This window comes from Cyprinodon tularosa, unplaced genomic scaffold (assembly GCF_016077235.1).
Source record: "Cyprinodon tularosa strain WSP-4 unplaced genomic scaffold, ASM1607723v1 ctg607, whole genome shotgun sequence".
In the NCBI taxonomy this organism is placed as follows: Eukaryota; Metazoa; Chordata; class Actinopteri; order Cyprinodontiformes; family Cyprinodontidae; genus Cyprinodon; species Cyprinodon tularosa.
The window spans coordinates 337,393-452,743 of NW_024039349.1; the positions used below are offsets into that span (position 1 = coordinate 337,393).

At 37.9% G+C, this 115,351-nt stretch overlaps 4 protein-coding genes across 8 annotated transcripts; 1 reads left to right on the forward strand and 3 right to left on the reverse strand.

Moving 5' to 3' along the window:
- The first annotated feature begins 53,868 nt into the window (after window positions 1-53,868).
- Window positions 53,869-55,105, forward strand: LOC119798001 (protein Hook homolog 2-like). Of its 2 annotated transcripts, none has more exons than XM_038307300.1 (3): window positions 53,869-54,064; window positions 54,145-54,225; window positions 54,725-55,105. In XM_038307300.1, the coding sequence occupies exons 1-3, from the start codon at window positions 54,008-54,010 to the stop codon at window positions 54,896-54,898; spliced, it is 312 nt and encodes a 103-aa protein (XP_038163228.1). In that variant the 5' UTR covers window positions 53,869-54,007; the 3' UTR covers window positions 54,899-55,105. The 2 variants fall into 2 exon arrangements, with proteins under 2 accessions (XP_038163228.1, XP_038163229.1); XM_038307301.1 differs by having other exon boundaries at window positions 53,888-54,064; window positions 54,779-55,105.
- A 538-nt stretch (window positions 55,106-55,643) lies between these two features.
- Window positions 55,644-69,367, reverse strand: LOC119797999 (bestrophin-2-like). 2 transcript variants are annotated; one of them, XM_038307297.1, is made up of 10 exons: window positions 68,786-69,367; window positions 67,947-68,135; window positions 65,172-65,266; window positions 63,035-63,268; window positions 60,479-60,633; window positions 60,276-60,353; window positions 58,485-58,637; window positions 58,311-58,391; window positions 57,504-57,658; window positions 55,644-57,299 (listed from the first exon to the last, which is right to left on the reverse strand). In XM_038307297.1, exons 2-10 carry the CDS (start codon window positions 68,096-68,098, stop codon window positions 56,552-56,554), a joined length of 1,851 nt encoding a protein of 616 aa, XP_038163225.1. In that variant the 5' UTR covers window positions 68,099-68,135; window positions 68,786-69,367; the 3' UTR covers window positions 55,644-56,551. The 2 variants fall into 2 exon arrangements, with proteins under 2 accessions (XP_038163225.1, XP_038163226.1); XM_038307298.1 differs by lacking the exon at window positions 67,947-68,135.
- A 127-nt stretch (window positions 69,368-69,494) lies between these two features.
- Window positions 69,495-76,965, reverse strand: get3 (guided entry of tail-anchored proteins factor 3, ATPase). Its single transcript, XM_038307299.1, has 7 exons — window positions 76,781-76,965; window positions 75,752-75,899; window positions 74,579-74,727; window positions 74,330-74,480; window positions 74,122-74,229; window positions 70,718-70,915; window positions 69,495-70,589 (listed from the first exon to the last, which is right to left on the reverse strand). Exons 1-7 carry the CDS (start codon window positions 76,921-76,923, stop codon window positions 70,461-70,463), a joined length of 1,026 nt encoding a protein of 341 aa, XP_038163227.1. The 5' UTR covers window positions 76,924-76,965; the 3' UTR covers window positions 69,495-70,460.
- Window positions 76,966-80,245: 3,280 nt separating this feature from the next.
- On the reverse strand, window positions 80,246-111,114 carry LOC119798005 (target of Myb protein 1-like). Of its 3 annotated transcripts, none has more exons than XM_038307310.1 (15): window positions 110,913-111,113; window positions 103,220-103,304; window positions 101,074-101,152; window positions 100,808-100,957; window positions 86,212-86,346; window positions 85,970-86,119; window positions 84,519-84,635; window positions 82,096-82,229; window positions 81,969-82,011; window positions 81,727-81,859; window positions 81,392-81,458; window positions 81,041-81,116; window positions 80,894-80,953; window positions 80,764-80,803; window positions 80,246-80,658 (listed from the first exon to the last, which is right to left on the reverse strand). In XM_038307310.1, exons 1-15 carry the CDS (start codon window positions 110,983-110,985, stop codon window positions 80,519-80,521), a joined length of 1,482 nt encoding a protein of 493 aa, XP_038163238.1. In that variant the 5' UTR covers window positions 110,986-111,113; the 3' UTR covers window positions 80,246-80,518. The 3 variants fall into 3 exon arrangements, with proteins under 3 accessions (XP_038163238.1, XP_038163237.1, XP_038163236.1); XM_038307309.1 differs by having other exon boundaries at window positions 80,764-80,806; XM_038307308.1 differs by having other exon boundaries at window positions 80,894-81,116; window positions 110,913-111,114.
- Window positions 111,115-115,351: the final 4,237 nt, after the last annotated feature.

Here is a 115,351-nt window from a genome sequence, read left to right on the forward strand (position 1 = left end):
CGACAGAATCATACTTACACCTTGCGGTTGTGATGGCCTTACGGTCGGAACAGCCCCTCATTTAAGTTTGAACTGTCCAAGATTTTGAAAGCTGTCTTCGGTAAAATGCATAGAGCAGTTCTCTTCCATTTCTACTTAGATCCCATTAGATGAAGGCAGCTAGAATTTTGAAAGCATGTAGGACACAGAGAACCAATTTGGAAGCACAGAGACACGTGGTGGGAGTAGCATCATGCTGAGAGGGGAATTTTCAAATTTTCAAAATTGAATGGGAGCTAGATGTTACTAAATCCAGGACAAACCTTGATGAAACTGATTAGAAGCAGCAATATCTGACACTGGAGTTGAAGCAAAGCAGCCCTAAACAAACCTCAAAACTCCACTGGAATGGTTTGTGTTAGAATGGCCCAGTCACAGTTTAGATCTCGATCCGATTAAGAATATATGATCAAACTTAAAATGTGACCATCTTAAGCTTCAGCCATTAATACAGATAAATAGTACCTCAATTATTTTTTTCGCTGAATTCTTTGAAAGGCATGTATCCATTTATTTTCACTCCAAAATCATGAACATAATTTAGAACATTTCAAAAAGTATAAATACTATTATACTATACTATATACTATACTACGGTTTTTGTATGTGGGTTTGTTTACAAGAATGTCTGATGCAACGTCGGCCGAAGCTTTCAGCATTCTTCCCCTACCTGGTTGGGACAGCAGTCCCACTGTGGTCAGTTTGGGCCAGGCTCCTCCCACTGAAACCTTGGTCAGATGTGCTGGTCTGGTTCTACTGTCAGGGAGGACGAGCATCAGGGGAAACAGAAAAGCAGAAGTTGTTTCAGGGAAATGGGCTGAAGTATCTGCCACTGGTCAGTTCCAGTTTCAGAGTGACCTCATCCGCTTTAAAGGTCACCAAAGTCATGATCATTTTGAGGAATGTCTCATCTTGTTTGAATTCTAATTAGTTTTAAAAAAAAATATCTTTTATAAGTGAATAATGTGATAATAAGACATTTAAATACACTTCACTTCTAATATGGGATCCTTATCAGCGCTTGTGTTCTAAACTGTATTTATTTTTGTTTACAAAAGCATAATTATATAGAGCTGTGGGCAAAAATTCGAAGAAGCAGGATGCAAACACCTCATGCATGCAATTCTGTAACTTTCTATGAACAATGGTATGATTCACATTGACAGATAAGACCACGGAGAACAAAGTAGCAGCAGAAGGAGGGGAAAAAAACACCTATGAAAGTAGCAGAGGAGTGTGTAGGTGAAATCAGCAGCTGTGGAGCTGACATTGCCCATGGCAGGGTCTTATAAAAACAGTTTTAGCATTCTTTAATGGCCATTAGCACATCATGGAGGGACAAGAAGGCTGCTGGCTGAGCCTGGAGGAGAGACTGAAGGCAGGGGAGCTGAATGAGGCCGAATCCTGCAGCTGCACCTCGGAGGAAATTAGCATTTTTAGCCATTTTCAGCTAAATAAAGGCACCATTACATCAAAAGAAAGTCTGCTATCATACTTTTGATAATAGCATTTTTGTACTGACAGTTCAGTGAACCGCAATATGAATCTTCAAGAGATAACAAGCAGCTCCTCTGTCACATTACTGACAGGAAATTTAAAATACATCTGAGGAGGATGACAAGATCAAAATATTTTATGGTAAAAACTTCCCCCAGACGAGTTCTAAACAAACAGTACTGTGAAAAGATATTTCTTTGAAATTTCTGCTTTCAAGTTTTTCGTCAAAGTTAAACATGTAATAAGATACTGTAAGACTTATTTTATTAAAAGGAAAAGTAAATATAAAATTCTGTTTTTGAACGAATATTTCATTGCATTTGCAGAAGAAAAGCTCTAAAAAAATTTACTGGAGAGTTGACCATCATTTCCCTATTGTCACACTTATGTCTGATTACTGCATGAGCTGCAGAATTAAGAAGTCACTTAAATAGAACTGATCTGAAAGCATAAAGCAGGCTGAAAAATCTCAAAAGAAACACATCGAAATATGTCTAATGTTAAGTGTATCAAAGTTATTGATATACATCAGTTTGAGAAGGATTGCAAATCCAGTTGTAATACTTAAGAACCCTATACAAACCAAAAATAAAGAAAATGGAGAGGAGAGGGTGGCCTACCAAAATCACTCCTAGAAGGTTTAACAGAGGTTTAAGCAATCATCCAGGAAGTCACAAGAGAGTCCAGAATGACATTTAACCCCCTGCTGACCTCACCTGCCTCAGTTCAGATCAGTGTTCATATTGCATGAAATGAGCTACTCTGAACAACTTCCTTATACTAGCAGCCAAACATGGTGGTGAAGCTGTGATGGTCTGGGGCTTCCTTTCCATCTAATGCCTCATTTACAATATCCCTCGGCACGGTTCAGTGGTGGCTCGGTTCTCTGATAGCAAAGACAGCGTGAGCAGATCACGTAATCTCCTATTTACAGTCAGCTGACTCATTTCCCGGGTTTTCTGGTGTGCCTGGTTTTGCAATTCACGGATTTCTTCACCTATTCACAGCACAAACTTCTTCTCAGCTTATTAACAATAAATGGCATTAAAAGAGCGTGGTGCGACCTGGGATGATGCAGAGACCCAAGAACGCCTGACGTTCCGCAAATGACGAAATATAACTAACATAAAAAAACATAAGTAGCTGAACGTTATGGGCACCGACATTTTTGTTAGCATAATTCCTGCTTTCAGAGCTGTAGTATTGTGGACCACCGATAGCAGGCAAGGAACCATGCTGGCATGATGTGTAAACCAAGCTCAGCACGGTTAACTGATCCAAGCTTGGTCCGACCTCGGCACGGATCGGTTTCACTGGGGTAGTGTAAATAGGGTTACTGTTGAACTAGTACTAGATTTAATGCGGTCCGGTTGTGTCTGGCACGTTCCATTTACATCAACAGTTATCTCGATTACTGTGCTTGGTCTGTTCTCGGTACGCTTTAAAAAGGCCAGTGTAAATGGGGTATTATTAAAAAAAAAAAAAAAAAAATGGCCATGACTTTTTTACCTTAATCTTGATTGTCCTTAGTGGTAGAAAAAACAGTAAGTTAAACTTTTATTTATTAAGAAATTAAAGTTTTGTTGTGGCTTAGTCAAACTCTGGTCTAAAATTTATTTGAGATGTTGTGGCGTGACCTAAAATAGGTCATTCATGCTTGAAAAGTCTCTGGTGTGGCTAAATTAAACCAATTCTGCATAGAAAGTGGGCCAAACTCCTCCACAGTGTTGCACAAGAATAATTTCCAGTTAGTATGAAAACTTGCTGGCAGAAGTTTATGCCAAGGGTGGTGCAACCAGTTATTAGGTTTAGGCAGCAAATGTATCTCAAAGTAGGACCAAGTTGGTTTGAATACATTTTTTTTAAACAACTCAGTTTTGTATTTATTTGTCTGATATTAAAAATTAGTTTTAAAAGGAAGCATCAAGATCTACAAAGAGACAAATGCTTCATCACAACTTTAATCACAGCTACAGAGGATGTTGTTTTTTCTCTTTCATGCATTTCTATAAAAAGAAAAAACTTTGAGCTGAAAAGACAAAGTTGCTGAATGCCTTCGAGCTGTTCATTTGGTCGTCGTTTCAGCGTTAACTCTCTCCTCCCTTTATAAAACACTGGTCGACTTTATTAAATGAACCAGAAGTAATCTCACTCCTGTGTCTTTGGCAAGGTCCTTCTCGCTGGAAGCTCGATGACCTGGAAGCAGCCTGTAGTTGTGGTGAGTCAGGTAGAGGAGCATTCGTCGGGGCAAAAAGATGCCCGTTCCCTGAAGGAGAGGACAGCTCATCACCTCATGCAGCACGTTAAATCCACTGTTAGTCCTTAAAGACTTTTTCGATGAATTTAATGCTGAGAAGCAACCTTGAGAACATGAGGAGAACCTCATGTTCCAATCATACCAAACAGCCCCTTTTCCTTCTGCTTCCATCCCTTCTTTTGGTTGGCTGCCTGTGGGAATTGAAGCGCCTTGTGCATCTAATCGTTTTAATGAAGACATCTTTTAATCAGTGCTTTCTCCGTCTGTAGCTGGCAGATAGTGCCAAGCAGCCTCGTAGCGACGAGAGACCTTTAGCACAAGACATGATGACTGCTGAGGCCAAATGAGCGTGGCAGCAAAAGACAGTCGGACCAAGCTGTCCCCTTGGGCTGACGTAACCCATATGGATCTGTCCCTCCCACTTCCCCTCCATCCACACAGATGCTTTATCTCCGTGCCACTTTGCCAGTCTGTAATAAAGTAGAAAAATGGTGGGAAATAGGGCAATTAAAGTTATCCGATTTTATATGCTCATTTATTTTATTAGGAGAGCTGGCTGCATTGTCAGCCACATTGTTTAGAGCGCAATACAAAATAATGGTCATGATCGTGCTAAATGAAAAGTTATGTAAGCCAGCAAGTACAGTCATCGGTCTTTAACAGTCATCACAGGAACTTATGTCTATCAAGTTGTACAACAATCCTCTTTAAGGTTTGTCAACATCAGAATCCATGAACTCTGATGATGAGAAATCCAAGAACCTGATTTGCTGTTTGAAGATTAGACCAACAGCAGTCCATGATTACTGTATCTCTTAACAAAGCACTTCTAATCCAGTTAACAAAGCCATTGATGGTGCAGATCAAAAAATAATGAAGGCAACCTTGCGAAAATATCTGTATCCCGTAGCTTGTTCCTTTTCTCACAGCCAAAACCTACAGTGTGTTTTAGTGGATTTGATGTGATCAGTCAATAAAAAGTAATAAAACTTCACAGTATAAACTGTGAAGTGGGAGGAACATGGCCTTCTGTTATAATTTGCTTGATTCCGAAACACTCTTCAGTGAGGAAATGTATAGTAGGTGGTGACGTCCTGCTCCGGGGATTCATTTCAGAGTTGGTTTAGAGTTGAATAGAAAATAGATGGAATTACATTCAGGGCAATATGGAAGGAAAACAATTGAAAGCTGATTATAGTTGGACTAAATCTAAAAACACCAAGTGAAAAAAGTTTAAACATATTAAAACATATTAAAATGCCCTAGTCAAAGTCCAGAGCAATACTTTAATGATAATCTGATAAAACAGCTGCCGTTCAAAGATGCACTCCCTACAGTCTGACTGAGCTTTGGATTTTTGCTTTATATTTGAGATGTATACAAAACTGTATTATTTTGGACAGTAACACCCCCAGTGACACTTTGACTTTGTTTTGTAGAAGGCACGTGTCTCAGTCCTTGATCTGGCCTCTTTGGTGAGTCTATGGTGATTAGGATCATTAACCTGCTGCAGGAAGTGTGGTGCTTTTATCTTCTGCTTTTTCTGCAATGTAATATTTGCTCACAGGATTTACTATAATCCTTTCTTCCCTCTGTGAGTGTAATAAACTTCAAGCCTTATTCCTACAACACAAGGCCAGAGCCTGATCAATCTATCCACAGGGACCATCAGATATTTTTGGTTCTGTTTGAATAACATTTCTAAAATGTTGCTCTTTATATACACAACACTGACACAAAGCATGTCCCAATTTCTTTCGAGGGCTTCTCTGTCAGGTTGTGTGGAGATCTGATGACCCAAATGCAGAGAGGAGTAGGCACGTATGAGTTTTTGACGAAAGCCCAAGGGGAACAGAGGCAAAAATCCTAAAATTCTGAAAGCCAAACAAAAACCAATAAACATCAGGGAAAATACTCGAGGGAAGCAAGAGACTAGAGAGCAACGACACACCAACAACACAAGAAACCAGTACTGAGTGAAGGCTCTGCTGCTCTTTTAAGCCCAGCACTCTGATGAGTAAGACTATCTTCATCTGTGTATAGGCAACCCAGGTTCTCAACAAAGATCCTCTCTGGTAGAGATGCATAACTCGCACTCACACACAGGAACCCTGACATTCTCCAGCTTATTGACACGCTGTGTTAAAGGTTTATGAACATCAGTCCTTCATTAGCTTTAAAAATGCTTGCTTATTTAAACTTTTTTTTTTTTTTTAAACATTATGTTTTATGTATATCATTGTTAAATTCTATCCAGAAATGTTACTTTACTAAATGTTACTTTTCATTTTTACTTAACTTGTCACTTAAAGCGAAAAAATGTAAACTTTTTTTACTTATTCAAATAAAACTGTTAAATTACAAAATAAAGAAAAATAAGTCAGGTTTTGAGTTTTCATGTTATCAGGCTCCTTTCCCATGGGTACAGCACCATTACTTTTAAGACTAGGCTTAAAATGTTCCTTTTTGATCAAATATAGATAGAGGGACTCAGGTTATTATGGGTTATCTCAATAGTTAGGCTGCTACAGGCTTAATATGCTGGAAGACATGAAGATCACTTAACATAATTTTGCTTAATTTCCATCTTGTCAAGCTTGAAACCTTGGACCATTCAAACAGACAGATCCGAATGAGTTCAAACAGTCCTTATTTATAAACGGAATGCGGCTGCTCGTCAGCTGGAGCGGATAAACCAGATCCTTTTTAGAAACAGAAACTCAGGTCAGTGACTAGAATAAGGGCTGATAACGACTAACTGGTTCAGAGTTCAGTCCGACCACAGAGGGATACTCTGCTTGTGACGGGTGCCGCCCCTGGACCTCTGGGTGATGAGTGGAGCTGATGCAAACCAACGCCGAGGAGCAGCTGTGTCCAGAAGGGAATATCCCAGTCTAAGTCATAACAGAACCAAGTTCATAAACCAGACAATCAGAGAGCCAATGAGGTACAGATTAGGGAATCCAAGCTGTGGTCAGAAAAACACTCAAGGTTTGGTAAGCCAGTAAAATCCAGGAATCAGTCCAGAACAGATCAGACTAATAGAGCAGACAGGGACAAAGCAAAATTCTGGATCCACAAGACAGAAACGGATAATCAGAGCAATAATCAAAACGCTAGAATTACTCTCACCAAACAGTTCGAATAATCTGGCAATGGTAGCTTGAAATCAAACAGTATATATAGGAGCTGGAAACAGGAGAATGAGAAAACGGGCAGAGTTAAAAGCAGGTGGATGGAATGACCAATCAAGCCAACCATCAGTGCCAGGACCATGACACATCTCTCTTTTCCCATTCTCCAATATTTCTTAGTTCAACTTCTAGCTTTTTATTCTCCTGCTTTTTTTCGTCATATTAGCTTAATCTGGTCTGTTTCCCTGTGACATCATCCTGGAGAGAAAAATCTGCTGGGCTGCTGCCGTCAACACCTTAGATTGTAGTTGATAGAGTGGGCCTGTTTTTCCAGCACTTAGTCCTGTTTCTCTTCTGGGCTCATATTTTACTGTGATTAACTGTATGTTCTTTTTCATCCCTTTGACATGGAACTGGCTAAGAGCTCATTTGTTTAATTGTTTATTTTCCATGCAGAACTCATGTGGATCTGGTTTACTGTTACCTTTTCTAACAGAAAATGTTTTTATAGATCTGTGCTTCTATGTTTGCTTGTCTTTTATGTCTGCTTCTGTCTCCTTGAACCAGTCAACCTCGGCAGATGGCCGCTCACTCTGAGTCTGGTTCTGCTGGAGGTTTCTTCCTGTTAAAAGGGAGTTTTCCTCTCCACTGTCGCTACAAGCCTGCTTAATGTGAGGGATTGCCTTCGAGTCAATGAGTCGATGCAATCAACTGGTTTTCCTTAGACAGAAAACTGTGAACCAATCTGACTGTATGATCTGGTTAAATTGTCTCTGTAAAGTGCCTTGAGATGACATGTGTTGTTGATTGGCGTTATATAAATAAACTAAAGTGACTTGAAACTGAATTCGATATGAGCAGAGATTAGGACCTTAACCCAACCATAATGCTGTTGGGACCATTGATCGGTCCCAACAGGATTAAGGTTGATTCTAAACCCTAAAATCGGGGAGCAGCTGCTTCGCTGAGCTGTGGACATTTAAGTCCTGGGTCTGACACCGGCCAAGAGTTCCTCTTTGAATGAAAATAGGAGAAGTGAATGTAGGGTGGCAGGAGGCCAGGGTGTGGAGGATGTGGGCACACCACATTTTCATTTCCTCAGTAAGTTGCTCTAATGGGCCAGCTGTGGTGTTAGTGTGGCAACAGCAGGCTTGAGAAGTTTCAGGAATCACACCACAGCAAACAAGTTGGATCAAAGCATGTGCAATAAGACCTGTGAACCTAATCCTGATCCTTATGGGTTAGAAGTGGGTGGAGTTCTGTGGGGAGGTCAGTAACAGTCAGTTTCTTACCTGCAAATTAAACCTGAGCTTCAGGTCTTATAAATATTAGCTTTAGCTTTTTTCTGTGTGCTGTTTTAAACAACATGCATCATGAAAATGACACAACAAGAAGAGGGGTGTGACATCAATGGAGGAAATGTTTGTCAAATCAGTTAAGATCAGATTTAGTCCAGGTGCTGCAATTTTCAAGCAACCAACACCTCAAAAAATCCCCATATTATTATATCAATGTTATTTCTATTATTATTACAATATGTTACTAATAGTGCGGCTTGGCCTACATTTAGAGGTCAATAAAGCAAAAGTGTTTTAGTGACACTAGGCTATTGCACAGAACAAGTTATACAAACCACTTAATTTGCATTTGTAATAAGATGCAGATGGATATCTGCAATGCTTTTTATTAGTTGTGGTTTGCATTCTTATTCAGCACAATTACAGAGAAGCAGGTAGGTGTTCAACTGGATTTCATTAAACTTCAGAAACAAATTGATTTCTGTACAGCTCTTTTCACCACTTAATTACTCCTACATAGCATGTCTACATAATTTCAATTGCAGACCTTACCATTCCTGAAAGATTAAAAAAGAAAATAAAAAAACACAAATCAGACAATTATATTCTGGAGCTGTGAGAAAGTGAGTCCCATTCACATGAGATCAAATTATAACATTAATCACAGTAGCTGGTAAATGACTTGGCTTGTTTACTCCTGAGATGTTAAATGAGAAGCTGTGGTATTGGTTTGAGGTTAAAGCCTCACCTCAGCCTACACAATTTCCCAGCAGGTAATTTGAATGAAAAACGGTAGCTATGTTTATCTTTCAGTGCAGAGAGGCGAGAGTTATTGTTAGGTACTGTATGTTCCTGATATAGAACATTGAAGTTAAAAAAAGGTATCTTAGATTACTGTGATAAGCGTTTACAACTTGAACCACACATCCAGGAATTATAGAAAACAAACATTAAGGAAGCAGTCTCTTTTTATCGCAGAAACCTTAGAATACAACATTCATCTCCAGGACAATAGATAAAGAAAACACACACATTCTACTGCCTTCCAAACACACACAAGCACTGTTCAATAAATTTATCTTTAATCCTTCTCAGATCGAACTAATCTATGAATGCTATATTGGTTTCAACCACACTAAAGTTTAATGCAATGCATAGTTCAGTTTTATTTGATCTTAACTATTTTAATTTGCACCACTCACGAGAAAACCTTAATTCATAAAATGAATTAAACAATCAGTACAGCTGAGCTGAGAAGGAGAAGGTCTGTATATCTTTTGGACGCCCAGCAACACTTTCAGAGTATTCAAAGTGGGAGGTTCCTTCTCCGACTACGGATCTTTGTTTTTTTCGTATGCGATGGAAGCCTAAATGCAAAACAGACTGTTTCCAATACGTGCTATAGAGGTGAGGGGGGCATAATCCTAAATTGAAAAAAACAAAAAAACAAAAACATGTTAAGGTGTCATGGAAATTCCTGCAAGCAAGAAAAAAAACAATTACTTTTATTAGGCAAACAGCATGCCGTTTTTTAAACAGAATAAAAAAAGAATGAAGTGTAACTGCAAGAAAGTTAAAAATACTTTAAAAAAAAAAAAAAGGTAAGCCCTTGCTATAAGAAAATATAAAACACTTAAATAGGGGCTGGGAGAATCACAGATGCCGTAAGTGAGTGATTGTATAAGCTGTGTTCACATTTCATCACCGAATGGCCATCTCCAAGTTTTCTGCTCAGTGTTTTTTTGTTTTGTTTTATTGTTTGTTTTAAAGTCATTGTTCTCAGAGTCTAATGATAAAGGTCTGTAACCCTTAAAGGTATAGTGGATGATTTTCGCGAAATTTTTGAAAAGACCCGCCCTCTACACATTAAAAAAATACACATGCACAACCCTTTACCCGCTACAGAGAGGGAACGCCTATTAAATGCGTGTGAAAGCTTGCACAAACCCATGTCTCCTCGTGCACGCTCTGTTTAAAAGTTGCTGTTTGCATCGCTCATACAAACTTACTTTCCAAAGGAAGATTTGCAATTTTTTCACTATGTCAGACTAACCACCGGTAAGTGAAAAGGGGGACGAGCGCGTAAACATATTACCACAATTAACAATTAGGAGGACCACTTATTTTGATGATCCACCCGGAAAAACAACATCCTCCACTATACCATGAAGTTATCAAGACACACAAAAGACCTGACATTGTTTGCACTATGCAGGTTTAACAGTAAAAATGTATGCTCCATATATGTTTACTTTTGTAAATGTACTTTTATTTTATATGTTTAAATCCATCTAAGAATGTTAAGGAGGTTAAATGTAAAAAAATATATATAGTATCTGCTTCCAGAGTGGACTTAATAACTTATGATCAGTTATACACTATAGTTTCTCATTTCTGCACCTACCATTACAGGGTATATATGTGATTATGTATAAAAGACATCGTTGCCTGGTGAAATCTGGCTGCTTTCCTTTCAAAGGAGACCATTGATAAGAGTAGCAGTCACACCATCCTTCCTTGCTTGTTTTGTTCATTGTTCACATTTGATTGTCCATTTGTTGCCCAGAATGACAAAAAGGCTAATTAACTTGAACATGAGCATTCAGGCTGAGATTGCTTTAAGAATCATTGAATACTTAGACAATTTAAGACCTTAGATAAATGTAAACTTGGTCTTCTGATCAGACTGTCATAAAAAAAAAAGAATTATATGCAATAAAAGAGAAAAAAAATTAATTGAAGCTACTTTGGCCTGCCGTTTGAATGCAGCTTTACATTGTTCAGTGAATTAATAAATTAATCAGAACAATCAAGTAGAATTACAAATTTAACTCATAAACTCCCGTTTATGAGTTAAATTTGGGAATTTTTCCCCTTGTGTTGTGAATTTGCGCTATATAAATAAACTGAATTGAATTGAATTAAACAATTTATTAATTGAGAATAAATGTCTATATACATTTATATAATATATATATATATATATATATATATATATATATATATATATATATATATATATATATATATATATATATATATATATATATATATATATATATATATATATATATATATATATATATACATTTCTATACATTATATATATATCATATATTTTGTCTAGACTTCAGCACAATAGCTCAGGTATAGTAAAACCATGAAAGGTGGAGAATCTCTAATGCTTCATAATTAAGAAATAGTTTTGTTCAACTAAGAATTGCGATGCTTCTACATAGATTAGTCTGAACATGTTTAATTTGGGGTTTCCAGCAGATTTGGTTGTTAATAATCATGCCTATGAATTTGATTCAACTTCCCTGATCCACTTCACCCCATCTATTATTACTTTCACATCTTTATCTCCTTTTAATTTTCCAAATAAACCTCCAAATTCAAGGATTGGTTTTGCCTAACTAGTTTTTTTTATCTGATTTATCTCTGCTGTGATATTAATAAAAAGCTTAAAAAATCAAACATCTCTTCACATCATTTTCAAGTTTACTCATATTGTACAGATTTTCAATGTTTCTTCAATATTTAGATCATAGACTCCAACCCTTTCAACAGAGAGTCGGTTTCCTGTGGAACAACAATGGTGAACTTTGGGGTCACAGTTGGGTTTCAGACTAAATTCAATCCATTATGGGTTTTACACAAGCACATTCCTTTTGTAGAATAGAATAGAATAGAATAGAATAGAATAAAATAAAATAGAATAGAAAATCCCTTTATTGTCCCACAATGGGGAAATTCTGGTCCCGATGTTTTTTTTCCGTATGTTTTGGTCCCTATGTTGTTTCTGTGGACTGATGGCTGATGACAGAAACATCTCTTTCCTCACTACTGTGCTAGTTTTCTATGACCTGCTCTCCTTTCTTCTTTCCTGTACATCTCTGCTTCAGCACCCCTTAATAAGCTGCAAGCCCATTACAAAACGTCTGTAGAGTTTTATTGCCTGCTAAAGGAGCAGTTAAGCTTTTAGACTGAATTCATTTGTGAAAGTGAGTAAGTTCACACCTTCAGTTGGCCCAGTTTGCTTTCACTCAGATGTCTTCAAACTAGGAAACAGCATCATGTACTGTAACAGATTGTTTTAAGGCGCATATTAATTATTTCAATGAAAATCCATCTTGCTACTTTGGAGTTCAAATTTGGCGCCTCAACCCCTGCCTCTCTTCACTACTGCGTGAAGCACACAAGACAATCTCAAACTATTTAAGCCAGAGTTTCCTAACTGCCATTGTGCTGTTTTTAGTAAAGGGATGATAAAGAAAGAAAACAGTCCAAATAAAGTCCAAAACATTAACATTTATCATAAAAAACTCAAACAAACCACGTGAAAATGATAATGAGCCTCTATTTGCATACTAATTAGTTATTGCAAAATTAACTACTTTATGAGATACTGTATGATCTACCAGTTGACAGTAACATTAGCATCTAAAGGGGGTCTGTTTGTGTGAAGTGGGTAATAAAGACATTTTAAAAATGTTGTTTGCACTAAGTGCCTAGTCCATGGTACAAAATTAGTTAATTTATTAAGTAAACTCTTATAGTGATTTCCCAAAAATAAAAAATAAAATAAATTCACAGAAGGCACTGAAACAATATAGAAGTAGGTGTATAAAAATGCCCTAATTTAGCTAATTTGGCATGTATTATTTTTCTACTCTTAGTCTTTTAGCATAATTTACTCATAATTTAAATGGCCATTTATTTTGGCGACTACTGCAGAACATTATATTAATGATCATAACTCCATATGAAAAATCAGGAGGACCACAGCAATCAACACATTTCTCACTTTATCAGTCATAGGAGATGTTTACGGTACGAAGGAGTGATGTTTGGTATTCTGAGTTATTATGTTTCTGTCCTTCTGAATCCTGAGCCATTAACGGCATGCTATGCGTCACTCTTTCACAGCTCATCATATTTCATAATATTCCTGGTACTCATCCTGACAGATGCTCCAACCTGATTCAATTTAATTCCGTATTTTTCTTAAAAGACTTTGTATGAAAACCCTTTTTTTACTAACCTTTGAGACAGATCTTTCTTATGAACATTTAAGCTCTGATGGAACTAAATAATGCTTTCTATAAGAAACAGAACAACTTCTCCTTACTAGTCAATCCATCCATCCATCCATCCATCCGCCCATCTGTCCATCCGTCCTTTCATCTGTCCATCCTTCAATCCGTCCGTCCTTCCATCTATCTGTCCTTCAATCTGCCCATCCTATCTGTCTGTCCATCCATTTTTTTCCCATCCGTCCATCTGTCTGTCCGTCCTTCCATCCGTCCATCCATCCATCAGTTGTCAATCCATTCATCCATCTGTCCTTCCATCCGTCCATCCATCCATCCGTCCGTCCGTCCGTCATCCATCCATCCATCCATCCATCCATCCATCCATCCGCCCGTCCGTCCATCCGTCTGTCTGTCCGTTCTTCTGTTCATCCTTCCATCCATCCTTTTCTCCGTTCTTCCTTCCATCTGTCCATCCATCCATCCATCCATCCATCCATCCATCCATCCGTGCATCCATTCATCTGTCCTTCCATCCGTCCATCCTTCTATTATACCCAGGTATTCCTTAGACTCATTGGTTGTGAGGGTTGGAGGGATCAGTTCTGCTGGTAGGAATTTACTCTTGGTTGATATAATAAAATCCCAATGTAGTTCAAACTGTGCCCAAAGAAGCTGGCCACCAACCAACCTAAGCAAAAAAAAGACCAGCACCCTGTGCGGGAGAAGGATGATGTACTTTAACATTTTTCTCCCAGATCTCCTCATCATTTGGTGTCATTTGACCCAAGCATCTTCTTTTTTAAGTGCTATGTCTTTTTCATGCCCTGCTTCTGCTTAATTTCCTTCAACATTGGCTTTTTTTTTTTTACACTCTTTCATAAAGGTAAAATTTCTTAAGTGCTCAGCTGACCCTGTTCTCCTACCTGAGCTGCTATTCTCTGCAACTTCAACGTCGTTTTACATTATGTAACTTTGTGTCTTCATAACTTAATATAAAGTAGCTATGGGGAACTGACACCTTTGCAATGTTAAGTCCCTGGTTGGTCAGCTGTTTGTAGGAAAACAGCACGCCGTGGACACATTTCGGGAAAAAGACCCAATACTGTACTATAAACCATTGTTGTGGTGGTTCTTGCCATAGTAACTGTTACATTCTTATTTGATTTGGCCTTGCAAGGTGACAAAACAAAACAAAGCTTCTGTTGCTGTGGCTGTTAACACTTTTACCCTTCTAAAAAAAAAAGACAGAATCCTTTTGACTTGCATTTGGGCAAGCATGTTCTGCTCCGCCGCAGCACATCTTGTACTTTATGGGAAATGTTTACCAAGAGGTGCAGAGCAGTTACAGGGAAAGGACAGTGTTTCTAATTGTGTCGTTACTGGCGAGATCAGTGGTGCTAGTCTGGTGAAACTGTGTGTGGGCACACAAGGCGCAATCCGACGCTCTCACTGTCACTGGTGAACACTCAGCACTTCTTCTCTCCAAAGCTTCCAGGAAATAAAAGGCAGCAAATATGCAGATTAGTGAATGCCACAATATGGGTGCCTTTATCACCTTGAGGGAGACAGAGCCAGTGCACTTTGGGTGAAATACGATCACACAGGGGGGAGGTATCTCCACCATCTCAGATCCCACAGGGGAGTTCTGCAAAAATGGCTCTGCCACCCACTGGATGGTTAATTGAAGCAAATACTCTGTACTCAAACAAAGTATTGATATAATCTGAAAATGTAAATACAGTGAGAGTGTAAATAGGCGTGTATCAACAGATCTATTTATCACATAAGCTAATTCCTTCCAGTGAAAGGGATTACAGTCATAAAACGGTTCGTTCTCTCATTAGTCATTCAAGTCCTTTGAAATTTCATCTCTACCATCACTCGGCTCACTATTTGCTGTTTCACAGGCTTAAAGGTTGACTCCAGTGAGTGAAGCCCACTTCTATTTTATTTACCAGAAGTGGTTCACCAGACTGGGTTTTCACAAACACACACACACACACACACACACACACACACACACACACACACACACACACACACACACAGAACTTTCCTGTCAAAGTTGATCTCATTCTAAGAAAGCTGAGCGTGTGAGCACAACAGAGGTCAGAGGTTATAGCTTTTATATATAAATAGATATTGATGTTTCTATTAAATACAACCAAGTAAATCTCTAAATGAGCAATAATGTGCGTCTGCTTGAATGCATGCATCAAAAAAGTGAAAGTGGATGTATCGCTCTTTGAATAAGCAGATCTAACTCAGCGCCTGCTCCATCATTTACTGTATTTGCTGTCTAGTGACATGCATGTGTGTCTTTGTTATAATTCGGTCAGTCCTTTTATTTTTGGAGCCTTTTATCTGAAATGTTTCTGATTACAATCAGATATACTATAGTATAGTTTTCAATCATTCTGTCATTGAAAAATGTAAAGGTGGTCGTACAGTCTGCATACAATTGCAATTGTGTAAAATTCCTTGCAAATGTTTGCAAGTCTTGTGTTTATTTTTACTAGCTTAGCATTACAGACTAAATAAAACACTGGATTTGAATGTTGGGTTACCAGTTTTAATAGTGCAGCCATCATATTAATAGAGTGATGAATAATTGCATCAAAGATGATATTTTATTCTGGAACCATCCATGTGTTTTATTAGCTTCTGATCCAGATATCCTGCAGTTTTATAACTGGTTTAATTAATTGAATCCTCATTCTCTTATTATTGATTTGCTTTTTTTTTTCTTCCTTCAAGTTATATGGAAATTATATTGACATAATTCACCAAGTTAGAATTTCATTCTTAATGATCTCGGGGTGGTGGAGACTGAGAACCTGTCTTCTTCCTAAATAATATGATAGCTGAACTTTTCTGTCCTAATGCTGCTCTTCAAGGCACACTGCCCCACATGTTTCCCAGCCTCAGCACAGCTTATTTCCATTGGTGGTGATTACCAGACTTTGTTGAACTGCATTACTGACGGACACTTTTCACCTTTGCATTATTCCACAAGCCATTGCCGCCCTCAACTCCGACCTGCACTGTCGGTCACTTTACACCTGTTTTGCACTATACCCCCCCCCACCACAATCTGTGCCAGTACTGTTTACATTTCCTTTGCCTTTTAATATATTTATATTTTTATTTTATTTTATTTTATTTTTTTTTTATTTCACGGTAGCGGAAATGGAAGTCCCAAAAATCTCATTGTATCCGTTGTAGAATATGATGACAAGAAAGGCTTTTTAACTTTTAACTTTTAACTTTAAAGCAGAGAAACATCTAACATCAGCTGGGTGCCTTCCGGATCTGTGTTAAATAAACACTCTCAGGTTTTCTCCATTCCAGTCCCCATGGTCCAGTGTTCTACCCCTTTCAGATGGGACTCTGCTTCCACCTGAATCAAATGGCTGAATTGCCTCCTTAGTATGCAGTATGCAGAGTCCTGTAAATGTCCTGATTATTTCACTCAGGTGCTCTGAAGCAGAACTACATCTAAAAGGTGCAGGACACTGGGTAGATCTCGTTATAGATATATAGATATAGATTGCTGTGATAGACTGAAAACCTGTTGTTTGCAGGCTTTCACCCATAGACTGCTGCAGATGGACACCAGCCCCACTGTGACCCTGACCCCCAGGTTCCACATCCTCCGTCAGCACTTGTGCGGCATACCTGGACTGGCTATAGGTAGAACCTGGAGTATTCTGGAAGCGCGGGCCTAGGATTGGCCTGCTGGCCTGCGTCTCTCCCTCTTTTTTTCTTCCGGTGCCCTGCGATGGACTGGCAACCTGTCCAGGCTGTACCCCGCCTCTCGCCCATTGACTGCTGGAGATAGGCACCAGCACCCCTCGCGACCCCACTTGGGATAAGCATGCTAGAAAATGGATGGATAAAAGTCTTCCGGTGCAGCAGCGGCGCTCCTGTCAGAGAGAGGGACAGACCAGGCCACTTCGGCCAGTAGCATTTGAGGAGGGACACAGACAGCAGAGTGTGGAGAAAGGTGTGTGACGTGTGTCTGGTGCCGGCTGCTTCGGTGTTTGTATCTAGTGAGTGGTGCAAGTGAGAATAAGCAATGGACTTGGTCTTAGAACCTAGTAAAAGGAAGAGGGAAGGTGCTGGCTGGAGGAGGACGCAGCTAAATGCAGAACAATGACAGATTTATCACAGCGGGAAAGTTACTGTATATTCCAACCTTAGAAATTACAGAAGGTCCTTCTAGATCAGTGTTTCCCAACCTTTTTTGACTTGTGTTCCCCTTAGGGCAATTTTTCATACCATGACAGGGCTCGATGTTAACCATTGCCCGATCGCTTGGGGCAAGTAGTTTTTATTGTCGGTACAAATTTCATTGCATTTGCCCGCTGGGCAAGTGCAATGATCGCAAAAAAAATTATTTATCACTTAAAATTACTTTTAAATTACATTGCATTCGCTTAAAAAAGCACAAACAGGTGTTGGAGGCGCCATTTTTGTTGTTTTGTGCACATTCTTGCGTGATTTGAAAAAGCTGCGAGATTTTCCGCCAGATGGCATGATTTTTGTCCAGGAATTGCCGCGAATCAGACACATTTTTTTGGACTGGCAGGCTAAAAAACAACAAGGCAAAATAATTTAAGTAGAGTAACACACCCATCACCTATTTTACCCTCCACCCATTTCACTCACCACCCAGATAACCCTAGATAAAATTATCGGTCAGGGATAATGAAAATTGGCATAATTGTATGCCGTGCCACAGTGTAAATATGGCTATCATATGGCAGTCTTCTGTACAGTGATGCAGGTCATAAATTAAAACATTTTCATAAAATTTTTTTTCTCTCAGACATTGGAGATGTGCATTTAAATGTTATAGAGCTAAACATGTTAAATTGGTGACCTGTTATGTTATTATTATTGTCTTGTTGTTGCATTTATTTTGTCAAGGAAAACTAATCCATAGTCAGTTAAAAGTCAGGGAAATCTGAAATTATGTAAGACTGTGGAAACCCTGTATAAAATAACTATGTATAATGATCCTCTAGAAAAGTCACATTATATTACCGGTAATAGTATCATCTTGTATAAACATACCGTGACTCTAAAATAAAAGTTATTCATTTGTGACATTGATTTCTGTCTTGTGATTTATCTTAAGTTTTTAACCTGTCAAGTTTTTTTTTTTATTTTTAGCATTACAATTTATATTTTTCCAAGCACACAACAGTGTAAAGCAAAGTTTAGTTTTAAAAGAATGTGCAGGAAGGATTGAAAAGCATGTTAACATGGTAATGTAGGCTTGAGTTCATTTTCTGACGCATGCATATACACACCAGGAACCTGTAAACTTAAAAAATACTGAATTACAAAAAACATAAAAAAAAAAAAAACATGTTTCATTGATATATATACAAAAATGAATATTAGGAACTATATTTATCAAACATTATACTGGGCAAGTAAAAATAGTTTCTGGGCAAATGAAATGTGAAAGTCACTTGCCCTTTGGGCAAGTGGTAAAAATTCTTAATGTCAACAAAAGTATTGATGATTGTCCAAAAGGGGAATGTACAACAACTGAAATAAAGACTGCTTTACTTAATCTTTTAATTTTAATTTAGTTTTTATAAATGTATGCTTTCCTTCTCAAATAAAAACCAAACATAAATACACTATATTGCCAAAAGTATTTGCTCACCTGCCTTGACTCACATATGAGCTTAAGTGACATCCCGTTCCTAATCCATAGGGTTCAATATGACGTCGGTCCACCCTTTGCAGCTAGAACAGCTTCAACTCTTCTGGGAAGGCTGTCCACAAGGTTTAGGAGTGTGTTTATGGGAATTTTTGACCATTCTTCCAGAAGCGCATTTGTGAGGTCGCACACTGATGTTGGACGAGAAGGCCTGGCTCTCAGTCTCCGCTCTAATTCATCCCAAAGGTGTTCTATCGGGTTGAGGTCAGGACTCTGTGCAGGCCAGTCAAGTTCATCCACACCAGACTCTGTCATCCATGTCTTTATGGACCTTGCTTTGTGCACTGGTGCACAGTCATGTTGGAAGAGGAAGGGGCCAGCTCCAAACTGTTCCCACAAAGTTGGGAGCATGGAATTGTCCAAAATGTCTTGGTATGCTGAAGCATTCAGAGTTCCTTTCACTGGAACTAAGGGGCCAAGCCCAGCTCCTGAAAAACAACCCCACACCATAATCCCCCCTCCACCAAACTTTACACTTGGCACAATGCAGTCAGACAAGTACCGTTCTCCTGGCAACCGCCAAACCCAGACCCGTCCATCAGATTGCCAGATGGAGAAGCGCGATTTGTCACTCCAGAGAACGCGTCTCCACTGCTCTAGAGTCCAGTGGCGGCGTGCTTTACACCACCGCATCCGACGCTTTGCATTGCACTTGGTGATGTATGGCTTGGATGCAGCTGCTCGACCATGGAAACCCATTCCATGAAGCTCTCTGCGCACTGTTCTTGAGCTAATCTGAAGGCCACATGAAGTTTGGAGGTCTGTAGTGATTGACTCTGCAGAAAGTTGGCGACCTCTTCGCACTATGCGCGTCAGCATCCGCTGACCCCGCTCCGTCAGTTTACGTGGCCTACCACTTCGTGGCTGAGTTGCTGTCGTTCCCAAACACTTCCATTTTCTTATAATACAGCTGACAGTTGACTGTGGAATATTTAGGAGCGAGGAAATTTCACGACTGGATTTGTTGCACAGGTGGCATCCTATCACAGTTCCACGCTGGAATTCACTGAGCTCCTGAGAGCGACCCATTCTTTCACAAATGTTTGTAAAAACAGTCTGCATGCCTAGGTGCTTGAATTTATACACCTGTGGCCATGGAAGTGATTGGAACACCTGATTCCAATAATTTGGATGGGTGAGCAAATACTTTTGGCAATATAGTGTATGTTGCCTGGAAGTTAGTAAGGACTCGAAATAAAGCAAAAAAAGATCATAATATAAAACTGCATTTATAAAAATTGAGCTTCCCTATAATCACATTTAAACTTGATGAATAGGGAACAAAAATTATAGTTGGACTGACTTCATTTGTTTTACTTTGTTTTCATCAAGACACTTGAGCTGCTATTGATGGGATTAGCATTTGTTGTTCTCTCCTCTGTTTTTGTTCTTTTACCGTTGAACCCATGACTAAAAAAAAATCAAAGTAGTGCATAGATAAAAATCAGAAGTGATATTTGAAATAAAAAAAATCTGTCATTCACTCTTTTTTTTCTACTCTCTGTTTGAGTCAGTTAACCTGCTTTAGGTGAAAATGACACAAATAAAATGATGTGGTTTGGCATCTCTGGTAATTTATCATCTACTGATGTCATCCACTGTGTACACACTCAACATACATATCTCTATAGATTAGATTAGATTAGATCAGATTAGATTAGATTAAATTGAATTCCATCCTTATTGCTTTATTTATTTCACAAATACAAGGCAACTTAAAGCACATTACTTTAAAGCAGAGGAGTTTAGTTGTAAGAATATATATATATATATATATATATATATATATATATATATATATTTTATATATATATATATATATATATATATATATATATATATATATATATATATATATATATATATATATATATATATATATATATATATAGATACATAGATATCTATATATTATATATAGATATATATATATATCTATATATAAATATATATATATAGATACATATATATATATATATATATATATATATATATATATATATATATATATATATATATATATATATATATATATATATATATATATATATATATATATATATATATATATATATATATATATATATATATATATGTGTGTATATATATATTAATATATATATCTATATGTATATATTCATATATATATATGAGTATATATATATTCTTACAACTTAACTCTTCAGCTTCTGTATTTTTTTCAATTACAGGGCATTGAATACATTTATCTTGAAAATTTATATATATATATAGATACATAGATATCTATATATTATATATAGATATATATATATATCTATATATAAATATATATATATATATATATATATATATATATATATATATATATATATATATATATATATATATATATATATATATATATATATATATATATATATATATATGTGTGTATATATATATTAATATATATATCTATATGTATATATTCATATATATATATGAGTATATATATATTCTTACAACTTAACTCTTCAGCTTCTGTATTTTTTTCAATTACAGGGCATTGAATACATTTATCTTGAAAATTTAAATTAAATATCTCCCACTGTATATATATATATATATATATATATATATATATATACATGCTAACCTATAACTAAAAATTCTATTTATAATTGTTTATTTATTAATGCAAAAATGGTTTAGATAGAGACAATTATATACAGTGCACTTCTAACGACTCCTATTGTACCTGCCAGTTTGCGGAAGCATATACAAGTGCAGTTATCTGACAAACTGAGGTAATTAAATAAATTAGTTATATGATAGTATATGATTATAGGCCAAAAGCACAAAAAATATATTTTTATGCAAGTTGAAGTGAAAATGACATTACCTATTTCTCTCTATTTATAGATGCTTTCTATCTCCCTACTGTTTGGCATATTGTGTGCAGTTACATAACCAACGTTATGTTGAGATTTGGGTAAATATCTAGCTAAACTTAGGGATATTTCAAGGGTTTAGGCAAATAGCTGTTTTTTTGTGAGCACAAACCTGCCAGCTTAATAGTAGGCTCTCATGTCTTTCCTCATTGTGAAGAGGCTCAGAGACATGAGACTCTATGTCACAACATGTTTACACCCAAGTGAAAGAGAAAGTCAATGATTACTAATTTCCACAAGTTCCTAAAAACTCAGATCAACCTAAAAACTAAACAAAATGTTTGTAGGTGCACTAAAAGAACAAACAATGAAATCTGTATGTTTCAAAGAAATATCCAAAAACATTACTAAAATCATCTAAAATCTGTATTTATTGTTAATATCATGATTTTTTTATTGCATATAAATGGATAATTATTTCATAGTCTTTTATGATTTCAAATAATGTAATAAAAATGGGTCTGGGACAACATTAACCACTGTTTGGAAAAGATTCATGTTTTTGAGAAGTTGTTTCTTTTCCAGCTTCTTTACTGTTCTGTTAACATTTTAAATATGCAAGAGAAATTTGTGTTTAGCAATCACCTGCATTAAAAACATTCTTGGCATGTTTTGTAAAATTGTTGCAGCTGTTCTACATACAGCTGCTCTCATGAGTTTTCATCAAGCAGAGTTGAACTACTACCTTTCCCAGGGCACTAAATCGCTCATGTGAAATAAAGAGTGCCCCTACACTCATTTCTCTCCAGCATAGCACAGTTTACAAGTCACAGACAAATTCATCTACATTTTGAAAGGGATCAAACCATAAATCTTTATTTAAAAGAATCAATTTAAACTTGAAATATCTGTTTGCAAAAGTAAGCTGTTTGTTGAAGCTTTAATTAACAACTTGTATAAATATTGAGCATGCTTTTCATAGATTTTCAGCTTTTGGTATAAAAATGCTCAGTGAGCAGCAGCTCCCACAGTCACCAACGGTTTGGTATGACTGGTGGTTTTATGGTGAAACGATAAGATGCTGGTGTTCAACTGTCACCAGTGAGTAAGTTCACCATGTGATCTGGGCGCTCACCTCACCTCACTGGGCCTTGCATATAATCTGCACAAAACCTTGAACATTGCCACACCTCAGTTTAAACATTGATATGTCATGCTATAGACCAAAACAGAGTAGAACAAAATTGTGCAGTGAGGTAAAGTAATACATTGCTTTTAAACAGTTTGACAAATTGAAACTGGATCATTTTTGCTTGCAGTTGTATACTGTACAGCTCCCTTTTCTCAAACAAACACACCCAAATAATTCCCAGCAGTAGAATATCTTCAGAAATTGCTTATTAACCTTTCCCCTTGACACCTGAAATCAGATTTATTTTAAAAATCAAAAGAACTCTATGTATATTACAAATTTGTGACCACATGTATAATGTTCAATGATAAAATAAACTATTAGGAACCATCTGTAACGTAACAAGAGCTTACCAATGGTTCCTAGGTCCACACTGAATGTGTAATAACTGGCACTAAGGAAATGCACCTGCTATATTGGCTGTGCATATAATACAAAAGGTTTAATAGTGTGTTCAGGTGTGTGTGTGTCTGAATCTTAGCAGAAATGCGTCTCTCCTATAATTGAGACACTTTGCCAATGGAACAAAAAAATTTATATAATTTATATTATTTAAATTAAGAAAAAACAATTGCATTATATTATTTCGAGTGCATGTTTTCTAATTATCTTATTTTGGGAGTCCAAATCCTTATTCATTTGGCAAATCATCTTATTTACCTACTCTAATTAAGGCTAAATACACTTAATTTAGGATATGTTGACTTATTTCTAGATCATTTTTGCAGTGCATAGTCATTCCAGAAAAGTTAAAAAACAATCCACTGGTTTTTGTTTTAAGTTTGAAGACGTGTCGCTTCCCATAGAGTAAAGACAATAAACCCAGACCTGAGAGTAGTGGAGTGGTGTATACACTCAATGCAGTGAGGAATGCTCTGAAGGCCCAACTCAGAAGGGCTACCTCCTCCGGACAAGACTCAGCCGTACATCTATACCTTATGGACAAAGGACATTAGACAAAGGACATTCTTTTAAGCACCAGAATGTTATATTTTTGGACAAAGAAGATAGGTGGTTTGAAAGGGGTGTGAAGGAAGACATTTTTGTTAAGAGAGAAAAGCCAACCTTAAACAGAAGGGGTGAACTCAAAAACCTACAATGCAATCATAGAGTTGATTCCTTCTGCTATCATCTCTATCCGCATCCCCATGCAGATGACCGAAACATCTTGCTAGTCGACTCCTCCCTTTCAGAGACATAGACCAGTATCGGGTATTGAAGACTAACAAAGAACTTAATGACGTCATTCCTAAGGGGCGGACCTGCTCCTCTGGTTCAATTTGCATGTTTTCTAAGCTTTTGTTTTAGTCCACACTATAAAGGTTGGAACTCTAATTCTGACATTTTGAATTGAAAAAGCTTTCCTGATGGGAAGCGAAACATCTTCAAACGTGGAAAACAGTCCAGTGATTTGTTTTTTAACTTTTTTGAAATAACATGCATGAATGTTTTTTGTGGGGAAGGGGCAGGCAATATAGTGAAAACTTATGAAAAACAATTAAATATTTTTAACGTACCTTTTTAATGAGGTGATTTATAATCTTGTGACAATATCATTCATTTTTCAACTGCATTCACAGATGAGGCTGATGAATCAGGGTGGGGTTAACTCAAAGGATGCTTTTGATTAAACTCAATGAACCTTAATTATTCAAACTTTATTTACTAGTGACATATTGTTAGATTGCAAAACTGTCAAACAACAAGCACAAAATTATAATTTTTTGTTGTGTTTAAACATTATTGTTCGGTTAAACATAGATTCATGCTTTACTTCCATTTCATATTCAAATGGAATAACCACTAACGAATTTAACCACTGGGCTCATCTGTTTTTAATCGCATAGTTTTCTTCAGTTTCATTCCTCTTATTTTGCCCCCCCTTTGAGTCCCTTGAGAGTCAAGGGGAAACAGACAGAAGGTGAAGGGGAAATGCAGAGTCATACCTAGTCATAAAAGAAAAAGGAATAACTCCGCTATTACAGAAGTGTTGAACACTTCATGTTAAGCATGTCTACCGCAAATCAAATGTGGTTGGCTCAGGCTTTTGCAGCACACCACACCTAGTCATTAACTGAGAGCTGCCTTGCTTGGAGATACCACCTTGTCTGGTAGAGAAGTCTGCAGGTAGCGGTGGAGACAGGCGTGACTGGGAGAGGTCTGCCATCGCATTTTCATCAATACTCGCTGAAGTGAAACTACTAACATATAGAGACAGAGAAGGAGCACTTTTAGTCAGACAACCACAGGACACTCAATTCTCACTAGCAGTGAAACGGTTAAACTGCACTTTTGCTTTTTTTTGCCTCTCTCTGCTGCCTCCCAGCTGTCTGGTGTTTTCTGGTGGTGTCTGATGCCCAGAAATGAAGTGGAGGGCGTTATCGCTCAATCAGATTGAATTGATAGCAACCATATGGCAGAGATTCATGCTTGTGCTGGAGTGTTTGACTGGAAGATGACCTTATTTTGTCCTCCACAGATATTCTTCTGTCCCTATCTCTCTATCTATCTATTTTTTCCTCCTGCATACATGCATTCATTAGGTGTACTTTGTTGAGCATGGTACTTGCCCTTTGGATGTTTTTCTTTACTCGAGTGAAAGCTCTGGGCACAAGCAGGGTATTTAAAATGCTGCCCAGGGGCAAAAGTTTGATGCTCTGATTATTGTAGAAAGGTGGAGATGCAGTCTCATTTCCTCACCTTCTTTTGGCTTAGGAAGAACAGCTTGCTCAGGTGACACTGACCTCTATTTCAGGTTTACTGCCATGTCTTAAGTCCCATAGTCTATTTTAGGTGATAATCAACAATTGTGTTCTCACGGCATGTTTCATCTAATGCAATGGTCATTTTCTTTCTCTGATTCCAATGAAATACTCTTCCTCTACGCTACATTTTCTCCAATATCCAAATGACCCTATTAAAAAGTAAATCCCTCCATTTTTAAAGTGAAGTTCTATTTCCCCAGCCACACAAAGCTCTGATTACTGTCTGACCTGTAGAATCTAGAAATGACTTAAAAAGAACCTTTCTGACAACATGAAGTAGGTTAAAGGTCTCAAAAGTTCACAAAGTCATTCTTTACCGAAAGAAAATAAAGGCTCTAATGGATCTTCAGATCATGTCCAAATTTGGTCTAAATTTGGATGTCTTTACTGTATGTCATGAAAATAAGGTCAAAGTTTGAAGGTTTAACTGACCATTTTTTGGGCAACATAAATACATCCAGTACAGTAGCAGATAGTTTGTTTAATCATCTTAGCATATCGCATCCATATGAAAGCTTTTCTAGACTGCCTTAGCATGCCTTAAGTGAGGTCTATAGGACCAGATTTGCACTACATCTGCACTACAGTTACCGGCCCTGTGGAGGTTGAAATTAGATGAGGGGTACTTTAGGGAAAAATTTGCATTTCATTCTGCGCTTTCAAGACATCATAAAGATGTGTCCCAGCTGTCGTGGGCAAATTGCTTAGTGGGATTCTTCTTCTTCCTCTCAGACGAAAACACAAAAGCATGGCAGGGGTGCGAGTGAAATGGACGCTAATTGTGCAGTAACATAAGGGATTGCTGCTGAGTCAATAATACAATGCAAGCAACTGCCTACAGTTGATAAAAGTAGCAGATGTGCAAAATTATTAAACTAGAAGTCTATAACCTTCATTAGCAGTCCAGGAGCAAATAATGCGACAACATTGTTCAACAAGGTGATGTGGGACAGTGAATTAAATGCAATAAAGAAAATATGACATTAAAAGAATAAAGAGAATTTCTACACAGCATGTGGAGGGACTAAATTCAAGTTTTCTGCACTCCTAATGAAAGTGGAACCACCCTATTTTAATTAAGGATATATAAGGATATATATATCTATCTCTCTCTATATATAGAGATATATATATATATATATCTCTCTATATATATATACCGTATATGGCTGGGGAGAGGGACGTCAGGGCCTCCCTACTGAAGCTGCTACCCCTACAACCCGACCCCGGATAAGCGGAAGAAGATGGATGGATGGATGGATGGATGGATGGATGGATGGATGGATGGATGGATGGATGGATGGATGGATGGATGGATGGATGGATGGATGGATGGATGGATGGATATAGATATAGATGTATATATAGAGATATATTGGTATATAGATAGATATTGATATATATGTTAAATCTTAAATTTGTATTGATCTTACTTTTTTATAATTAAACAGGAGAGTGTATACAGTCATATGCTGTAATCATATGCTATTCCTCTTTAAAAGACGGATAACATGAGATAAAATGACATTAAGAAATATGAAATGAACTAAATCGAAAGGCAGAATGTTGCTTTTTTCCCAAGCAATCCTATCTTTTTTACATTTATGGGAGAGCACATTTGTAGAATAATGACCTTTTTCAAAAAAACAGCCAGAAATCCATTCAAGCCAGCGTGTGGGAGTGCAGCGTCTCGTATAAATATAATTGCCACTGATTATGGCACTTCAAAAGTGCTCTCATTCATAATATGCTGAACACGCGGCAAGCTGCTAACCTCACATCCTGTGCAGCAGGAAATGCTTGATTTCCTCTAGTGAAGTGTAGGTGGGGGGTTGTTGTGTATATTTGTGGCTGAGGTAGCTTTTTTTTTTTTTTTGTTATTACACACACTGGAAGTGATTGTATTTGGGCAATAATACCTGTTTCAAAGATGGGCATCTTTCTTAGAAACAGCCGTGACGGAAATGTGATCCATTAAGAACATCCTTTTTCTTCTCACCTTCAGGCTCTCTATGAGCTCTATGGTGGTGCGGATGTATTGTGGACTATTATAGGGCTGCGGTTAGGTGTGAAGCTTTTCTTATCAGCAAGCCCAGTTTTTTTACACTTTGGGGTTTTGACAGCTGCCTCAAACAGTCAGGGACACACAACTGCCACCTCTGGTCCCCCAAATAAACCATAGAGTTGTCAGGGAAACAGCCAAAGCTTATCGTGTATGTGTTTATGTGTGTGTGTGTTTGTACATCTTGGAATAGCTTTAGTGACGCATACATTCGCTCCCAAGCACCGAGCCAGCAGAAAGACGCCCTCTTTCACCTCCCCATTCTGTGTTACAACATCCATCCATCTGTGCACTGATCTTTCCTTCGCTCTACATCTTATTTTCCTCCCTCCCACTTCAAGGTCTAGACTTTTTTTTGTTGTGTTTAATAATATTTTATGTTGGCTTTAGGTCTCATGAAATCCGTAGCTGAAATTAATCTTTTAAATTTTATCTGAATTAAATAAAAACACAAGAATTTGACCAGTATAACAAAGCTACCAAGTTTTGTTAGTTTGTCATACCACTTAGCATTAGTAACTCTGCTTATGAGCCATGTATGGTTTATTTTTACGGGCAGTGAAATCCCATGAGAGCTTGATGACTTCACATTGTCTCTGATTAGTGGTTCTACGTGGAGGGGAGGATGGATAGAAACTCAGCCAAAATTCCCATTTCTCTATTCCTTCCAGACATCTGCAACCTACATTTGTAAATCAACAATACTCTGCTGGAAAACTTTTCACATCTCATTGTCGAATAAAAGGCTTTTCTTGTCTCATTCAAATACAACTTGGATTTTACAGCAAACCCAGTTTTGCAGTGAACAATCAGAAGTGATGCTGATCTGATAAATCATATAACATGGAAGTGAACTGGTAACAAATGACCTCCTATGTGTTCCTATGGTCACCCTCATATCTTCTATGGTTTACTCACTTTTAGCCACTTGTGGAAACATCTCGATAAAAGGGAGAGATATCTACCCACATGTGATAACAGCTCACACAGTCACATGTCATCCCAGCTTTCCAAAAAAAAAATAAAAAAATCAGCTCAGTTTTCTTCTGTTGAAAAATCTGAGTTTTTTTGTTAGTTTGTTTTTAGTATGAAACCGGAGTCTGAACCCTAATTACCAACAAAAACCATAATTTTACTACAGCATTACAACTATAACCAATGAAGTTTTCTGGCCTTTTGGTAACATTTGCATGTATGTGAGAGTTTGTGCTATGCATGTGTTGTGTGTATGACTCGTTCTGAGTCACCCCTGTCCCTCCTGGGCCCACAGCCAGGCCAAAGACGAGGAAGGACTCGTGTGTGTTTGAGCTACAAAGAGAGTGAACGAGCTGTTTTTATGTCTGAAAGTGTGTGTGTAGGATTTATAGAAACCATACATCAACATGTTAGTGTTGGTGCATCTGTTGGACCTAAAGGCCCATTAATGAGATGAAGCTGATTTCCATTTTCCATTAGCTAATAATTATCACCTGATTCTTTTTCATCCAAGCAGCAACCCATCTAAAATGTCATGAAAGTATATATACCCTATTACTGTTGTCTTCTGAATCTACATTCTTTAACCTTATCCAAAATAGTTAGGTTATCATGAGCTGTTGTTTAGATTTATGCAGCTATATGATTAGGCTGTTTCATTCTGTCTCTATTCTCCCATTCTGCAGTGTTTCTTAAGCTCTACTCATGATGATATACTCTCTTTGCTTTTATTTTTTCATGGTAGCTTCATCTGGTCTGTTCCTGTTTGGCTGTGATACCATCCTGGAGAGAAGTATCAGCTGTGCTACCGCCATAAACACATTTGTTTATAGATGTTGGAGCTCAGCCTGTTTTTCAGTGTAGTCCTGTTTCTCTGACTGTGACTAACTGTATGTGCTCTCTTTCATCCTATGACAAGGGAGCTGGCTCAGAGCTCGTCTGCCTTGCTGTGTGTTTCCTGGATGGGGCCGCCTGTGGACAGTTACCTTTTGTATCTCTGCTTCTTACTGTATGTCTGCTTCTATCTCTTTGAATCCCTATTGGCCATGGCAAAAGGCCCCTCACACTGAGCCTGGTTCTGCTGGAGGTTTGTGTCTGTTAAAAGGGAGTTTTCCTCTCCCCTGCCACTACATGCATGCTTGGTGTGAGGGATTGCTGTTGAGTAAATGACAAAATGCAAGCCACAATTGTGAAAATTCAATTCAGTTTATTTCTATAGCACCAATTCACAACACATGTCATCTCAAGGCACTTTACAGTTCACCAGATCATACAGTCAAATTGATACAAAGTTTTCTATCTAAGGAAAACCAGTTGATTGCATTGACTCATTGACTCGGATGCAATCCCTCACACTAAGCATGTTTGTAGCGACAGTAGAGAGGAAAAACTCCATTTTAACAGGAAGAAACCTCCAGCAGAACCAGGCTCAGTGTGAGCAGCCATCTGCAGTGGCCGACTGGGGTTCAAGGAGACAGAAGCAGAGATACAGAAAGAAGCAGAGATGCAAAAAGCAGCTGTAAAAGGCGGCCCCGTCCAGGAAACACACAGCAAGGCAGACGAGCTCTGAGCCAGCTCCCATGTCAGAGGATGAAGGGAGCACACCCAGCCAGTCACAGTCAGAGAAACAGGACTACAACCTGAAAAACAGGCTGTAGACCAACATCTATAAACAAGGGTGTTGATGGCAGCAGCACAGCTGATATTTCTCTCCAGGATGGTGTCACAGCCAAACAGGAACAGACGAGGCAAAGCTACTCTGAGGAAAAGCAGAGAGAGCATAATGTTAGAGATTGAACTAACAGATTCTGCAGAGTGGGAGAATAGAGAGAGAATGAATCAGAATGATGAAATGAGGGACCCTATGTTCTCAACAAGTCTAAGCCTATAGCAGCATAACTACAGAGATAGCTCAGGATAACCTGAGCAACTCTAACTATAAGCTTTATCAAAAAGGAAAGTTTTAAGCCTACCCTTAAAAGTAGACAGGGTGTCTGCCTCACGGACTAAAACTGGTAGTTGGTTCCACAGGAGAGGAGCCTGATAACTAAAAGATCTGCCTCCCATTCTACTTTTAGAAATTCTAGGAACCACTAGTAAACCTGCAGATTGAGAGCGAAGTGCTCTGTTAGGAACATAAGGAACAATCAGATCTCTGATATAAGATGGAGCTTGGCCATTTAAGGCTTTACATATGAGAAGGAGGATTTTAAATTCTATTCTGGATTTAACAGGAAGCCAATGAAGTGAAGCCGGGATAGGAGAGATATGATCTTTTAATTTTCATCAGAACTCTGGCTGAAGGCTTTTAACTACAGTTTGTGGACTTCCTGATAGTAAAGAATTACAATAGTCCAGCCTTGAAGTAACAAAGGCATTGAATAGTTTCTCAGCATCACCCATGGACAGGATATTTCTAATTTTTGCAATATTGTGCAGATGAAAGAAGGAAATTCTAGAAACTTCTTTGATATGGGATTTAAATGACAGGTCCTGATCGAAAACAACACCAAGATTTTTTACTTTATTACCTGAAATCAATTTAATCCCATCCAAATGAAGTGACTGACTAATCAACTTCTTTTTCAAAGACTCTGGTCGAAACCCTATAACTTCTGTTTTGTCTGCATTCAGAAGGAGAAAATTAAGAGTCATCCAGGTTTTTATTTCTTCAAGCCATGCCTGTAATCTATGTAATGTGGTAGCTTCATCTGGATTTATAGACAGATATAGCGGAGTATCATCAGCATAACAGTGGAAATTAATTCCATGCTGTCTAATAACTCTACTGATTGGGAGAAAAGTAGACATCTTCTTTATCTTATTAGCTAATAACTGGATGTTCCACCCATGGCTTTAAAACTAATGAGTCTTTTAACAGTGAACTCACATCTTTAATCATGTGCACTTTGGACGGGTTAGACAGGTTATTTGAAGTAATTTCTGAAATCTGCTGGTAGTAATCAGGTCTAACTGGCTGTTCTAAGTTCAGGAAAACTGATCAATTTTATCTTGTAAAATCTGGTACAGCCTGTTACATTTTTAAACTGTGTGCAGTCACTTGGAAAAGCTTTGGAACTAGACCTTTAATCTAACACAACCTCCTGTCAATGAGATTCAGAGATATTGTCTTTAAATATTCAAACGTACCTGATGCCAATATATCTTACTTTTAAGATTAAAATGTTTCCGTCAGGTTTACATTGGTGACCACTAAGCAAAAATTATAAGACGACCCCTAAAATGATCAGATTCTTAGGAAGAACTGAAAAGCACAGAGAATATTTGTGCTTGATTATTTTTAAGTCTGACAAATCCATAGGGTTCATACCAACAGCTTTACACTCATTTCCATATTTCATAAGTTATGAGTCACCCTCCTCTAAAATTTTATCTCAATGATCAACAGTTTCACTCTCCAGTCTAATAGTTGCAAATAATGCACTGGTTTGTCGGCAATTCATCTGAAAGACAAGAATATCTTTGACTGAATCCTTGAAAGAACGCAGCAATCTTTGTGTTTATTTAGTCCAACAATTGCGGAAATGTCCTTAAATGTCTAAGTGTCCTTAGACCCCTGTTTCTTATAAACATCAACTTTCTGGATAGGCTAGCTATTTCTAAAGAGAGTGCAAACAAAAAGCACAGAATCTGGTGCTTTTTTGAGTAAAAGACTGAATAAGATATAATTACATCAAAATACATGTTGAATACCTTTATTTTTAGGTGCACGTATCTTTATTAATTAGATACAGAGACTCTAATAACATTTTGAAATCACGTAAATGGAGTTTTTTTTGTGAATTAGGACAAAGGGTTTGGGGCAGTTTGGGATCCTATTTTTTTTCTGCGGGGAAGTTGAACTTTTCTTAGTGTGGACTTCGTAATATGAAAAGCAGCAAAACATACCATAGCAATAGGGAAACCCCCCATTTTCTACAGAGAAATAACTGTCAACTATTAAGAGGAATTCTATTGTTTATTTTCTGTATCAGATGCTGACACATTGAGGTAAAAAAAAAAAAAAAAAAACGACGAAGAGATATTTATCTAACCAAATTGTTTAAAACAGCACCAAGCTCTGAGCCAGCTGGTCTGAATCATGCAACCAGCATTGAATCAGGCTCCTCGCTGAGCTGGAACAGATTCGTCTAAAAGCTGCTCCACCTGAGCTTCTGCGTGTGACTCAGCCCCACCAGCAGGGGAGCTGATAGCATGGACTGTTCCCCAGCAGAGTCAATTAAGCTGTCAGCGTGTGTGTGATTGGACCAGGCCGAGCTGTGTGTGACTCAGGACGCAGCCTGTGAACCAAATGGAAACCCGACATCATCTTAGGGGTCCTTAAGCTTTATTTCAGAGGGTGCCGCTGTCTGCCTTGTAGGAGGAGACGACGAGATGAAAAGAAATAGAGAAGGTGGTTTTACTCTCATTCTGACTGCACTTCTGCAGTGTTGTAAAAACTTTTCCTGGCATAAGTGTAGGGAAAACACTCTCGCACACACACACATCACAGTGGTCTATTACCCACACTCAGCTGTGAGTACATTTGTGGCTTCTTTGATGAGAGTTTACATCATGAGTGATTTGGAAAGTAGTTTTCTCTTGGAGCCTTAGGACGTGTGTGTTTAAAAATGAAAAGCCATCCCACAACATCCACTTTAAAGATCATTAACTGCATTTCCCATTGTTGGACAGAACTAAAGCTGACCTTCAGTTGAACTAAACTGCTTTCAGAGGAGCTTTAATAAGCTGCAGTTTAGTGGTAAAGTTAGACATTGTTGCTGGAGTCCAGAAGCTGGAGTCATCCGGCCCAGACGTGTATAAAGGAACCGTCTTGTTGGAAACGGTACCTTCATGAGAGAACGTGTCTCAAACTAAAAAAAAAAAAAGTCTTGTTTCAAACTGCTGCCGTGACTCACTGTTCCTTCTCCCGGTTTTACGGGAAGAGGAATGTGTTTTTAATTCTTCTCATTTATTTTTCCTCAGCCCCACTCCTCCTTGCTTTGGCGAAGTCGGAAAGGGTCAGACAGTCGACTATTGTTTGTCTTACTGTGTGAATGTTGCGGTGTGTCTGTTTGCACACGTCTCTGCTGTATATCTGAAGGGCCGGTAACACAAACTGCTCCACAGGTGTCTGGATTGGCAGAAAAACTTTACGTTTATTTTCTAATTGAGGTGTATGGAAACTGCAAAGTGTTCATACTAGAACTTTATTATATTATTCAATTTACAGCTACAGACCTCATTGTTTTTATTACACTTTAATTTGAATTACCAATACAAAGTATTGCGTAATTATGAGAAAAATGAAAATGTTTCATAGCTATGTAAAATTAAGACCTAAAATGTTTGGCCTAAAATTATGTTCCACTCCCTCCACTTCGATCCCCCCTAAATAAAACACCATGCAAATAGAAAAAACATGTGCTCTGAAGTAACATGATGAGTAAGAAGAGCAAACTTCTGAGTGTGAAGGTTTATTGGTTTGATGGACACATTAAGGAGCACAGCATAAAGGTTGTGGAGAGGTTTACAGCAGTGCTGGATTACAGAACCAAAAACCCAGGAGCATCTCTATAAAGCTCTAATGCCACTGTTCATACCTGTATCTAAAGGGAAAATGAACATTGGAGCAGAAGAGAGATCTGCAGCTCATTTGGGAGACTCTGCTAATTGAAATCTACATGACATCCTGCTTTCAGTTTGCTCTAAACGATACAGTAAAATGTTAATCAATCAGCTTTGGTCAGATTCGACCAGTTCTCAGCTTTATTTAAAACACTTAGAATGGTGGAAAACAGTGTTAACTCCACATGCCCCTTAAAAACACAATATCCACAGTGAAACATAGAGATGGCAGCATCATATTTTGGGGATTTTTGTTTCTTCTTCTTACATAGTTTTAAGAATTTAAAGACATTCTTGTCTATATCAGCTCCAATGACAGAGCCCTCTCCCTATAATTTGGTCTTAAAATATTTTTGTTTCATTAATAACATGTTGATATTGATTGAATTCTCTTAGATATAATCTGACCCCACAAAGACTTGCTGTTTGCCATGGCAACAGCTAATGGGGATCCTTCCTTTCTGTATAGTTGAATGTCCATCAAGCCTTCGGCAGTGAGGATCGAGAGTATATTTTCCTCTTTCATGGATTTATATTAGGCCTAAGATTTCCACCTCTGGAACAGAGTTCTGGTGGAGATCCAATCCAAGGCTTACTAAGCCAGCCAACCAGTCACCTTTATGTCAGGTTTAAGGTGAGCTGAAAAAAAAAGGATTTGATTTTATTAAACCCTGCTAGCAGATTTCTTGCATGACTTTTATGGTTCAAAAATTGGAAAATGAAACAAATCGACAGATTAACTACATTTATAGCCTGTCTACAATAAATCATTCTCATAGACAGCAGTTGTGTGAATTTTTTTGGTTCAGGTGTGACTCAGAAGATGACTACAATAAAAGATCTCCAACAAATTCTTTGATGTTTGCTTGACTTATATAATCCTCACTCATATTTTGATTTCCTCTGTCATTTTTAGCAAGCCCATAATATAGACAGTTAAAATGATATTTTAACATTTAAGTACACATTTAAAACAGAAAAAAGTTTTTAAAATTGTTTGAACTTTTTTGTCATTCTGAGTTTTACACATATTGACCTTTTGTTGCTTCCTTGTAATTTGGCCCATTTCTCCTGACAGGACTGGTATAGCTGATCAGGTCCAGCTGTTTTTAATGCTTTTGCTTTAATGGCTTCTTCCTTTCTGCGTGGCCCTTCTTCAGGCCATGTTGCTTCCGGCCTTGTTCCAACTTTTTCACCACTACCAGCCAACTTGCTGTATATTCTTGTTCAAAACTGTTTGAACAAATAAACGTGGCAGAATTTGGCAACTGGAAATTGTTTCCTGGGATGAATGGGACGTATGTAGTGTTGCGCCGATGCCATTTTTTGGCCCCGATACCGATACCAGATACCTGGCTGTGCAGTATCAGCCGATACCGATACCATAATAATGTAAAATAATTGCCATCATGGCTTTGTCAAGCTGCTGCCTACCTTTGTGAAGCAGGAAAAAATCTAATACAAAGTGAATCCAGTAGAACTTTTTAATAAAAGGTTCTTCTGGATAATAAAGATAAAAAGTTTTTATTGCCTACCAGGAGTGGGTGACAATAGTTGAAAAAACTTATGGCTCTCAAAATGGTATCTGTGCCCTATTTGTTGGTACTTGCCGATACCGATACCATCATTTTAGGGCAGTATCGGGGCCCCGTCCGATACTGGTATCAGTATCTGTGCAACACTAGACTTATGGAGATTCATTACTCTCCTCCTGATATACTGATTGATCTAATTTCTTTTTCAGATGACTTCACAAAGACAGTAGCATATTTTAAGAGTTGCTTTTAAACAGATCAACCGAGTTTCTCTTCATTTCATTAAAATGTTTTGAATAAACCTACTAGAAGCTTACAAGCCATCATGACATCATCATCATCATCATTATAGCGGAGTGTTGGACTAACGGTTAGAGCAGAGTACTTGTGCTCTGAGAAGGTTGCAAGTACCCAGTTCGATGCTCAAGGCCTCCACTCTGGGTCCCAGAGCAAGATCCTTAGCCCCACACTGCTCCCCCGAGCGCCACACAATGGCAGTTCACTGCTCCCCAAGGGGATGGGTTAAATGCAGAGGTAAACTTCTCCATTGTGAGATCAATTAAGTTTAATTATTGTTATCAGGGATTTTCTAAGTTATCTAAAGACATTGTAATATTGTTTAGGAAAGTATATTAACTTTCTGAGCGTAAGATCACCTTTTCTCCACTTTGTGCATAATTGCATAAATGTATGCATTTAGTTTTCTTTAAGTTCACATTATTATGCAAACTTCAGCACATAACTCACAAGGGTAAGGCCCTGAACTATCTGGCTAACTCTTTTTAAAGCTCTTTTTCAAAATTCTTACATTTTTTAAAAAGATTAAGTCTAAGTTAGTATGCCAAAACTGTTCTTTAGATTTTCTTTATAACCAGCCCTACTTATAAATTTACATCAGCGACTACAAAATATTACTTGTGGCGTTCCCCAAGGGTCCTTCTTAAGGCCCCCTCTATTCAATATCTACAAGTTCCTCTAACTCAGATTATAACAACATTAGTTGCCACAGCTTCAGTTAATACAGCAGTTTAAGGCCTTATAAGTTTGATGAACACACACGATTATGAAGACCAAGGAACACAGCATACAGGTTGTTGAGAGGTTTATAACAGTGTTAAGTTACAGAGCCAAACACCAGGAGCATTTCTATAAGCTCTCACTCCTCTGTTCAATTGTGTATCTAAAAGGAAAATAAACATTGGAGCAGCAGAGATCTGCGGCTCATTTGCGAGAATCTGTTGAAAGGAATCTACATGGCATCCTGCTTTCAGTTTCCTCGAAACCATACAGTAAAATAGGAATCACTCAGCTTTACTCAGATTCGACCAGTTTTCAGCTTTATTTAAAACACTAAGAGTGATGGAAAACAGAGTTAACATCACTTCTAATAGGCCCTTAGCATGAACCATCAATCAGCTTTGAAACCTGGGTGTAGTGATGGACTCAGACCTGAACCTTCAGAAGCTCATACAGACTGTAAGAAAGTCGGCTTTCTTTCACCTAAAGAACAGCAGCAGGATTAGAGGACTGAGGTTTCAGCAGGACCCTGAAAACAAATCAATAGGTTAATCTTTGGTAGAATTGATTAATGTAAAGGTGTCTTCAAAGGTCTGCGTACAAAGTTGATCAGACAGCTGCAGCTTATCCAAGGTGCTGCTGCCCCCATCCTCACTAAAGCAAAGAAAATGGAGCAAATCACCCAAGTTCTAAATGTGTTACTCTGCCTCTATGTATCTGACAGAACAGACTTTAAAATACTTCTGTAAGTCTATAAATCACTTACTAGCTTTGCATCACAATACATTTAAGACGTGTAGTAAGTACTCAGACCTCTGAGGTCTTCTGGCTCAAATCATTTTGTCTATCCAGAACCAAACATGGAGAAGCAGAGTTTACGTCTTATGCTCCATTAATCTGGAATTAACTCCCAGAAAAAAACAAAAAGCTCTGAAATCCGTAGTTGCTTTAAATCAAAATTAAAACATATCGAGTGGCCTTGACTCTGTTTCCAAACTATAATTAGTTTTTATTCCAACTTTCCTTTTATTCCTTTCATTTTTTATTAATCATTTTAATATTTTTAATATATAATCATCTATTTCAATATATATTTCTCTCTTTTTATGTTACTTCTATGCCACTGCAATGTCTTTTTTTCTAATGTAGAGCACAAATCTAAATCGTCTTGCCTTGCCTTGCCCCTCATTGCTTTTGCCAATTTTACAGAAGTATACTCAATTTGTAACTTTGCTGCGTTCATTTATTTCACCCATCGTCCCCTGTTGCTTAAAGAGAAACATGCGATTTCATGACAGTGTCCTGTTTTACGGGAAGCGTGATCACATAAGTTTTTAAGAGCTAAAGTAAGCAAACCGCAAGTGAAAGAAAAAGTAAGTAGTGATTCAAAATAAAAGTGAAGGTAAAAATGTAGGAGAAGTAAATAGAAATATCTCAAAAGGGATCATCTGAACGTTTGAAGTCGGTAAAAAGGCCATAAAAATAAAAAGTACTTATTTTGATGACGAACCACATATTTTTGTCATAAAAAAATTGTTTCTAAAAGTAACTAAATTGCTGTTATTTCTGAGCAGACTATGAACAGCACCTGTTTGTCTCTTTAAGTGTTAGCAGTTCCCAGTAGTTGAAATATAATTGCAGTGTCTGTTAACCTGTATGCCTCTAACCATTACTTCATAGCTGTAAAGGTACAGTCTTGTCCTGCTGTTACCCTGTGGTTGTTGTCAGTCAAAAACATCACCTCCAGCGAGGGCCTGCAGGCTTCCTTGGAAACTTTAGGCCTATTTCTGTTTGTCTAGGGTTTTTCCAGCCCAGCGCGGCTATTTTGGTCAGATAAATACGGTGTTGTTTTCGGAGCAGTGGGGGGGTGGGTGGGGGTGGGGACTGAGGTGGAGATGAGATCACCTCTCAAGGTTCCCTGAGCAGCAAAACAACATACAGCAAGACAAGAACTAAACAGACATGGAGAATAAAGGCTGCTTTTCAAAATGATTTGCAGATTCTGGATTTAACCTGTTCCATAGTCTCTGGGAAACTGAAACAAATGTGAAAAAGAAAAATCCCTGATTATGTTTGATCCCCGAAAAATGTTTTACAATCAGTACAGAACTGTGAGCATCCCAGACACATGGGCATTTTGTTTTATTTTAACCACTGTTTGTGCAAGGCCGTGGGAAAGAAAAACACACATTCTGGGAGTTATCCGCGACCAGAAAGGAGGCCACATACCTCGCTTGATTTTAAATTTGCATGGCAAGAATGCCTTTAGATGTCTGGCTGTGTTTTAGCAACAGGGTATGACTTGTGTGGTGGTTATCTCCCCATCGGAGGCAATGAGTAACTGTCTGTGGGTGTTGGTGTGTAAGGGAGAGAGAGAAAAAAAAGAGCGTGCTGCCATGTTTTTGTCTGAAGCTCCGACCAGGTGTGGAGGTAGACACCCAGCTTCTTGGTCCTGCTGCAACGCCTGCATGAACTTTGAAACATCAACAAATGAAGTCAGAGCTTGCTGCGCTTCGTGACAGGTGGCACATTCACTGATGCCTTCTGTTCAGTTTGGAGGCATTTGAAAACAAACTCTGTATTATTTCATACGTGCTTTGACTTACCTGGAAAGGAAATACATTTGTCTCTTAGTTAGTTTTATAGATTTCATCTTTTCATGTTGGATACACGGTTGAATCTTAGGGGTTACATTCACTGCCATTGATTCTTTTCACATTGTTTAATGAAAACCTCAAACTTCATTAGATTTTTTTCTTATTTTGGAGACCAAACCCACCCTGAGTACAAAATGAAAACCATAACCTAACATCAGAGGATTGGGACAGTTTCAAAGAATGAAAGAAGGTTTCAGTCTTTAGATGTGCAAAACTGCTAGAGATAAAGACAAAATTGATACTGCAGCAGAATGTAGTTGTAAAATATTTAATTAGGGGTTTTGAAATTTTGTAAAAGACAAAAAAATTAAAAAAAAAAAACATTGGAAATTCTGTTTTTACAAAATAAATAAAAGTTCAGAAAATAGTGTTTGGAATGTAAAATTGTCAGACCTAATGTTTCCCTCAAACATTTTCATTTTAATTATTTGTAGAATTAGTACCCTGTTCTAATGCTGCTTGTTATAGAGCACCATCTAATATTAAAAAAAAAATTCATATATCAGGGATTTATTGATGGTACAAAGCACAGCTAAATATCCTACATGCATTTTTTAAATGCAAAGAACAAATCGACTTTAAAAGAGACGGTATGTTCCCCTTTTTTTTTTAGGTTTTTGGTTAGAATCCAGAGTTTTGTGCTGAATCCAAACCCCCCCTACTGAGCTGTAAACAAGAGCTGAAACCTTGGACTGAACGCTGCGCAAAGTTGCCAAGTAATTAATGATTCATCAGCGTACAGAAATGGAATTTAGTACCTTAAGTTTTGTGTTTGATTCAAATTAAAGGCTTCAATGCCTGCACATAATATGTTTCACTTTGTAACACATCTGTGTCAGGACAGGGATGGCAAATAATGTTGGGAAATTGGACTTTACCCTTAAAAAGGTGCTTTTAATATGTTTATATCTGAGTCAGTAGTGATTTGATTATTTGAACAACTGAAAGCCAAAACATACAAAAGCAAACCACAGCAGAAGGAAATACATATAAATAGTGGCAACATGAGTTGGAGCCAGATGAATTTAGCACAATTTGAAAGTCAAATGGGGAATAACTGAATCCAGTGTTCAGAAGTTATAGTGGTAAGACCAGGGCCAAGTGAAAAGAAAAGATAACAGAAACAAGTTTATCCAAAATGTACGCAGGAAAATATCAACACAATGAAACAGGACACAAGGAAACAACAATATCATAAACAAAATTCATGACATTTACGGTAAAAACCCAAAATATCTGAATAGAACAGAAACATACATGGTTAATTAATACATAGTGGAAGTAAAGGCGTGTTTGAAAATACATCACCTCATTAGAATTGACCAAAAATAAAAGCATTTCTTTGGTTTTAGAGGGTTTGTTAGCTTCTATAACCTTCTGTTAATTTGCAAAAAAAAAAAAAAATCAAAACAAAAAACTGTCCAGTACAGGAAGTGGTAAACCAGTTACACTCCAGTCTGATTGGCTACATAAGATCTCTGACCTGTTTAGAGGTTTTTTAGTGTCTGGGCACGTTTTCCTGCAGACTTCCTGTATTCATTTCGACAGCTGTTCCCCAAAATGATTTAACAAGAGTGTTTCTCATGAATCACCTTGAATTTAATCTGTGGAAAATACCTTTCAGATTGCATCAACAAAGATCACGCAAACTACTTTATGGCTCGTGTTTGAATAAAAAACAGAATAAAATACACTAATCTGTTGCACAAAAACAAATAAAAACATCTTTTGTCAAAGTTAATATGGGATCCAGGTCACTGATCCCTGATCTATCTTGATTTAAACACATTTTTAATGAATTATGGTTAATAAAGATGCTTAAACCTTAAAAAGGGTTTAAGTTGATATGTTGTCTTAAATTAATTTAGAGTACTGCTGAATATGAGATTAAAACTGCTAAACCCTTTGAGACTGACTACTGGTATATGGTGTTTTTATTGTTAGATCTGCTTCTCTGATTATATTTGACCTTCAGACAAAACCACTGGACTAAACAGAAGTCTTTGACCAAACCTGGGATTTTATTTTATAACACTGCTTTAATTTTATCCACAGCTCTTCTCTCTTATCTCTCTGCTGTGTTCCTTGCTTTTTATAAAGGAAACAACAAATATGGAACACCTACAAACAAAGAGGAATGAATTTAGATAAATGAGCTGGATACAACCTAAGGACCATGACCACAGATAAATGATATAAATAAATAAAAAAATAAATTAAACACCAGAGAAACATATTTATCCCTCATGATACATTTTGTTCAAAGATGATTAACATTGAGTTGATGTATCAGAAAATGTAGACCCTTGGAGGTTTGTCACCTTTACTGTTTGTTCTAATTAGATGCAAAATAGCCATCAGAAGATGCAAACATTTCTGTGGTTTTTGTGGGCAGGCTCTCATGCATCTGCAGCTGTTTAAAGGAGAGAGTGGGTGGAGGGAGATGTGCCGTAAAATGAGGTCATCATAGCTGCTGATTTATGTGACACACGCTATTACTTACACTCTTGTGACTTCACCAACGTCTCCACTGACAACATGAATAATTCATGTTTCCACCCCAAAAAGGATGACAACCCCCCACTTTCTCCTCATCTACTGTTTCGTGAAGTTTACTTCATCATTACTGACCCACGTCAAGCAGGAATGAGGTGCGCTTATGGAAGTTTGTCCCAGTTTTATTTCCGTACGTTGAGCCCCCTCCCATGCTGATTAGCTGCCGTCTGCAATCTAGTCTAGCGAGCTTCTCTTTTTCTAGGTAATTTGTGAAATTGCACAACAGGAAGTGGGAAAGAGAATGAGTGTGTGTGTGTGTGTGTGTGTGTGTGTGTGTGTGTGTGTGTGTGTGTGTGTGTGTGTGTGTGTGTGTGTGTGTGTGTGTGTGTGTGTGTGTGTGTGTGTGTGTGTGTGTGTGTGACTGTGCTGCACAGACATTGCCACACCCCACAAAAAAAAGTGATTGCCACGTGTGACCATCCCTCTACATAGGTGTCAAACTGACAAATGAATTTTATGGTACATTTGGTACTATGCATTCTGTTTTGCTCTCCCTGAAACCTGCTGCGATTTGCCTGATTGAGAAACATAAATAAATGCCAGTAAACAATAGAGTTGGGCAATGGATGTGCTTTTTGACAGCCAGGCTCTGATAGTTCTGTCCCCCAAGAAGCTGTGAGCCAGGCCGCAGGATCAGAGCTTCCAAAAGCGAGGTCAGAGTGGTCAGAGCGAACGGGAATGATGAAGAAATGAAGGGGAAGGGGAGGATGGAGAAAGGTGGGGTGTGGATGGGCAGGGCGGATGGGTTAGGGGACGGGGGACAGCCGTTACTGTCAGCATCCATCAGAGCGCCGAGGGGTGACATGGAAGCAGGCGAAAAAATGAGGAGGAATAAAGAGAGAGGTCGGGGGTGGGAAGTCAGCCTGAGACTAGTCACCCCTCCGCCCTGGAGTGCACTCGTTTGCTGTCCCACAACATCTCTCCTTTCCCTGCCCCATCTGTTCACAGGGCAGATGTGTAGGCCTGCAGCTGTGGATTCAGAAACATATTCTTGCTAACTAGGCCTGGAAGAGATAATCTGCATGCCACATGGAAGAAAAAGAAATCAGCAGGGCCTGGCAAGTATACAGAATCATATCTATATGAAATCCCAAAATGAAGAGAAGAACTAAGATGTTTGGCTTAATGTAAAGGAATGAGAAATCTACCCTCATTATATGGCGGAAGCTTCTGTCACAGGTTGCAGCTTTGTTCCACTGAGGCTATCTGGCTTGTTTGTACCTTGTTTCATTCCCACATCTTGTCACTGTCTTGTCACATCCTGATGTTTTAGTTCCTTTTCTAAAATGGTGTGTTCAGGTACTGGAACAGTTTTGAAGACTTTTCTTCCCAAATAAATGTTGAATTGTTCAAAAAACATGTAGATTTCGAGCTCTGTCGACACAGATCTACAGGGGAACCTTTCTGATACCAGCCTGGATCCCGTTTTGTCTTCACATTACCATATTTTTTCATTGATGGGCCTATTACTGTAAAAATAGAGATAAAGATACATTAAATGTCTCATGTCAGGCTCCACAGTAACGTGCAAAAGCCTGTTGTGCTGCTGCTAATAATATCACCCGGGCTGACTTTAATAATAACCTGCAGTCACACTATGGAGACGTCGTCTGCCTTGTTTTCAGATGCTTTAGAGAAAAACATGTTTTCTGCCTGTGCTAGTGCTGAAGGGCTGCAGCCCAGACATAAACACTGGCGTGATGTTGGCTGGGCACAGAAAGCTGCTGTCAGGCTGCAGCAGATGGTGGCTGGCAGTCAGACAGTGACCCTGGTGTTTCTTCTGTATTTTAGTATATATCAGAGCCAAAGTTGACTCACAGTTCGCCATGTGATGGCTACAAACTTTGATGGGGGTTTTTTTGACAGACAAATAAATGCATACATGTGACATATCAGAGGAAAAACTTGCCTGTTCTTCCAAACCTTTTTGAAAATTAAAAATTTTGATTGTTTAAAATGCATTGATATTCAGCCCCTTTTACTTTCACACCCCTAAATGAAACCCCTTTGTTCAACAGAGGCCTTTGTCTTATATGGTTTTATTTTTGAAGAGACATAAGTGAATAAACATAGTTAAGAAGAATAAAGAAAACAGAAGGTTGGTCAGAAAGAGAGATGCAAAGTAGTTTAAAGCAGGATAAGAATATTCCAGCCCCAATAAAATGCATTGCTATCTATTTTAACATTTGAAAGGTATGAACATTTCAAAGGCACTGTATAAACACTTTTTTTAAATATCCTGCATTTTACAAACCATAGATTATATTAAAAAAAAAACTAAAACAGAAGCTACATTAGGTGCTTTAGCTTTGCACGTTTCCAACCTTTTTGTACTTCCACCCACCACTCCTCTACTGCCAGCAACAGTGATTTGCATTAGAGCATGCATGGTCCCTGGTTAATTAGATTTCTAAAGATGATCCCCTGGAAGCACATCTGAGACGATTGTTGCTGTTAAATATAAATTGGTGCAGGATTATATAACTTTCATTTGATGCCAGAAATGAGGATAACAGCCCTGATAAGCAGAATATCACTCATTTGAAGCTAAAGTTGAAGCAATAAATAAAAAAATTACATTTAATCCCAATCAACTAGTAAACCTTAAGAAGCTACAATAAAGTTCTGGGATTTCTTTATAAGCTCTGAACATTTACTAGGTCATAACATCATTGTGTTGATTTAGCTTTAGATAATAGATACTTTTACTCTTAAAATTGGTTTTGTTTTTATTTTATTTTTTCATTTGTTCTCAAAAGTTTAAACTCTTTACTCCAAAATAACATTTCCAGAGACTGATAACCTCCTGCTGATGACCTAATGAACATTTTTAGATTTTTAATGAATACATGTTTTTCAAGATGATTTTTTCATCTTGAATCATCTCACTTGGTGTATCAAGACCCCACATTGGGGGACCCTGATTAAATTTCTCATGGCATCTAATTAATGTGCCTGTGCATTGTGTGCACATCAAGACTTTAAAATGTTCTTAAAGTATTTCCAGTAATAAAAACATTTAACAAGTCTGATGGGTTTAGACAGGTTTCACAGTCAGGGCTAATGGAGGCCACCATTTTTGTTGGTTTCTGCTAAGAACTTCCAGGAGTATCTTGCAGAGAGCGCACTGTGGCACGCAGGGGGTGAATTCATAGCGGTCACCAGTGGCGGCTGGTGAAGTTTTCTACAGGGGAGGCTATAAATTAAAAATAGACCTATACCAAAAACCAATCAAACGTATACTAAGCTATCAAGTTATCAATTAACAACAAAACATAATTTCATGTACGGGTTAATTTAAGTACATAAATTTTGCCCTTCTGATGCTTTGTGACAGCAAATCAATGTTTTTCATGGTCCAATATGGTGTCACAAACCTAAAAGAATAATGTACCAGTTTAATAATGGAAAAACTTTTAGTCAGCTTTATATTTTTTACCATATGAAAACTATTTGTTTGCAGAGAATGTGTTTATTTATAAGCAAATACAGAAATTAACAAACATCTAGAAAAAGAACACTATATTATATTATTTTCCATGTGAATTCCAGATTGTTCATGCTTCTATGTCTTTTCTAAAAAGTGCTTTAAATCAGTCCTACCTGTCTTTATCCATGCTGGGTCAGATCCTGACATTTAAAAAAGGAGGCAGGTAGTCAAGGCAGCAGAATAAAGTGTTAGCCTCGCTGCATGCAGTTAGCCAAGCCACTTTTGATGTTCGGCTGAACATCAAAAGAGAAGCAAACAAGCTTCTCTTGTTTGCTTCCGTCCCGCGACTTGGCCTGTCAATCACCCGCACTACCACTGTGACGACAGTTCCTACCACCTCAGGGCGTAGCTTTGGTGCGCTCAGTGCTCTCCTAAACATCTGTATTGCAGAGGAGCTACTGCACATGCACAACTTTTAAGGCGAGTCAATGGGCAAACATATTTGTGCCCTAGGATGGAAACACCTCACCAATCCAAAGAAAAAAGGAAAAAGCTTTACTTGTCCTTAAAGATAAAATATTTATCTTGCACATCTAAAAAATATATATCAATATATTTTAATTTAATAATTTAATTTTTTTTTTTATGTCTTAATTAAGGTCATTGGGTGGGTGGGCGCCCTCCTCTCGCACTCTAATGGCCAACTGCCACTGCCTGTCATGTTTTGGATTTGAAAAGAAGGGAAATTTTACGACATCTGCTTTGAGCCATTCGACTACACCAGTCAAGCTCCGCTATTCATTATATTTTTTTTAAAAACACTTCCAACTTATTGCAAACTGCAATAAGGCGATCAGATCTTGACAGGGAAATGTACAGAAGACTGCTAATATGGAAAGACGGCAGGAAAGAAGGCAGATATGAGACGTTAGAGTTGGTAGAAAGCTGAGTAATATTGCTGGTCAGAACAGCAGAAGAAATATAGATATATCTGCTGCCTATTTTAACTGCAGTTTCTCTTAGATGCTCCTTTACTGTAACAAAGCAGATGGTGCGCCCTCAGAGAGCTTTTAAATCCTTGGGTATGGAGCCGGTTTTTTAAGTTTCCAATTCACTGTTTTCAGACAACCTTTGATCTGACTTCTCACTGAATAAATAACTGAATAAATACTCACTTTATGAGCTCACATTCAATCTTGGAGACTCTACTATAATGACCATGACCTTATCGTTCTTCTTCAAGGTGCTGCTATGTACTCGCTTTTTTAAATGACACATTTTCACATACCTTTGTTTTTTTAATAGTTGTGTTCTACAAGACTGAACACAGCGGCTAAGAAAAAGCTGTAAAAATGATGATATACGCCCTTTAAAGGAGATGTGTTCTTAATTTTATTACAGGAATGTTTTGGATAGAGAAAGAAGTACTTTGTAAATAAGAGATTACACCCTGGTACGGTAGCAAAGTGGCAAGCCAGGACAAATTCACCAGGCTAATCCACTCCTAAACTGGAATAAAGGAAATAAGGAAGTGTCTCATCTTAAAGATATCCAATCACAAAAAAGCAATTGTTATGATCAAATGTGGAACACCAGAAAAGTCTTTGTACTGTTCCACCATTCATCTTGATAACATTACAGCCAGACAGACCATCAACAAACATTTGATTAATTCTGTTTTAGGATGAGCTGATTACATCTTACTGTCTAAACAAGCCGTACAGTTGACCAAAAAGATACTGCGCCTGCAAGGGCTTGTGAGGAGGAGGAGGAGGAGAAAAGCAGTTGGTAACGCTCAGGGCTGGCCAGCAGACACACGGAGAACGAGACAGACAAGTCCTGAGAGTACTTCTTCATGAAGCAGGGCACATACTGGGAGTGCCCGAAACAAACACACACAGCAGACAAAAACAAATGTAAAAGTACCGGGTGAGGAATGGAAAAAGAAACTACAGCTGGAGTCACATGTGAATGTTCGCTGGTTGGAAAGAGGACGTTAGACTTGTGACATAATGTTTATAGACAACAAACTATGTGTCCTAAAGCCATTTGTCATTTATACTAATCTTTTATTCTCTTAAAAGTTAAAGCGGCATAATACTTGTCTTAACATATCTGAATGTCTCTGTCTGCTTCCTCTGTCTGGGTCCATTTTTTTTCCTCTTTATATTTCCAGAGACTAAATAATAAAAGTTTGTTGTTTTATACTTTTAAAATGTTAAAGTTCTTTTCCTGCATTAGTCTCCAATTTATTTAACAAACAGGATAAAATTAAAAAGATTTTATTTAAAGTGTGACATTGATTTTAGTACCATACTATCGGTGTGAAAGAAACTATGTTAGTTAAGTAAACCTGAAGTCAGGTCAAATGTATTCGTTATAAGAGAACTTTGAATTGAGAGAACTAAACATTTTCAAATTAAATTAAATCCAATTCAGAAGTTCTTAGAATATCTTAAAGGAATAAGAAGCATGATGAGGAAATAACTCCAGAGTGACATGATGGGCTCAGAGGGTACCTGCAAACACCGTTGTAACGCCGTTTACTACATTCAACGGTTTATTTCTTCCATCAATTTTCCATCATGCTTATCCCTGCTGGGGTCGCGAGGGGTGATGGTGCCTATCTCCAGCTGTCTACGGGCAAGAGGCAGGGTACACCCTGGACAGGTCACCAATCTATCACAGGGCAACACAGAGACAAACAGGACAAACAACCATTCATGCGTACACTCACACCTACGGAAAAATTTTGGAGGGACCTAAAAGTCATGTTGTTGGACTGTGGGAGGACCCGGGAGAACCCATGCATGCACAGGTAGAACATGCAAACTCCATGCAGACAGACCCCAGCCCGGGAATCAGCCCTGGAACCTTCTTGCTGCAAGGCGGCAGCGCCACCCAATGCGCCAATGAGCAGCCTGTGTACCACCACACATATTACAACAGCAACAAGCACCATGTCAAGCGACCAAATAAGTAACTAATACTTAATAACCTAACTTTATTGTTGGCCTCCCTCTATTTTTATTATGCAAACCAATGTAGCCAATGTATAATGCACTACAGTCTAAGTACTTAGAGGACAAAGGCCTAGACTGTGTCTATGATTGTTCTAAAACAAGTAGGGACAACTTACTCCCAATAATTTATGCTCTAATCTGCTAATTTTTGCTTTTATCATTCAGTTGGTCTAGCTAACAAGTTTTCCATGTAGCCTCAGGAGCTTTTTTACAAAAATCCCAAGTTCCTCCAAGTTTTATAAAAAGACTAAACACACTTCAGTCTTCAGCTTTTCTACACAGGAAATGGGCAATATTTATAGGTTACCCGGTACTTTATCAATTCCAAGGATTGGGAAGCACTTTACACTACATTAATGAACACCTTCAAACGCTGTTGCTGGCAAGCTACATTTTAGCCACCGCTGCCTTGGGGCACACCGACAGAGAAGAGGTTGTCATACATTGGTGCCACTAGGCCTTGTGACCACCAACAGTAGGGAAGGCTGGTGAATCTTGCCCAAGGACAGACAGAAACGGACAGACGCAGCTAAAACTAGCAACCCACCAACAAGAAAAACTCAAAAGCAAGCCAAGTCAAGGCGACAGAACTGATACTGATCTCGATTTGGCTTTGATATTGCTGACATGTTTGATCTATTCGCCCACCACCAGTGATCTTATAGAAGTCTAGACTGACTTGATGTGAAATGATCTCAACCAGATCCTGAGCTGGGAATCCATTCAACATGGCAACTTTACAGAGATCCTCTAAAGGAATTGGGAAAAAAAACACTGTATGACTTTGGCACCTCAGGACAGATTTATTTAGATAATTATTGTTCTCTTTTATAACATTTTTCATTTTCTTCCTATTTTGTTTATCTTGATCTAAATAGAATTAGTTTCACGATCTAAAACTTTAAGAAGTGACAAAGGAGAAGACATTTTTAAAAATGTCAATACTTTTTCAAAAGACCGCAGGTTTTTGCTGATGAAGTTTCAGACGAGGTTTCTTAGGAGTAGGTTTAACTCGGTCTAGTTTAAATAACTTGTACAGTTTCCGAGGTTTTATGTATCTACGTAACAGTGACAGCAGCTGCATTCACTTGCTTGTGGGAATGTGCAATACTCCAGCTATGACACAAACAAAATATTATTACTGACTTTTTGGGTGTGTTCATTTCCAGTTTTTCTTCATATTAGAGTGATTCAGACCATACACCCACGCATATTTCTCGCTGGACATGATATGCCATCTAAAAGTCACTACTCTAAGTGCAATGAAATCGTTTGGGCTTCTGCAGGTTTTTGGACATTTATCAGGCTTCCCTGCACAGTCACAGTCATCTGTTTTGATCTGTGGGACGAGCTGCTGCGAGGAAGCTGACGGTGATGAGACAGAAATGTTCAGAAATTACAGTCTGTGAGACAGCACCTCAGAAACTGCAGCAGTAGGAGGGAAGCTTTCACAACAGATGTTCAAGCTGCTAACAGGAATCTGTTGCACTCGTGTGTTTTTGTAGCTTCTGCGATCCGCATCTCTCATCACAAGTAAACATTCTCAGGTTTCAGATTCCAAGAAACTTATCTGTGACAGTTTCCTTTCTTCCCTCCTTTATGTTGTTTTGTTCAATTCACATTTCCTTTTTCCATTTCGAGAATGAAAATAAATCTTTCCACATAAAATCAATTCACTTACAGTAGACGGCGGCAAATAAATACAAGCAGCCTGGCTGGATGAAACGTGCAAAGATACAAGTGTGCGAAATACGTGTGGTTGAAAAATGGTCTGATGGTTTATGAGGAGCCGTATGGTAGAGCAGAGTTTCAGTAAGTCTTCCTGCTGACCTCAGTTCTCCTGGTTCTACAGAAAGACACAGTTCTGTGAAATCCTCCCCCACACTTGTGTTTTCACACTTAATGACAAAACACTCATTTGCCCTGAAGCCAGTTTTCAAACTGGAATGGATTGACCTTTGTTAAAACAAAACTGAGTCTGATAGACAGAAAGCATAGTGTTTTGACAAAATAAAGGAGCTGGACGGTCTCTCTGATGTATAATCTTTCCTGGTAAGCAGAGGCTGCAGGTCTTTGAAGACGGTCAAAAGAGAACCACTGACTTTCTGGGTCACTGACGCTGCTAAATACAAGGCAAAAAAGACATGCAGAGTAACTTATAGAAGCATCACAGCAAATAAACTGAATTTCATCCCAGGTTTAAACCTTTGAGTTGATTTCTGAGCTAGAAAGATCTTAAATTCAATGAATATATTAAGCAAACATTCGTTAGCCTATTAATTTCCTGTTTTTACTCAAATAAATACAAAGTAAAAACGTTGTTTAACAAAAGCAGGGCTGTCAACTCTCACCCATTGGGCGTGAGACTCCCATATCTCAGTCTCTTCACACACTCTCACTCCATACTCCCAATTTTTCACGCAAAAAAATGACGGACATTAAAACTGAACTCATTCCATTTATTTATATAGAAAAATACCATGCTGATAAAAAAAAAAAAAATAACACAACCTTAGTGCTAACACACTGAAAAAAATAAGGCAACCATTTTTGGCATTTACTTACTAATCATATTTAGTTACTTTAACACAATTGTTTCATGTTAGCAGGGTAGGACATATAACAAGTCTGTTGCAGTAACTAAATATGATTAAGTAAATACCAAAATCGGTTGCATTATTTCTTTCAGTGCATATGAAGTCATGCCAGGTTAATTTCCAGTCAGTATTTTTGCAGCAGCCCAACTATAACCTGTGCTAACTGTAGTGGAGCTGGACCTGAGCCAGATATTAAAAAAAGATTGGTATTTCTGAGCAGTTATTAAGAGCTATGTCATTGAATTTTATCTTATCTTATCTGGACTAAGATAATTCACTTTGTAAATTAATGAAGATTTGAAGCAATCTAGCACTTGAGTAAATATGAATAAAATACATAAATAAATAAATAAATCATCAATGTGGAGATTGAGTGTAAGATCACTTCAAACAATTAGTTTTCTCTACACCTAGAGGTTTTTTAGTGAAATTTACTCTTTCTTAGCTCTAGTTAAGCCACATGATTTAGTCCAAGTTTTAGTCCATGTTTGGCTCCAAGTTAAATAATTATTGCTCAGTCTAGTTGAATAATCTCCCATTGTTTTCTTGGACTAATTAAAGGAACCAAAATCTAAATTTTTAAAGCTTTCAGCTATGTCTCACAAACCCATAGGTTTGCAAAAAAAGAACAAGAACCATCGCATTTTATTTTTAAAAAGGTCAGCCACCCAAGAAAAGATCAACCACATACAGAGAGGATGTGCAGAACAACTCAGTTATCCAGGAATGATATAAGAGGAACCAGAGGGATGTTCTCATTTTATTATTACTTATCTTACTCATTTATCCATATTTTGGTTCATTAGTTATGTTAAAAAACTTAAGTTCCATCACATCTACCAAAATGAAACAACCGCAGAAATGCTGTTTTGTGTCGTGGTGGATTTTTATAGAATCTACAGCCTCCTAGAAGGTCTGAATTGTCAATTGTAAAAATCTAATAAGAAAATGAGATTTTTAATCATTAGCGTATTACCAGATATTCATACAGTGTAGTTTGCATGGGATTCGGTTCCTGTATTAGTGCCAATAATCAGGTATTAACTAATCTGTTTCCCATTATTTATTTTACTTGAACTGCAGAGAATTATTAATAATCACAGCTGTGAAATTCTTAGTTCACAGTAAATGGAAGTATTTTAGTGTAAAAAGTACTGTATATTGTGTGAAAATCTTCCACATACCGCGGATCACTACTGTTATTCAGTAACATATAACAGTGACATTTACTGCAATATAAAAATTCAACATTTTGCCACTTAGTTTCAGTTAAATCCTCTGAAAACCCCCAACCTATAGCTGCAGATATCCTCAGAGCCTTTCTATCTAGCCCTGACAAGGGTTTCCTGTTCAAACTATTTTAAAATCTCACTCCAAGTTTTACTTTAAAGTTGGCAGCAATGCAAAAGATGTGTAAACATAAAACATGTATGTTGGGCCTTATGGAGAGGAGGGTGCTGCTCTATTTCACACATTGGGATTAAAATGTGGAGACAAAAGAAGCATTGAGAAGTGCTGTAAAGTTTTAGCTATAGAGGCTGATGATATGCTATCTTGTTTCTCCTAATATTTCCAAATTCCCAGTTTAAGGTTAAAGGAATAGTGACAAATTATGCTTTTTAATCAGAGCAACTTTGCATCACATGGTTCATTACAAAGTACACTGCTTAATCCTTTATTATTATTTTCTTTTTTATGAAAGACATGCTGCAAACAAGAGAATGTTAACATTGTGCAATCCTTAAACATATCTGATCCAAAAGAAGAGGGTCTTAAAATCCAAACACACTGTTGGATTAAACTGGTATGATATTCTGAAAATAGCACCGCAATGCCACAATAGGTGGCAAACTGACTCATGTCACTTACAGCAAATCCTTTATCTATCCTAATATATGTTCCTCTCAGTTTTAAAACTGTGATTTTATCCCATATGTTCACTATAAGCAGGCAGATACTCACTATTACCAAAACATCCTTCAGGAGGAGGATAACTGTATCAGAACTAAAAACAGGTAGAAATAAATCAAAACCTCTTACTAAGAATCTATGCATTTCCATTAACATGATATATCATTTGATGCATTTTTGTTCAATAAATATGACACAGTAGAATATTTAATATGTAATTTGTACACTTCAGGTTAATATTTCATGCTCTTAAAATAAATATGCCAGAGTTAAAAACCTCTGAATTACATTTGTTAAAGGCAATGTCTCTAACATGCAAAAAAAAACTACAAAATCATTAACAAAAAGAAAAACAAAGTGTCTTGATATAATTTTATATATAACTGGTTATCTGTTTATAAGAAAATTCCAGAATTTGCTGCCTACAGACGCTGCCCTGCCCGGCATTTAAACAAGAATATAATTAGCAGTATCTGCTTTCAAGATAATTGCATTGTATCATGGAACTTACCCACTAATCTCCTGCCTGGTGACTGACTGCCCAACAGTGAATGTGCCAGAGTCAGCAGGATGGTGTCTTTGACTGTGATTAGGAGGCGTTTGGGCCTGCAGCACCTCTTCATATTGTTCTCTATCAGTGGCACAACAAAAAAAGTGGACTCTGCTGCAAAAATGCAGCCGGGAGCAGCGCTGATCTGCAAACAGGTCAGGTCAAAGGGATGCTGCTGTCCAAACTGGTCGGTCACGCGTGTTTTGGGGGGTTTTTTGGGGAAGGGGGGCAAACTCTGCTTGGATTTGAGTGAAAAATGAGCAGCAATAATAAAGCTTGTCAGTCTGATATCCTGAAACCTGCAGCCTCAGAGGTGAGTTAGTTGTTTTGATGCAACATCACCTAAAATAGGACGCTATGTCAGCTTTAAAATATATTTTCAAACTGTTGCAGCCACTTGACTCTCGGCATGAGATAATCAGATCCAGACAGGATGAAGAGGAAATTCTGATCGTAGCTGCGTGGCAAAACATGGTGAGAGGCAAAATTGATCAGAAAAAAATACATAGAGCTTTAAATCAGTGTTATTTATAGAACTAGGGAGAACAGAACTGAACAGGTCTGTGGGAGTCTAATGCTATCTGCTCAGTTTTGTTTCTATGAATCAAACATGTGGGTGTGAGGGTTACATTATTGTATTGATATTAAATCTTTCTTTAGTGGTTGTTTTACAGCGTTGTCGTGATTTTCATTGCTTCACTATTATTTTACCACTTGTAATCGAACAATCCCAGTTCTCCCTTTATGGCCACTAAATATTCTGGGGACTTTTACTAGATCCTGTTTTGTTCTACCGAGTCTTCATTGTCTTGGTTTACACCACTGTTGTCTTCCCTCTTTTTTTTCCAGGTTTATTACACAACTTGTTTAGTCATAGAGCTGATAAGGCTCAAAGCCAGGCCTTCAATATGAGTAAAGAGATGTGCTCTAGTCTATTAGCAGTAAAGTAAGACCTGTGAATTGTCTCTTTTAGGTTAACCAAAAATTTGGAACAGACCATTTTGTTATTTGTTGTTTGCATCTGCAGCAGCAAAGCCTTTCTCAGAAGGACTCTGATGCTGCAGGTCTCCCTCAGTCTTTCCTGGCCAAGCAGAGGCGCTCCATCCAGGCCAGGAGGACCAGCTCTGTCACCATGGACCCCCAGTAACAGCCTTCTGATTAACAGGAGAGGCTCTCTGTATTAAATATGGACTGCAGGCCTGTTTTGTGTTGACTGTTATCTCCCCCTGCTGGTGACTCTTGGTAAAGGGAATCCTATTAGATGTCTGTAGGTTTTGAAACAGAGTATTTTCATATGTAAAAATCATCTTAAAGAGCTTGCAGCTCTTTAAAATCTTAAAAGCAATGAAATAAATACATGTGATGCCCATTTTTAATGTTGACAGTACAACATATATACTGGTGAAGATTCTCAGTCATCCAGGTCATTATTATTCCAAAATAGTAAAATAAAAAAAAATTTAAAAAAGCAATTTACTGGACTTTGTTTTCAAAGTAGTGCATTATAATATCCATCCATCCATCTTCTCCCATGGTGGAAAACCCATGCATGCACAAAGAGAACATGCAAACATCATGCAGAAAGACCCCAGACCGGGAATCAAACCCACAACCTTCTTGCTGAAAGGCAACAGTGCTACCCACTGCCAGCAGTAAAACATCACTATATTGAAAGATTTATTTCATCGTCATTTTTGAAATATTTTCAGTGGAATTGTTTGGGGTGGGGGGGCTGCACAGTGTTGCAGTGGGTAACACTGCTGCCTTGCAGCAAGAAGGTTCTGGGTTCGATTCCTGGGCCAGGGTCTTTCTGCAAGAACTGGCGACCTGTCCAGGGTGTACCTCGTTTCTTGCCCATTGACAGCTGGAGAAAGGCACCAGCACCCCTTACGACCCCACTCGGGATTAAGCATGTCAGAATATGGATGGATGGATGTTTTGAGATTCCTAAAGATATATTCAGGGAAATATTCCTGTTGTTAGTGTTTTATGTGATAGTTATAGTGAAACACAACTTCCAAATGCTTTCTTTAGCCTGATTTCCTCCTCATTGCTTCAAGATATTATCAGTTATAATAATTTTCCTGTTGACAGATACCTGATTCTGAACAGTCCTTTGCAGCTCCTCCAAAGCTACCATACAGTCTCCTTGCTAGATCTCCATGTTCATCCCCAGAAATGGGCAGAGCTTTGCAAGTCGTTCACAGCTTGGGATGATATCTATAGTAAAACTTCTCGTAGACTTTCTCCCTGACCTGTCAGCTGTGTCTCCTGGTCTTCGTAATGCTGTTTGTTCACTAAAGCCATCTAACAAAAACTCTAAGGCCTTCATATAACAATTATATTTATGCAGAGGTTAAATTAAACAGTGGGTCCTATTAATTATGTGGCTTATGAGGACAGTTTTTATTTTTGTTGCATCAGTGTAAAGAATGCTGAATACAAACATGTGTTTTTATTTTTCAAAATTTTCAAATTTTTGCTTTTTTTTTTTACATCCATATGCAGCAAATTTCCACAGATTAGTTTGTTGTACATAAACAGCAAACAAATGGATTTAACAAAATGTTCCTTTAGAGATATTATAGAAGATTTTAGTGTTGGTACTATAAATTAGCATAAAAACTAGTGTTAGGGGGGAAGAAATCAAGGAATCTATTATGATATAACCTAATTAATTTAAGCTCCAACTATGTGGTCCAGCAGCAAGTTCGACAGCAGTGATTTGTTATACCTATTGAATAAAACCTCTGTGGGCTCAGATAACCAAGGTTTTGGTAAATATCCCAGCTTGCTGACTTCAGGATGCTGTGAACTCAGAGCCCACGCTCACACTGCGCAAACGCTGAGGCTCGACGTAAGACGGCACAGCGAGGAGGGACATTTGGTTTCCAGTGGAAGGTGGTTTAGGAATGCCGGACGTAGCCTTAGGAAGACTGATTGCTGGCTGTGAGCTGCAGTGTTCCAGACCTGACTGGGCAGTAGAGGGAAAAAGGAAAGCTGAAAGGGGGCGTGAGGTGAAAGTAAAGGCAGAGGCAGGAGGAGCTGATGTATCTCTGGAGGAGCGAGGTGGAGGAGCAAGCGATGAGCCCAGAGCTCTGGAAGTCTTCTCTGGTTCCTCTTCGGCCCTCTGAACCCCTTTAATTGATGTTACATCCCTGCTTTCACCTGCTCTTTCCTGATCCTCACCAAACTCAACATCCACCAGCGGAGTCCTTGTACTCTTCTCCTCCCTGAAGCTGCAGACGGTGCTCTGGGGGTCCTGGCCCAGCCCTGATGGCAGTGATCCTCCTTTGCCTATTTTACAGCTTTTCTCTTCATCCTCCTCTTCATCATCACTGGAGCACCTGTCTGTGCTGGGTGAGTGGTAGAGCCGCTGGAGCTGAGCTGAGGTGCGGCGCAGAGCTCCTCCCATGAAGCCAGATGGGGACGGAGCCACATTGAGAAGTCGATTAAAGAGAGCCATGTTGGGGTGGCGGCTGCTGGATTCCTCCAGATTCTCAGCTATGTCCTCCAATGGCTGAAAGTGCATCTCCTCCTTTGGGATCCTGTCAAGAAAATTCTGATTATCTCTGTAATAGATTGTTTAATATGTCTGAAAATCACCAGAATCCACAAGCTTCATCTAAACTAAGGTTTCATCTTTCTCTCAAACTTAAAAAAAAGAGAAAAATCTCTCTGTTTTAAACAACCAGTTAGGGGATTCAGAAGCAGGATCTCATTGCCCCATGAGGAGACACAGAGAGACTCACGCCATGTCGAAGGTGGAGCCCTGAAAGGAGGGTTTGCGGAGGACAAAAAGCGTAGCCGCCGTGTACGGGGGGCGGGGGTTGGAGTCGTTCCAGTAACGGTCTCGCTCCATCACCGGCAGATCTCCGTACATCTCATCCACAGCCATCATGGAAACCTGCACACAAAACGTAACGCTAACTATGCACCTGTCAGCAGGAGAAATAATTGCTGTCCTTTCCTCAAATATGGCTTTTATGGCAGAGTGGCAAGAAGAAAAGCAAATATTAAAGGAAAGCCATATGCAATCATAAAACTATAACATCACAAAAATTATCTGTAAGAAGCCCCTCTGGTCAGATGAGACTATAATCTTTGGCCAAAGTTGACATCCTTTAAATAAGTAATACTGCAGATTACATTGAGCACACCATCCACAGGCTAAAACAGGGCCGAGGCAGTATCATGCTGTGGGATGTTGCTGATGGAGAGATCTATATGCAGACTGAAAATGTGATGTTAAGAGAAACTTATTAAGAGCTATCTTACAAATAAAGGCAAATATTTTAGCTTTTGGATGTAAAACCCACCAGGAAAGGTCAGCTTAATAACAGCAACAAGAGGTGGATCTAGTATTGACTTCAGGGAGATTAAATATAGATTTATAGATGTTTAATTGTAAAACTACTTGAAAGTCATTCTACCATAAATCTGAATAAATACATTATTATTGTGGGAAAGTTAAAGGAGCATAAACGTGTAAGTCGCTAGCCAAAAAATCTTGTTTAGACAATATGAAAATCTTTAAAGAAAATTTAGTTATAGAAAACCTGAAAGTTTCTGTCGATCAACCAGTTGGTCTCAAAATCATCATCATCTTCTCCAAAAGGGTTGATCAGCTGCTCCGCAACCTGCAAAAAATATATATATATATTTTTACATCAAGTTCTAGGCTTTCTGCTCGCATCAAAACAATGCAAACCTCTAGGGAGCCTCATAACGACCTTGAGCCACCCTGCGTAAAAGAAGAACTGCAGGAGTGTGAATGTGGGCACATAGAGGTCCAGGTCATGACCCGGGTAGCCCTGACTCGGGTCCAGGAACTGACGGCCGATCAGACACACCAGGAAGAAACTGTACACTGCCAAAGTCACCACCTGAGAGACAACAGATCCATCAGATCAGTGTTAAAGTCCAGCTTTTATATCTGATTTCTGCAATGATGCACCAGGGTTTTTTTGTGTAATAATTGTGTTACAATTTATTTTTGCCATGGGTTTCGGGTTGGCAGTTAAATAGAGTATGCATGCCCTAAACGTGCTCTTATTTTTCATAAGCTGTACCTGACAGCCATGTGTCCCTCTAAGATAAAGCAGCCCAAAAATGCCATCTAAAGGACAGAAAGCTGCTGATCAGGATGCTACCAGCGCTACTGGTCCTGGCCCTGCACTTGAAGCCATTACTATGTCACTTAAGCAACACGAACAAAAGCTGTTGGAAACAATGAATCTCTTCACTTGGATTGGATCGCCACCAGAAGAAAACATCCCCCTCATATGCATAGAAAAAAGTTTATGTTTCCCCATCCGTATTTTACTGAAGCCAGGGCTAACAACTTATGAACATATTTGGCTACCGTAAGGTGAAATTGTTGATGAGTACCTACTTACTAAATTGCTGTATAAGTTCAAAAGAAATAAATCATACAAATAAACAACTGATTTAAAATAATTCTTAATGTGAAAACTATAGTGAAAAGTGTGATAATGAGCTGAAATGTCATTGTTTACAAAGTAGGAGCCACCTTGAACACCCTCCGTTAATAAAACTTATAATAATAAAAGTAAAATTGTGAAGAGAAACCAACTTGAATTAAAATATTTTTTTTCTTCTTTTTAACAGAGCTCCAGTCTGTGTTTGAGATAAAGTACTTTGCAAATCTATTCATACTAACTCCAAGTGATGTTAAAGAAGAAAAGATTCATGACTCTCATCCTCCTTTATAACTAAAAAAAAAAAAAATCACAAGCATGGATGTCCAATTATCCCCATGTTTATTTATTTTAAATAAAATAAAATGCAACAAAAACCAAAGAAGCAGTTAAGACAACTTTGGTAATTTGGGAGGAGCTGCAGAGATCCACAGCTCAGGTGGGATATTCTGTGCTCAACTTTGGCATTCGTGGAAGAGTGGGCAAAAAAAGGTTGTTAAACGAAAGACATAGGGATTCTTAATCAAAATTGCCACATTCCTGTGGAGGGGCAGTAAACCTGCAGAAGAATGTGCATCAGTCAGATGAGACAAAAGCTGAACTTTTTGTTCCAAGTGCAATACCCTATATGTGCAATACAGTCTCAACAGGTTTAGTATGCTATGGAGATGCATTTTATCAGCTGTAATAGACCTGGGGTCTGTTTCACGAAGCATGTTTAACAAACTCAGATTCAAATCTGCAAGTTTTTTGCCTGACGGCAGTACAATGAAACAGTTCTGCTTAGACTAAATTCATTGTTTAAAATGGCCCAGTCAAAGTCTAGACACAGACCCATTTAAGCATCTGAGGCAAGGCTTGAAAATTGGTGTCTTCAGATGGTCTTTAACCTACTGTATTAGCTTCAATTTCAGCTATGTTGCAAAGAAGAATGGACAAACTGAGACTTATTGAACGTCTATAATTGAAAAAACGAGGTAACACACACAGAGGTCTGTGAAGAAAGAAGAAAGGCAATGAAACTAACAAAGAAGATACATTGCATGTGGTAAAACCTAACAGTTACCAAGTGAGTGATCTTACCTGAGTGTACACGAGGGGCACGCTGATCATGTCATAATGAAACAGCATGCTGCACTTCCCTCTGAAACCATTTAGCTCCTGTCGTCACACAGACAGACACCAGCTGTTAGAATACAATCTAAATCTCTGCTCTGATAAAAGCAAAAGCTCTGCAATTCAAAGCCTTTGTTGTAATGTTTCCACATGAAGTAGCTGTGCTGCACCTCCAGGAGAAGCTTGAATGTGTGATCATCTTTGATTCTGCCTTCACAGCGGGCCACAGCTGCCAGGTTGGTGAACCAGACACATGGGATCCAGTATTTGTTGTAAGGAGAATGGAGACCCTCGAACTTTTTTCTCTCTTCTCTGGACATAAATCCTGCACAAAGGAAAACTAGGGTGGTCTTTGTCTCTGTTTAAACCAACCAATTGCTTTTTACTTTACAGCATACATTAATAGCTCACTGAGAAAAGAGATGAAAGGCGATGGCGAAGAAGATTTAATAGTGGTGTTCCTAGGCTGGAAGCACTGGCTGAGGTCTAAGGCTTACATTTCCCTGGGATTTGCTTCTTACTGTATGTCCAGTACCAAAGACTTTATCCATGTAGGTTAGAAGCAACTCTAACATACTGAAGCTCATCTAATCGTCTCACCGTTCAAAATACTACTGGTGCTTTTCCAACACACTTCTCCACTATTATGCTGAATTCACTTACTTGCTACACTGTTATGTCTTTGCAATGAAATAATGGAAATGCTGTTCTGCTGTTTTTAATTTTATAGAAAAATGTGACTCCTCTTTAATTTTTTTTTTAATGCCTGTTTTATTTTTTTTAAACTGCTTGAAAAACACACACACACACACACATATACATATACATATATATATATATATATATATATATATATATATATATACATATATATATATATACATATACATATATATATATATACATATACATATATATATATATATATATATATATATATATATATATATATCAAATCATCAACCACCTCTCCACCACCAGGTGGTGCCCTGTCCTTGTTGGCCCTCATGCACACCTGCGGCTTGTTGGATCATCACTGAGGAGTATTTGAGCAGCGGGCTGTCACCACCTCGACGCCAGAGTGTTTGCCAGTTTTGGGTACTCTAGCCAAGCTGAGATTAGCTGAGTCTAACCTGAGCCTTTGTTTCTCTGAGTCTAGTATTGTTTTTGTCTTTGCCTTTCGACAGGAAGCCCTCCTGTGTAACTGAATGCCTGGCCTTCTCCCCCTGGAAGGATTAACTGAGTTCACACTGAGCAGGGGAAAACATCCACATGAGCCGTTCAAGTCCCATCGGAAATCCAAGTGACAGTCCGCTCCATTACTCCTCTGGGTCCAACGTATGTCTACCTGTCCGCTCTCCAACGAGTTCCCTCTTCTCTGGAAAAATCCCACACAGACTGGATTCAAGGATTGACAAGAGCCCCCTCAAACGTGAGTCCCTCTCCAGCACTATTCAAGTCTCTGTCAATTTTCCCACGGTCCCTGAACTGATCACTGTGATCTCTCCTTCAGACTTTCCAGTTCCGGTTCACCAGTCCACTGAGTTCCAGATCCAATTCCTGTACACATTACATCAAATAAACCTGTTAAACTGGTGGTCCCAGAGTGGTACTGTATCTCTGCATTTGGGTCAGAATCCTTAAACCGATCATGACAGAAAAAGGCTTTTCTAATTGATTCATTTCATCTGGTGTCTCTCCTTTTAGCTCTCTTTGTTGCCGCTTCTTTCTGTGTTGGTTTTAAAATTACTAACCACCCCTGGTTTATAGAACAGATGTATAGCACGATCAAATATAAATATAATGGGTTAAACCACACAGTTATACAGGTATAAACTAGTTATAGGATGACAGATTATTTTTCAACATTTTAGAAATGTAACCCAAAATAAGCTTCATATTTAAGAAGAAAGTCCAAAACAACACACAAAGATTTTTGATCCTTTGCCCATTAGTAACCTCCTTTTCTAAAGTGCTCCAGTGAAATTAGTGACTTATCCTCCTAAATACCTTCTTAATTTGTCAACCCAAGAACTGTTTTTTCAATCCTTGGGATTATGTAGCCCTTAGGAAAAACATGCAGTCTGCTGTTTTAATGACAAAATCTCTAAATAAAAGACATGATAATCAATTTACCTAACAAATTATTAAAACTTATAGAATATGAAGCACAGAATTCCAAACTATTTTGGATTATTGTTAAATATAGAATGGGGTGAAAAATACCCAAAGATAATAGGTGTTGGAAGTTACAACAAAGTGACATTGCACCAGTTGGCTGACCAACACCTCTGTAATCTATGGAGTTTTAGTATGCAATTTATTTTTGATATCATTGGAATATTCAGGTCTTTTATTAACACTCAAGCAGAAGAACATTGGTGACTTAGGAAACGGGTCCCTCACAATGCTAACTAAGATGTTGCTCTGGCTTCATTCAGTTTTCTCTGCTCTTTAGCTGTCAAGAGACACAATAAGTGATGCTCGTCTCTCAGTTGGTGTTCTCTCTTTCACCTAAAAGGATACCTCACTGGAATCAAGAAAAAGCATCTCTTTGTCCCTGTATTTCTTCTAATATATAAAATGATAAATGATTGTTTTTGTTGTCTTCACGGGTCTAGTGATTACAAAAGATACAAACACACAATCATGATGTGGATTTCTGTCTGAAACACCACTGACTAATCCCTGTGCAGACCCCACCATTCCCATCACCCCACTCTCACCAGCCTCCACCACATGGTCCATGGTGGGGAACCGTTTAAAGACGGCGGTGCTGACAGAGCGGAGGATGAGCAGGGCTGAGAGGCTGGCATAGCGCATCAAAGTTCGTCTCAGCAAGCGACCTCGCTCGTCGTTTCCCTGGAGCCCCCCGGACAGGACGCACATGAGCCTGTCGGGCAGCGGGATGCTGGTGTACTGGTTCCACCAGCGGTTCACCACTAGGGTCACGTAGAAACCTGCAAACATAAGCACAGATACAGAGGTTGTTGAACAGTTTTCTGGGCTGTATGCCCTGTAGTTGTTTCCATTAGAAGCAATTCCTGGTCTTTTGCTAGGTATTTACCCCAGATATGATTAAGCACTATGAAACCTGAAGCTTTTAAATGACTTAATAATAAGAGAGAAGGGGCCTTTCAGGGGCATGCTTTTAGGATTCATATCCATCATCCCAAGTATACAAGCAACAACAATAAAACAATGGTAAATATGGCAGTATGAGAGCTGTCATTAACCAGGATAAAATCAATCAAGTACCGACATGGGCAGATCAAGTGCAATCAGAGAGGAGAAAGCAATTTTTATAAGAGCAACAATAAAATTAAAGATTGGAGTTTACAAATGTTCTCGTTACATGAAACTGAACTCAAGCCAGTACAACCATTATTACAATAAACAGAAGAAGAGGGAAGCTTGCAAACCTGAGAACGCCATAACAGTGAAGTACGCGGTGGGGGACGAAGTACTCAACATAGTACTTGAGTAAAAGGGATACTCATACTCATCGTCAAATCTTAGACAACAGGTACAAGAGGTAAAAGTTAGTCGGTCAAACTACTCAATTTAAAGTATTAAAGTACTCACTTTTGGAAATATTTAAATAATCAAAAGCACATGCATTTAAAAGTACTTAAAGGTATAGTGGATGATGTTCTTTTTCCAGGTGGAAAAATCATCAAAATAAGTGGTCCTCCTAATTGTCAATCATTCTGGTGATATGTTTATGTAAGGCTGTCCTACGAGCTCGTCCCCATTCTCACTTACCGGTGGTGAGTCTGACATAGTGAAAAAATTGCAAATCTTCTTTTAGAAAACATTCTCTCACACACGTTTAATAGATGTTCCCTCTCTGGAGCGGGTACAGAGTTGTGAATGTGCATGTGTCTTTTAAAAAATTCGCGAAAATCCTCCACTATACCTTTAAGTACTTAAAAATGTAATTTAGACATTTCTGTCTAATTTTCAGAGTAATTTTAAGGAACCTTAATAACAACAGCTATTTTGAATATTATTTCTTATTTAAAAACAAACCAAAAGTAAAACAGGAGTCTTGATTCTCTTTCTTTCTCCTTCTTGGAATAGAGGTTTAAGGTTGAATCTATTACAGCAAAGAAACCACAACAACTTGGCCACATGGCAACACCTTATTAAAATTACGAAGTCATTTTAAAAGTACAAATAATATCTGCCCTGAGTTTCTTACAATCCATTTAACGTCATGCAAACAGAGTCAGTCCTAAGGGCTGCTGTCTTAGATGTTGAAATTGCATTTCCAGAAAGAAAAACAGCAGCAGTGGATTAGAAAGCTAAAAGGAGCCAAAAGTAAGGAGTAACTAGCAGCTTCCTCCAAACGTAGTAAAGTAGAAAGCACAATATTTAACTTTGAAATGTAATGGAGCGAAAGTTACAAATACCCCCTAAAAATGTACTCAAGTAAAGTAAAGATACTGGAAAAAAGTGCTTAAGCAAAATAATCAAGTAAATTTACTTTGTTACTTTTCACCACTGGAAGTTAAATAGGAAGACAAGTCTTAGAGATTCATTTTTTACTCCCTACACACATCTCATGTGCTTTTTTATGTAAAAATGTGTATAAAAGATTCACTGTTTAATAAGAAGCCAATGTGCCTTCATTGATTGAAAACATCATGTCAATTGTTGTACATCTTGAACAACCTATTACTTGTTGTGTTGATTAAGTCTGACGTGATCAATAAGTTGTAAGACCTTGACATTTCCCACCATCAGCAATGACACAAAGCCTAGCTGCTCCCCACAGATCCAGGTTTTGTGTCATGTTGCTAGAGCCACACATAAAGCTAACCCCATGTCTGAACAGTGTCAAAGATTATAAAGACTTACCCAGCACAAAGGACATGGGGATGAGACTGGCATAGCGGTTGCAGTAAATTGCCAGCTTTTCAAAATACCTCCTCTGATCCTCATAGAGGAAAAATCTGAAAGGGTGAAATAATCCAGGGAGCATTATGCAAGGCATCATGGAAATGATGATTATCTGCAGCTGCAGAACATGTTCATAAATTAATCACAGGCGTGACTGTCACGTTAATGCAAGGCTTTTAAGGATTTCTTTACTGTTCTGATTCTATTGTAGAAACAAGGATTTTACAACATACAATCTAAATGAATTAAGTTTATAAGTTTGCATTTAAATGGTAAAAATAACACATTGCACTCAAATAATAATTGATTGAATATCCTTTCTCAAGGTGTAACTTGATTAAACTATTTTGTAGCCCTACTGAAAGAGATTGCTGTTGATTGAGGGTTACATTAAAGAACTCTGTTAGGGTTCTCCAGCTTTATAATTCAATCCACTTTGTGCAATTAACCAATAATGCAAGCAAAAAACACAGAAAGTGCTGCATGACTAACAGTTAATACAGTGTTTCTAGGCTTGGACGTTCCACACTGCAAACCATTCTAAAACATGAGTAAAATGTTCCTCAAATTAGTATATTTACCCTTAATTTGAGTGGGAAAATTATATAACCTGCCAATAGAATAAGCGTTTTTACCCTTAAAATAAGATAAATATTATGTAATTGAAATAAGAGACAGCAGTATTTTTTTCTTATTTTTCAATTGTCTTATTCCATTGGCAACATGTCTACCTAATCTGCTTAACTCAAGAAAAAAAATAACTGTTTTCAGCTACTCAAGAGATATTATACTCTGGTCTTCCAGGTACAAGGGCCAGCAGATGACCTTCATGCCATCTGACTTCTCTTCTCTGAGCCCCAGCAGGATGGAGAGGGCATGTGGCCATTTCATCTGTTTGTATCCCTTATCTCCACATTTCGATTATGGCCATATATTAGAACCATAGCGAAGAGTTGAAACGGCCGACCAATAAATCAAAAGCTTCTTCTTTTGATTTAGCTTTCTCTACACCAGAATAAACCAGTGCAGCATCCACAAAAAGTCATCTATTCAGCCTCCGCTTCATTCTCTCACTAATTAATAAAAGCCTTTAATATTTTAACTCCACTTGATGCAGGAATCCTAAAAGAGCTTTTTGTTGTTTTATTTTTAAAAGCTTAGAGTCACAGTTTTGGCTCTTGATATCTGGAAAGCTACTGTTTAAGTTTAAATGTGTCCTGCTTGTATCTTAACTGAGCTACTTAGATATTATTAGTCTATGTCTCTAAGCTTTGATTAGCTTTTACAGATTAAGGGTCAGATTTGGTCTTTGTGATAAAGTGGTTCAGTTTGTCTTCACCACTTCCCTTATTTTTTTTTACTGTTTCGCAATGTTTAAATTTAAACATTAGTTTGCAACTTTGCTTCACTTACTATCCTGGGATTGCTTGTGTTGACATTATGTTGCAGCGATGGCGTAACAGCACAACAATAGGCCCGTAAGCAGCATCATCTGGGTGGGCCCCATATGAAGTAGCTACTTCCAGCAGCTCTTCTTTCCTTTTTCTTTTCTAGAATCTGCTTAAGTACCTCTTTTTTTTTTTATATCCATCGTCGCTAACACATTGTACGTAACGGTTGTGTTTTTAATCAACGCTCTGGATTATCCATAATTTCAAGTCGTAGTGTAAAAAATAAAATACTGAAATACATCGTTATTTTAAGATCTTTATTACGGTTTGAAACATATATGAGTGTATTTTTTTTTACCAACCATCTAATGAACTATACACAGTTATTAACATAGTAATTAAAAGTACCACTGTGTGCTTTGCCCTTGGTGTGGTGTTTAAACAGCTCACCATCTTGTTGAAATCTGCCATTTGTTGGGGTATAAATAAGGTCTAGTCAGTCATACTCGTATCAGGTGGGTTTAAGAGGAATTTTTCGTACCATTTCATCTGCAAAGAGACGTCCTTGTCCACAATTTAATGGGGGCCTACAAGGTGTCAGTGACGGGGCCCCTAAGCAACTGCAGTCTCTGTTTACCGATATTTGCACCATTGTGTTGCAGTTTCCATCTATTTATATGTTTAGGTTAAAGCTACTACTTCTGGGTTATTGCTTGAAGTTGTATATTTTGTTTCAAAGTATATCCATGGTATTTGTTTTCCTTTTTACTCTCCAGTGTTTGTTCCGGTATTTCCTGCTAAAATGGGCGGATGATGTCATTGAGTACATTGCTGGGTTTTACCATTTAGAGGGTTTCCTTTGGAATAATGCTTTCGTTTTTCTATAAAGTAACTTTTTGAGTTATCTTGTATCAAAATGTTTATTTTGCAGACTATTTCATTATGTAGATGAGTTTGTAAATTAGATCATTTTATTCTTGTTTCTGTTTCCCTTTTTTTTTCTACCTTTTTAATTGTGTCTTGCCAACTGGTTATACAACCACTGAGTTCTTGGAAGCGCAGGGAGATGGTTCTTAGAGTGAAAAGTGCCAAATAAAAATCCTCAGAGGAATCTGGAATGTGGCTGATGCCGTTTTTTTTTTTTTTTTGTTCACCTTGCTGACCCTCAACCAAACTATGTCACAGTCTGCATGTAAAGTTCTGATCAGAGAATCACTTATGCCAGTTAACTGTTCGTTTAAAAAGAACATGAAAAATAAAGCACTGGAAGCCGCAAATTCAGCATGAAAGTTGTTTTTTTGATGAGTATGTAAAGTAGTGAATGCAGCAGTTCAAGCCTCACCTGTAAGTGATGCTGATGGCTGTATACATGGCAAAGAAAGCCAGGAACTCCTTGTAAAGCACCTTGTAGATGCTGCCTTTCCAAGCCAAGAGCAATTTGGAAAAGCCACAGAAGCGAGCATTTGCTACTCTGGCCGTGTAGGTGACCGTCATTGGTAGCCAAGGCTTCCAGGTTTACAGAGTGAAAGTGCTGTGCAAAGGAACATAGAAAGTTGTTTACTGAATCAGTTTAACCCGTTATCCTAGTTCCAATGTAGTCAGGAAAATATGGGATTTTGATTTCAATATTTTCCAGGTCAGAAATTGTATAGAGAAAGAAAATTTGAATATGAAAATTTTCTTTAATGCCACCTTTCCCATCTCCCTTCGGTGTGCAGTTGTACATTTACTTCTGTCCTAACCCTTTCTCCTTTCCCCATCTTCTATCCCAGACTTTCTGTCCTTCACATACCTCCTTATTTGTGATAAATGCAAACATGTGGCTGCATTTCTTGCCTCCTTCTTGGATCCTAGTTTCCTCCGCCATTTCTTTTGTTTTTCATTGATTGCATATTTTGCAGCCCTCAGGCCTTCTACTTTTGAACTTCAGTGTTTTAATGACAATGCAAAGGACTGGTAAAAAAGGGTAACTATTTCTGATAAGTCAAAACAGATACACTATACACCATTTCATACATGCATTAATCAGTCTTTCCAAAACAGAAGTTAACCTTAATAAGAGAGAAATTAAACATTTTATTCTGGACATAAATAGTGCATTAACATCAAGACCTCCTCAAACCTCACAAATAAATAAGCCCCTAGTTGGATGGGATTCTGAGGCACTAAATGCAATCCTACCTCTCAGTGGTGCTTCGTCCCGCTATCTTCAGCACATCTCAAAGCGTAATTGGCCCCACTGGAGAAGCGTCTTCTTCCCTACACCCTGCTCAACTCTTAACGCAAAACAAAACCCTGGTATCTCCTGGGTTCAGCCCCGTTAACCCTTGTTGGCTGCATGGTTATAATCCATGGCCGTGTCCAGTGGTCAGCGCGCCCCAGGCTAAATCCCCTCCAAAAAACAAAGGAGGAGGCGGTGGCTCGTTAGCGCGGACCCCAACTGGGAGAGTGATGCTCTATGATGGACCACAAGCGACAGGCCGCAGCGCACAGGGCCGAGCGGGACAAGCAAGGAATTAGAAGTCAGGAGCAAGCGGACCATGCAAACATTGGTGCTCAGTAAAATGAGAATAAACTTCAAGCATGGTTATGAAGTTACAAACTTATCTGGAATGTTCCAGAAACAAACTTGCAACGATTTCAGTTATATTTGCATGTATTTTAGCATTTTCTAAATTTAAAACCATATTCAATCTCTTATGTGACAAAACACTGGGCTTAACTATGGAGAAGCAGGAAATTTACCTGAAAAGTGTGGCAATCTTACTTATCCACCCTTTAAAACAACCTCCTCATTAATCTGATATGTAATTGAAAGCTGCTTAAAACAATTGTTACCTCCCCAAAAGATGATTTATCTGGAACAAGGACACAAAAAACGTTTCTTAGCTGAGGAAAGTTTGTTTTAATTCACAATTTGGAAAATAATTTAAATAAAACCTATAGAAAACAGATTCTTGAAGCATTAATCGACAGAGAAAAGATATGAAACCCCGTCATCAGAGAAATATTGACCTTTTAAACACCATGTTTGCTCCTGTTGGCGAAGTGTTTATCAAACCAGAGGATGGATTTCATTCACAACAGCAAAGGTTCATACAATCAACTCAAAACGTCACTGTGACACAATCAGTTTATATTGTAAATATCAGAATAATGATCCCCTTCCTCAGTGATCCCATAAAGTTTAAGCAATGTTAAAGAAGTATCTTGAGAAGCTGGAGACACTTTCAGCTTTACTAACTAAAATGTTCCACTTTGGTCTTCAACATGGATTTAAATCTTAAACTCAACCTTGAATAACCAAAAACTGAACAAACAGCAAATTACGCATTTTTAGGCTTTAACTGAAATGAAAACAATGTTAAAGAACTAAAACCAGAATCCTGGCTTTTTCTGCAGTTATAGTGATTTAGATGAGATTAAATATGCAGAGATGAAGACAGTCGCAAATTCAGGGATATCCTCAAATACGAGGGGGGGGACAGGAGCCAAATCAGAGACAAAAGGAGGTGCTGACATCACACCATCTGAAGCTGAAGCCGAATAAATACGGCCAGAGGATAAAAGTTTTCTGTTTAGACCGGGCTGAATGCAGTAAGACTAGAACCACTGCCACTAAGGATATGAACACATAAACTTAAAGAGTTAGACTGTTTATATGCAACGTCTCATCTCCCAGTACAGCAGTCTGTGTGTGTTAGAGTGTGGGTAGTGATGTTCTGCCTCGATGGACACCGTGGATCATTAGGAGGCTGTTATGGTGGGAAAATAGAGTAGGCGCGTTTAGACTGTTGAAGTATTTTGTCTACAGACGGGGGGGTGGTGGGGGGTATGAGGTCCTACAAGTGGGAATTCACTTGTTTGGAGGTTTGTATGGTTCCAGAAGCTGCTTGGAGAATGTGTTGACTTTGTCAGCTCCTCGTACTTCATGAGGCAGTAGAGGTAACTTAACTATGTGGAAATCTTCGTAAAGATCCTCCATCTGTAGGAAGACGATAGGATGAATACATGAGGGTGATAAAAAGCAGCATTTTGTGCAGGAATCTAAAGATTGACAAGCAAAGTTCCACATACAGGCTTAGAAAAAAAGTAGAGAAAGAACAGCTGTACCTGGTCTAAATATTTGGACTGAATTTTGTGACGAGCTTCACACATTTTACAAGGCTTCTCTGCCTCAGGGAAAACCAGCTGGTTAACGATGATGTTATGCGTGTCGATGCGACACTTGGCTAGTTCCTGAATCAGCCGCTCCGTCTCATAGAGCGACAGGAACTCTGCGATGCACACACAGATGAAGGTGGTCTGTTCCTGGAAAACAAGGAAAAGGGAGTTAGAGAAAAACAAAACACTGTTAGTGTAAAACAGAAACTTTATTCATTTGTTTAAAAAAAAAGTTTGTGCACTAGGTGAAGATTATTTCACCTTTTCCATGTAGGAAATAAAGTCTACTTAAGAAATTAAGATATACCTTTTATGGAGGTACATTCACAGGTAAAAAATTTACAATCCTATACTTGGACAAATGTACTGTTCTTTGTATTTAAAAAAAATATTTATTCCTGAACGCATCCTTGTTGAAGAACAAAAGGACAGAATGGGAGAAAAGATTGGACAAAGTAAAAAAAGGACAGAGATATAAGCAAGGGGTATTGAAATGTTTATTTGACCATAGCAACCTTTATTAAGGTAAACCAAAAGGATAGCAGATACGAGACCACTGCCTCTGTAAAGGGCAACACAGAACAGTCAGATACTTTTAAAGAAATACACCAATTATTCCACTCTAACCACCGAGACCAGAGATCTGCTTTCAAACCTACTTTTCATCTCAAACAGCTGCTCCTTCTGGGGTCTATTTCATGGAGCAGGTTTAAAAAATGTAAATTGATTTAGTCTAAATTCGGGAACTCTGAGTGTTCAGTTTCACCATGGCTGCTATCAGTTAGTTCAATAAATTCTAACTACGGTAGGTCCACTCAGACTTAAGCGTATGCAAATACTATGGAAAGCCATTATCAGTGGAGTACCAATTCAACGAGTTACTGTGACAACAGGAAGTGCCAATTTCACCCCGCTAGAACTACAGTTTTAATGCAGAAAATAAAATAAAAAAGGAGAATGTGTTTTAAAGACAGAAACAGCGCTAAAGCTACAAAGGGGAGGAAGATGCTGAAGGAGAAGATTGTTACTCGAGGAACGTTTATATGATGTGGACTATGGTAGGCCGTTTTTACATTTATTAAAAGCACTCCTCTCTGTTGTTCCATTTGTAGATCACTAAAATAACATCCTTCCTAATAAAAATCACTCCTATACAGAAACTGAATTTTAGAAAGTAAAAACAAAATTATACTAGTAAGAATTATGTTTTATATATCTAGAAATGTTTACACGTTTGAACTGGCCTTCAGCTTGACTGAATGTGTATTTATGTAATCTGAAATACATATTTTTATAGTTAAAATAATACAAATCATGACCAGTAATATAAGGAATATGGAGATCTGAAATTAATTTCAGAGGAGAATGTCATTTTGTTTGAAATGGTCATGTATAAATCTTTTTTTCAGATATCAGAAATACATATTAGGTAGAACTAGTACATTAAAAACGGCTTGCCGTAGCCTGTTGTGACCACGATAATATTCCGGGATTATTTTTTGAATGGTAGATCAATGAATCCATTTAGGTGAAATCTTCTGGCTTCAGGTAAGGATGAAAAATAAAAATGTTCTAATATAGAGCCTGTGCATCATCTCAGGGTCCCTCATGTTGATTCAGTCTTTTACACAGTAAATACTAAATGGCTGTTTGCAGCTGCGCTTCGGACGTTATCCCAATAAATGGTTGTTATTAGCGGCTATCAGTCCCATAGAATGGCTTCAGACTGTGCCAGTAGACTCATTAGGTTGTTATCACTGAGTGAATCCTAACCCTAAAGTAATTCCTTTTCCCCTGCAGAATAGATGAATCTATTTAAGTGTAACCTAAAAAAATTAATTTCAGTAGTTCTTCATGTACTGTAACTATAACTAATAAAAATAAAATTATCTGCATCTCACAAATATTAAACAAACCAAAAACAAGTAATCTCATGCCCTGTCATCTGAGTTGTAGAATCCTCTCCCTATAAATATTTAATTCTCTGTGAAAAAGTACCGATCGTCCTTCAATAAGATATATCCTCAAACGGACATGCAATGTTTGTTTTTAAATTCTAATGTGTAACGGACCTAGTGAATTATTATTATTTTTTTTTTATGCACAAAACTACGACAAAAATCTTTGTAAATCAGGAAATAAAACAGCGTGATTGGCTGTAAAGAGAGCCGAGACAGCTTACACTTCGAGTTTACTGAAGAAAACCTGCTACCGACCAGGTTAGCTCTGAGGAGAAGGTTACTATGGTGACTGAAACAGAGGATGAATAAAATTTCTTTGTAAAACAGAAAAGTCAGAGTTTCCCTGTTTTCAGGTTTAGAAAACAAGTTTTCTGTAAACCTGCTTCATGAAACTGACACCTGCACAACTGTAAAGTTCTTCGACTGTTCTGTTTAAGTTTATTAGGGGAAAAATAGTCCAAAATGACCTAGTACATGCACACAAAGTCACGACACGTCCAAAGTAAAGCTGTTTGTTTAACAAAGAGGTGTGGCACAATGTTGGAGATGTGCATTGTTCTTGAAATAAGCGAAAACAATCTGCGCTGATCACTCCTGGTTTTACTTAGCAAACATCAAAGATGGCCAAGTTTAGGGAAAACAAACAATTATAAAAATAGCTGCATGGCAACAATATTACATGTTCAGAGTGCCACTAGTTGTGTTTCCATTACAACTGTGAGCATCCGGATTGTACATATTTTTATTTCTTATTTTTTTATTTCTTATTTTTATTTTGTTTTTCATTGTGTGCGATACATGTACACTAGCACCTTAATCCTATTCATCTTGATATACTGTATATACCTGGATATACTGTATATATATTGTTTATTCTTAATGCACCATTTTTCCTCCCTGTTTGCACGTTCTGTAACTTCTATGCCAATATGTGACGAGTGAATTTCTCCGCTGCGAGATCAATAAAGCTCATCTAATCTAATCTAAAATGATGTTGATATTCTGCTTTTGATAATGCAATTTTGCCGCTGTGACATTTAAGTTATATATAAAAAAAAAAAAAACAAGATAGCATGTGAATGAGTTTGTTCATTCGATAAAAACATGTCAGGGACGGGTGTAAATATTGTCCTCATCAATCAAAATATGTCGTCCCATCATCATCTTCCTCTGCCATTTTACAAGTCAGTAAGATCTAGCTGTAGATCACATGACGCATGTGGGGGAAAAAAAGTGTTTCCATTGCAGTTTTGCTAAACATAAGATTTTTGATACGGCCAAAAACCAACCCGATCGAAGATTAGAAAACTTTATGGAAAAGTGAGTTTTTGTAGTAACAATTTGTGCAATCTGATGGAAAAACACAAGTACTGTGACACATTTCATACTCACAGGGTCTTTGAACTGCTCACTAACGGAGCGAATGACTGGCAGCGTCTCCTCCAGTTTGGATGCCAGTTGGTCTGCATTCATGTCTCCCAGACCGAGCATGTTACACATCTAGGAATTAAAAAATTAATCCAATAAAAGGCTCCTTCACAGTTCTCTCACAGTTCTCTAAACCTTGATGGTACAAACAGGTCAACACATCCCTCCTCACCTGAGAGATGAAGGGGCTGATCTGGTTCTTAATTTTCATGAGGCGACCCAGCCCTCGTTCCACGATGGTTGGGAAGTTGAGCAGACGCAGTGTGTGGCCAGTGGGAGCAGTGTCAAACACCACCACTGAGAAGTTCATTCCTTTCACTAACCTGTCAGATGGGTAATCAGCCACTTTATGCTAACACTTCCTTAGAAAGACAGTTGTACTAAAGCTAAAACAACAAAAGGATGTGGTCAATCGCCTCACCTCATGACCTCTGCATAGCTCATGGCCTCGTCAATGCCAGGGAAAGCACTCATAGCTTCCTGCATCATTTTCTTGCCCATACTCAGCATGTTGTCCTCCTCAAAGAATTCATCAGGCAGTTCTGCCACTCCCAGGCTCGGGTCAATCTCCTGTTTAAAACAACCATACAGGACAAAGTTTACAGATTATCTGTTTTTCTTCTGCCTTGCAGTGATTCCATTTAGTTAAGGATGGGGCTTGTGAAGCTCACATGCAGAGTAAAGTGTCCTTGTGATTCCGAACTAATGTCAAAAGCCCTCCAAAAAACAAGATAAATAAACTCTGTGGTTTCTTCATGGCTATATTCGTTTTCCAGACACTGGATCAGATGAGATGCTTTTGCAACATGATCATAGATCACAACAAAAATGAAGAAATAAGCTTGAGAGTCTTTAAATTAAACTACATTACAGTAAAAACACTAGCTTCCTCCTGTGTAAGCAGGACGTTAAGTCGATTCTTTAAACATCTTAAATAACTAAACTGATGATTGTGGTTAAAGTTCTCTGCATCATTGAGCCACTGTCAGTTGAAATTCCTCAGATTGTTTTTATTTCATCAAAGAACTTAGAAAAAAAATAAATACAACATTGAATGAACTGTTGCACTAAAAATCTGGACCACAACCAAAGAGGCACAAATGGCTCTTTGGTCTTTCCACAATTTTCCATCATAACTCTGGCTAAAGATCATACGCACCAAATAGTTTTAGAAATTAGGTAGATATAAGAAATGCATTTTATCCGTCCATTTAATTACTGCACTGAATTTCCAAGAGAAATGACACCAGAAGTATGCAAGTCTTTTTTTTTTTTTTTAAGTTGGAAACCGTTTTTCTCATAATTGGCCAAAAACATCAAGATCTTACACAAGGAAATATATTTATCCCCTTTTTGCAAAAGTGTAGTTTTTTTCCTCATTTTTTAAAGTCCCTATTCTAAGTCCCTTTAGTAGATACTCAAAAACTGTTGTTGAGTTTTCATGTTTAAAAAGGTTATTACGACTAAACAAGTTTTATTAAGCCGGACTGAATGCAAATTTAGCCATTTGGATTGTAAAGGTTGCAGACTCTTGCTACATATTCTACTGACCCACATCCTGACATGTTAGAGGTCTCTCGATTGAAAAACTCACCATGGCAAACAGGTTGTCATAGCCCTTGACTTTAGTAGGCACCTTTGAGAATTTCTGGTCAAAAGCATCAGAGATGTTATGGGCAGGATCTGTGGATATGATGAGGACACTCTCCCTGACTGCAGCCAGCTGGACGGCTAAACTACAGCTAAGGATGAAAGAAGATTTGTCAGACACTTATTGTCTACATTTTGTGAATCAAGATAAAAAGTTGACATTTAGCATGCTGCCAAACAGAAATTTCCCTGAAGGAAGTTTTTCCATAAAACCATCTTATTGAGTGGCTAAACAGGCTTCCCATTGAATCCCCAGCTGGTTAGACAAGCAGTGATCTGTTTACTCATTATATATATATATATATATATATATATATATATATATATATATATATATAATATGGTTTCATGATAGCATGCAGCTCTATGGATGGTTAATAGTTCTGTTTAGCTTTTTTGGCTTTTAGTTTTATGTTTTAAAAAACCTTTACAATCTGAATAAAATAATGTAGAAAAATAAACGACTTTAATTTTAGGGGAGACAGCCCAGTTTGAATGTCAAATAAAGGAAGGTGTGTTTCAGACATGCAGCTGTCATGCTTTCACATGTTTAGCTCGAAGGCTAAAGCTAACCTTGCTGTTTCTTGGATCACATGGTTGACCACTGAATTTAAAATGCTCGTAAACAAAACTTACATCTTACAATTCCCGATTAAAGAGAAGAAAATACGCAAACGATTACCAAGGTTATGCTTAAAAGAAGGGAGACCGTTAAATTATTCCAGCTTGCTAACTTTAGCTGCTGACTGTGCTAGATGGAATTTAACAACCTGGCATTTGATAATTACCACCAACTTAATCGCAATAAAGTAGAGAGAGGATTTTTTTAAATAAACTTAAATGTCCACATCGATAAAACTGACATAACTTAGATAAAAATAAAAAAATACCCAAAGTCTACGTTAATCAACAGCTAGCTTCAGATAGCTTTTTCAGCTAACTCAAGTCGCTAAGAGCTTCTCCATTGACTTACCTACATGTTGTTTTACCGACACCACCTTTCCCGCCAACGAAGATCCATTTCAGAGATTTTTGCTCGATTATATTCTTCAGAGTTGGCTCTAAAGGCTCGACATCAGGTGCGTCTTCAAACTCGTCGTCCATCGCAGAAGCCATCTTGAATGTGTACAGTCACCGTTCAGCTGGGGTGGACTGCTGCGTTCACGATCCCCGGAATTCTGAGCAGCGCCTGGAACCTTTTATTGGCTAATGTGCAAGACATACTTGAATTTAAATAAACATATTCGCTTACATAGGGAGTTCTTTTGTTTACAACGAATGCATTATGTGACGTTTTACTTATTAACAATCTACTTAAATGTAATTCTTTTCAACTTTTTATTTCATTAAAAAAATGAAATGAATTAATTTCTTCAACTGAGTAAAAAAAAAAAAAAAAAGGCATCCATCATCTTTTGGTATCTTTGCAGATTCCCCCAAATTACATAATATTGAAATGTATTCAAAATTTCTTATTTAAATTTTTTTTTATATAATTTCCTCTAAATGTATCTATCCATACCAGGATTTGGACTTAAGAAAGAAAACAGGTGCTGTAATGAAACTCCTTGTTGTGCACAAATCCGACCAATAACTTTGAAGCCTTGGGTTGGTTCTGATTTCAAGTTTTAATTTATAAGATTACCAGTGATGTATTAAGTTGTAAAATAATATATTTCAAAATCTGACTTCTGACAGTTCCTATACATCTGCTTATATTGCATTGCCTTGGGCTTCACCAAAAACTAAAACAATAATAAAACATAGCTGCAAATGAAGAAGTCACAAAAAAAATAACTCTACTGTAATTGACATATTCTGTATAAAAATGATCATTTTGTAAACACAATAAAAATGATGGACCAGTGCCATGTGTGCACACTGCAAAAAAACTAAATCTAGATAAGTAATTTTTCCTTAAAATAAGTGCATTTGTTCTTGGATTGAGGAGGTAAAGGAGACATTTTGCCAATGGAACAAGACAATTTACATTTAAAATAAGAAAACACAATTGCATCGTCTTATTTCAAGTACATATTATCTAATTATCTTATTTTAAGAGTAAAATTACTCATTCCATTGGCAAACTATCTCATTTACCTACTCAAATTAAGGGTGAATACACTTAAATTAAGAATTTTATTTACTTATTTCTAGATCGTTTTTGCAATGCAAAATGGGTCCTGCTCAAACAACATTCTAGGAAACTGTGTTTATACAGGTAAAAAAAAAAAAATCAACTTACTTTTTATCAGGGTGGTGTGTAATGACAAGCCATGGAGCCAGGCTTTATTTACAAATATATAAAAGAGCACTTCTTAAAATCAGTAAAGAATAACTACTTTAAAACTATTTTAGCTGTTTAGGAAAACATTAAATACTTTGTGACTGTTTAAAATATTTATGAGCAAAAAAAGATAGAAAGCATTGATTTTTAAAGAAATGCAGACTTTTAATACATTAGATCCCTGAAGGCAGTGACATTGGGCAGCAAAATAATTCCATTTTGTCTGTCAACTAAATCCAACAGTAAAATACAAACATTTAAAAGAAATACAAGCAATGTTTGTAAAAGGAAGGAAATCCACTTCAGAAGAATAAAGAAAAATTATTTACATGATCAGACATATGAGGTGGCCATAGGATAAGGCACTTGTCTCCATAGAGGTCTTCTGAAGGCTTCTCTCGTCTCTTCCTCAGTGCTGTCGCACTTTTCCGCTTTAAGGTCCTTGGATGCATCGCTGATCTCCAGGCAGCTCCCTTAGGGGATCTTCATTTCAGCAGTCTAAATTTGCACAGACTTCATCCCTCTTGGAAAAGAGCCACTTCTCTTCTTTTCGGGCCTTTCACAATCAGTCTGTCACAGCCAACATGGCCAGAATGCTGGGTCCAGGTCTATCCAGCGGTGATTTAGTTTACACATAGCAGAGCCCTGTAGCCAACCTCTGAATGTTTCTGTAACATCAGAGGGAAGCGGGCTGAGGTCCAGGTCTGCAGCTTCTTTCTGCAGCTTCTGTATATAGATTGCCTCAGGCTCCCATGACCCTGAAAAACTATGATTACATTTTATGCCAAGGCAGCTAGTTGATAGTCTGAGAGAGGAAAGTCCAAATCCTCCTGGCTTTTATCAACAGACCCATTTGGAAGCTGACCTGGGATTAAAAAGTATGAGCAAAAGAAAAAGGCAGGACAGTCATAGTCAAGTTGAAGCAGCAAAATATAATGCAGCCCACATGGTCAGCATTAGGAAAGGCAGCATGAGCAAATGAATGTTTATCTACCAAGCCTGCCTTCATATCTGCTGGGATTCTGATACTTCAGGGAATATGAGCACCCAAAGCCAGACATCCTTGAGCCATCGAACAAAAACAGGCAAAATTTAGAGTGTTATCATAGAAAAATATTAGTGAGTACTCCTACAGTACAGGCTCTCACATTTCATTCACATATATATTGGCAAAAATCTATAATTGGGAAAAAAAAACTTTGAATTCAGCTTTTTTTTTTTATTTTATTAGGCCACTTTTTGAAACATCACTCGTTCTCCAAACACAGAACAGTACTTATAAAAAAATGATGAAGTCATTTACTGGCAAAAAAATTCTTCTGAAATGAGATGAAGGGATTTGGTGAAATAACATCAGAGAATAATAAATGAACTTTATTGATAATTTACCTCTGCATTTAACCCATCCCCTTGGGGACCAGTGGACTACCATCGTGCGGCGCACGGGGAGCAGTGTGGAGTTAAGGGTCTTGCTCAGGGACCCAGAGTGCAGGATGTGGGGACGGAACCGGGTACTTTCAACCTTCTCAGAGCACAAGCGCAGTGCTCTAAACACTAGGCCAACACTCCCCAATCTGACTGTGTAACAGCTGTGTTGTCATTGGTTTGTTCATTTAATGACAATAAAAAAATAAAACATCTTTTAAACTGTTTTTGATTATGCTTTTCTTTTTAGGCAATTGTCGTTACTTTTCGTTTCCAGTTAGATCTGGGTGTATTTAAAGAAGATAAAAATAGTAATTACAAAAATTTCATCTAAAAGCCAAAACCTCAACATATTTAACACAAGTAAAAAAAAACTATCAATAAAAAAAGAGAAATAAATCAAACTTGGAAAATAAAATAAATATACCAGACATGTTGGCCTACTTCAATATATCTCCATTCACTTGTTTAGTAAGTTAACAAATCAGTTTATTTATGATTTTAACACAAAAGGAATGTTATTACAGATGATCTAGTTCTGAGATTTTATCATCTCAGTATTAAAACTAGTAATATACTAAAAAGCACTGTTTTCCAGGACACACCTACTAATATGCTGGGTTGCACTAGAACAGCCAAATGGCCGACATCCTGAACAAGTTTTTTTTTTTTTCTTTTTTTTCGAAGCAGAAATATTATTTCAAATTAAAGGCGCCACATGCTCAGAGAAGTGTTTACCGTTTATTTTAGTTCCTGCTGCGTCACATCTCCAGTTGGAAGGCACATCATCATATAGATTTTATACATCATTGTTACTAATTACTACTTAACTATACAGGCTAAGGTTTTTTCTGTTCACATTGACATTATAGTAAATTTTTAAATAGAGTTACATAAAATGGTATGTATGTACATAAAGACAGGAAATAAAGCATTTTTTGTATAAAATGATTTGACCATGAAGCAGTTCATTTTTTTTTTGCACGTGTTAGATCTTCTTTAAAGAGAAAAGAGCTGGTCATGTGTGGCATCCTGCTTCTTGGTGGGCTGAGGTCTAGGCGTGGCGGATGGCACGGTGCGAATTGAAAGGTTGCTTTGGTCCGCCACCTTCGCCCGATCGTCCAGAAACTTGTCAAACTCTAAAAACACAGAGACGTCATGAACTCATCTTCTAGCATAACTGATTAAATGTTGAGAATGGTTCTTATTTACTATATTAGAAAACCAAGAGGAGGAAAACCAACCTTCACTGGAAACTCCTTCACAAACCGAGGATTGACCTTCCTGCTTTATTAAAACACAAGAAAATAAATAACGCGCTCTACTGTAATTATCTGCTAACATTACATATGATCTATACAAGCTTTGGATTACCAGATCAGAAGATAACCATTTGTCAATGTCGTTCTGCGGAGCATTTTTCTCCGGCACCATCTGAGGGAAAAGGAAAATAAAAACAAAACAGAATGAAATCTCCTGCAAAAACTCCTTTAAACATGATGACTGCTGTGGTGTACGCACCCCTCCTGTGACCTGCAGCCTCGAGTCCAGAGCTTCAGCAAGTCCTTCTACAGTTTCTGGATCTTCATATCTGACGCTAGACGCAAATACATACAAATACTTCATTGTAAAAACGCAGAAACCAGCAGTGCTTTAGTAGAAGTGAAGCTTACAGTGAAAATCATTACAAGCAAAGAAAAAGTGAATGCATGCAGATCTGTGAAAAGGATTAAGGATGCATAAATGGTGCTCTATGATTAATTGTTAGCTCTAATAATAATATTATATTATTTAAGAGTATTTTCATAGATATCATCAGTGCTGTGCATCAAATCAATTTACGAAAAGTGCTAGATGATAAATGATGTTTACCTTTTCCTCTGCTCAGCCAAAGAGCTGCCTCTGGTCTGAGCAAACATGTCAAACTCCTCCTCTTCTTCTGCAAAGGATCATTTTAGAAATTAAAACAAATCCAAGCCAGCTTAGGTTCAAAAAGCACAGAGGGAATATTTCCCTCAAACTGCTTCCCATGCTTAGGATTAATCACTATGACGTTTGTTTGCATGTAGTCTATTCAAAACACACTCATGTGATTCAGCCTCAACATCTCGTTTCCCTCCACAGATAAAACGCAAAAAAAAATAAACAAAAAACACAAGAGACTTGATAGATTGTTTTGAAACCAAGGTCATGGGGAGTTTGCTCACTGTGATTGGCTGATAGCTGGTGATTGGTCTGGGCGCTGGCGGCTGGTTGGATGCTTGCTGTGATGGTAGCGGCCTGTTTGTTGTTCAGAGGTTCAGGGATGGTATCAACCAAATTTGGGCTCCTAGCAGAGATCTGGAAGTAAGTTGTGTCGTAATTAATCACTTTAACCGAGAGGGGAAAAAAACACCATTAAAGCTGCTTTCAGTCCCAAACACATTAGACGGATTATAATTATTTTTACCTGTTGAGGATCTGAACTTTGAGCCTTGTTCAGCCGTTCAAACCTAACAGAAATGTACAGTAGACGGTTATGTGTTGTAGTTTTACACCTAATGCCCAATCATCCAACCAGATCCGCTGCAGCCCACCTCTCATAGCGAATGAAGACATTGTTGAGGTCGTCGTTTACCACCAGTAACTCCTCCATAAACCTTTCATCCACCAGCATTGGGATCAGCTCAACCACACGACTCTGCATCTTCTTACACACAGAAAACAGCTGCTGCTTGAGCAGAGCAGCAGGGAGAAAGAGTCACTTCATATATCGACATTTCTGGATTTTCAGTGGTACACTTCAGATCTTGAAATAAAGGACACATGTCCAGCCTGTTTTAAAATACTTTGAGGACAGTAAAAGACTAAAGGAATGGATTTACAGCTTAAAGGAATAGTACACCCAAAACATGATTAGCCTTCATTTTCTTCTCACCCCCATGCTGAACAACACTCTGGAGTACTTTTTTGATATCTCAAATGCATCTGGAGATCTGGGAGGCTTCTTGCTGTCTGCTGACATTCAAATAATGGAGGTCTATGGCGCCCGAGGCAGAGAGGTCCATAAAAGTCCACAAGAGCATAAACAGTAGTGTATAGGATTTCCTGAAAGCGCGTTCACGACGCTACGGAAACCGCGGCAGACCAAACCAGATGAAAGTGCGCATTCAGCTCGGCAAAGAACTCATGCTCTTCCTCAACACTGAAGTCCTCAGACATTTTTCTTTCGTTGTTTCTTTCTTTGCACAAGTAAACAGCACATTTCTTCTTCTACGCTTGCATTATTGGCAGAGCAGACGCTGAATGCGCACTTTCATCTGGTTTGGTCTGCCGGCGTCCGTAGCGTCGTGAACGCGCAGGTGCGCGCTTTCAGGAAATCCTATACACTACTGTTTATGCTCTAAAAACATTCTAAATGACTTTGTTTCGAGTAAATTCTGGATGCTACCCACTCAGGACACTTGGAATCCATTGGACGAGCAGTATGGAGGAATATTGACACGTTGTTTGTGGACTTTTATGGACCTTTCAGTCTCGGGCACCATAGACCTCCATCATTTGAATGTCAGCAGACAGCAAGAAGCCTCCCAGATCTCCAGATGCATTTGAGATATCAAAAAAGTACTCCAGAGTGTTGTTCAGCACTGGGGGTGAGTAGAAAATGAAGGCTAATCATGTTTTGGGTGTACTATTCCTTTAACCAACCACCAGTTTTTTTTTTCTCGAGAAAGCTTGGTTCAAGTTAGAATGAATAAAAACAGATCAGCCGGGGCGATTCTACAAACACACAAGTCCTTCCATGTCAGACTGGTTTAGACAACACAACCTCCAATAAGAACTTTGTCGTCAATTTTTGATCCATTAGTTTTTATTTATTTTCTTATAAGTTTTACTTGATGACAAAGATTTAAGTCAATTGTTAATTTTCTTTAAGAGCTGTAATATTAGAATATATATGAGAAACGAATGAAAAAAAAAGATCTTAAACCCTTTACAGGGAACTCAGTGAAACACTTTGGAATTCAAATTTTAATTCAACAGTTTTATTAGGGGGCAGAACAACACCTTTTAAAATAAAATTATATAAATATATATTATGGCAAAAATTAAGGTCAATGTAGTTACAAAAAATTGTCACTTATTCTCACATGGAAAAGAAGAAAAACAAAGAGTGTGAAAAAGAAACAGAAATAAATAATTTTTATGTTACATTACCCTAAGAACATTAATGCTAATTCAGAAACTTCGATTTTTTCTTTTTAAATTATTTTTTTTAATTAATTTATTTAGCTTACTGATTTTTAACTCAACTTTTTTTAAACTTGATTTACAGTGGGCAACATATCACACCCAGTAGGCAACATTAGATCGCTGGTCATATTCTATAAAGCAGTGACACTCAGCTTTAAGACAGAGGTTGACCTTGTAAAACATCTAGATCATATTTAACCTCAAGATTTTCCTTGTTTGCTGCAAAGTAGTGTTTATGATGACAATAAATGAGTCAAGAGTCAATATCTACATATTCTCCCATAGATACAATGTGTTGCTCTTTTAAACCAAAAGTAAGAAGATTACAATGCAATAAGCACAGAGCGGATTGATAAAATAATGAAAGTGAAAAATGGCCAGTTGGAAAGTAAAAGTCTGTTGGAAAATAGGTCATATATCAGGTTTTATTTCTCATTTTTATTTGTTATTTTTGGAAGAACATAAAACTAAACTAAAAGAGACCAACGTCCACAGGGGGGAAAAGGAAGTTAATGCAGTGCAAACAGTGAATAAAAAGATAGTGTGGTAATGTTGTTTTATTGGTAAGAGCTATGGCGAAGGCTTTAGAAATGAGAAGGAAAGGTTTCTCAGCAGAGTTTAGACTGGGATTTTAATGATCACTGTTTTATGATGTTTTTATATCCACACATAAATAAATATAATTACAATTGTTCTGAACTGCCCCCCCCCCCCCCCCCCCCCCCCCACACACACACACACACACCACCCCTACACACACACCCACCTGTAGCAGGTCTGCATCATCTGCTGAGCTCTGTCCAGGTATCATTTCGTTTAACATCTGGGACATCACCGCATGGTTTCCTTTAACCAGGGCCAGCTCGCTGCGCAGTTTCTGCTCCTGAAACAAGACAATATTAAACAGTTGAATTAAAACATGTCACTAAATTAGGTTCGTTTGAAGTTTTGGATGTTCCTGGATTTTTATCGGTGGTCTAAGAAAAATCTGATACTCCATATATTAGTGGTATAAATATGAAGTATTTACTGCTACTGGGCTATAATGCCCAAAATATGTGAAGTTAATTTACAAAATCCTCATAATACAAAAAAAAGCATATTAATTAAAATTAAAATTAAATTAAAATTAAAATAAAAAATGAATAGGATAAGGTTTGAATGAATGGCTCAGCTTTTGTGGGTTGATCTGATGTTGTTTGATCAGGAAACATTAAAAGCTGCTGATGGCCTACCAACAGACATCACCTCTAGAATCATTAAAGCAGTGTCTGCAGGGATCTTCTGAGGCTACAAAGCACTTTGAATATGAGTCCATGTAATAACCACATGTCACCACATGGGGCAGTGTAGCAAAGGCCTAGATCAGTTCTCAGACACTGCTTAAATTTAGAGATTTTAGGGACTACTATGTAGCATGAATAATTATTTTATAATTAAACTGAAAATAAAAAATGCAACAAATTATTTAGGGGTACAAATAACATAAACAAATAAAAAAATAGGTTGCATGCATTAGGTTTTATCTAACATCTTGGGTTTTTGTTGGGGTTTTTTTAAGCTGGACCTTCAGTCTTAAATAAAGTTTCTATGAACTCAAGTTACAGGAGTTTTTTTTTTTTCAGGTAGACCTTCCAGTGTAAAAATTGTCATTTTGACAATAAGAACAACTCTAACCTGCAAAGTTACTTGTTAACAGTATAAAGAGTAAACCAAAGAGGTTATATTTAAAGAAAATGTGTGTGTTAGTCTGTCCCTCATAGCAAAAACAAGCCATTAAATGTGGGTGATCATCCAATTTATAATCTGGATACAGGATTTTTGTCAGAGATTCTCCAATATTGTGAGATAGGGATATTTGGGAAAATAAGCAGTTCTCCACTAAACCAGAAGATTGATGCAGTGACTATTCACAGCCTCAGTATCGGACTCAGAAAGTCTGGAGGTATTTTACTGAAGACAAAAACATGAGAAAAGGGAACGCTGGTGGTTTGTTAGCAGGATCAATTTAAAACTTATGAACATATTTTTTGGAAATTTTTTTAAGCAGAGGTTATGCTAGCAGAACAATTCATTAGAAATTAAGGAATGATCCAGATCATGTGTGAGATTTAGATATAGAGGTAAGTCACAATTTGGGGGGATAGTTTGCTGCATGGCAGAGGTCTGCACTCTGCCAGTGATCTTCTTGTTCAATACACTTCCAGGGGGTTTTACCTGTTCTGGACTGAGAGGGACCGGTCCGTTGCTGACATTGACTGAAGATGAGGTATGTTGACTGGGAGAGGCAGCTGGTGTTTGTTCTTGTGATGGAAGTGTAGAAGCAGTGACAGAGGTCCCCTGAGGGGTCTCGTTCTCTGGTATGCTCTGTAGGATACGAAGATGAGTGATAATATAAGCACAAGTTTAACAATTCCCTTTGTGTGTGTAATAAACCTCCAGGTAATAGCCAGTCTCACCCTATTTGGAGTATGAATGGGGGAGAGTGCATCCAGGTCTGTCATGGGAAACTCCAAACCTCGCCGCCTTAGGTCATCATACACATGCACCACTCCCACCAGGGAGGGAGAGCTGCGAAATGCGTCAGCCCATGACTTCAAATGAAAGGGAGAATATGGGATTAGTTAGGAACAGATGCTAAAGCTGCATGAGGTTAAGGCCTCCAGAAGACAGAGAGAAAAACAATAACCAAGAACAGAAAGGACCTGTTCTACAGGACTTTCAAATTCAACTGATTCTTAATAACATGATTCCTTCCAATCAGGAAAGGAGGGCTGATAGAACAGTTCAGATTTTTTCATTCCAAATCAGAATAATTAATTTTTCTGCCTTTATATGAAATCAAGATCACAAAGGATAGAAATGAAACATGTTCTCTTGCTTGAAGTATCCAGTCTTTGTCACAGTCTAAGTTTTGTTAAGTTTTCTTTTGAGTTTTTTTTCTAGTTTTATTAGTCCCTATTTTGTAGTGTGTTCTGGGTTTATTTGAGTTCTTATGTTTCTCTTGGTTGCCATCTGTTGCCCTCGTGTTGGTCTCCTTTTCCCTAGCTCCTTTCTAGGATCCTCTGTTCACACCTGCTCCCAATCAGCTCATTAGTCCTTTCTTTGTTCTGTCTCCCATAAATACTCTCCTGTGCAGTTCCTTAGTGCTGGTTCTCGTCTTTTCCTGAATCCCCACACAAGTTTTCCCATGAAGCTGTCTGGTTTTTGGTCCCATGTATTGTGTTATTTGGTTGTTGCATTTTTGCCTCAGTTTATTAATTAAATCTACAAGAACTCTCCTCTGGCTCCTCACCTCTGCATTTGTCTCCTCAAAACCTCAACAAAACCGATAGTCTTGACCTAAATACAATGTGCAACCAAATACAAGCCATGAAACCTGAAACTGAGTTTCTCCCAGATTCCAGGGGAGGCTGGAGACATGGAGTCTGAGTGGACCATGTTTTCTGGCTCTATTGCCGATGCGGCCGCCTGTAGCTGTGGACGTAAGGTTTGTTGCAGTAATCACCGAACTCGGTGGTGGCCACCAGCAGTAAGGAATCTGCCGAGCCTGGTTTGCTTGTAGGACTCCTGAGGCACCAAGCACCTATTGTGAGACCAAGTGTGCCGCTGCACAGGCAGTTGCAGAGGGAAAACCCCAGGCCTGGGAGGAGTTTGGAGAGGCCATAGAGAAAGACTATCAGCTAGCATCAAAGCGATTCTGACAAACCCTCCGGCACCTCCGGAGGGGAAAGCAATGGTTTGTCAAAACTGTTATCAGCTGACCCTGAAAGAGGTGGGACACTGAAAGGAGTACTTTGAGGATCTCCTCAACCTGGCTGACATGCCTTCTGTAGTGAAAGAAGAGACTGAGTGTTCGGCGCTTGATTCATTCATCACTCATGCTGAGGTCACTGAGACGGTCAAAAAACTCCACAGTGGCAAGGCTTCGGGGTGGACAAGATGTTCCTGAATACCTTAGAGCACTAGATGTTCTTGATCTGTCGTGGCTAACACTCCTCTTCAACATTACTTATAGGAAAGTGCCCGTGGACTGGCAGACAGGAGAACAGGAGGTGGTGTTCCCTATAGGGGAGTAACACTCCTCAACCTCCCCGGTAAGGGGTGTGCAGGTGGCGCAGTGGTTAGTGTTCACGACCCATGTACGGAGGGCTTAGTCCTCAATGTGGCCGACCCGGGTTTGAATCGACCTGTGGTCCTTTGCCACATGTCTCCCCCCCCCCCTCTCATACCCACTTTCCTGTCAGCCTACTGTTGAAAAGAGCAGAGTCTGGCTGATGTGAACCTCGGCTTCATGAGGAGCAGTGAGGTTTTTGTCCTTTTGTCCGTTCTTTCAATATGTATTCTAGTATTTTATTTGTGTGTTTGAAAGAATTAAATTCCGACTTAACAATGCAAAGATCAACAGTGATTATTACCCAAATTAGCCAGCCCATGCCCATTGTTTCCTACCAGGAAGGACAATTGTCATTTAACATTTTTTAAGGATGTTAAAACAAGAAAAGCTAACACCAAACCACATGTCTTTCTTATGAAATTTCCGCCTCTAGTCAAGCACACATACTTCCCATAATCAGGACAAAAGTAGTGTTGTAACAAAGACAAAAAATTTGCTTCATTCGACCTCAGAAATGCAGGAAAAAGTGTTTCAGAGAGTTTAAATTTCAAAATACCATGAGAGTATCTAAGTAGGGAAAACCAGGAAGAATAATGACATTGGAGTCCAGCTAATAGGGGTTGAACATCCATAAACACAAATGAGTAAATCAACAACATAGAGGTACTTCAATGCTAATTTTTTTATTTTTAATAACCCTTCATGGTTTTCTTTATTAATAAGACCAAAATGATATTACTATTTTCAGTAGAGCTGGACTTCCTAGGAAAATAAATAACAAAAAAACTAGAAAAAGCTGTTTCTGAGAAACAGCAAAGTGGGAATGCTTTATGCTGAATGAGAAAATAAAAAGTTAGCTAAAGAAACTGTATAACGTAAAAGAGGCACAAATTAGCTGAAGAACATATCAAAATGTGATAGGAAGTAATCAGAAACTTTAAACAGCAGAAACCAGTAGAATCATCTGAAGATTTTGTAGGATAGAATCATTTGGCAAAATAATGGCAAAAACACACTCATCTTAAAAGCAAAACATTTAAAGTTGATTAACCAGAAGAAAAAGTCCAAAAGTATCTGTTTACCTGGAAGTTGACAGAAGTAAAGCATCTGCTTACGATGTTAGCAGATGCTTTATTACAGTGGAAACGTTAGAGCTTCATTAAAAAATGTGCACTTAGGTGTGTTGTCAACAGGCCTTGGTAGTGTAATTTGAAGAAATTGGTTGAGTTCGGGTCGTAGCTATGAACCATACGGCACAATAAATGAGTGTGCATAAGGAAGAGGCTTTTATTTTATCAGTCCCCATAGTCTTATTTTGAAAGTCTACCATGGCTTTGTGTCAAGGGAAGGGTCATGCCCAGCAGTGATATAGAATCCATTTCTAAATGTGAAATCACTGGTTTTCCATGTAATTGGGTAAATAGATGCTGTATTAGAGCGAAAATGGGAGACTTTTATCGTGAAATTTGCTCTGGGGTGTGTTTTGAAAAGGTCCCTAGAGTCTAATAGAAACTAGTTGGTGGAGTTCGAGTCACAATGCTGAGCCATTTGCATCAATTAATACACCAGTGCAATATAGAGGCTTTTATTTTGTAGGGTCCCTGCAGTCTTATTTTGAGAGTCTAGCAGGGTTGTGTGTTGAGAAAAAGGTCAGACCCAGCAATGATACTTGATGACTTTCCAGTCATTAAATCACTCTTTTCCCCATTGCCTCCCTGGTAATGGGAGGCTTTTATTTTGAAATTTTCTCTGGGGTGTGTTTTGAAAAGCCCCCTAAGGTCTAATTTCTAAAAAGGGGTTGAGTTTGTGGCATAATGTTGAGCCATATGCTGCAACAAATATATGAGTGTAATGTAGAGGCTTTTATTTTGTAGGGTCAGTGGAGTCTTATTTTGAAAGTCTATCAGGGTTAAGTGTCAAGGGAAGGGTCATGCCAGTAGTCATATAGCATCCTTTTCAAAATGTTAAATCAGTGTTGTCTCCCTCCATTAAATTAATATGTGCTGTATAAAGTGGCAGAGGTAGGCATTCCCTTTGAAGCTTGGTTACCTTGAGGATGCTTAAAGAGCCTGTCAGTGACAGAGAGAAAAGCGCAGCACTATTGTTCCTTCGCTCTCAGGCTTTTTTGAATGGGAAAAACAGCTCTGAACAAATGAGTGCTGAAGGCAAACCGTAAATGGTATCTAAAAAATTCTTTCAATCTAAGTGACAGCTATCCCTTGTCTCCAATAGGAGTAACTTTCATGGCTCTCGCTCATTCACAACTTTAATGGGAAGGAGAAATAAAAAGGTGTGTCACACCTGCTCCTCTCATTAAATAATATGTAGCTTCCTGTTAGAACTGAGCTCTCAAAAGCCAAACCAACCCTACAAACAAACCAGTGGTGAGCCAAAACCGTAAATGGTTTCCAAAAAATTATTTCCGTCTAAGTGACAGCTATCCCTTGTGTCCGATTGGGATAACATTCATGTCTGTAGCTCTTTTAAAACCCTAATGGGAAGAGAAACATAATGGTTTGTCCCACCTTCTCGTCTGAATGGAATACATGCGCACCTCAGGTTCACTGAGCTTCCAGGTGCCGAAAAACCCCACAAACAAGTGGTGAGCCAAAGCTGTATAGGGTATTCAAAAACTTATTTTACTATGGGTGTCAGCCATCCCTCGGCTTCGATTATGCCAAATGCCATGTTCCTACTAAAGGCTATTTGGCCATGGTGACGATGTAAAAATTTGTTTTTTCCTAGTCTGAGGATTTTTCTCACAATCAACGTTTTCGTATACCCGAAAAAGTCAGCTAAACAGCTAAACTATAAATTATATTGAAAAAAATCCTTCAATGTAAGTGCTAGTAGGGTCTGAAGATGTTCTATACCAAGTTTCATGTTTGTACATCAAACAGTTTAGCAATGGCAGCAATACGAAAATATGTGTCGTTTTGGATTTTTGTCTGTGATTTTTGGAAAGTCTCTCATTGGATTTCTATTGGTGAAGTGTGGACTTCTTCGTGGTCTAGGGCAAACTGTAGGAAAACTGTAAATCCCACACAAATGAGGAATACATTTCCTGAATCCTGACAAAAATACTTATGTTTTGATGTATAATTTTTCTACATAGAGTGAGAAATGAGTGAGTGAGTTGAAGCTGTTTGGCATGAGTGAACTGTTTGAAAACCCTAGTGACCACACTCTAGCAGCTGAACATTCCGTCCATAGACTTCCATTATAAATGTGAAAATCTGTAAAAATTCTTTAAACGTTTGAAGCTTCACTGAAGCAAACCTATAAAAGTTAGCAAAAAGCTGAGTTAAACAGTAATAGCAGAAAGATATGGAAACATTTTAAAAGTTGAATGGTGTTTCTAGCTGAAAGTATGCTGAAGTAGTTAAAGGTCAAATATGGTGAAGTTTTATCTGAATTTAGCTAAAATCTAAGAATTCTAAATGCATTTCAATGGGACAACAAAAAAAAACACAGAAAAAGCTGAATATCGAGAAAAAAATATATATATATATCTTTACCAAAAGACATAGCAGAATTCTCCTGAACAAGCTGAGCATTTTGATACAAAAATTGTTGAAATTGGTTGAAAACTTATGCATTCCCACTTGATTATTTATTCTTTTGTGGATATAAAAAATATTGTGTTGCTATAACTTGTTTGTCAATTTAAAATGCTTTTCATGTTTGAATATTTTTTTCTATATCATCATCAGTCACTTTGCTTTATAATAGAAGTGGATTAGTTTTTTATTATGTTCAATCAAAACCAATAGCTCTGCTAAAGTTGTCCTTAGTCCCATATAAAAGTGGAACCTTTGTTCTATGCCATCTGCTCAGTCTTATCCACCTGTATCTTTAGCTATGTTGCAGTCATGTGACCAAAGTTCCATTCAGTGGAAAGGCTGATCTGGGATCAGTGACTGTTTCCATGGTGATAGATATGACATCATCAGTCTAAAATTCTATAAGTAATTCTAGAAGTCTAGTCTAGTGCACAGTCCAGATGCATTCTTGAGAGAACAGTTTCACTTAGCAGCACCTTGTTAAAAATAAGACAATGGAGAATATTGGAGCCAATCAACCTTCTAACGTCTTCCAAAGGTTTAACAAGGTCCTGAGCCAAGAAAATGAGGCTTTGCAGCAGGAAATTATGGAGCTGAAGGACAAACTTCAGCAAGCTGAAGACAAAATCCAAGCGCAGATGAGGTCCACCTGCTGCCACACCAAAGAGAAACACCAGAAGGAACTCATTAACTTACAAATGAAATATGAAGACCAAATTTTCCACCTCAACATTAAACATGAGTTTGAAATGCGTTTGGCTGAACTGAAGTTGGAGAAAGCTGAGACAGAGCTTCAAAAAGAAAAGCACCTCAGATTTGAAAGTGAATATAAAAAACTGGAAGCTCTGGAGATCACACAGGCACTTTCCGACAAACTCCAAAAATTGGAGATGTCCAAAGGGTTTTCAGAGAGACGTGAGATGCATAATACCATCAGACAGCTGCAAGAAAAGCTAGAAAAAGAAAGAGAGCTGAGGTTGAAAGCAGAGACTACAACCTTTGAACAGTTAGAGGCTTTGTTCGAAGAAACGGACAAAGATATTAAGAGAGAGAAAGATCTGCGAATCCAAGTAGAGGCAGAAAAACAGAAGGCTACAGATATCATACAGATACTCTTCAACAAACTAAAAGATATAGAGAAAAGATTTCAGGAGGGTTCAGCTTCTGTGAAACTGGGTGACCTGGACATAATGAACCTGGACATTCAACAACTGGAAGAAGAGCTTCAAGAAAAGAGCAAAGTAGGGCTCCAGGCACAAAAATGGAAAATAAAAGAAACTCAGAGCACATCCAAGGAGGTCGAACAGAAAAAACTTCAACATGACATCCAGCAGCTGGAAACGTTGCTCCAAGCAGAGAAAAGATTGAGGCTCCAAGCAGAAACTGAAATCTCTAATCATGTAGAAAGCGTCAGCGCTTTGTGTCAAGAACTTAATCAAGAAGTCATAAGGGTACGAGCCTCTTTGGAGAGAAGTCAGGCAGAAAGGCTGAAGGCTGTGGAGAAAAGCCAGACCCTTCTCAGGAAACTAGAGATCAGGGATGATCACTAATACCATCAAGATTACATCCAATAGTTGAACCTGGACATTCAACAACTGGAAGAACAGCTTCAAGAAAAGAGGAAAGTAGGGCTCCAGGCAGAAAAACGGAAACTAAAAGAAACTCAGAGCACATCCAAGGAGGTCGACCAGAAAAAACTTCAACATGACATCCAGCAGCTGGAAACGTTGCTCTAAGAAGAGAAAAGTTTGAGGCTTCAAGCAGAAACTGAAATCTCTAATCATGTAGAAAGCGTCAGCGCTTTGTGTCAAGAACTTAATCAAGAAGTCATAAGGGTACGAGCCTCTTTGGAGTGAAGTGAGGCAGAAAGGCTGAAGGCTGTAGAGAAAAGCCAGACCCTTCTCAGGAAACTAGAGATCAGGGATGATCACTAATACCATCAAGATTACATCCAATAGTTTAACCTGGACATTCAACAACTGGAAGAACAGCTTCAAGAAAAGAGGAAAGTAGGGCTGCAGGCAGAAAAACGGAAACTAAAAGAAACTCAGAGCACATCCAAGGAGGTCGACCAGAAAAAACTTCAACATGACATCCAGCAGCTGGAAACGTTGCTCTAAGAAGAGAAAAGTTTGAGGCTCCAAGCAGAAACTGAAATCTCTATTCATGTAGAAAGCGTCAGCGCTTTGTGTCAAGAACTTAATCAAGAAGTCATAAGGGTACGAGCAGGGCCGGCGATTGCCCTAGGGAGCTAGGCAATTGCCTAGGGCGACAAATGTGTTGGGGGCGCCCTCTAGCGTCGCCCTTAGGCTTACTTCCCATTAATCATAGAATTAGAAAAAAAAAACGAATTAAACCGGTTATGAAGCGTCCGTCAGTTTGACTTAACCTTACGTATATATAAATAGCAAAATATGAACAAATAAATATACCACCGTTTTTTTATTTATTTTTTCACATTTAAGAGAAAATCGGAAAAGATTCTGATCACTTTTCAAGCGCCCTCCAACCCGGAAGTCGTGACGTCAATCACTGCAGCATGTACACCAATATTTTGGAATGAAATTGTAAGCAAACAGATATTAAAAGTAAAACAAGTGAAGTCTGGCACTTAACTTTGCTCGCAACGCGAGAATGGCTGAACGGAAAAGACTCCTCCTCCTGCCGCCGCAGTCGGGCTCGTCTTAATCATCCACTCAGAGTACCACTGGTGAGCGCACACAGACTTTGTAGCGTGTCCGGTCAGTTAAAAATATTAATTGTGAAATCCGTCTTGTAATCGGAAGCATACAAGCTAGCTTGAAAAGTAAATAAAGTTTCAGACGTGCTGCGTGATGATGTGTTCAGATTGGCTCAGTAAAACTACAATTAGGTTATCATGATGCGTTCAAGTGTAACGTAAAGAAAACGCGAAATTTTGTTTTTGGCGAGAAACATGAGTAATACGGTTGTATATTGCTTTAATTATTTTAGAATATATAATTAAACTACTGATGCCAACATTTATTAAAAATTACATTTAATTTAAAATACAATTATTTATTTGTTAAATATTTTCCTGATCACTAAAAACATGATGAAAAGTGACAGTAGACAATACATTAACCAACAATTGTGAAAATATATTCTAGTTAGTTTTATGTCATTTCGAAGTGGCCTATTACATTAGCCATGTTTATTGAAGGCTAGAAACGTTTTTGTTATGCTCACTTGTTAAGCAATAGAAGCAATACCAATTCTGTTAAAAAAATTTTGTTGCATCGTCTTTCCACCAAATAACAGAAAAGTATCGATAGTGGTATCGATAAAGACTCGGATCGATAAGGAGTATCGATAAAGGTATCAATATCAATAAATATTAACGATCCCCATCCCTAATGTTGACATTATTTTTTTCTCAGTATATATGCAGCAGAATTATGTGCTATATTATTAGCTTGAGAATGGGTAGAAGATACTAATATAAATAAAATATTTTGTAGTGATTATCAGCATTGAGTATTCAAAAGGGATGTACAAATAATCATCAAAATATATGAAGTTATGGCTGTTCATCCTAGAATATGTGAACAAAAAAAAAACAACAACTTCAAACTTTTAATTTTGTAATGGTATTCATAAAAGCACTTTTGTTTGTAGAGGGTTAATCCTTTCTTTAATCACTAATCAATGTCAGAAATCAGGGTAAATATACCTGATATATTTTATTTAGAGGAAAATTTTGTTTATCTCATTTCTATTTATGTTCAAATGATTTAATTGAACTGGAACAGAAAATTTAATTTAATGTTTATCAATTACTTTTTTATGTAGTCCTTGGTTGAAGAATTTCTTAAATTTATTATTTTTTATTGTTATTTGGTAATTTCTGAAATTGATTTATTTAATATTTGTTTAATGTGTGTTAAATTTGTTAATTGTCTGAAATAAATTCATTCAATGATTCAATCCAGTTTTTTAGTTATACTTAACCTAAGTGTCCTTACAGATGGTTAAAAGTGTTTTTGCACAGTCCTAACTTTGAGTGTGTAATAAATTATTTAAAATAATAAAAAAGAAAAGGTACTGAAACCTATTCTGGTATTTGTCTATGCATCACTCCATGCTAAGTTACAGTTTTTTCTGAATGCTTAAACACAACCTTGATTCCTATAGCACAATTTCTAGAACTATTAATACTTATAGCAAATCCACTCACTGAGTTCACAAAACTAAAAGAACAAACACTGCTTTGCACTCAATTTGCAATTTTGTAACACACACGTTGCACAACTGTAGGCACAATTCACCACACAGCACTCTTTGTGGAACTGTAAACACAACTCAATGAAGCACTAAACAGATGCTGAAAACAGTACTGGTATTTCGCACGGCAAAAGTGAGGGGAGGAGGCGCAAAACTCAATCTCGCCTAGGGCAACCAAAGGGCTAGAACCGGCCCTGGGTACGAGCCTCTTTGGAGAGAAGTGAGGCAGAAAGGCTGAAGGCTGTAGAGAAAAGCCAGACCCTTCTCAGGAAACTAGAGATCAGGGATGATCACTAATACCATCAAGATTACATCCAATAGTTTAACCTGGAGATTCAACAACTGGAAGAAGAGCTTCAAGAAAAGAGGAAAGTAGGGCTCCAGGCAGAAAAACGGAAACTAAAAGAAACTCAGAGCACATCCAAGGAGGTCAACCAGAAAAAACTTCAACATGACATCCAGCAGCTGGAAACGTTGCTCTAAGAAGAGAAAAGATTGAGGCTTCAAGCAGAAACTGAAATCTCTAATCATGTAGAAAGCGTCAGCGCTTTGTGTCAAGAACTTTATCAAGAAGTCATAAGGGTACAAGCCTCTTTGGAGAGAAGTGAGGCAGAAAGGCTGAAGGCTGTGGAGAAAAGCCAGACCCTTCTCAGGAAACTAGAGACCAGGGATGATCACTAATACCATCAAGATTACATCCAATAGTTTAACCTGGACATTCAACAACTGGAAGAAGAGCTTCAAGAAAAGAGGAAAGTAGGGCTGCAGGCAGAAAAACGGAAACTAAAAGAAACTCAGAGCACATCCAAGGAGGTCGACCAGAAAAAACTTCAACATGACATCCAGCAGCTGGAAACGTTGCTCTAAGAAGAGAAAAGTTTAAGGCCCCAGGCAGAAACTGAAATCTCTAATCATGTAGAAAGCGTCAGCGCTTTGTGTCAAGAACTTAATCAAGAAGTCATAAGGGTACGGGTCTCTTTGGACAGAAGTGAAGCAGAAAGGCTGAAGGCTGTGGACAAAAGCCAGACCCTTCTCAGGAAACTAGAGATCAGGGATGATCACTAATACCATCAAGCATAACAGTGTCATATCTGTTTTGTTGACCAACAAGTTATTTAGCTCTACCATTTAAGGGAAGCTCACTTTGTTGTAAAATCGCACGCTCATTCTTTTAAAGTTTGAAAAAATAAAAGAATAATAAAAATAAAAAAGTAACTCTGCCTGAGTATCTTTTAAGGTTACTTTGCAGGTCCTAAGCCCGGATAAAAGAGGTGGGTTGAATGGAGAGCGAGAAATTTCACAACACAAAACCAAGAAATACGTAAATGGCTTATGGCAAATTTCCAACAAAACTGAAACATTGATTGTGCACCCAATGAAAAAACCCAGGAATTTGAAATTTCACACTGCAGCCTAGATAATAAATACTAATTGATCACATTGGAGAAATTTTCCTAATTTAACCCATCCCCTTGGGGATCAGTGGGCTGCCATCGTGCGGCGCCCAGGGAGCAGTGTGGAGTTAAGGGTCGATATTCAGGAACCCAGAGTGGAGGCTGTTGGGATCGAACCGGATACTTGCAACGTTCTCAGAGCACAAGCGCACTGCCCTAACCACAAGACCAACACTCCCCCAAAAGTGCCAATATGCCACCAGTATTTCATCTTTTCATAATAATCTTCTTTTCAAATGCAACCAGTGTCTAAAGTCTAGAGGCGGCCTGAAAATATTGGGTTTATTTACCTGCGTAAAGACTGAGAGGAGAGAAGAACCTAGCGGATTCACAGAGTGGACTTTCAAGCTTCAAAATGAGAAATATTGTTGAGTGCTTCAATGAAAATTTGTGTACATCTAAACATAGAGAGGTGTTTTTTTTAATGGTCAAATTAGTCATACAATTAAAACTAGAAAAAGCTGTTTCGGAGAAACAGCCAGTGAGAATGCTTCTGCTCAATGAAAAAAGCTGAAATTACCTGAAGAACAAATGAAAATGTGATAGGAAGTCATCAGAAACTTCAAACTGCAGAAAACAATTGAATCATCTGAAGATTTTGTAGGGTAGAATCATTTGGCATTAAAATGGCAGAAACAGAATCATCTTAAGAGCTGCTCAGCCAAACCATACATGATATCAACAAATGTCTTTTAAGAAATTTTGAAGGGGGGGGTCACCTACTGCACAGAAATATGTCAGGCGTGTTATGAATTAGCAGCAAACAGAAAAGCTTAATTCCTGTCTAGAAAGAGAACAGAATGAAGCCAAAGTTCACAGCATAGGCTAAATAGTATTAAATTAGCTGAATCAGAAAAGAAATAACAAAGAAAAACTCGAATCTTCTCTGGTTGAACAAAAAAGGAAAAGCTTAAGGATGGGAAATAAAATGTTGAGGAAGATGGTATTGAATAAGTATCAGAATTTTGAAATCATATGTGGAAATGTCAAGACTTGGCAAAACTATTTGAAATGATTTAAAATGTGTAGGTTGATCAGCATAAAGAAAACAGTGTCATCCTTAGAGGATTGAAAATCTACAAACCTATGTGCAAGACTGACCATGAGAAGCAGAGGAAGGACAGAGAGAGAAGCTTATAGAAAGAGAGCTAATACCACTTAAAGAGCTGAATTTATCAAAACAAACTAACCTGCATGTTACAAGCCGCTGTGGTGATGAAAGCACCGTTAGCAGGCTTAGGCTGCATGTTACGAGGTTAGCAGATGCTTTATTACAGTGTAAATCTTAGAATCTTATTAAGAAATATGCACTGAGGTGTGTGGTCAACAGGCCTTAGTAGTGTTATTTGAAGAAATTGGTTGAGTTTGGGTCATAGCTACGAGCCATACGGCACAATGAATGAGTGTGTGTAAGGAAGAGGCTTTTATTTTGTAGAGTCCCTTTAGTCTTATTTTGAAAGTCTATCATGAATGTGTGTCAAGGGAAGGGTCATGCCCAGCAGTGATATAGAATCCATTTCTAAATAGGAAATCACTGGTTTTCCATGTAATTGGGTGAATAGATGCTGTATTAGAGCGTAAATGGGAGACTTTTATTGTGAAATTCGCTCCGGGGTATGTTCTGAAAAGGTCCCTAGAGTCTAATAGAAACAAGGTGGTAGAGTTTGGGTCATAATTCTGAGCCATTTGCATCAATTAATATGCGAGTATAATATAGAGGCTTTGATTGTGTAGGGTCAGTGGAGTCTTATTTTGAAAGTCTAGCAGGGTTGTGTGTTGAGAAAAGGGTCAGACCCAGCAGTGATACTTGATGACTTTCCAATCGTTAAATCACTTTTTTTCCCTGTTATTAGGGCAGTAGATGAAGTGGCAATGGGAGGCTTTTATTTTGAAATTTGCTGTGGGGTGTTTTGAAAAACTCCTAGTCTCATTTTTAGAAAAGTGGTTGAGTTTGGGTCATAATGTTGAGCCATATGCTGGGGAAAATATATGACTTTAATGTAGGAGCTTTTATTTTGAAGGGTCCCCGGAGTCTTATTTTGAAAGTCTATCTGGGTTGCGTGTGAAGGGAAGGGTCATGGCCAGTAGTCATATTGTATCCATTTCCAAATGTTAAATCAGTGTTGTCTCCCTCCATTAGATTAAAATGTGCTGTTTAAAGTGGCAGAGGTAAAATCCCTTTGAAGCTTGGTTACCTTGACAACGCTTAACGAACCTGACAGTGACAGAGAGAAATGCGCTTCACTTTCGTTTCTTTCCTTTCAGGCTTTTTTGAGTGGGAAAATCAGCTCCGAACAAACGAGTGCTGAAGACAAACCGTAAATGGTATCTTAAAAATTCTTTCAGTCTAAGTGACAGCTATCCTTTATCTCCATCATGGCTGTAGCTCATTCACAACCTTATGGGAAGGAGAAATAAAAAGGTTTGTAGCACCTGCTGGTCCCATTAAATAACATGGAGTTCCATGGTAGAGCTGAGCTCTCAAAAGCAAAACTTCCCCTCCGAACAAACGAGCGGTGAGCCAAAACCGTAAAAGGTATTCAAAAATTTGTTTCACCGTTGGCGTCAGCCATCCTTCGGGTTCGACTGTGCCAACTTTAATGTTTCTACTAAAAACTATTTGGCCATGGTGACGATGTAAAAATGTGTTTTTTCTGAGTATGAGGATTTTCCTATGCCCGAACAAGTCAGCTAAACAGCTAAACCATAAATGATATTGAAAAAATTCCTTCAATGTGAGTGCTAGAAGGGTCTGAACATGTTCTATACCAAGTTTCATGTTAGTACATCAAATGGTTAAGAAATAGGAGCAATATGAAAATATGTATCGTTTTGGATTTTGTCTGTGATTTTTGGAAAGTCTCTCATTGGATTTCTATTGGGGAAGTCTGGACTTCTTCGCGGTCTGGGCCAAACTGTTGGAAAACCGTTAATGCCACACAAATAAGGGTTACATTTCCTGAATCCTGACAAAAATCCCTACGTTTAATGTATAATTTATTTCAATTGAGTGAAAAATGAGGGAGTGAGAAGAATTTGTTCGGAAAAACCAGAACAGCTCAAAAGCTAGAGCATGCACTCTAGCAGTTGAAGAATTCCGTCCATAGACTTCCATTATAAATCTGAAAATCTGTAAAAATTCTTTTAACGTTTGAAGCTTCACTGAAGCAAAACTATAAAAGTTAGCAGAAAGCCGAGTTAAACAGTAATAGCAGAAAGATACGGAAACATTTTAAAGTTGAATGGTGTTTCTAGCTGAAAGTATGCTGCAGTAGTTAAAGGTCGAAGATGATAAAGTTTTAGCTGAATTTTGCTGAAATCTAAGAATTCTACATGCATTTCAATGGGACAAAAAGAACGCAGAAAAAGCTGAATATCGCGAAAACTAAAAAAAATATCTTTACCAAAAGAGATAGCACAATTCTCCTGAACAAGCTGAACGTTTTGATACCAAAATTGTTGAAATCGGTTGAAAACTGCGGGACTAGTTAGAGTCAGAAAAATTTAAAGTCAAAAACAATAAGTGGGAATGCATAAGCATTCCCACTTGATAATCTAATCCCGATATTTTTTCTAATTAAGTGATTGTTGATCATATAAAAAGTCCCAAGTAATAATATTTTTACTGAGATAGATCCAGTAAAGGAAGTGAATCCAGATTCTGTCCCAAACATACCTGAATGAGGCTGAGAACCAGATCATGAAGGACTGTGGGGGGGTTGAATTTGGGCAAAATGATACGAACCAGAACCCCCTCAACAAACTCCTGCGACGCCACCAGAACATGGAAGCGATGGCCACAGTTCTTAACACACGTCTCAAGAACCTACAGGAAATAAAACGTAAAGCTAAAATATGAAATGTGATTCAGTAAAGTATCAGCAGTAACTACAATCAACATGTTTATTAAACAGTTAATAGATATTAAGGTTTATTACTCACAGTTAGAGCCAGCATGATCTCTCTGAAGTTCTTGTTTCCCACAATCCTTTTCTTGATGGCTTTAACAGCATCTCTGGGTCTGACAGAAATATTTACATCAGAAGATGTGTGTTCAATTATCTCGAGTTGAAAAGGAAATAAAGCATGCAAAGTGTTACTAAATAATGAAAGTAGTGATGTCTGTTTGTTCTATGTATAAACGTAGTCCCAACAACAGAAATGCAATTTTTAAAGTTATAAAAACCGTGGACCTTCTACTTAATGTGGCCATCTGATCACATGAAGCTGAATGATTTTCAGCAAAAGTGAAAACATAAACCTATCATGTAAACTTCTTTATTGTAATTATATAACAGGTTCCTGAACACAGCTACACCTATTAACCAGGCTTCAGACTGATTTCTCCCAATTTCATTAAATGCATCCAAACTAAGGATGCTCTGGATCAACAGGGGTAATCTTTAATGTTTGTCCTTTGAGTGCAGTAAAACTGCAAAACACAAAAGGACATGCAGATAAAAAAAAAATGTTTAGACACCTGAATATTAAAGTACTCGATGAATTGTTGTTAAATTATATTTGTTTAAGGGTTTAAACTGATCTAAACCAACCTGGACTTACAGTATGTGAGAAGGGTAATAGTCCACTAACTCTAATACTGACTGGTCCATTCTTTGAAGGCAGTGACAGGAAATAAGATTTTACATTGCTGTCCAGGGATTTGGATGCATTTCTGAGCCTAATCGTTTTCATTTTAGCAACATTTTGGTCTCACTGGTGAATTGAAACAGATTTTGAAAATCCAGTAATGAATACATTTTAATCTTCTTTTGAACAATTAATTGGTGTGCTTTACATCGTTTTATATAGTCTAAGACGGAGATCTTCAACAGGGGGTCCGTGACCCCTTGGGGGTCCACGGAGGTTCTGCATGGGGGTCGTGAAAGTTTTGGTTGGTTAGACTTTTTTTCCACTAAATGAAATGGCTTTAAATGCACATCAACATGAATTCAACACACTGATAAACAGATAAATGGAGGCAGAAAATATCTTTCAGTAATCAATGCACACATTAGGCAACACAGAGGGGCTCTTTCAATCTGGGCGCCGTTTCATTCACACCTGTCCCATCAACGAAGAATAAGAATCAGAAATACTTTAATAATCCCAGAGCAAAATTACTTTTGCTACATTACTCCATCTGTAATAGAGTGACTATAGGACCAGTTTGATATGACACAATTTCATACCATATATATAATTAGGGGGTCCCTGCTCCATCTGGCCTTCAGTTTGGGGGTCTTTGGTCAGGAAAATATTGAAAACCTCTGGTCTAAGGTCAGGCTGATGGTGAGATATTCTCATAACAATTTAAAGCAAAAGAGCAGGGCTCATGCATTCATCTCATTCAGGATGTTTCTTCAGATTATCTGCAGGTGAGACTTTTTTTTTTTTTTTGCTTAGGAAATGTTCTGACACTGTCGCTTTCCCATTTTTGCCAGTCTCTTACTCACCGTTTTGCTGTCAACTTTGACCCTGAATGGAGTGAGATCGTCAATGTTTTCAGCATTGTGGTTTTCTTACCACATCCCGGATGAGTGGCTGATGCTCTGAGTCATTTTGGTGAACTGGCCAATCCTAAGAAGTTCACCATGAAGTTTAGCCTCCTTAGAGAATCAGGCAGGCTCTAATTGGAGGATTTCTTTATTCACTACTCAGGTCTGGGTAGAGCTGGTTACACTGAGCTCAAATTTAAAAGAAGCGGTTAATCACAGCTCATTTTTGCTTTAACAATATGGGCCATTACTTTTTTCGCCAAGTGCCAAGGGGTCAAGGGTAACTAGAGTTTAAAAACAGATTTTTGTTTTTTTTTCAGGTTATCTTTGTCTAATATAAAAATTGTGTTCAGGGACCTGAAATAGATAAGTGTGACAAAAAACAACCAAAAGAAAGTTTTTTTTAATTTTTTTAGCATTCCTTCCCTAAGGTGCTGAGTGTTTTTATGAATAAAAGGGGATCAATTTGGAATGTCTTAATTTTGTGTTGAATTCAATACTGCTACCTTTGAAAAATAATCCTCAGCAGATACTTTATTGCCGTGTGTGTTATAGTCTTTAAAAAAAACAATCATCTGAACCATATGTACCCCTCATCCGTCTCATTGATGATATCGCATATCTCCATGTTGAGTCCCCAGTCCTCAGACTGCAGAGAGCCGCTCGTCGCTCGTTCTGTCAATAAAGAAGAGACAAAGTAAAGCATGAACTGGAAAACTGATTAAAAATACACAAACAGAACCGCAACAGGGTTTCAAGTACCAAAAAAGTCCTTCAAAGGATTTCAAGTCCTCCTTTAGGATGAAGGAGAAAAGTGGCACTCAGAAGAGCTGTCCCCCCTCCCCCTAAATTGCTGCACGTTGTCAATCAGCTGGGTGTAAGAAAGCTGCTACATTCTTCCTTTGGTTAAAAGAAAAAACAAAGTGTGTGTACAGAGAGCCATGATATGGACTCTAACCCATCCCTCTTATAGTAACACTGTTGATAAAATAAAGAAAGACAGCTGGTAGTATCATGACTGTAAAGGAAGCAGATAGCCCGACTAATTAACCAACATGAGCTTGCCAGACTCGTGGTCCTCCACTAGAGAAAGTAAATCATTTTCTGAACAGAAAGGGCCTGAATTGACTTCTAAATTTAGCTGTTATTCTGCATGTGTGCTAAAGTCCAGGGGTAGAGTTAGCTTCAGGCAAAACTAGGCAGTTCTCTAGGGCCCAAAGTTATTGAGGGCCCCATAATACACTTCATAGATGTTTGGTAAATACAGCTATTACTAACTTATTTTACAAAAAAAAATGTTTTTGATTAAAATGCAATCAAAAAAACCCTATCTATACTATATCTTTGCCTCTCCACTACATCAGATCAGTCCACTTTACTGCACAGGTGCAGAAAGCAACAAGTAAGACTGCGGCAAAACATGAAAATAAATGAGGATAAGAGATAAGAAGAGAAATAAAAAGAAAAAAAGATGAAAGACTCTACCCCAATGATGCTGGAGAGAATAGATAGGAGGAGGACAACAGAAAGATGCAATCAAAGTTCCCAAAAGTGCAACAGCAAACCAAAACAGTCATCGAGCACAACACTGACGCTGACCCTTTTCAGGATGATCCGTTGTGTAGAGATGAACAACTAGTGAGAATAAAAGGTGTCGAACCTATATTGCTCTTTAAAGTATTTCTTTAAAGACAGGAAAGCTTAGGAGTTATTTTGAATTCAGCTTTCATTCATGTTTATTTTCTGCTACAGAGGGCATGAAAATCATCATTTAGGATTTCTTTTGTTTATTTTCTTTTTTTGTGTGTGTTGAATTTCCAGCCAACTTCAGGCTTTGGGGTTTCTTTCTTGTTGGATTTTTAGGTCAGTGAATATAAATCTAATTGTATGATTTCCTGAGGCCAAGACTCGCAAATAAGATTTTAAGGATAAGAGGGAGAAGAAACTAAATTAACTGGAGAGTCTTTTTAAGCAAAAAAAAAAAAAAGACTATGAGAAAAGGGATAAAAAAGACCTGAAGAGGACGACAACAAAAAAGGGACAGGAAGAAAAAAAAGAAAAGTAAAATGAGGAAAAAGAACCAAAGAACAAATAATACAAGGACAAAGTGGAGAGAAATGCAAAGACAGAGAAAAATAAAGAGGAAAAGGGGACACAAAGTAAACCAAACAATGTATATGTATTCTGTTAAAATGTCTGCCACTGTATAATTGACCTGTTGTTTTGTGTGTTGTCTTCTCATGGCGGAGAGTCACATGCCTGCCTTTGCCCCGGGCCCTACATTTCTAAAATCCGCCACTGCCTAAGCTGATGCATCAAAATCCAAACAACAAATCAATGTTCCTGTTAAATGTAATGATCCTTTTATTATGTTCTATCAGCCGCAGGGATAGGTTCTGTGCATCTGAGTTAAATAACATACCAAAAAAGTTAAAAAACAAACCACTTGTTGTCTTCCTCTTCAGGCTAAATAACTAATTAGCTCATGTGAATCGTTGGTGTATAAAATATGAAAGGATAAGATGTTGTGAGGATCTAAAAACACCAAATCAACCAGAAGCCTGATGTTCTACACAAAAGAAACGTGTTATACACACAGTTCCCTTTGATTCTAAGAAAAACAGTGTCTTAATACAATGGGAAAACATTTTCAAAGGGCTTTTGTCCAGTTTGTCGGCTGTGATTTTTTTCTCTCTATTTTATCCAAAGTATGAATCGTCTAATTGGCTCAATTTATATTTTTTTAACTTTTTTCTAAAAAGGTGCATGCATAAAAAAACTTTCAAAAAACTACTGTGTCATTTAGATAAACACAGCATCCCACAGAACAACAGAGACCATACCATCATTAACCCAGATACCAGCATCATTCAGGTCACCTGCAGTTTCACACAAATCAGCATAACACCATAAGATCAAAAAGCAACACCAACTGCTGTTAAAGGTTTGTTAATTTCATTATTTGTTGATTTTGCCCAAAGTAACAGTTCATTTCGGGAAGAATGGAAAACTGGGATCCAAACTGTTATGCAGCAAAGATGTACATTTCTTCCAAAAAGAAAGCTGTTGAGTCAGAGAATAAAAAGAAATAGAAAGATTAGCTGGTAGGACTTTAAAAGAATTTATTTAAGTTGAAATAAAATGCCCAGGAGCAGATCAGGAGCAACTTCATAGCCGTAGCTCTTCTAGGTTCAATTCTCTTCCTTGAGAAATCTTTACCTCTACATGAAAACAATTGTCATTGCTTCAATTCATCATTAATCTTAATTTATATTTTATATTCATTTGTTCTGTTGATATCACAGCAAAAACAATAAGGTTTCAGCGTGCAGACTTTCAAAATAAACTGAAGCACACCTAACCTGCGATAAACATTTTAAAAGAAATTAAGGATTCTCTGAATTTGATGTTTTTAATGGCAGGTTTCCTATAACTTACAGCACAAGGCAGCATATTTAACCTATAAAGAGACCTTTTTTTTTCATATCGGTCCAATCAGTGTTTCTTAATCCTGTTCCTCAGGGCCCACTGTACTCCGTGTTTTGGGTGTTACCCTGAATCCACACACCTAACCGAATGAAAAGGTGATCAACAGGCTTTAGCATCTTTTGAAGGCCACTGAGGAGGTGATACAATCATTTAAATCAGGTGTGCTGTAGACTAAATGAAATGTACTTAGAGTTGCAAAAGTTTCCTGACTTCTGATAAAACAGATCACTGAGTTTTACAAACGCTCATCCAGGTTTCCTATAAATGCCTCATCAGAAATTAAACAAAAATGCTTTAACTCAATCCTAAATAGAAATTTGGGAAACTGAAGCTTTTTTGAAATGTATAAAGAAGCTAAAACAAATTTCCTTTTTCACTGGGGTGAATTTATTGTTGGGATTCTAACCAGAAAAACATAATGAAAGCGAATAATATATATTCTGTTAAATTATACTGCTCTGATTGCCTTTTGTTTCTAAGATCATTGCTCATTCTTGTCCAACGTCACGAGGAAATTGGCTTTTTGTCACACGCTGTACAACATCAACTGCAATGTTTTTGCTTGTTTAAAAATGTTAGATTTATAGGTATTTGGACTTTGTTCAGAACTGTGGACAAGTCTGGTACTTTACTAATTTTATTGCCAAGCCTCAGTAAACATATTATATGGGCAGCTGACCTGAGAAGTTGGATCATAACACGCCCAGAGATCTGCACATTCAGACAGCAGTTTAGTTTAAATTAGAGGGAATGTTTCTATTATATCTTAATAAGGTGGAGTGGAATCAGTTTTTTTAAAAGATCGTTTCCCAAATGTGAACTTTATAGAAAGACAGTTCTCTACTTTATGAAAATACCTTAGAGGCACACAGCGGACTTTGTGACCTAAAGAGTTGATGCATATGACTTATTTTAAATGATTCCTCAGGCCAATATACAGCGCTTGACACTATTAATGCTACAAGCAGGGCAGCGCTTTGAAATAAAGCCTAACTAAGTTGGGAGATGACGGTCGTCTTTGGCCTGGTCATGTGATCTGAAAGAACGTATCGCTTTATAGCCACAGGCTCTTTTACAGTCATAGAGCTAAGGCTTTTGCTCTACTGTTTTTCCGCCTGCCCGACTGATGGTCGTGCTAAGGCAAGGAAAAAATGTAAACCTTCTGAGGAGGCTTAAAAGAGAAACATGAGGGGGATTGCGCGCAAGGAAAAACAAGAGTCGATCTTGGAAAGGAGTGTGTTCGTCGGTGCAGGTTGAAAGAAGCCGGATGTAAAACCAATTCTCTTTTCTCACCTTTATTATCAGACTGGAAGTTAACGCTTCGCTCCTGGTATACAGTCGTATATCTTTGCTATTATTTTCTATGTTTAGTAGAAGCAAAATACGGGCAAAGAAAGCTAACAGGCTGACTGTTGACTTTGGTGAAAGTGCTGCGGCGCTTGTAGCCACTAGAGGCGCTAGGCGTAAAAGTAACAGCTCTAGCGTCCCTAGTGGCCAAAAGTTACATGGTGTGCCTATAAGAAATGATGTTGCTCTCCCAAACAGGAGATTCAGAATGAAGAAAGAGAAGAAATGTATTGTTTATTTGATACAAATGAGAAACATTGGAAAAAATAAAAATAGAAAATAATAGGGGAGCTTAAACATAATATAAGATTGATCAGTAACTACTGGAGAAACAGGGTCAACACAGATTAGTTCAGGGTTTTGAAGGTTGGGGAAGTTAATATTTACCAGTAGATGATAGCATTGTTTGAGTCACTTCATATATATAGTAAAGGAAGAAGAGCCTGTTTAGTCGGCCATGGGTGGGAACCTAAATCACAATGGATTACACAGAATTCTTTGTTTTAATTATGTTACATTTCACTTCTACGTGTGCGAAATGTGGACTGAGAATTAAACTTGTGTTTCTGATCTGGGTAAACCTCTGATCTCAATAGAAACGTCTATCAAAGTCCTATCCTATTTTCAGTGAGGTCTCTACTCTAACCCAAAAAATATTTCAATGTTCAGCTCAGAGTACATGCTTGAGGCAGGAAGCTCATGGGTGCAACACCATGCCCGTTATTTTCTGTGTAAAAATGAAAACTTTTTTCTCCACATAACCTTTTAATGAAAAGTTAATTAAAATGCAGTTGGTTCGGTGATCAGAGCTGCTTTGCAATGCTTGGATTCCAGTTTTGTCTATTCCCCTGAATGACTAGCTGTTAGCTTAAGCCTCCAAAAACCAGCTAATCTGGATTCAAAGAGACATAAAGATCCTATGTAATTAGAAGTGAGATAATAACTGCTTATATGTTTGTCACAGACGCTTACTTCATAGTTTTCTGAGGTACGCTTTCAGTGGCTGTCTGCATTAGGCACGTTGCAGTTTCAAATCCAACAAATCCTTTACCGTTACCATTTAAAGTGTTTTTTAATAAGATGCCAGAGAAAACACTGGAACCATGGGATATTTCTGCAGCTGTGTGGACCTCAAAGTAACACAGCAGTGCGTTTTCGTTCACCTCTTGGTGTGAACTGCCAGACAACTGGCTGAAAAAGAGCTAAAACTATTTTTTGTCAAGGAGAAATATTCTATGCCACTATGTCATTTTTCCTGAATCATAGCACCTTTAAAATCCAATGAACTGACATATTGATTTTACTACTAAAAACGCATCAGTCATCCGCAAAGTATTCCAGAGTGTCATATGTAGGGATGGGAGTCGAAAACCGGTTCCGTGTGTTTCAATTCCATGGCAACGTTTGGCAGCTCGCTTAATGGTTCCAGGCAGCACCAAAGCCAAGCGCTGGGCAGCACGACCTACATCATGTTTTTTACGCAAGTTACCCACACAGCATTCATTAAGCAAGTACGACGTGACCAGGCGTAAGATTCTCAAAGCACTCAAAGCGATCGAAAGTTTTGCTTCATTTAAGGAAGAGAAAGATGGAAACAAGGCGCTTTGCAATCGTTGCAAAGTGGCAATTACATCCACGGGAGGAAATACATCCAACATGCAGTAACACCTGCGCACACAACATGGCATACATTTTAACGAATGCCGTGTTTAAAGGTACGACCGGCATGGAAGGCAACTCCGGTGTTAAGTAGCTAGTTTATATCACTTGCTGGGCTTAATATGGTTCATAGTAAATCATATGCCATTTCTGGAAATAAACCAATGTCCTACCTCTCTTTGGGGTTATTAAACATACTACAAAGTTGCTCCGCAGTTCAAGCAGCGAGAGAAAGGTGACGCTCATTTATTTAAATCAGGGGGAGATGAGTTTATCTCCCAAAATTGTACAGTTTTCATTAAACGGATGCCTTCTCCATTAGATTTAGATGACTGTGACGAGACGGGTAGCCTAGCTGGCTCAGAGGCTGGAAGCTCCCGTTCACTGCCTTCTGTTTTCAACAAGGCAGGCAGAAATAGAATGTCCCAGGTGAAGGTAGACGAATGTCACCGTGCACTTACTAAGTTCAGTGTTTCACACAATCGATAATGAATCCAATCGTTACACAGAATCGATAAGGGAATCAAATCGTTTCACAGAAACGAGAAGAGAATCGAATCGTTTCACAGAAGCGATAAGAGAATCGTTAAGGAATCTAAGCATTTCACAGAATCGATAAGGGAATCGAATCGTTTCACAGAAGCGATAAGAGAATCGTTAAGGAATCTAAGCATTTCACAGAATCGATAAGGGAATCGAATCGTTTCACAGAAGCGATAAGAGAATCGTTAAGGAATCTAAGCATTTCACAGAATCAATAAGGGAATCAGAATTATGAAAATCTTATCAATTCCCAGCCCTAGTCATATGTTTAAAGCCCTGTAGCATGCCTTATTTCTACACTATAACATCTGTATCATTTTTTTAAAAGATATTCTTACTCCCTTTAACATTTTCAAAAAATACCAATTTATACAAATCACCTCTAGATACTCAAATAAAGTTTTCAGCAAACAGGTTCACAATTTCAAAGGAGTTGTTAAGAAATCAAGGCCTGGTTTCATGCAGTGCACAGGCTTCCCATAAATCTCTAAAGTCTCATTCCTTTCTACCAGCCACGCTTTTGCAAACCCTTAACCTCCTCTCAATCCCTAAGCAGCCTCCTCTCTCCCTCCCTTGCACTGGCCTCCTCTGGCTGCCTCCACTTCATGTGACTGTCAGCTGCTTGGGTTCTCGTTTGCCTCTAAACTGGCTCACATCTATGAGCAGGAAAGTGAGAGGATTAAGAAAAGGAGGAAGGAAGGGTTCAGATGGGTGGTGTAGCAACTAGTCATCACTGATAAACTACTGTACCTCTTTTCCAGATATTAGCAGTTGTATAAATGTAGGAGCAGTTAGACACCTTTAAGATGAAATATCTGGTTTAAATCTGCTTTAAATGAAAACGGACGTTGAGAGGAAAAGAGTTAATTTAGCTATAAATGTATAGGTTTTCGTAGAAACGCTTCACCGACTGCGGAAGTGAGCGGCAACACCAAGATGAATACTAATTGGCTGAGATAGCTGTCAGTTAAACTAACCGACCAATCATATGCACGGATTAAAAAAAACGGTCCTACCTCCGTCTGAGTCACTAAACTTTTCTGTTTTTGTGCTGATTCTGAGCGTACAAAAAGAACATAAAAACGTTTTTTATGTGAAAATACACCAGGAGGAAGAGTATGTTAGACATAGAAATATCGAAACATGTCAGTCGATGTTTAAATTACACAAATGACCCCCCCAAAAAAACAACCCAAAAAAAAAAAAAAAAAACTCAAAGTGTTAATAATTGAAGCAAAAGCTCACCGATTCTCTGACCGACGGGTGTTGAAAAGGGGTTTCCCAGGAGGAACTCCATGGTCTCCCCGATAGAAAACATCCTGGGTAAATGGAGCCGGTTGCTAGCCGTTCAGATAACTGTTAGCAGGTATAGAGACTTGTTGGGCTGCTGTGAGAATTGCTGCCTTTCCTTTTGCTGTGCAGCGCTCTGTGGGAGGTCACGTGAAAACCCACGCTCACGCGGAAGCCCACATCCAAAACCAAACATCAACATCACGTTATCTACTAACCATCTATCCCTACACAGTATCAATAAGAAAAACTTAGTGCATCATTAGTAATAATTTATACTACATTTCTTTAAATGTTTCTTAATGCAAACAATTTAATTAGTATCTATGTATCTGTACCTATCGGTCTCCGCCGGTCACGTGACTTTTGTTGCTAAGACGCCATTTTAGTTGGAAAAGGTGTAGTGTAAACAACCGCAGCATAGCTAAACGAAGGAGTAAAGGCCTGTTTACATAGCAGCCTGTCCAAGATAAGTCATTACAGTTAACATAAGCCTGAAAACAGGGGCGGATTTAGGAAAATCGGTCTCCGCCAGTCACGTGACATTTGTTGCTAAGACGCCATTTTAAGTGGAAAAGGCATAGTGTACCGCGCCCGAGGTAAACAATTGACGTCACTTGGCGGAGACCGATATGTTTCAATCCATCTACTTAAAATAGACAATTAGTGGCCGATTATCTATTTCAATTTTGTTTGATCGTTATTATTATTACATTTTTTTCCTATTTTTTCATTATGGGCTTCATTCTTTAAATGTTGTTATTGTGGATTTTTTCACACTGACAGAATTTTTTCAGACTTCTACTGGTTGAAGTGTTTTGCAGTTTGTTACCTCTCCAGGCAGATGTTGCAGATTTGCAACAGCTAAATGCCACTTAGCTAATTACTCCACATCCATATTTTAAGAGTTTTTGTTACTCAGAAGTACAACAGAAGGACTTTGTTTTGCATTTGCAACAAACAGTTTCTCTCCAGCTACACTATCAATACCAATTTCCATTATTTTGAAATCAATACTACATAAGATGGATCATGAATGTGTATAGATATGACACGTGCCAATTAGTAGATTTTATCTCCTCTGGGTTTTTCACCAGAGGCATCTCAATTTCAATGTTGTGGATTCGCAACGTGTGCCCAAACAGGTACCAATGGATGCTACATGCTTTATCTACTAGCTTTCCTATATTTTGAGCAACAGTTTAACAGAAACGGCCTTCTCAAGAGGTTTTGAGATATCGGTAAAGAAAAAGTTTGAGAAAAGTTGCCTCTAATTGTGTGAGAGAAAATATTTTTTCGAATTTCGTTTTGTACATTTTTGGTTTATGACATTCAAATAAGGTTAACGTTCATATCAAATTCAGTCTTCAGTGTTAATTTACCACTCCGGGCCACTGTTGCAAATCTGTAACATCTCAGAATTCATTGCATGTGAAGGTCTCTCAAAAAAAAAAAAACGTCCGAATTGTATATTACTACCCCATATGATCATTTACTCCAAATATCAGATTTTTCCTGCAACTACAACTTAATTTGAGCTCGAGAGGGTTAAACTCCAAAGATCAATCAGAGGCGTAGCCAGAAAATTTTTTTATTAGGGGGGCCAGTCAATAACCAATGAATAGTACTGAGGGGGGGGGGGGGGGGGGGCGAAAAAGGTAGGCACCAGAAGCTCAGGGTCAATCTACACGGTTCCAACAGGAAAATTAATGCGCAAAACATCCATATTTTCTAAATAAATACAAACAATATTTTCCCACAGCCTTTGCAAACAAATAGACAAATATTAAACAGCCATCTAGGTAAAAGGTATAGTGGATAAAATTCTTTCAGGTTTGAGTCTTGGGCGAACATCTCTTCTTTTGTCATTACTTGCCTACTTTTATCAATATCATTCTGCATAAAATTGATATTACAAGTACTCATATCTACATAAATTGATTATTTAATAAGTTTTTATTAAAGTAGTTATTTATCTAGGATTTCACTTAAGACTCCTAGATGACTTGCAGAGACACATCATTTTCTCTTTACCCCATAAAACACAAAATCTATTTCTGCTTGGATTCTGTATTTATCATCTTAATGTTAGTAATATTGATGTGCATAATTATCCACAGGGTTTTTGTTGTCAAGTAATTAATATAGGAAAAATGAAAATGTTTTGAATATTCCACTTGAGAGTATACTGTTGCTTCTATCTGTATCAGAGGGAAATAAATGGTACGGTTGCCACAGGGGTGGCCAATGATTAGCTGAGGGTGGCCATGGACCCCATCTAACTCTGCCCCTGAGATCAATCTGCTTGAGTGGGATTTTATGGAAATGAAAATAGCATATTTGGGAAAGATACACATTGTTTGTAGAATTAGAAAAATCTGAAGGATGTTGTCAATAGTGGTTTTGGACAAAACTTACCAGAGGGAATGGGGTGGGGCAAGAGAGAATGTTTTTGTCCAGTGTTTCCAATACTTTTTTTTTGTTTTGTTTTGTTTTTTTTACCTGTGAATTTTGTCTTACAGTGAGCTGTCATCTAAAAGTATTGTGGATTGCCCAAAAGTGGAATGTAAAATAATTAATTGTAAAATGAATAAAATTTTACATAATCTTTTAATTCTTAGGCATTTTATGCTTTCCATCTCAAATAAAAGAACAACATGTGTTGCCTGGAAGTTAGTAAGGAATCAAAATAAAATCCTATTATAAACCTGTTTTTTTTAACTGGAGCTCACAAAACAAAACAAAAATTATAGTCACTGAATGAATTAGTTTATTTTGTTTTCATCAAGACACCTGAGCTTCTTTGATGAGCTCTGATAGCTCAGTGTGAAAAACAGCTGATACCAGACTGATCTCTACACTCTACAGAGTGTAAAACCTGAAGATGAACCAAAAAATATCAAAAAAGAACTTAGTTTTTGGTTGATAAAAGCTTGTTTAGTTTTTCCAAATTGGTCCACAGAAAGCAAAACAGATCCCAACCCTATTTTATTTCACTACCTAAGAAAATTAGATATTTTGATGTACCCCTTGCAATGCACTCGCGGACCAGGGAGTGCTCGTAGGAGTGCTCGTACCCCTGGTTGGGAATCACTGCTTTAGGCACAAACCTGTATTTTAAGTTGTGTGTAATTTTTTAATAATTTCTCAAGTAAATTGTAAGGGTGAAATATTAGTATTGGTTTGTCAGCACACATATAATCATAAGAGACTGATTTATCATCACAGTCCTGCCACAGTCCAAAAACATAATTCTTAAATGCTAATTCATGATGCTTCTCTAAATGCTCCTTAGGTGTGTGTTTGTGCAGGAATGGTTGTTTGTCCTGTTTGTCACTGTGTTGCCCTGCGATGGACCGGCGACCTGTCCAGGGTGTACCCCACCTCTCACCCGTAGACAGCTGGAGATAGACACCAGCTGGGATAAGCATGACAGAAAATGGATAGGGTATTTGCTCTTAATTTGAAGGAGGATTTTGGCCCTTAAAAACAAAATAATTTTTGTACAATACACTTGAAATAAGACAATAGTTGTTTTTAGTTGTTAATAACATAAATCATCTTATTCCATCTATAGATTGTCTGATACCTACTTGCAGTGTTGTGCACTGGTAAGTACGGGCAGGTGCTCAGCTTGGAAAAAGGGCACCTTATAGGTCACATGGAGCCGCCAACATCCAAACAAAGCCTAAAGCTGACGTTTAAAGGATCTTCTGCAGTCCTTGGGTAGAAATGCCACATTGGTGTCAATTAAATAAATAACAATGCCACATATTTTATGGAGCAAAATTATAAAAATCTAAATTTTTGATTGGCTTTTAGTTTCATAAACAGTATTTTGGGCTTAAAGACTTAAAGAGGGGAAAGGGGCAGCTGTTCTAGCACCACCTAGTGTCTATCTGTGCACCTTTCTGCATACCTGCTTGATTGAAGTTATAATATACATCTATTTCAAGAAAAATTTACTGATTTTAAATATTTACATTTTTGCAATCATATTTTCAGTAGAAGGTTCATAAAAGAGGCCAGGACCAGTTCTACAGTGGCACTGGCCCCTGATGGCCCCCCTAGAATGTCCCATGGTTGTGGTATTTTTAAGTCTCCCTGAGTCAGTACTATATATAAGCACCATTTATAGGTCAGTGTTTTTTTCATGGATGCACAGAAAAAAAAGAATGAAACTAAAAACAGGACAAAACTTCCTTGTTTGATTCATTAAATACACCAAAGAGCCATTTACATATCTGGAGACCTCAGATATATCAAATGAAAACTGTGATCCTAAACCAATATGATTGAAGCTTAAAGTGCGGCAACATTTGAAACTATAAATATAAACAGCTCCAGTTTCTGTTCCAGTACATACAATTTCTTTACAATCAATTTAATTTAAA

Excerpts from the sequence above, each read along its gene's own strand:
- get3 (XM_038307299.1), bottom strand. The coding sequence starts at position 76,923 with ATGGCTTCTGCGATGGACGACGAGTTTGAAGACGCACCTGATGTCGAG. Across the intron at positions 74,481-74,578 it reads AGCTATGCAGAGGTCATGAG|GTTAGTGAAAGGAATGAACT; the intron begins GTGAGGCGATTG and ends CCCATCTGACAG. Across the intron at positions 70,916-74,121 it reads GTGAGCAGTTCAAAGACCCT|GAACAGACCACCTTCATCTG; the intron begins GTGAGTATGAAA and ends CTTGTTTTCCAG.
- LOC119798001 (XM_038307300.1), top strand. The coding sequence starts at position 54,008 with ATGAGCAGCAATAATAAAGCTTGTCAGTCTGATATCCTGAAACCTGCA. Across the intron at positions 54,065-54,144 it reads TGAAACCTGCAGCCTCAGAG|CCACTTGACTCTCGGCATGA; the intron begins GTGAGTTAGTTG and ends AAACTGTTGCAG. Across the intron at positions 54,226-54,724 it reads TAGCTGCGTGGCAAAACATG|GTTAACCAAAAATTTGGAAC; the intron begins GTGAGAGGCAAA and ends TGTCTCTTTTAG.
- LOC119798005 (XM_038307308.1), bottom strand. The coding sequence starts at position 110,985 with ATGTTTTCTATCGGGGAGACCATGGAGTTCCTCCTGGGAAACCCCTTT. Across the intron at positions 86,347-100,807 it reads TGGTTCTCAGCCTCATTCAG|TCATGGGCTGACGCATTTCG; the intron begins GTATGTTTGGGA and ends TTTCATTTGAAG. Across the intron at positions 80,804-80,893 it reads AATGGTTATCTTCTGATCTG|GAAGGTCAATCCTCGGTTTG; the intron begins GTAATCCAAAGC and ends TTAATAAAGCAG.
- LOC119797999 (XM_038307297.1), bottom strand. The coding sequence starts at position 68,098 with ATGACGGTCACCTACACGGCCAGAGTAGCAAATGCTCGCTTCTGTGGC. Across the intron at positions 58,638-60,275 it reads TGCCCCTCGTGTACACTCAG|GTGGTGACTTTGGCAGTGTA; the intron begins GTAAGATCACTC and ends GTTGTCTCTCAG. Across the intron at positions 57,300-57,503 it reads GGCTCCACCTTCGACATGGC|GATCCCAAAGGAGGAGATGC; the intron begins GTGAGTCTCTCT and ends TTTTCTTGACAG.